Here is a 144,179-nt window from a genome sequence, read left to right on the forward strand (position 1 = left end):
AAGTTGTTTATAAGTGAGAGCTTCATCTTTAAACAGCTTTGAGAGGAAGCCTGTCACTAAGGACTGAACTGAATTTTCCATTCCAAGACTTAATTCTCTTTAGGGCTTAACAGTCTTTCCTCCTGCTGCTATTTCCAGAAATAACCAAAATGCCTACAGAGTGATGTCAATGGCACCAGTGATCAGATAACAGCCTGCACTATGAAGTAACAGATGAAGCTTTTCTGTTAAATATAAAACAAACTGCAGAAACCCTGAATACTTTTCTTTTGAATCAGCATGAAATGTATATATATATATATAACTTTTGCTCTAATTTTGTCTTGAATTGTTATTCTTTGGGCTAGGGTTTATAACCTCTTCGAGTCTACTCGAAAGTGGTGAAATTTAAATGATAATGTCTACTGTTCTCCAGAAATGCTGTTAGAAGCAAACTATAGCTTCAAAGAATTATTTCCCAAAGGCAAAATTGCTGCTGACACTATTTAAGAAATACTACTTAGGTTTGGCTCAGCAGGGTTAAGTAGACACAAAGAAAGGGAATATTTACCCAGCTCCAAAGGGACAGAAGGAAACAGTACATCAGCACAGTTTTGTCTGTGGAATTCAGAGCACAGGTTGGTGCTTCGTATCAAAAATCTCATCCATGCATCAGTTCTTCAATCCGCCTTCTCTATTACTTTCCATAACTCTAATAAAGAGAGGAAATTTAGTCGCATGTCACATGACGTCTTGACACACTTACATTGCTATCATTTCCTTTCTGAACCATTAAGCAAGTATTTTGACTTTTCCTTCTCTGGATGTATTAGTTTTCCTGTGCTGCTGTAACAGAACACCATATACTTAGTGGCTTAAAACAATACAAATTTATAATCTCATAGTTCTGTAGATCAGAAGTTGGTATGACTCTCACCAGGCTAAAACCAAGGTGCTGTCAGGTCTGTGTTTCATTTTAGAGGGTCTAGGGGAGAATCTGTTTCCTTGTTCATTTAGGTTATAGGCAGAATTCATTTCCTTTCAATGTGGGACTGGGGTCTCCATCTTCTTAATGACTGACAGCTGAGGTCCATTCCCAGGTTGTAGATGTTGCCTATGTGTCTTGGCTTGTTACCCCTTCCTACACATGCAAAGCCAGCAATGGCTGGTAGATCTGTTGTAACCTGGGTTATGAGAATAATACTAAAGTAGTACTCACATTGGATTAGAGGACCCTCTAGGGAAAGAGGAGACTTTTAGACAGGGAGACTTCATTACCACTGGCAGTAAAAGGCCCTTAATTTACATGAGCTAGTCAAATAGTCCTTGTGGAAACTCTAGGATTTGCAGTACAGATGTGTCTCAGGTCAAGGTCAGACCTATCCTATTTCAGTCTAGGCAGAAGTGCAATAAAAATAGAATAAATATGGGAGTTTATAAAAAGCTACATTCAGCTAGATCTTTACAGACAACCTATTTTTATGCCATATGTATATTAGCATTATCAGGAGAAATGCACTTTTAGATATAACATTATTTGTGAACACTAAAAGCTTTCATCAAAATATTTCCAATGACTTTGGAAATTTGTTGGTAAGGAGAAGTATATGAACTATATTTGAACCTGAAGTTAACTTTATTTGAATTCCCATTTTCTTGTTTTAGTCAACAAAATGTTCCAGAGTTTCCAGCAAATGCCTTGTCATTATTGATTTTGAAGTAGAAAATGAATGTGTAAAAACTATAATTCTGGAAGAATGGTATATGTATATATGTGTGTGTATATATATGTGTATATATATATGTGTGTATATATGTACACATACATATATATACACACATACATATATATGTGTATGTATCTCACTTTTAGGGGCCTGCGGGGACTTAAGTTTACTTACAGGTCTAGAAGCAAAGAAAGGCAGGTCTTGAGGACCTGTGTATATATATACACATATACTACACACACACACAGGATGAGGCAGAGATAGACAAACTATATATAGGCCATATAGTATATGTACATATATATTCTAGATGCTGAGACTAATGCAAAGCTATTGATTCAGATTAGATTAAAACATAGGACATTAGTATGCATCTGTCCTTTAACTTTCAATTTTGTCCTAGCACATTGAAGTTAAACTTACCTTGCCTTTAAACAAACTAAAGGAAATAAAGATGAATACCCTGTGAGGCTTACATTGACCACTGAGGAAAGAGCAGAGTTCCCACTCCTTCACATGTTGAGGGCCCTAGACTCTTAGACTAAGATTCGTAAATTGTTAAATAGACAGTGCCTTAGAAATCACATAGTTGGACCCATTTGTTTTCTATGGTAACACATAGCTCTTTTCCATTCCTGTTTTGCATCACTTATTCTACACTAAGGAGGACAACTATCCATCAATGATTAATGAACTTCAAAGATATTCATTAGGTTGTATTTTCTAGGGTATAGAGCTTTGGCAGAAACAGTTTATAATCTTACAGTTCTCTAGATCAGAAGTTAGTATGAATCTCACCAGGCTAAATCCAAAGTGCTGGCAGGGCTGTATTTCATTTTAGAGGGTCCAGGGGAGAATGTGTTTCCTTGCTCATAAGCTTTGGTGGGGGAAAGTCTTTTGGGGCACTTTCATTCATGAGGTTGGAGTAACAAACCAATTAAGTTTGCCCAGCCCTGCTCTCTTGTTCTCCTGTGGCAAGATTAGAAAGCTGTACTTCTGCTTTGGAGTTGTTTAGATCTGAGAAGACTTACGGACTAGGAAACTCTCAACATTGGGAAATATTATCCCGAGTTCTGAGTCTCCTTCTCTTGGTCTTGTTTTGTCTCATAGAAAGCTGTGGTCTTCCTAGAAGAATGACCCTAGAAGGATTATTCCTTGACACTAGAGTGGTAGAACCAGAGGATTGAGCAACAACGTGAACTTGGGGGATGGCCACCCCCTGGCCCTTATACTTGCTTTGCTTCCAGGTTGGGCCAGCCTTTAGTGTGTTTATTACTCAGGATTCTCCAGAGACGCAAAATAGTGGAATGAATACACCTCCTTGTAGGTCACACATTGTATCTCACTTTTAGGGGCCTGCTGGGACTTAAGTCTACTTACAGGTCTAGAGGCAAAGAAAGGCAGGTCCTGAAGAGAATCAGCATTGTTTTGTATGGCAGTTTCCTGAGGAGAGACAGTTTTCTCAGACAATGCAGGGTAAACCTCCACAGGCAAGCTAGAAAGGCTATACAACTGGGATTAGGCCACTTCTGCTGGGGGTGGAGAGGGATATTTTGCCTAGGGTAGAGAATCCCTTGTCATGCTGCCCTCATCACTCCATTTAAAATTATTTCAAAATTTTTCTTGATGATTTCTCAATAAATTTAACAGACCCTTCGAAAACATCCCTGCTATTCTTAGTGGTACTGGATACAACCGGCCAACATGCTTTCTTGCTAATTTCTGTCTTTGACAGCACCGGTAAAGAATTTAGGGGCTTGATGTCCCCAGCTTGATCAGGGTCTTCTCACATGTACCCATTTCAACTTATAAGAACCCATTATTTCCCATCAATGCCCTCACTTTAAACAGTTGGCACCCTGTCAGGCTGTGAGTTCAACTTATACTGTAATTAAGCCAGTTGCAGGATGAGGTTCTGCATTAGATTTTCAGCAATTTCAGCCCTGTGGAAACAGGAGAAAACAGTCTCCTTCAGGACACACGTAGAAGATCTTAGGTCTTTTATGCAGCACTTAAACTGGAAATTCAAATTCCTGAGCTCATCCTTATCTATCACCACTTTGTCTAGTGACATTAGCAGCAATCAACCAGTGTCACTGTTTCATTTATTTTCCAAAAATATTGAAAAGTATCATATAGGGTCATGTAGCTCCTTGCTTCTTTTAAGTGATTATTAGGAGTAAGAATATTTTGTATATCTCTGTAAAAGTTAAGGCCATGGGATATCAGTTCTCTCTGTATTACTGGAAATAGAGTCATTGGTATCTTTAAATCTAATCAAAGAGCCGATTCCAAAAATACCAGAATCAATTCAGAAAAACTCATCTTTAAAATTCCCTAGAATCATTTTTGGTACCAAAATCTTTTTAGTCAGGGTTCTCCAGAGAAACAGAACTAGTACCAGATACATATCACCCTTCCTTTGACATTAAGCTTCATTTTACAAATGTAGAAACTGAGATTCAGAAATACAGGTTCATTTATTGATAGTCACCTTGCTGGCTCAAGGCAGAGCTAGCAATAGGGCTCAGAGAGATGTTATATACTGCTCTTCTCATCATACACTGTTGAACGAAGAAATCATTGAATATACTTCAATTACTTGGCATGTCCAGGAAATAGTAATTCTGTTTAACTAAGGAATAGACAATTTAGTAGGTAGTATGACCCAGTCCTCTGATGCCAATGCTCAGTCTTGGAACGAAAATAACTTTTGGGAGCACCTAACCAGGTTGGGAGATCTCTCACCCCCGTGCTTTCAGAAACATAGCCAACCAAGAATCTTCAGTTGAGAAAGGAGACCATCCATCCATTATCGTATCAGTACACTTGAAAGACTTCTCACAAAGGCAGCTGCTGACAACTTAAGCTAAACAGAATAAGTCCAAGCAGGAAAATTAAAAAACCTTTTCCCCAAACTTCATAAAAGAAAAAACTCCAGCAATGCAATAGAAATAATAGCTGTTTCCAAAATATCATTTTGATGCAAAACTAAGAGCTAGAAAAGGATCCGAAAAGTAAGAATTGACCCATGTTTATGAAACTAATAACTGAGAGAAAATGTGAACTTCTAAACAGCTCTGGAGCCTTCGGTTGGCTAACCAAACTAAAAGTAAAATGAGGCTGTTATGAAAAATCGTAAAACCTGTTGGAGCTGAATGCTCAGCAAATGGGTTAAAAACTTTGTTGGCCAAAGCTGTCCTCCTGTCACCAAGGCTTTGGGTTTTATTTGCTAGAGGCCCCACAGTTAGTGATTTTACATTTATAAAGCAGAGAGATCACTGAATTTAGGCTCCAATAGACAAGAATTTCTAAACTGGTCTTATCCAGCCACAGGGCCTTTGCACAGAAAATCTCTCTCTTCCTAAATGTGTACATGTCTCCTACCCATTTTGGCCTAAACGCACAGGTAACTCCAGAGAGATGATGCCAACCTCCTTATGAAAATAGCTTCCCTCCATCGCACACTCTATCTTGTGATCTTTCGTTTTCTTCATAGCATCACATCAGTTATTCTTGGGTGTCTGGAATTGAATTTGTTGCTTATTGTATACAAGTCTCTTAACCTCTCTCAACCTCCCTTAGTTTTCTCATCAGAAATAATGTAACATTTCCTACTGGACAAAGTTTTCACACAGATTAGATGATAGTGTGTTTTAAGCACTTACATCTGGTATGGGAGTACAGTGAGAACTCAAAGGTCTTAGCTGTTTCTATTGCCATAATCTGAAATTCTTTCTAAATTTACTTTATGATATTAATCTCTCCTGCCTACTCCCATACCAATTACAGTAGGAGAAGTGGGACAGGACTGTTCTTCTTCACAAATGTATCCCTAGCCCCTAGAGAAGTGTCTGGCACATCACAGATACTCAAATGATTTGCTGAATGAATCAATCGGTAACCAAGGGCAAGTCCTGAATTATTTGAGCCTCAGTTTTGCCATCTGTAAAAGAGAGATAATGTCTCCCAACCCATAGGTTATGAAGAATCAAATGAGATTTATATCCCTGCTTCTCCAGCTGGAACACATGTGCCCCAGGGAATAATTTGGAATACCAAGAGTATATAAAGTTAAATTAAACACATAGCATAGTTCATCAGAGGTTTGATTTTGCCAGAAGATTCAGGGGAAACAACAGTTTAGAATTTTTATACTTCTAATAGGATACTTTTAAATTATTAATTTGTTATTTTGCTCTTTCTGTATTTTTTCCTCTGCTCCACTATAAGAGGACAGTTTAGCATTTTTATCCCTTTCCCTGAAGGGCATGTGTATTGCTGGGTGAAAGCAGCATTTTGCTTTTGTTCTCAAAACAAACAAACAAACAAAACAAACAAACAAAAAAGGAATGCTGAGTGTGATTATGCTAACTTTAAGGGATCAGAGGGGAAGAAGAAAGAGCTGAATGCCTAGGCAAAAAGGATAGACGTGAGGAGGGAAGAAAGGTTTCCCCATGAAATGAAAGGGATTCTTTTTGATGGGGTGAAGACAGTTAAGGAATAGAGGCTTATAAAGAATAACTGATACCAGAAGGACTCTCCAAGGTGGAAAATAGAAGATTTGGGGACCTTTAGACAGCTCCAAGAGACATGCAGCCTCAATTAGGAGACATGGAGCCTCAATCAAGAGACATGGAGCCTCAATCATGAGACACGGAGCCTCAATCAAGAGACACGGAGCCTCAATCAAGAGACACGGAGCCTCAATCATGAGACACGGAGCCTCAATCAAGAGACACGGAGCCTCAATCATGAGACACGGAGCCTCAATCAAGAGACACGGAGTCTAAATCATGAGACATGAAGACTCAATCAAGAGACACGGAGCCTCAATCATGAGACATGGAGCCTCAATCATGACTGAGACTAAATTTCCCAATAGCCAGGCAAACTAGGCACTCGGAGGAATTGAAAACTAGTTTAGAGAAATAAATGTGTCATTTCTTATGAAGTCGGACAATAAAAATCACTCTGGTATGTTGCCTTGGAAGGCTTAGTCAAATTCTTGCACAATTGGCAAAATACTGTTTTCCATGCCAGCTTACTTTTCTGTTTAATAATTTTAGCTTTTTAGGTTCAGAGGTTACATGTGCAGGTTTGTTACCTGAGTGTATTGCAAGATTCTGAGGTTTGAAGTACAACTGATCTTGTCACCCTGGTACTAAACACAGTACCGTATAGTTTTTCTGCCCTTACCCTTCCTCCTCCCTCCCTGTTCTAATATTTCCCAGTTTCTATTGTTTCCATCTTTATGTCCATGAGTACACAATGTTTAGCTCTCACTTACAAGCGAGAACATGCAGTATTTGGTTTTCTGTTCCCATGTTAATTTGCTCAGAATAATGGCCTCCAACTGTCTTCATGTTGCTTCAAAGGACATATTGTTGTTCATGGCTATGTAATATTCTATGTGCATGGGTAGCACATTTTCTTTATCCAGTCCACCATTGATGGGCATCTAGGTTGATGGCATGTCTTTACTACTGTGAATATTGCTGTGATGAACATGCAAATGCATGTGTGTTTTTGGTAAAGCAACTTATTTTATTTTGGATATATACTCAGTAACGGGATGACTGGTTCAAAGAGTAGTTACAAGTTCTTTGAGAAATCTGCAAACTGCTTTCTATGTGGCTGAACACTACCACCAACAGTGGATGAACATTCTCTTTTCTCCTCAGCCTTACCAGTATCTGCTGTTTGACTTTTTAATGATAGCTATTCTGACTGATGTGAGATGGTATCTCATTGTAGTTTTGATTTGCATTTCCTTAATGATTAGTGACGTGGGGCATTTTTCCATGTTTATTGGCAGATTGTATGTCTTCTTTTGAGAAGTGTCTATTCATGTATTTTATTTATTTTTAAAGGGGCTATTTGTTTTGTGCTTGTTCAGTTGTTATGTTCCTTATAGATTCTGGATATTGGTCCCTTGTTGGATGCATAGTTTGCAAATATCTTCTCCCATCCTGTAGGTTTTCTCCTTATTATATTGATAGTTTCTTCTGATGTGCAGAAGCTCCTTAGTTCAATTAGGTCCTACTTGTCAATTTTTGTTTTTGTTGCAATTGCTTGTGAGGCCGGCCTACTTTTTGTTGTTCTTGTGAGTGTGTGTATGAGGAAGAACATGTGCAAACCCAAAGAACCAGCAAGTTAATATGCAGTGACTGATTAGAAAATACACTTTAGAGTTCAAGGCAGCCAGTGGCTTCAGCCCCAACAGCATATCACAGTGAACAAGACAAGCCAGTTCCCTGAAGACAGATTAAGCTGATAACGATGGCAGTGACAGATTACAGGTATTCCCCCCCGAGTGGCCACTTTGGATTTCTTGATACCCACAATCTAGTTTGACATGTATTCTTACTGCATGAACCAAACCCTTAACATGAATTTATAAAAAATGTGTAGCACTCCTGGTAAAATAAGGCCTCTACCCTTTACCATCTTTCTTCATTGAACAATTCCTTTCAGTCAACAGAGGTTGATGACAGTAGAGACCCCTTCAATCTACCTCTTGAAATTACACACAAAATGGCTACCAGAACCTGAAGATATTGTGCTTGACCACTTATGGATAGCTTTTGGGGGCATCTCTCATCAGTAATTGCTATGATTTGAATGTGTGCCCTCCCCCCCCAAATTCTGGTTTTGCCAATGTGATAGTTTTAAGAGGTGGGCCCATGAAGAGATAGTGAGGTCATGAGGGCTTCTCCCTTGTAAATGGGATTAAGGTCCTTATAAAGGAGGTCTCTTGGCTGGGTGCGGTGGCTCACGCCTGTAATCCCAGCACTTTGGGAAGCCGAGGCGGGTGGATCACAAGGTCAAGTGTTCAAGATCAGCCTGACCAACATGGTGAAACCCCGTCTCTACCAAAAATACAAAAATTAGCCTGGCATGGTGGTGGATGCCTGTGATCCCAGCTACTCAAGAGGCTGAGGAAGGAGAATCACTTGAACCTAGGAGGCGGAGGTTGCAGTGAGCCAAGATTGCACCACTGCACTCCAGCCTGGGTGACAGAGCAAGACTCTGTCTAAAAAAAAAAAAGGGGTCTCTTGCAATGTTCTGTCTCTTGCCCATCCATCCCTGCCATGTAAGGACATAGTGCTCCTCCTCTCTAGAGGATGTAGTCCTCACTAGGCAACTGAACTTGCTCTTGGACTTCTCAACCAAGAACTGTGAGAAAATAAATTGTTGCTCTTTATAAATTACCCAATCTCATATTCTGTTATAGGAGCACAGAGAAAGATAGCAACAAGATTTTAAGACTGGAACTTGCCAGTGAAGTTTACGAGACACACACCTCATTTTATTCTACTTCTTTTTATTGCACTTTACAGATGTTGTGTGTTCTTTTATTTTAACAGGTTGAAGGTTTGTGGCAGCTTTGCATTAAGCAAGCCTATCAATGCCACTTTCCAACAGCATGTGCTCACTTCATGGCTCTGGGTCACATTTTGGTAATTCTTGCAATATTTCTAATGTTTTCATTATTATATGTTTTGATGATCTGTGATCAGCATTCTTTGAAGTTACTATTCTAATTGTTTTGGGGTGCCATGAATCATGCTCATATAAGACAACAAACTTAACAGATAAATGTTATGTGTATCCTCAACTCACTGCTCCACTGTTCAGCTGTTCCCCCATTTCTCTCCCTCCCCTCAGTTCTCCCTACTCCCTGAGACACACAAAATTAAAATTGGGCCAATTAAAAACCTTAAAATGCCCCTATGTGTTCAAGTGAAAGAAAGAGTCACATGTCTCACTTTAACCAAAAGCTAGGAAAGAATAAGATCAAACCAGTTACAACACGTCCTTATGCCAAAGCCTGTTCCACAGCAAGGCTCCAACTCTCTTCAAAACTATGAAGGCTGAGAGAGGTAAGGAAACTTCAGAAGAAAAATTGGAAGCCAGCAGAAGTTGGTTCATGAGGTTTAAGGAAATAAGCTGTTTCTATAACATAAAAGTGAAAGGTAAAGCAGAAAGTGCTGATGGAGAAGCTGCAGCAAATTATCCAGAAGATCTAGCTGAGATAATTGATGAAGGTAGCTATACTAAACAACAGATTTTCAATGTAGATGAAACAGCTTTATCCTGGAAGAAGACGCCACATGAGACTTACATGGCTAGAAAGGAGAAGTCGATGTCTAGCTTCAAAGAACAGGCTGACCCTCTGGTTAGGGGCTAATGCAGCCAGTGACTAAGTTGAGGCCAATGCTCCTTGGCCATTCTAAAAATCCTAGGGCCCTTAAGAATTTGCTAAATCTACTCTGCCCATGCTCTATAAATGCAAAAACAAAGTCTAGATGACAGACATTTTTTTATGGCATGGTTTACTTAATATTTTAAGCCCACTATTGAGATTTATTGTTCAGGAAAAAAAAAGATTTCTTTCAAAATATCACTGCTCATTGACAATGTACCTGGTCATGCTAGAGCTCTGATGGAGATGTGCTAGGTGATGAATGTTGTTTTCATGCCTGCTAACACAACATCCATTCTGCAATCTATGGATCAAGGAGTAATTTCAATTTTAAAGTCTTAATATTTAAGACACACATTTCATAAGTAATAGCTGCCATACATAGTGATTCTCCTGATGAATCTCTGCAAAGTAAACTGAAAACCTTCTGGAAAGGATTCACCACTCTAGATGCCATTAACAACATTCGTGATTCATGAGAGTAGGTCAAAATATCAGCATTAACAGGAGTTTGAAAGAAATAGATTCTAATCCTCATAGATGACTTCCAGAGGTTTGAGACTTCAGTGGAGGAAGTAATTGCAGATGTGGTGGAAATAAAAAGAACTAAAACTGGAAGCAGAGACTGAAGATGTTACTAAATTGCTATAATGTCAGAATAAAACTTGAATGAAGACTGGCTTCTTATGAATGAGCAAAGAAAGTGGTTTCTTGAGGTACAAAACTATTTCTGCTGAAGATGCTGTGAATGTTGTTGAAATGACAACAAACTAGAACATTACACAAATTTAGTTAATAGTGGCAGGATTTGAGAGGATTGACTCCAATTTTGATAAAACTTCTTCTGTGGGTTAAATGCTCTCCAGCAGCATCACATGCTACCGAGAACTCTTCTGTGAAAAGAGCCCACTGGTGCAGTAAACTTCAGTGTTGTCTTATTTTAAGAAATTGCCACACCCACCCCAACCTCCAGCAACCTCCACCCTGATCAGTCAGCAGTCATCAACATGGAGGCAAGACCCTCCACCAGTCAAAAGATTAGGACTTGCGGAGGGCTCGGAAGATTTTTTAGCAACAAGGTATTTTTAATTAAGATATGTACATTGTTACTTTAGACATAATGCTACTGCACACTTAATAGGCAACATAGTATAAACATAACTTTCATGTATGCTGGGAAACCAAAATTCACATGACTCATTTTATGGTAATACTGGCTTTATCATAGTAGTCTAGAAGTAACCCTGTGATATCTCCGAGGTATGATGATACAATAACAAATTTTTTTTTCAGCTGTTCCCACATAATTACATAATTGGGGCTCTTGAAAGACTTGATCTACGACATGCAATAGAAATTGTCTGGACAACGATTAGGTTGGGTAATATTTAATTTGCTTTAATTTGGCTCAATTTCCCCAAATCTGTAGATTCACTAGAACATTTTTCCCATTAACCTGGGAGAAGAATAAAACCACATTTTTACTAATGGAACACTTAAAATGCTATTTCGATGTGCAGATTAAGTACATAGTAAAGGATCATAGAATAGTTCTCAAAATGTGGTCGTTGGGCCAGCAGCAGCATCACCTGAGAGCTTGTTAGAAGGGTAAATTCTCAAACCCAACCCCCAATCCCCAGATGTACTGATTCAAGAACATCAGTGGTAGGTTCAGAAATCAGTGTCTTAACAAGCCCTCCAGGAGATTTGGGCACCCAGGGAATTTTGAGAACCACTTCTTGAGAGTTCTGCAACCGTGCCGTACATGAGTAACACCTGGAGAGCTTTTCCACTTCTTCAGGCAGCTCTCCATAGCAATTAAACAAGAACCCCTGGGGGTGAGAATCAGGTATCAGTTATTCTTTTCCAGACTCCCTAAGTGATTGCCAAATTCAACCAAGTTTGAGAACCACTGCTTTAGGATGTCACCCTGTGGGAGAGGGGGTCCAGACCCATGGCTTTTGTTCTTGCTGGCAATCCACTTAAAGTTGATGCCCAGGTTGAGAGGTGGAGGTGAGGCTCTCCCCATCTCAGGACCCTCCTAGCTCTTGGGAGGAAGATTTTCTCCCCTCCAGTAGTCCCATCACACTCCTCTTTTTATGTCCTTCATGGCATTTATCCTTATCAATTTCTTAATGTCTAACATCCATCTGCCCAGGTAGAATTATAACCTTGAGGGTATGCACCTTGTCTTTCTTGCACACAGTTGCCTCACCAGTTACTAGTTTGGTGCCTGGGACACTGTAAGCACTGAATTATTTGTCAGTTGAATGAATACATTTTGCCATAATCCACACCAGGACAGAATAATTGAGGTCCTTCCTTAGCCACTATGTTTCCATGACTTGGAGGCATGAAATTATACAAGTAGAAGCGTCCAAAACAATAAACCCCAGGACATACAAACGGAATGCACCAAATCCACCTTTTGAGCAGTAGTATTATAAACAAAGACAAAATTAAGAATTTTCACTTTATTTGAATAAACAAGTAGATTAGTCCCCTAGAACTTTCTTACAGCCTAACCTTATTGTATTTACAAGCCTCTCCTTTTTAAAATATCCAAATCTCTCCCCATTTTAAAATTTCACTTTAGACAAAGATAATCTTTGAGAGTAATTTCAAGTGACCTTGGCCTACTTTGATTGCCATTCACAAAATTCAGCTAAAGTTCCTTTCTGGCGTGGTTATAGTGATCCATCTTTAGCATTGAGTGAATAGAACTACCACTGGGTTATATATCAGAAGCAGGTGGGAAGTGTCTCATATTTATTACCTACCATCTTTCTCCTGAAAAGTTCGTTTTTCATTAAATCACTTAAACCCATAGGAGTACCTTAATAAATTCACTCATGCATTGCATTCCTGAGGATTATAGCATGCAATTGGTCAGTAACTGTGTGATTCAGTCTTAAAACTGATAAAAACATCTACAGTAATGAATATATAAAAGTGTTAATATAGATTTTACTTAGCTGTGCTTTTACTGTCATTTTGCTCTGCATTACAGCAGCATAAGAATCATTTACACAAAATATTTCCCGTAAGAGTTCCATTTTACACTCTAACCCCTAAAACAAACCTCAAATTAAATGAAACACATGCTTAATATCTCACAAGAAATATTACATAGAAAATGGACCATACAGATATGATTTCTTGTAAGAAAATGAAGAGTCACTGAAATGTTTTAAACGGTTTTGTTAATACACCCTCCCACCTGGGGTCCCCTTGTCTCCCACATAGAAAGACTGCCCTTTTCCCCTTTTCAGCCCACATGACTTCTTCCCTTAAAAACCAAGGTTATTTTAACAGCTTGATTGAAGTCTAATTGACATACACTAGGCTGCACATAGGCAATGTGTATCGTTTGATGTATTTTAAAATATGCATTCACCCATGAAATCACCACCATGATCAGGAAAGTGAACATATTCATCACCCTCAGGGGGAAGTGAGGGAAAACCTAGAAAAAGGGATAGAGGGTTGTCTAATGTCTTTTATTTCTACCCTGGGGCAGCAAAACTGAGAGGCATGATTCTTTCCTCTACCAGAAGTTTCTAAAAATCCGAGCACACTTTAAAGAAAAGAAGCAGTTTTAACAAGAAAATTTGCAGACTTATGTTTTCTTCCCTCTTTGACAGCAGTCGGCTGACACCAGTTGGGGAAGGGCTACTGTTACTTGCTGCCTAAGACGGTCACACAGTTTCATTTGTTAACCCAGGAGAGGAAAAACATCAGGAAGGTGGTATCCCACCCACAGGTTTTTCATGTTTTCTCTAAAACGTGATAACACAAAAACTACACTGCTCTGATATATTCATACCTACGAGTCACTAGTAAAACGCCTGAAAATAGAAGTTAGCACTACAAAATAGTAACATCATAGAGAGTATTTCCACAAACCTAGATGGTATAGCCTACTACATACCTAGGCTACGGTATAGCCTATGGCTCCTGGGCTATAAACCTGTACAACATGTTACTGTCCTGAATACTATCAGCAATCGTAACACAATGTTAAGTATTTGCGCATTTAGACATAGGAAAGGTACAGTAAAAATACTGCATAAGAGATAAAATACATATACCTGTACCATGAATGGAGTTTACAGGACTGGAAGTTGTTCTGGGTATAAGGGAATGGTGAGTAAGTGTGAAAGCCTAGGACATTACTATGCATTACTGTAGACTTCCTCAACACTGTACACTTAGGCTACACTAAATTTATTTTTAAATCCTTTCAATAACAAATTAACTTTAGCTGACTGTAATATGATTACCTTATAACAAAGCTTATAAATTTATAATATTTTAACTTTTTGACTCTTGTGTAATAACAGCTTAAAATGTACATTGCATAGCTGTACAAAAATATTTTCTTTCTTTATAACCTTATTCTACAAGCTATTTTTTCAGTTTTAACTTTTCAAACTTTGTTAAAAACAAACACACATTAGCCTAGGCCTTCACAGGATCAGAATAATCAATATCCCTGTCTTCCATCTCCACATTTTGTCCCACTGGAAGTTCTTCAGAAGCAATAACATGCATGGAGCTGTCATCTCCTAGGATAACAATGCCTTCATCTGGAATACCTCCGAAGGACTGGCCTGAGGCTGTTTTAAAGTTATTATTTTTTATGTAAGGAGAAGGAGGATACGCTAAAATAACAGTAAAAGTATGGTAAATACATAAACCAGTAACATAGTCATTTATTATTATCAAGTATCATGTGCTATATACATAATTGTGTGGGCTAGGCTTTTATGTGACTGGCATCACAAGTTTGTTTACACCAGCATCACCACTAACACAAATACATAATGCATTGCACTGTGATGTTATGAAAGCTAAGAGATCACTAGGTAATAGGAATTTTTTTAGCTCCATTGTAATCTACAGAACCACAGTCACACATCCATATATGCAGTCCATTGTTGACCAAAACATAATTATGCAGCACATGACTGTGTATCAATGTTAAATTTCTAGAAGCCTTAAGGACTTCTTTAAAATATTACTGAAAGAGTTGTGACACTGTAGTATCTATTCTCAATAAAGCATTGTAAACTAGAAATAAAAAGATACATATTAGATAGAACATTTCAAACGAAGAGTCACACAGAGAAAATATAGCAAAGCCCCACTTATGGTACCAATTTTTACCAGTTTTGATCCTATTTTGGGGATCAAAAATAGGACCAAGACATACATGACCTCTGCCATCTACCTTATGTCCCAAGTTCTAACTAATACAATAAGATATAAAATAAAAAGTGTATATAGAGGGAGAAAAAAAAGTCAATCACAGATGATACTATTTCAATATTTGAAAAGCAAAACATCACTGACAAAGTGCTAGAAGCAACCATTGCCCACAGTTGGTGGAAATGTAAATTGGTAGATCCATTATGGAAAACAATATATTTATAGAGTTTTTTCCAAACACTCAAAACAAAACCACCATATAATTTGGCAATATATAAAAAACATATAAAAGAAGTTTTGGATAAATGGAGGCATACAGCTATATTGTGATATCAATCAAAATCCATCTTCAGGAAAGAGAAGCAACATCCTGGATATATATGTATGTATGTGTATGTTTAGCATGTATAAAGTCCTTTTTGAAATAGCACTTATTACGATTCTAAAATTCATTTGGGAAAGAGGAAAAAACCCTAACAAGTGAGGCTATTAATATTAAGAAAACGAATTTGGATAGGAGAGGGGCAAGGGATTCACAAATAAAACAGGGATGCTCTCCCCTGGTGTGTCTCTGGCATCTAGTACTGTTCCTAACATAGAGCAGGCACCGAATTTGTATCAAATGATTAAATGCAGCTTTAAAAATACACATCACCAAGACTCTAACAGATAAATGCAGAAAGGCTATGAACAGACATCCTTTCAAGAGAAAATGCAAATAGAAGAATGATATAATGAAATGTTTAGCCAATATTATTTATATCAAAACAATAGCAGAGAAGTATGATTTAATTCTATAACTCAAACTGAGTAAACAGGGAAAATAGGTATATTACTAGCGGCACTTTTTTTTCATTAGATCAATTCTTTAGAAATGTGATTTTATATCCTTAAAAACATCACTCCCTTGGATCCAGTAATTCAATGCTGGGGAATTCATCTGAATAACTAAAAAGAAAGAAAAATGCTCAAATAAAAAAGATATTCATTGCGACAGTATTGTATGATCAAAATAATGAGTAATTTAAGTAAAAGACAAAGAGTTTACATAATTACATAATAGAATATAGTAAAATAATTAGAAGTGATGCAGAGACTGAAGTGTCATAAAAATGATGTCATATTAAAATTTTAAAAACAGAATAGATGCATGAGACCGCCATGAAACCAACTGCTATAGATACAAATAAAGACTGGGAAACCCCACAGAGAAAAATAGAAAACACGGCCAATATTACCTGAATAAAAACTATCTGTAAAACCAGAGACATAAGCACTAGCCAGCTACTTTCATAAGGAAGCCACTCCACTCTCCTCATACCTTTGCATCTCCTTCTCTTTTTTCTGCTATCATCTATTTTCAAATGACAACAACCCTGGTCAACATCCCTAAATCACTTCCAGGTGTTTGCTCTTCACCCTTCCAACTGGATGGCACTGTCCCTGAAAGCAGAGGTCATTTTTCTGGTCTAGCTGATCTTTCCTTAGACCCCTCCTCAGCTCCAGACAGTACCCAGCACCTGCTAGGTACACCCAGCGCTGTTGCTAGAACCATACACATACCTGAGGCCAGAGTCCCAGGCGCCTGTCTCTAAACCCGGCATTTGGGATTGGATTCTGGCTTTTCAGACTGGAGGCCATGGCACACCTGCAGAGCTCAAGATCCTTCCCCATAAAGTTTATCCTCTGAGTTTGTAACCAGCACAACACTCCCTTATTAAAAGATGACAAAAAGAGGGAGGAGAAAAGATTCCATATCCGGTGTTCTAAGGCCTCAGGGACGGCAGACGTGCTTACCTATTTAATTTCAGAAGAGAATGCAAAGCATCATATCTATAGTTTGCATGTGAACACCTTTATAGTTTAATTTTTTAAAGGCCTGTGAGAAGATACTAGAGACGTGAAGGCACTTCGAAAATGAAAAATTGGAAAGGAATAAAGGGAGGCTTCAGTCATACATCGCCAAGGCCTTTATTTGTAAGATTATCAAAAGTGTCCTACCTGGCTGGGCTCCGATGTCCACCTCAACTCTGCAGCATGGAGAAGTCAGCTGGGTTTGACCTTTCCACAGGACCTGCTGCAAGGGCTTTCTGAGAACGGAAGCCACAAGGAAGCACAAAGCCTCAGAATTGCTCTGTCTGGCAGTGCTGACCACACGCAGGCCCTCGTTCCTATGCTCAAGTGGGCCACTCCCGCCCCTGGGAACAGGCTTCACCAACAAGGGAGGCCCTCTCAGCAGAAGGTAGATGAGTGGAGCCTGCTCATTCAGGCCTGCTTCTGATGGCCACACGAAGGTCCCTCCTGCTTGCTCTCCCTTTCCTCTCTTCTCATCATCCAGCCGCATCACGAGAGCCAGTGCCGCTTCTCTCACATACTCGAATTCCTTGCTACTGAAACTGCGGTCCATGGACCAGCAGCACCTGCACCACTTGGAAACTTGTAGGAGTGGCAGAGTCTCAGGCGCCATCCCACCTGCAGAGTCCGAATCTGCCCTGTGCGCAGATCTCTGGGTGATCGTTACGCACATTCGCAGCCAAGAAGGCTGCTGTGATTCGCGCTTGGCTCACACTTGCCCCATACCCTTTTCTGGGTACACTTTCTCCATCTCCAGGCCTTATTTGGAACTTGGCTTTCCTCTTGACGATGCTACTCCATAATTCCTCTCAAGTAAACTCTGCTCACTGGCTTGGATTTCAGGGACAAGAGACTACTGTGTGGCGTTTCAATAAAACATACTAAAGCAGCAACTCTGTGCCTGTTAGACACTGTTAGGCACGTGCGCGTCCATTACCTCATTAAAGCCTCATCACAGCTGGCGAGGGAGACACTGTTATTACTTCCAGGTTGTGGAGGAAATCAAGCTTTATCAAAGTGGGGTCTCCTGAGTGCCATCACATAACTAAGTGTCAGAGCTGAGATTGGAACTTCCGTACTGCAAGTGCAGAGGCTTCACAGTGCTGTCTCCCCAGTCATTCCAGCTTTGAGTTCATCAGCTCTCCTGCAACAACCTCGTTGTCTTTTGTATGGTTTCTATTGCTGCAATAACAGATTAATCACAATTTAGCAACTCACAACAGCACGCATGTATTACCTCACAGCTCTGTAGCCCAGACGTCCCTGGTAGTGGTGGGATAGGGGTGTCAGATTGGTTTATTTACTTTAGGCCTGACAAGCCCAAAATTAAAGTCTCAGCGTCGAGGAGATTCTGCTTCCAGGCTCATTTAGGTCATTGGCAGAACTTATTCAATGTGGCTATAGAACGGAAGTCCTCGTTTTCTGGCTGGCTGATGGCCAGGGGTCATTCTCAGCTTCCAGAGACCTCCACATTCCCTGGCTTGTGGCCTCCTTCATCTTTAGAGTCAGAAATAGTGGGTCAAATCCTTCTCTCCCACTTTGAATCTCTCCGACATTTCCCATCTGCCTCATCTTTGCTGTTTCCAGCTGCAGAACGTTCTCTGCTTTTAAGGATTTTTATACGACTAAATTGAACCCACCTGGATAATCCAGGCTAAACTTATTCTAAGCCCTGAACCTTCATTTGATCTGCATGGTTCCTTTTGCCATGTTGTGTAACATATTCCCAGATTCTGGGTTTCAGGCCATGAACACCTCCGGGCAGCCTTTCTGCCTTCCATCCATTGAAGCCCACACCACTCAATTATATCACCCTCTTTCTTTTCATATCATTAATATTTTCTAGACTCCTTAAGGCCACATAACATTGTAGTATCTGGCTCCCTGGCATTCTTCTCCTCTTTTCTGGCATTCCCCTGAGACAAATGAGTGACCACTCTGGTGACCTTCTTTCTCACCGTCAAGCATTTTCACCTCCAATCCACTTTTTGTGGTCACCTTTTGCTGTGCTGTTGCCAACAGGGAACCAGTAGTGAGAACTAGAAAGTTGTCCTGCATATGGGACTGAAGTTTTATCACAAGATGACTGGCTTTTATTTGATATTTATGTATGCAAAGTAGATCAAAATCCAATTTGAAAGGCATGAACAATACCTGGTGATAGAGGATATGATTATACAGCATCCGTCAAAACATGCCAGTAAACTGATTTTTGAAAAATCAAGAGTAAACAATTTCATAGCCTCAAATGTCAGACTTCAATAAAAAGAAATATGATTTTGGAATGAAACCTTTTAACAGTCCTATGGAATGACAGGAATTGATTTTGGCATCTGGATTTGAATTCCATTGCTGCTTTTAAAAACATATTTAAAAGGAGATTAGTACTAAATTTGGTTACATCAATATGATTTTAGAGAAAGCTAGTATGATTTACATGCTATATAAAGCCCATTTTCTCCATTAAGGATGGAGGAATGGGCCATCTCCTCTATGAAGTCACATCTGATCTCAGTTGCCAAGGTACCATGGGGATACTGCTGTTCGTAAAGAAGACTTAAGATGATGCTCAGTTTTTCTCAGTAGGTTGTTGCTTCACTGCATCAATTTATCCATGGCAGATGTCAATGGCAGCCCATAAAGCACCTACCCTGTTGCTTCTGGACTGCCACAAAACTGCAAACCATAGTCCTTCATATTTTACAAGAGGAGAAATAACATCTTTTAAAATGAGGTTTTTATAAATGACTTGTAAAAATAGTAAAGACTTGAGAAAAGATTGAAAAACCTATTGGGTTTGATTTTGCTTCCCTGAATCCCACTATACAACCCAAAAAATAATTCATAAAATTTAGGGACACAAAATGGGGTTCTTGTTAAAAATTCACTAGCGTGGAGATTCTTCTGAGTCAGTAGTTTTGCTGTCATGCTCAGAAATCGGAAGGTTTAATGGCCACCTCATCTGATTCTGATAACGAGGGTCATAAATGGACCATGCTTTGGGTAATGCTGTCCATGTGCCCCCTCTCCCAGCTGCTTTACTGAATTTTGGGGGAAGTTGAAAGAGGAAGGAAACAGAGAGAGAGAGAGGAGAGAGAGAGAGAGAGAAAGGGATGGAAGAGAAAGAACTGCAATTTTAACCTTCCAAAATATTTTTGTTCTGCTTCTTCCTCACTATTCACTCCCATTTCCCAGCATGAATAATAATACCTCAAACTAAAAGTCAAATTTTGTATTTTATTAAGAATTCATAGCTGCTGGAATGCTTTAACTCTCTAAAAGCCCTTCAATGACTCAAGTGGAAATGCTTCTAAATGGCTAAAATAAGAGCCAAAGTTGGAGCCACAACTCCCAAATCTCCCTGAAGTGGGCTCCTATCCAAATGGACACAGGGGCAATTTATTCCTTCTTCTTGCTCTCCTTGCAAGAAGCTGCTAAAAGATCAAAAGAAAATAATTATATATTGTCTTCTCGATGAATAGTCATTCTAATCATTTCAAAGTGCTCCCAGAAATTTGGAGCAGTGGTTATAATTACAAATCCCCACTGACAATATAGTCATGGAGAAATCATTGGAGTGAACTACCCCTTCAAGAGTTTTAATTTGCAATCAAGAGTTGTTCTAGCGAAGCTACAAGTTTTTTGATGGACCAAAGTTTACTCAAAAGTGGGAAAGCAACACAATAAGGTGCCAGGAGGAATATGTGTGGTGGCCTAACATGCAAAGCCATTCTATCAAGTTTTGCAATGCCACCAAAATAGGCCCCCTTTGAAAAATCTTCAGGCAGTCTTTCTCAAACAAGAAAATTATATTCTTTTAATGAAACGTAATAGTGAACAAAGGAAGTAATTATCCAACCCTAACAACATTTACTTACTTTCAACCATACAATTAACATTTTTTGAGCACTTGTTGCATGCAAGCTCCATGCTAAGAGGTTGAGGATGGGAGGTTGTATAATTAATTAATACAACATGATGTGATGCTCTCAAAGAAACTCACAATGTGTGGATCTACTGTGAGAAAATGATTGCCAGATAGGAACAGAGGAGTATAGGATATGACTTTATCAAGGGTTCAGACAAGAAATAAGAGGGAGGAAAGAAAAGGAACAAACATTTCCTTAGTACTTTCTTAACGCCTGGCACTGTGCTAAGTTCTGTGCATTTGTTATCTTGTTGGTCAAATGCGTTGCCACTTTTCCATTATATCCTAGAAGTGGACTATCCTGTTAGATCAGAAGGCGAATCATCTGCTGGTTGGAGTGAACGTGTATAAAACTCACCCTCCTTGTGGATTGTGAAAAGATTAATTCCCAGATTGGCAAAATATGTTCCAACAATGTATTTTTGTCACCCACTGTAAATCACTAAGCAACAGAGCCGCTGATGTAAAATTAGGTAGCATTCCTTTTTCCTTACTCATGACAGGCAGGGACAATTTTCTATTTCTCCCCCACTTTCTCTCTTGCCACTATTGATTGTGATGAGCTGGAAATTCTGTTTCACTGGACACCGAGTCTAATGACAGCATTAATAATAGATAAAATTTACAGAATATCTTATACTTATTTCATCTTTATCTGTGAAGCAGGTAAGATTATTATTCTCATTTTACAGATGATGAAACTGAAGGTTTAAGAAATGAACTAACTTGCCCATGATTCTATACAACTAAAAGGTGGCAGGCCAAGAGTCTAACCCAAGTTGCTGACTCCAGAATTCACCTGCCTAACCAGCATAACGTATTTTCACATGAAATAGCAATAGAAAACTGAGATCCAGGTCTCAGATTGGTTCACTTTAGTCGGCTCAAATGGAAAGAAAAAGCTTCACTGTATTCCATGATTTCCTCCATGAAACAAACAAACAATAAAAATAACCTTCCATTTCTTGATGCCTTCTTCATGTCTCTAAGTATAGGGTTTGTTTCATTATAAAACATCTTCTTACAAGGAAATGCCTTAGTTATTGTCTAAATGTCCAATCACAAATTCAGAATTCAAAAGAAAGAACATAGTCTGTTCTCAGGTCTGTTACCGCACATTCATAATGCCCAGGAGGCTCTCCTGGTGCCCTAAGCCCTCACCAAAAAAAAAAAAGCGTTCTCCAGTATAGGACTAACATGAAGTCACGGTGCAGAAAACACTTGCCTTGACATCAACACATCAGAAGCCAGCGCCACCCCCAGATCTTTTATCTTAAGTTTTCCAACTACTACTCCTCTCTCCAAGACAAATGTATGTACTGCCAGGCATACAGCAAGCTTATGTCTGTACCATTATGCTGTACTCTCTTTGGAAATAGGCTCGTTTTGGAAAGAGACCAGTTCTTCTTGTCCTTTCTCCAAAGCACAAAACTGGGTACACTGAGCACAGAGCTGTGCAGTCCTCCCACATTGCTCCTGATACCTCCTGGAGATACTATGCCATTATTTTTGATGCCTTGAGGTCCTGAGCTGCAAGGTCCTAGGTCTTGAATTCAGATACTGCCCACTTGCCTTAGTCAGAGCCGAAGAAGAAAATTTGAAAATAGAGCCAAGCAATTTAACATTTTGCTTCAATTTCCAAATTATTGAGAAAATAAACTTAATAATACTTATCTACCTCTTGGGACGTTGAGACAATTCAGGAAGGTTTTTGCACTTTTCTAAAGTTCCAGCAACCAAAGGAAATTAATGTTTTATATTCCACCTGCATTGTACAAATTAATGGGCTTCCCTGTTCAGAATAAGCAATGAGGACTTTGTCCTAATTGGGAGAAGTCCAAAATATATTTTTTTTTCTGGGCCCTTCTTCAGTTAATTTTAATTTTTGTCTTTTGCATGGTCCTAGAAATTAATTTTCTGAAAGGGCAGCTTTATATATTATTATTTTCCCAACTAATCTCCTCTATGTAAGTTATAAAGCTAAAAATTGGTTTGATTATAAGCAGCCCAGTAATAACCTCTCTAGAGCAATTGCCTCTTTTGATTAGATATATTGCTCTGTAACATGCATGACTCTGATTACTCAAAATGAATAAAACCCTTAAACATTTTTAGAACAATATATTCTGTTGACTTTCCATAATGCTAATGTTAATAATAATGGAATGAACTAGACTAAATGGCATGCTTTAACAGTCCAAATGGTGAAACGTAAGCCTTTTCTCCTATTACTTTTTATTTTTTAGGTTACCTTTTTAAAGAAAGCCAGAATAATTGAATGATAAAATATCCTACATGGCAATACTTTGTTGCCAAGGGCAAATTCTGGTATCTTCAGACAGCTGACAACTTTAATTGTCAAGTTATATTTGTTAGGATTATCTCAAAAAATGTATTTCCTGTTATATTCAGTTTGTGCGAGATTAGCCTCTGTGGACTGAGTGCCTCCTCCATGCACAAATTTGTTTTCATGGTGATTGAAATGCAAATCTGATTTACACACCTCCTTTCTTTACAAGGAGGTGAATATCTCTAATGAACATGTATCCAGAGAAAATATAATGATACAAAGAAGAAAAACCTGAAAATGGTATTACATGGGAAAGGGTTTCCCCAAGGGTGGTGCATGTACCACTGGTAATAAAATTAAATAATTACAGGTGACGCATGGGCAAGCTTTTTTATTTCAATGCTTATCTATTTATTTGATTACCTACAGGAGAAAATACGTAACTAGTACATTAAACTCCAAACTTTTATGACCCCAACGCTTAGGATAGGTAACAGGTATGAATAGTAAGATGATTTAGAAAAGACATTAAGGAAGTACTATTTTGGTGGCATGAAGATAAGGCAAGCATCTCGAAAGTGGCATGAGAATGACTGGAAGTGGATACACACGGACACAGTGGGAACACAGCCCGGGCTTTGGAGTTAGGCCTGGCCTAAGACCCTGGGTTGGCCACTAAGAAGGTGTCAGATTCCACATTTGTTAGAACTTCCCAACAAGGGCCTGCTGGGAGAATTTTTAAATTCCACCTAAAGCTTTTAGCATGGTGCTGGCTACCTAGCAAGCCCTCAATAAACAATAGCTATAATTATTCATCCTAATAAAAGTCTAGTCTTAAGTACCCATCCAGCCACAAAACGAAACAAACTCCTTGGACCGGGTGAAAATGGGCACAGAAAAGCACTTTTAGGAACATCATACAGAACTGGTTACACTTTTAAAGGAGAATTGATAAAGACATGAAAATGAATTGGCTTTTAACAATACTTTCTACTTTTTAAAGCTAAACACGATGTGTGTACTCTGGTTATTTATTATGCAACATTAACCTTAAGTTCCTTTCAGGTAAGGACTGTGTTTTATTAGTATTGGCATCATCTAAAGTTTAAAAATTGAGTCTTCACACAATCGACACTTAATAAAGTAGTATTGAGATAGCTATCATATTGCTTCTCTAGTTTTCAAGATTACTTTATCTACCATGGCTTTGGAAGGCAGAAAATATTTATAAAACACACCGATTTTGACAGGATGTATTTTGTGTGCTTAGTAAGGAAAAGTCCCATATTTTATAAAACATTACCAGGAGTTTTCTAATATTCTCAATATTGTTACATTCTCTGTGCTGTGTACATCTACTCTGCTTCTGAAATCACACATACTAAGTCCTAACACATTGGTGCCAACATCTGATTACAGTAGGTCCCTTCATGCCTGCTCTACAGGTTCTACTTAAAGCATACTGAAAATATCATAGATATTTTCCTGTATCTGTACTGGATACAGAGGTGATCATTATATACTTGCTTCTTAGTTGGTTTTCACAGCAGTCAGGGATGAATGACTCAGAGAGCAAGCCCAAATTTCCCCTGAGGGCTAGTTATTATTATTTTTTAATGTTTTAAGATCTCTTTTAGATAAACAAAAGAGATGGCAATGGCAATGGATATTCACCCTGTCCACCCCTGAATTACACAAAACCCAGAAGAATTCTGATTAATGGGTTAGGATTGTGGAACCTTAATACATGTCACCAAAACCAGTTTTTAGGTGATGCTTAAACTGTGAATACCTGTCATACTTACCTGCCCCTAGGATCCTAAGGGTGGATGATTACATTTTTAAACTTCCTAATAGTGCTTTTGAAATATGGCCTAAAACGAGCAAATGAAGCACTTCAAAGAGAATTGTTTCTATCCATTGAAGTCCGACATGTAACGGCAGACATTTGGAGATGATCGAATGCCCACCAACAGAGAACTGGTGCACCCATTCCCTGGAATATGTCACAAATAGAATAGAATCGGGCAAATCTGTGTGTATTCACATGGCAGAGTGTCCATGATATGATTACCAAGCAAGAAGAAGCAAGTACGAGTGGCATGAAGATTCTGAACATAGCCCCATCATGGGCACATATCCAGTCTATCCATAGAAAAGTCCGAGAGGGGCACATACTAAAACGTGCACCGTGGTAATCTCTACGGACAGGAGTCTGGGAAAACAAGAGGAAGGGCTTTTAGTTTTTACTGTACACATTCCTGTAGTAACGTTTCATTATAATAGTAACTTTTAATAAGCATTTTCATTTTCATAACCTTTTTAAAAACAAGCAAATGTATTTTAATAAAGGTAGTCCTAGACTAGCATGACCTATTGTTTAGATTTATTGCCATGCTACCAGAAGTCATTGCCTTTCCAGCCTCCTCCTTTATTGATTTTTTGTGTGTCTTAAACTTTAGAGATCTAAAAAGACTTGTCTGCTGTCACTGGACCACTGGACACATTTTCTTCCAATGTGGAGGGCCTCTAAACAGAGGATGGTGTAGTAGAGTGAGGCCAGGCTTTGAGGTCTGAAAGCAAAGGTTGCATCTTAGGTCCATTATTTAAAAGTTCAGACTTTCAGCTGCAAGGAAAGAGAAACCCACTGAAGCTGCCTAAAGCCCAAGGAAGGCTATTGTAAAAATATAAATTATACCTGGAAATGAACTGCAGTTGGAGCTTCTGGGAAATGCAGGTAAAAACTGTGAAACAATCAGAGACCTAGCGAACTCCTTTCTCTGTTCACCCCTCGCCCCTATCTCACTGCATATTTCTCTCTGTTCTACACTTTGTTCTCTTTTCTGACAAAAGGCTTCCTCTTCTTTCTCATAGTTACGATGCCTAGTATGCTTCATCTGCACATGACTTTCATTGGTGAAAAGTCTACAGAGGCCTGGACCCCATGGGACCTGTCAGCTTCTCATAATTCTTGGGTCTTTTACTACTATTGAGAGATCACAAGAATTAAATGAGATAACACTTTCTTTAAAAGCCTCTCACATTTTTTAGCACAATATATAACAGCTACCCAACTTCTTTAAACCTCAGTGTCCTTGACTGCAAAATGTAGTACTAATAGTATCAACATCATAAGGTTTCTGTAAAATGTTTAATATTTTGCCTGTTATATTATAAATGCTTAATAAATGTTAGGTTATTGTTGTTATTAAGCCTATCAGGATTATTATCTTAAAGATTTGTAAGAAAATGAATGATGTGCTTAACCCAAGTGGGCAGCTTCATGCATACCTCAATTTCCATAGAATCTACAAGCAGAGAACAAGAGAAATGCATGAGTGATGATGTTGACAGACCTATAAAACAAATCATGATACATCAACAGTTCCTCACCGCCAGGCAACAGTGGGAAAAGACAGAAGCAGTCTTACTCCTGTTTGAGGTAAAGACATGTGGAGTTAAATGGAGACAGTGATAACATCATTTAAACCAAAGGCTATTTAGATGCCTTCATTAATCACTAGCAGGAGCTCGCTCAGCATGAAAGGGGGGAAAAAATCTGTGCTGCTCTTTCTTGGTCCAGTGGAAAAGATTTCATGAAGCACACAAGAGAGAACTTCCTGCCAAATGATTAGACACACAGGGAATTTAATAATGAACATTTTTCAACCCATCAGATGACCCCTTCCCCTTCTGCAAATGGAGAGGGCCTGGAATCAATTTGGAAGATGATCCAACAGACACATAGACATGTTTTAATCTCATGTTTCATATGACATTAGCAAACAATGTGCTTGGCAATACTCTAAACATAACACACCACCATCTGATTAATGGAACGTGTCAGTTCAGCTATCAACACTTAACATTTATTATGCTCAATGACACTCCAGTCTTGGATCTCGAAATAACAGGTGTTGCAGTGATAAAAAGTCAAGACAAAAGCGTGAAGTGAAGGCTTTCACATACTTTTCTTCAAATTTTTCAGCAACACAGTTTTTGACAGAGGGCCTTCTGACTGCTCAATTTGATGGCATTCGAACTTATAAAAGCTGAAGTATAGGGTTTCCCAGGGGATGGCATAATGAAATAAATGCACTCATGAATATGTATGGTTGAAGGAGGCCATCTGTTCTCCACCAACCTCTTTTCTTACAACTCACAAATACCCAGCCCCACCCCCACACCTACCCCACCCTCCAGAAAAAAAAGCCCCCAAAATGTCTTCATTTGGAACTTTTAAAAGTTTCATCTTGGACCAGAAACATAATTGCAATAAAGAGGCTTTTATTGTCAGACTAAAAAAACAAAAATAACTCAAAGAATGCTTTTGTAAACACTCTGGACCATGAAATTCCAGAATTCAGGGATGAAGTTCTTTACTCTTCACCTAAATTGAAAGCCACCTGAACCTGCTTTTCGAGCTACAACTATGAGAACAGGTGAAACTTCAATAACCACAGAGTAGAAAATAATCTATCACTTAGGAATTCTGAGTTAGCTCTAGTTGTTGTATATTGAAGTTTAAAAAATATTGAGTTTTTTCCTTGACCCCTACAGAATCCATTACTCTTTACTACTTTTGCAAACGGAAGATAAGGCCAATCTTACTGTTCAAAGGTTACCAAAAAGAAATTTTCAGGAGATGAAAAAATATAGTCAACAAAGAACAGGAGACGAATTTCTTGGAAAAGTTGATTGCAAGATGACTAAATTTTTTGGTCAACTGAATTCTATTTAAAATGCATAAAGAACATTTGTGTATTATTATAGGATTCTTTTGGTAAGTCTTTTGTGAAGTGGATGCACACAAAAAGAATAATTACTAAGTCATTTGCTTTGCAGTTTCAACGTTGTAAATATCTTGCCTTCTTAAAGTATGGAATACTTCTAGTGAGTTTCTCTGTGCTTCAAGAGAAAAATAATATAAGTTTAATTATTCTAACAATGATATGGACTTGGAAAATTTTAAAAACATAGCATTAACAACAGCCCCTGTGCCTTATTAAATTTTCTCGTACTGGCCTGCTTGTAGATATGGCCTGTGATAAATTATATGTTTTATCAGGAAACTGAAAAACATAGGACAAAAATATTGTTAAATTCTAAAAGGTAGTAATATGGATTGGAAAGAGCATACACGTTCTAGGATGAGAAGACTGAGGCTTAAATACCTCCCTGTTCAGTTAATGGCAGTGTGGTCTTACGCAATCCAACTACACTTTCTATCACTTCACAGCTTTTTTCTGTTAAATTGGACATCATGGTGCTGTTAGAATGGCCTGAAAAAGTAAAAATAAATGTGAAAGCATTCTAAACCCAGAAAAGGACTTTATAAAATAAACTTGAAAAACATGTTAAGGTGAATTAATTCATAAATTGCACTCACAATAAAAACAAAATGTACTTGCTCTTCAATCATTTATTACCATCAAGCATCATCATCTATTCTACATGACTAAAACAATTTCACTCCTCTTCCCTGTCTGTATTCTGCTACAGTTGCAGGATACTAAACATAACTTGCAACTATTAGAATTGTACCCTACATATTTGATTCCTAAGAATGTTGCAGAACACCAGCATCCAAAAATGATTCTATCAAAGGGGAAAAAAGCTCTGGGACCTCCTTACAGAAGTCATTTTACATCTCTGTGTTGGGCTGCCTGTCTGTGAAAACATGTTATTGGATAGCATTGTCTCAAAGGCCTCTTGAGACTCTGAAGTTCTGTGATATTCACAGTGCAGTGTAGTAAAGCAAGCACTAGGCTAGTAACCACCAACTGGATATGTGGTTTTGGATGAGACAAGCTACAGCACCTCTCTGGGGATTAGTTCCTTCAGCTGCAAATTGAGGGGGTTGGGCTATATATCCTCTGAGGTCCCTTCTACCTCTCACACCATATGAGGCTCTAACATTGTATTAAAATAACTAGTTGGGAGGTCATTAGAGTGAGGTGGCTCCAGCACCCTGGGCTCCTGCATAAACAAACCAAAACCCAATTCAGCATAAAATGCAAAATGAAACTTCAGCTTAGCCAATCAGAAACCACCAACTAACCTCTAATGAGGGACTTTACACTGCAACGATTCAAATAAAGCCATTACTCCACTTTACCGAATCAAATAATTTATTTGCCTTGCTTCTTTATTCACCCTGTAAAAAATCCTTCCTTTAATTCCCTTCAGCAGAGCCATAAACTGGTCACAGTCTGGAGCTACCTGGTTTATAAATTGCTATCTGCTCAAATAAACTCTTTAAAATGTTAAAGCACCTATGTCTTTACTATAACTGAAGTGAAGGACAAATGGCCTGGTGCCATGTAAATTGCTTCCAGAGGCTGGGAGCCATGTAGGCAGGGCTCCTACCATTAAAAATAAAAAGTCTCATCCTTTTTGTGGCATTCAGGCAGAATGTGTGATTTTTGTAAGCAATATCATTCTTTTCAAACAAATTAGGGGTCTAGAAAAAACATGTCACAGGCTAGATTTTTTTAAAAGTATAGTGTCACATTTTCATTTTAAAAAGCCAGTTAGAGAACTGCTACATGCTGAGAATGTATGTCAACTAGGTCTATAAAGATTTTTACAAGTGGAACATCATAAACATATTTTCCAAACACTTCAAAGTTGTAAATGTTACAGCTTTTACTCAAGGGAGATGGTGAAGCTCCAATTTGACAGAAATATAAAATTTTGATGGTTTGATGATTTGTTTCAATTGTGAACATCTTTCTAAATTGTATTAGACTAGCATTTAGAATGTACATTTTAGCATTTTGCCCAGTCCTGTACAAAACAAATTTAACATAAAGTTTCATGACAAAGGGACAAATGACCACTCCATAAAGAGATATTTTAGCCGTCAAGGGACTTTGACAAGCTCAAGGGTCAACCCAAGGATCTCTACTGCATGTTAATCCTGATTCCATTGCACAGACGATTTTTTAAATAATTTAGTAATCTTTTTTAGTAATCTTTTTAGACTGGCTAATCCTTTTTTTTTTTTTTTTTTTTTTTTTTTTGAGACGGAGTCTCGCTCTGTCGCCCAGGCTGGAGTGCAGTGGCCGGATCTCAGCTCACTGCAAGCTCCGCCTCCCGGGTTCACGCCATTCTCCGGCCTCAGCCTCCCGAGTAGCTGGGACTACAGGCGCCCACCACCTCGCCCGGCTAGTTTTTTTGTATTTTTTAGTAGAGACGGGGTTTCACCGTGTTAGCCAGGATGGTCTCGATCTCCTGACCTCGTGATCCACCCGTCTCGGCCTCCCAAAGTGTTGGGATTACAGGCTTGAGCCACCGCGCCCGGCTAGACTGGCTAATCCTTTTAAATTGAAATACTCTTCTTGAATGATCGGAAATCTGAGTAACGTAAATCTTACTCAAGGAAATGCTCTTAATGAGTGAATGCAGGATATTAATTCAAAATTATAATTGATGGAAGCATTCCCCTTGAAAACCAGGTAAGACAAGGATTCCCTCTTTCACCCCTCCTATTCAACATTGTATTGGATGCCCTGGCCAGAACAATCAGGCAAGAGAAAGAAATAACGGTCATGTAAATGGGAATAGAGGAAGTCAAACTATCCCTGTTTGCAGATGACATGATCCTGTATAAAGAAAACCCCATAGTCTCAGCCCAAAGCTTCTGATAAATGACTTCAACAAAGTCTCAGGATATGAAATCAATGTGCAAAAGTCATTAGCATTCCTATACACCAACAACAGTCAAGCCAAGACCCAAATCAGGAACAAACTCCCATTCACAATTGCCACAAAAAGAACAAAATACCTAGAAATACAGCTAACTAGGGAAGTGAAAGATCTCTACAAGAAGAACTACAAACCACTGCTCAGAGAAATCAGAGATGACACAAACAAATGGAAAAACATGCCATGCTCACAGATAGGAAGGATCAATATTGTTAAAATGGCCATACTGCTGAAAACAATTTATAGATTCAATGATATTCCTATTAAACTACCATTAAGATTCTTCACAGAACTAGAAAAAAAACTATTTTAAAATTCATATGGAATCAAAAAAGAGCCTGAATAGCCAAGGCAATCCAAGGCAAAAAGAACAAAGCTGTAGGGGGCATACTACCCAACTTCAAACTATACTGCAGGGCTACAGTAACCAAAACAGCATGGTACTCGTACAAAAATAGACACATAGACCAATGGAATACAAAAGAAAACCAAAAATAAGACTGCACACCTATAACTATCTGATCTTCAACAAACCCGACAAAAACAAGCAATGGGGAAAGGATTCCCTATTCAATAAACCGTCCTGGAATAACTGGCTACCCATATGCAGAAGACTGAAATTGGACTCCTTCCTTACACCATATGTAAAAATTAACTCAAGATAGAGTAAAGACTTAAGTGTAAAATACCAAACTATGAAAATTCTGGAAGACAACCTATGCTGCACCATTCAGGACACAGGAATGGGCAAAGATTTAATGATGAAGATGACAAAAGAAATTGCAACAAAAGCAAAAATTGACAAATGGGATCTAACTAAACTAAACAGCTTCTGCACAGCAAAAGAAACTATCAACAGAGGAAACAGACAGTTTACAGAATGGGAGAAAATTTCTGTAAATTATGCATCCAACGAAGGTCTAATATCTATATCTATAAGGAACTTAAACAAATTTACAAGAAAAAAACAACCCCATTAAAAAGTGGGCAAAGGACATGAACAGACACTTCTCAAAATAAGGCATACATACAGCCAACAATTATATGAGAAAAGCTCAAAATCACTGATTACTAGAGAAATGCAAATCAAAACCACAATGAGATACCATCTCACACCAGTCAGAATGGCTATTATAAAAAAGTCAAAAAAGTAACAGATGCTGGTGAGGTTGTGGAGAAAAAGGAATACTTTCACACTGTTGGCAGGAATGTAAATTCATTCAACCATTATGAAAGACAGTGTGGCAATACCTCAAAGACCTAAACACAGAAATACTATTCAACCCAGCAATCCCATTACTGGTTATATACCCAAAGGAATACGAACCATTCTATTATAAGATACATACATGTGTATGTTCATTGCAGCACTATTCACAATAGCAAAGACATGGAATCAACCTAAACACTCATCAATGATAGACTAGATCAAGAAAATGTGGTATATATATACCATAGACTGGATAAAGAAAATGTGGTACATATACACCATGGAATACAGCCATAAAAGAGAATGAGATCATGTCCTTTGCAGGAACATGGATGGAGCTGGAGGCCATTATCCTTAGCAAACTCATGCAGGAACAGAAAACCAAATACTACATGTTCTCACTAATAAGTGGGAGCTAAATGATGGGAACATATGAACACATAGAGGTGAACAACACACACTGGGGCCTGTTGGAGGGTGGAAGGTAGGAGGGGGAGAGAATCAGGAAAAAAAAATAATAGGTACTAGACTTAATACCTGGGTGATGAAGTAATCTGTATAACAAACCCCCAAGACAAAAGTTTACCTATGCAACAAACCTGCACATATACTCTTGAACTGTTATCTTAAAAATAACAGTTCAACAACAACAACAAGCACAACAAAATTTAGCACTGAAATGCAGCCTAGGTCCTGTTGGGAATTGCTCAGTTGTATGTGTTTCATTATAAATCCATTAGTAAAACAAAGTACAGCAGTACATCTGGAATACAACCTCCATCTTCTTTTGGGATCACTTTTTGAAAATAGCTTTATTAATGTACAATTTACATAATATAACATTCACCAATTTAAGTATATGATTCAATGATTTGGGGTAATTTTTCAGAGTTGTGTAAACATCATCAAAATCTAGTTTCAGAACATTTTCATCACCCTCAAAATGATTCTCCACAGCCATTTGCAGTCAATCCCCACTCTCCGCCTAGGCAACCAATCATCTGCTTTCAGTTTATAGATTTGCCTTTCCTAGACTTTTCACCTAAAATCAACTAGACAATGTGCAGTGTTTTGCATCTGGTTTCTTTCACTTGGCTTAACAATTTTGAGGTCCATCCATGTTGTAACATCTATCAGTATTTAATTCTGAATAGTATTCTATTGTATGGATGCATATTTTCTAAAGCACACTTTCTTTAGAAAATAGACATTTGGTTTGTTTCTACTTCTTGACTATTAAATAATGCTGCTATGAATTTTTGTGTACAAGCCTTTGTATGAAGATAGGTTTTCAATTCTCCAGTTATCTAGGTAAGGAATTGCCATGTCAAATGGTAAGCATACGTTTAATTTTTTAAGAAACTGTTGAACTGTTTTCTGGTGTGGCTGTAGTACTTTATATTCCAGGAATGTGAAGAGATCCAATTTCTCCATATCTTCACCAATACATGTTATTGTCTGTCTTTTTTTTTTTTTTTAATTTATTCATTATTATTATACTTTAAGTTGTAGGGTACATGTGCATAACGTGCAGGTTTGTTACATATGTATACTTGTGCCATGTTGGTGTGCTGCACCCATCAACTCATCATTTACATCAGGTATAACTCCCAATGCAATCCCTCCCCCCTCCCCCCTCCCCATGATAGGCCCCTGTCTGTGATGTTCCCCTTCCTGAGTCCAAGTGATCTTATTGTTCAGTTCCCACCTATGAGTGAGAACATGCGGTGTTTGGTTTTCTGTTCTTGTCATAGTTTGCTAAAAATGATGGTTTCCAGCTGCATCCATGTCCCTACAAAGGACGCAAACTCATCCTTTTTGATGGCTGCATAGTATTCCATGGTGTATATGTGCCACATTTTCTTAATCCAATCTGTCACTGATGGACATTTGGGTTGATTCCAAGTCTTTGCTATTGTGAATAGTGCTGCAATAAACATACGTGTGCATGTGTCTTTATAGCAGCATAATTTATAATCCTTTGGGTATATACCCAGTAATGGGATGGCTGGGTCATATGGTACATCTAGTTCTAGATCCTTGAGGAATCGCCATACTGTTTTCCATAATGGTTGAACTAGTTTACAATCCCACCAACAGTGTAAAAGTGTTCCTATTTCTCCACATCCTCTCCAGCACCTGTTGTTTCCTGACTTTTTAATGATTGCCATTCTAACTGGTGTGAGATGGTATCTCATTGTGGTTTTGATTTGCATTTCTCTGATGGCCAGTGATGATGAGCATTTTTTCATGTGTCTGTTGGCTGTATGAATGTCTTCTTTTGAGAAATGTCTGTTCATATCCTTTGCCCACTTTTTGATGGGGTTGTTTGTTTTTTTCTTGTAAATTTGTTTGAGTTCTTTGTAGGTTCTGGATATTAGCCCTTTGTCAGATGAGTAGATTGCAAAAATTTTCTCCCATTCTGTAGGTTGCCTGTTCACTCTGATGGTAGTTTCTTTTGCTGTGCAGAAGCTCTTTAGTTTAATGAGATCCCATTTGTCAATTTTGGCTTTTGCTGCCATTGCTTTTGGTGTTTTAGACATGAAGTCTTTGCCCATGCCTATGTCCTGAATGGTACTACCTAGGTTTTCCTCTAGGATTTTTATGGTATTAGGTTTAACATTTAAGTCTCTAATCCATCTTGAATTAATTTTCATATAAGGAGTAAGGAAAGGATCCAGTTTCAGCTTTCTACTTATGGCTAGCCAATTTTCCCAGCACCATTTATTAAATAGGGAATCCTTTCCCCATTTCTTGTTTCTCTCAGGTTTGTCAAAGATCAGATGGCTGTAGATGTGTGGTATTATTTCTGAGGACTCTGTTCTGTTCCATTGGTCTATATCTCTGTTTTGGTACCAGTACCATGCTGTTTTGGTTACTGTAGCCTTGTAGTATAGTTTGAAGTCAGGTAGCGTGATGCCTCCAGCTTTGTTCTTTTGACTTAGGATTGTCTTGGAGATGCGGGCTCTTTTTTGGTTCCATATGAACTTTAAAGCAGTTTTTTCCAATTCTGTGAAGAAACTCATTGGTAGCTTGATGGGGATGGCATTGAATCTATAAATTACCTTGGGCAGTATGGCCATTTTCACGATATTGATTCTTCCTATCCATGAGCATGGTATGTTCTTCCATTTGTTTGTGTCCTCTTTGATTTCACTGAGCAGTGGTTTGTAGTTCTCCTTGAAGAGGTCCTTTACATCCCTTGTAAGTTGGATTCCTAGGTATTTGATTCTCTTTGAAGCAATTGTGAATGGAAGTTCATTCCTGATTTGGTTCTCTGTTTGTCTGTTACTGGTGTATAAGAATGCTTGTGATTTTTGCACATTAATTTTGTATCCTGAGACTTTGCTGAAGTTGCTTATCAGCTTAAGGAGATTTTGGGCTGAGACAATGGGGTTTTCTAAATATACAATCATGTCATCTGCAAACAGGGACAGTTTGACTTCTTCTTTTCCTAACTGAATACCCTTGATTTCTTTCTCTTGCCTGATTGCCCTAGCCAGAACTTCCAACACTATGTTGAATAGGAGTGGTGAGAGAGGGCATCCCTGTCTTGTGCCAGTTTTCAAAGGGAATTTTTCCAGTTTTTGCCCATTCAGTATGATATTGGCTGTGGGTTTGTCATAAATAGCTGTTATTATTTTGAGGTACGTTCCATCAATACCGAATTTATTGAGCGTTTTTAGCATGAAGGGCTGTTGAATTTTGTCAAAAGCCTTTTCTGCATCTATTGAGATAATCATGTGGTTCTTGTCTTTGGTTCTGTTTATATGCTGGATTATGTTTATTGATTTGCGAATGTTGAACCAGCCTTGCATCCCAGGGATGAAGCCCACTTGATCATGGTGGATAAGCTTTTTGATGTGTTGCTGAATCCGGTTTGCCAGTATTTTATTGAGGATTTTTGCATCGATGTTCATCAGGGATATTGGTCTAAAATTCTCTTTTTTTGTTGTGTCTCTGCCAGGCTTTGGTATCAGGATGATGTTGGCCTCATAAAATGAGTTAGGGAGGGTACCATTCCTTCTGTCTTTTTAATTAAAGTCATTTCAGTGGGTGTGTGGTAGAATTTCTTTGTGGTCATAATTTGCTTTTCCCCAGTGAATAATGATGCTGAGCACCTTTTCATATGCCTGTAATTCATTTATATCTTTTCTATAATGAAATGGCTATTCAAATATTTTGTTCATTTTTAATCAGCTTGTTTCTATTATTATTGAATTGTAAGATTTTTTCATATATTATGGATACAAGTTCTTTATCATCTATATTCTTTGCAAATATTTTCTTCAAGTCTGTACAATGTCTTCACTTTTTAATTATGTCCTTTGACACACACATTTTTTTCATTTTAATCATTTGATTTATCAATTTCTTTTATGGATCATATTTTTGATATTGTAGCTAAGTAGTCTTTGCCTAATCCAAAGTCACAAAGATTTTCTTTTAAAGTTTTAGTTTTAGTTCTTATATTTAGGCCTGATCCATTTTGATTTAAGTTTTTGTGTGGTATGAGGTAAAGGTCTAAATTCATCTCTATGAATTTGTATTCCATATTGTCCCAGCTCTATTTATTCAAAAGACTATCATTTCCCCAGTTAAATTTCCTGTACTTTGTTGTCAAAATCAATTAAGCATGAATACAAAATTACTTTTTTTTTTTTTTTTTTGTAGAGACAGGGTCTCACTCTGTCACCCAGGCTGGGGTGCAGTGGTGCAGTCATAGCTCACTGTAGCCTTGAACTCCTGGGCTCAAGCAATCCTCCTGCCTCAGCTTCCCAAAGTTCTGGGATTATAGGCGTGTGCTGTTGTACCCAGCCAAATTACTGACTGTTTAAAGAGGCAATATGGAATAGTGCTTAAGAGTTTGGGCTGTGGATTCAAACAACCTGGGAAGGAATCTTAATTCCATCTTTTAGTAGCTGTATGGCTTGGGGCAAGTGACTGAACCTCTCTGCACAGCAAGACCCTCATCTGTAAAAGGAGGATAATAACAGTACCTAGCTCCTGATGCTGTTTTGGGGATTAAATGGGATGATACATGCAAAGTACTTAAATAAGAACCTGGCACGGAGTAGTAAATGCTCAGTCCATGAGAGCCATTATTATCATTTTCTCTAGTGGCAGAGACAGGAAGAACCAGTTCAACTTCTTTGTACCTTGGAGTACAAACTGGAGCCAACTGGCCAAAATATGGAGGATGTGAAATCCCTGGGGTGGGGATGGGAGGAAGATTCTGCTTTTTACCTGGTGATCCTATCCATTTTCTCCTTCTTTTTATTATTTCACTCTTTTGACTCCCAGTTTTGTTCAGGTGGCACTTTGCCTTTGTAAAATACTCACCTCTCCAGACTCCCTTGCAGTTAGGAGTTATTTTGTGATCCAGTTTTGGCCAAGGATATGCAGTAGTCCTCCTTATCAGCAGTTTTGCTTTTTGTAGTTTCAGTTACCTAGGGTCAACCATGGTCTTAAAATATTAAATAGAAAATGTCAGAAATATACAGTTCGTAAGTTTTAGATTGTGTGCCATTCTGAGTAGCATAACAAAATCTCATACTGTCCTACTCCAATGTGAATCATTTCTTTGTCCAGCAGATCCATGCTGTAGATGTCACCTGCCTGTTAGTCACTTAGGAGCCATCTAGATTATCAGATCCACTGGTGTGCTATCACAGTGCTTGTCTTATAAGTAACTCTTATTTTACTTAATAATGGCCCCAAAAGTAAGAATAGCAATGCTGGCATATTGTTATAATTGTTTTATTGTATTATTAGTTATTGTTGTTAATCTCTTACTAAGCCTAATTTATAAATTAAACTTTTTCATAGGTATGCATGTATAAGAAAAAACATACAGTTTGGAACTATCCATGGTTTCAGGCATCCTCTGGGGGTCTTGGAACATATCCACCAATGAATAAAGGGGGGCTACTGTATAAACAGAATAAACTGTGTGGGCTTTCAGGGACAGCTATTGATTTCCTGATAAAAAGTAGATAAACTAAGCTGGCGTGGATGATTTTCCCTTCAACCATCCCCCTTGGTCCCGCTTGGATCATACCCACAAGGCTAAAGGGTAAGCAGTTGTCTTGTAACTGCAAAGGCAGAAAGTCTCATGTTAGGGGTGATGGAGCAGAAAGTTCCAGGCCGACCTGAAAAACTGGGGCAGTGCTGACTTGCCTATTCCTGGGTGTCTCATATGGCTTTGTTACACTTGTAATAGCTACTAGTTATTGAGTACCTACGACTGCCAAAATAGTTTACGTACACACTCTCTAAACCCTGCAAAAAGCTTTGTTGGATACATTTCACTCTTTCCACTTTAGAGATGAATAAACTGGGAATCAAATAAGTTTAAATAAGCTGCCTGGGCATAAGCAGTGGCTAAGAGGTAGAATTGGGCTCCAGTGCAGATGCACCTGGCTCAAAGTACAGCCAGGACACTGCAGAACTGTTCACAGATGTCCCCAAGTACAGAATGACTTATTTCAGGGTGAGATCCACATCTAGTGTCTTATACGTATCACATATGCATCGCATATGCATCTGCCTCCTTCTCTTCTTCAGGCTGGGAAGAGGGATGAAGAGAGGGTGGTCAGTAGGTACAAACATTCAGTTAGATAGAAAGCATAAGTTCTAGTATCCACCCCAGTAGGGTGACTACAGGTAACAGCAGTGCATTGCCTATTTCAAAATAGCTAGAAAAGATCTGAAGTGTTCCCAACACGAAGAAATGATACATGTTTGAGGTGATGGGTATCTTAAATACTCTGATTTGATCACTATACATTGTGTGCATGTATCAAAATATCAAGTGTCCCGTAAATACAATTATTATGTATCAATTTTTTAAATGGGGCAAGGTTTTGTCTTCTTTTGCCTTGCAAAGCTCAGAACCAAGCCTATACATTTTAAGTCGATATTTTTCTTCAAGGAAATGAACATTTACCAGCAAACAGACAAAGTTTCAGGTAACTGTTTTTAATAAAAATGGTCAAGTAATTGACCATTGGTTGCTGTGCGGGTTTCATAGATTAATGGCAAGTAACAGAGTAATTTAAAGCATTTAGGAATTCACTTCACAGAAAACATCTTTAGGTGGAAGGTAAGCCAAACATTTCCCCACTTCCTTCCCAGTCGGCTGGCTGCCCTTTCCCTCCAAAGAATATTAATTGCACTTCTCTGGCCTTCTAGAATATGAAAGGTTCTAAATAGACGTCTTTTCCATACTTAGCACAGGTACAGTGGCTTAGATAAAGGTGAATTAGGAACCAAAACAGGTTTTGTTGTTGTTTTATTTTGGCTTGGTTTTCAACTATAGTTTCACTTTGGACAGCATTTCCCAAGCAAATATCCAGAGAAATATTAAATGCTCCTCAGGAGAAAGCCCCATGGTCAGTTTTGGAAATGGTCTTTCTTAGAAATTCTTAATTCAGATTAGCATATTAAAAGTTCTGAGGGGAAAACAATTTTTACCTTTGCATAAGCTGATGTTTCTCAAATGTATTTGACCTCAAAATTTTCTGATTTATAACACCTTTTGGTATTTATAGAACATTGATACTATGTGGGACATACTATTGCTGTTTTAGGAGATTTCTTTAAATGCTCCAATTAGCCGGTCTCAGTCTAGGGCAGGGGTCAGCAACTTACAAAAGCTGGCTTGGGATCTGTTTTTACAAGGCCCAGGAACTAACAGTGGTTTTCACATTAGTAAAGAGTTGTAAAAACAAAAACTAAGACAACAACAAAAAATGATGAAGCAACAGAGACCTAAAACATTTACTATCTGGCCCTTTATAAATAATGTTTGCCTACACCTGCCCTAGGAAATTAACCTTTAAAAAACTAAATCCATGTGTCCTGAGTGCATAAAGTATAATTGTTTTTAAATGGGGGGTGGGGAGGATGGACAGAAGGAAGGGACAAGCCTGACTTCTAGGGTTAATATAACAAGAGAAATGACCCTATGGACTGAGCAGAATAATTTTCTAGCATCTTCCCTATGACAGCTCATCAAGTATCCTCTCATTCAGAGTAAATGTCTCCAGTTCCACCAACTTTCCTCATGAGTGTCTGAGGAACACTCGTCTCCAAGTTGTTCCAGTTGGTCTACATCCCTCTCAAACTATGGTGTCCAGACTGGCTGTTCCTCTACTCGTGTCAGAGGGATGCCAAGCACAAAGGGCCTTCCTCTTCTGTCTCCCCAGGTCAGAGGACACAAACCAGCCAGCGACATGCCAAATCACACACAGGGCTTTTGTTAAGTCTGCCCAGTGTTTTAAAATACAGTTGACCCTTGAATAACGTGGGGGTTAGGGGCTTTGAGCCCTGTGCAGTTGAAATTCGCTTATTACTTTTGACTCTCTCAAAACTTAACTACTAATAGCCAGTGTTGACCAGAGGCCTTTCCAATAACATAAACAGTCAGTTAACACTTATTTTGTATGTTGTATTTATTACATACTGTATTCTTACAATAAAGTTAGCTATAGAAAAGAAAATGTGATTAAGAAATCATAAGGAAGAGAAAACACATTTACACTACTGTACTGTATTTGTTAATCCCGGGAGTTTATATCATCTGTTTACAAGATGAATTGTCTGTCTGAAATTGTGGACAGCCACAGCTGCAAACCTCAATCTATCGTAAATATCAAGCAATTCAACATTTTCTCATGATGTCATGACTTTTCCTCTTGCATCTGCTTCCAGTATCACTAGTGGCCTTTTGTATGGATCCCATTGTGTTATTCGAGGCTTACGGTTTACACTAAACATGATGAAAGATATGGGATAACCAAGGGAGATCATTTTTTACTGCAATATGAAATTTACTGGAGAGACTGCTCACATTGAGATGATCTACATCACATGGCTCACCACAATAGCAACAGGAGTGGCTACAAAATTATTATAGTAGTAGAGTGTTTGCTACAGTTAACTTTATGCCTTGTGATTTAATACTGCATCTTTGCATCTTTAATGTGTTTACATTTCTTTCAACTGAAAATGGCACTACACATGATCTGTGTTTGTGTGCATACGTTTTGATAAATTTTAACTTTTATAATAGATTTGTGCATATTTTATGGTATTAAATGGTAAAACATACTAGTACCTACATATATTTTATCCATTCATGACATACCTAACTTTTCCCTAACTTTTTCCATATTTCTAGGCTATGCAGTTCATCTGGGCGAGGTTTTTCAAATTGTTGCAAATCTCCAAAAACTTTCCCAATATATTTATTGACAAAAATCCACATACAAATGGACCCATGCAGTTGAAACCCAAGTTTTTCAAGGGTCAACTGCATAGGAAAATAACACACTAAAGTCCAGTCTTTCAGTTTCTCCTGGAGGTAAGAACATCTGGAAATATCTGAAAACCTTAGTTCTGCCTCCTCCCATGCCACAAGGAGCCGAAGCTGAGTAGTGGCTACTCCATTTGACCAGGCACGGCTCCCTATTTCGCCACAGTTCTCACCACTTCCTAGTGTTGTCACCGAGCCTATCTCGCTCATTAGCACTTCCTGCCTGGTCCCTAAGGCATTTGCATTTGCAGCCTATTTTACTCCTTACCCCATGACCTATTTCTAGAAACACTTGTTTACATATCTATCTATATATTTTGAAATCATTTAATAGCAGAGAATAGGCCTTAAAGAAATCCTAGATTGGCATGAACTTGTGATAGAGAAAAAGCTCAGGGAAAGATCCAGAACCTGCTTGCCTTGGTGGTTCAGACTGACCTTGGTGACAGGGGCTCTGCACAACACGGGGTGGGTGTGTGAGGAATGCTTGGGACTAGAAAGAAAAAGGGGGCAGTGTTTGAGGATGGAGCCAAGGGGAAAGAACCCAGGATGAGAAGACAGGATCCCCGGGTTCTAGTGCTCACTCTTCCATTTAATCTACTGTGTGTTATTTGGTAGACTGCTTAGCCTCTCTGGGCAACAGCCAGCTCTTCTACAATCTGCAGTGAGGCAGCGCCTGCCTTGGCCTCCTTGGTTTGTGAGTGCCAAGTAAAATCAAGTCATAAAGGCAGAAACACTGTAACATTTATGAAGCACAATGTATAAGTAAGGTATCATTACTCCCCAGCTTTCTAATTTGGCCTAAGGCTGACCTGGTGGAAACAAATCAAAAGCACAAACAAAACAACAAGAAAATCAAACAAAAACCCCATAAACAGAAAGAGCTAAGCTCCTCTAGGACTAAGACACATCCATCTTTTCCTCTGTAAACTGTGTGCTGTTAAAAGGCACAGATGGACCCAGCATGAACTGCTAAAGATGGATAACGATGGCCTCATGTTTACCAAGTTTCAGACCAACTAGGCTTTTTGGCACAAGACAGCAGCCTTGTGGACTCAGAGTCAAAGGTGAGACATGGTGTAGTTTGAGATGATCTGGCCACCACTGAGATCAGCAGGGCTCCCATGCGATACTCAGAAAGGGCTCTTCACTTTAACCTCAGTTTTAACTCTCCCTGCTCAAAGTTCTCCAGCCTTCCAACTCCCACATGAACAAACTCTACAGCAATTCTCTGCCTGCCTCTCCCAGACCCTCCAAGGAGTTCTGTGTTGTTCAGAACAATGGCTGCATTCACATTTTCTGGAAGCCTGGTGTCAAGGACAGACACATCCACATGAACACCGCTTGCCACATTCCCTGGAGGAAGTCAAGGATGTGCTGTGTCACGTTGCCACAAAAGAAGAAAAGGAACTTTGGAAAATTGAAGAAGCAGAAAATATTCCCACTGGGGACTATTTGAGCTCAATATCTATCCCAAAGTCATGAATTTCAGTGTGGATAGCAATTTAGAGATTTTTTTTTTTCCTGGCTGTAATTTCATTTGATAATTTTCCAACATCTAAAGCATTGTTCACATTAGAATAACTGATAGTTAAGCCCGTTCTTTTCCTGCGTTTTTGATCTCAGAAGTAAGGTTTTAATGGGAGCACCGCACCATAGTTGAAAAGCTGTTCTCGCACTAGTTCTGCAATCTATACTGAAAGAGTTCTTTGCAGAAGAAGGGAAGTTAAAGGAGGGTCCATTTGGACTGTCAGTACAGAAGAATGGCTCACAGTTGTCAAAGCTAACAAAAAAATGGACTTTATGCTTCAAAGGCTCTTCTCAAGAAGAGCAGGACAAACTTTTGCACTGGGGGATCTGAGAGAAAATCAAACATCAGTAGGGTGAGGGACTAGAATCTAGATGACCTTCCAGGTTCCTTCCAACTCTTTCGTCCCAATGTTTTCTGTTTGGGCCAAGAATAACAGTATTATCCAAGAGCTGGTTTGTATGACTAGAGACAAGGCATGCACAACTAGCAAGAAGTGCCTGCAGCGTGATTTGTAGAGTGATGCCGAGGTTCTCTGCCCCAAACTAACATTCCCACCACTCAGGGAGAGTAACATTGAAAATTACATTTAAGAAAATGCCAGACGTGGATTGCATATTTTAATAGAAGTGTGGACTGTTACTGTTGAAAAAAAAATGTAAGTCTATATTCGACCAGAGTAAAGAGAAACTGGCCAACTTTCTCTAGCCAAAATAGCCTTAATAAAAAGGAAAGATGGTAGGGATAAGGATAATGATCGTAGTTTAGTAGATAACCTGTTATGTGCAAACACTGTGCCAGTTGCATTACATAAATTATGTCATTTAAGCTTCACTATTGCACCCCTCCCACCCCCATTTTAAAGATAAATAAACCACATCTCAGATAAGCTAAGCCACATGCCCAAAGAATGAGTGGCAGGTACGTAATTCCAACAAGGACTGTGACTCTTGCCACGAAGCTTCATTTATATGAACAAGAACGGAGAGGCCAGTTCTGAGATGCTAGCGGAGGAGGTTGGTGAGAACACTAGAAGTGTGGTGCTGGGGAAGAGAAATCTCCTCAGACAACTTGGAACAAGCCCAGAGCCCCCCTGGACATCCATGCTTGGGAGAAGTTGGAGTAACCAACCCGTACAGTACTCCCATTTGGGGATTTTGTTTTCAGCATCAGTCTCTACCTCCTTCTACCCTCCTGACTGGGAATCTAAAAGCTGCGGAAGTCTGAAGAGGAAATGAAGTGGCTCCTGCAGAGGTTTAGGGGAGTCTGCCTTAACACAAAGGATCCAATACAAGTCAGTTTGCACTGTGACCACAGCCTCTCTCAAATCGGGTGGAGGTGGGGAGGGCATTAAGAATGCAAAGGAAGGAACAGATGTGAGACCCTGTGGAGGTAGGAGTGGCAGGTCTGCTATCTGGTAGCCGATTAGACAACAGGACAGGAGAGAAATCAAAGTCAAGATGGTCTCCAAAGTAGCCTCGACACTGCTTCTGGGCAGAAGCTGTGCTCCTGGCTCAATGAGGACAGAACTCCTAGCATAGTGCATGAAAACTGATCTCAAGTGTTTGAGCACGAATAATTGGGAGATATTTGGTAATACAGAATGAAGAGTTATGGCAATTGATTTGATGGAGGCCAAGAAAGACGGGAAAGATGGTAATTCTGCTTAAGACATGACTGACTAAGGCCAGGCGTGGTGGCTCACACTGCTAGTCCCAGCACTTTGGGAGGCCAAGGTAGGCAGATTGCTTGAGCCCAGGAGTTTGAGACCAGCCTGGGAAAAGTCGCAAAATCTCCTTTTCACAAAAAAAAAAAAAAATTGGCCAGGTGTGATGGCATATGCCAGTAGTCCTAGCTACTCAGGTGGCTGAGATGGGAGGGTCACTTGAGCCTGAGAGGTTGAGGCTGCAGTGAACTATGACCACACCACTGCACTCCAGCCTGGGCAACAGAGTGAGACCCTGTCTTAAAAATAAAATAAAATAAAAAATAAAAGCATGACTGAGTTTTTGGTCTATTGATAAATAAAATTCAAATAAGCCCTAACATTTTTATTCTAAAAGAGAACATGTGTAAATGCCCTGAAGGAATTCTCTCCCCTCTGACATTCAATGAGTCATTGCCAATTAACTCCCTGGACACTTAAACTCATGCAGCAAATGACTTCAGCCTTTTTGGTGACCACACTAGACCATATTATGTCCTTCAGTACATATTTCTATCCAGGATTCATTCAACAAATATTCACGGTGCATGGCCCAGAAGTGTTCAGAATGATCCAGGTGTGGAAACTACCCTCAGGAAGCTAAGAACCTAATGGGGAGATAAGTCAGGTCCATGAATGACCAGAAATTATATTCAGAATTTTTAACAAATGCAATGCATGGGCACTGACCAATCAGAATGGATTTATCTGTAGAACTGGATAAGGGTGTTGGAGGACCCCTCACATTCCAGACATCACTCTTTTAATTGTTGGATCATAGGGAGATTCAAGGGGTCTGGGAGTGGGCCCAGGGTTCTGGGACAATCAGGGGGTTTAGGAAAGAGACTATGTACTAATTGATTCAATTTTACAGTCACTGGTGCATCAGAATTAGTACAAACTTATTGATTATCAACCCTATAGGAGATATTACAGTGGCAAGAAATGTATCAGTTAGCTATAACTACCTAACAAACTCCCCTAAAGCACTGTGGCTTTAAATAATGGCCATCAATTACTATGTTTCATGGGTGACAAATGAGTCAACTGATCTTGACTGTGTCCGTTCATGTGTCTCAGCCAACTGGGACCTCTACTCTGAGTGGGGCTTAACTGAGAACATCTTACCTCCAGATGTCTCTCTTTCTCCTCTGGGTCCAGTGACATAGTCCAGGCACATCCTACTCACAGTGGTAGCACAGGTGCAAGAGGGAGCCCAATCACGTAAGTGCTTTCCCAAGTCTCAGCTTGCATTGTGTCTGCTAAATCTCATTGGCCAAATCTAGTCATATGACCGAGTAATTCAAATTCAAGGAGTGGGGAAATATCTTCCACCTTCTGATAAGATGAGTTGCAGTATAATGGCAAAGTTAATGGATACAGGAAGGACTCAGGAATGCAGCCTATCACAGCACCTCTCTCTCTCTCTCTCTCTCTCTCTTTCTCTTTCTCTCTCTCTCTCTCTCTCTGTCTCTCTCTCTCTCTCTCTCTCACACACACACACACACACACACACACACACACACACTTGCTCTCTCTCTCATCTGTTTAGTGTCCATTTCTACTTCTGAAAAGAGCACTTTAACTCTCCCTTAGGGAACTATACCTCCTCCGCTTTTGGTCCATGGATTGTTGACCATCTCCCAGATCCCAAGAGTGGATTATGGCTCAGATCTCCATAATCACAGCATTCTATTTGTTTTGGCCATAGTCATCAGTTCAGCAATAGGCATGTGATCCAAGTCAAGCTGATGGAATTCAATTCTTGGTGTTTTGCTGGACTTATTAGGAAAGAAAAGTCTCTTTCTAAGGAAGTTGTTGAGAGGCTAAAACATAAGCCTATAGCTTCTGATAGCTATTGTGCAACAATGAGAGGAAACCTTGAGAATGTATCAATTCAGAGGAAAACAATGAGAGATTGAGCACATAAAACTGAATAAATAATGCTGATATCTTTTGATCCTCTGACTCCAACTGTGCCTGAACCATCACTCCTAAGATTTTCAGTTGTATGTGGCAATACCTCTACCCCCTGCTTTTGTTTTTAACTAAATCAGTTTGAATTCGGTTGGAGAGAGATAAAACTAACTGTTAAGAAAACTAAATGAGAGAATTATTTTGGCCAGAAGGATTAAGGTAGTATATTTAGAGAAGTTGTCATTTGAGCTAACCACTATCTTGTTTAATGTCTCAGCACTTTTTGTTTTGTTCTGTTTTGTTTTTAATGCCTAAGAAAGCTTTTCAATTCTTCATTCCCTGGGAAAGATAATTTACATGAAAAAGTACAGCAACAGCTGACACGCTTTGAAAAATGAGTTGTTGGACACCTCTTTCATTTCTACTTGGCAAGTTTTAGGATGAAAATGAGATCTTTCCAGACAACACCCTAGTTAATTTTCCAGTTGGTCTAACAATGTATTTAAGAAACTTGCCTCCTAAGAGATTAGTTGGGCCCCACTGCGTTAGCGAGGCAATGTAACCCAATTGCTAGGCAGTTAATCTATTCATTAAGTATATTTTCATTCTCAATTCTTTTTTTCTGAGAACCAACTGAAGCATGAGGTATAACATGGCTTTCTTAAGCAATTGCTTTCAAGTCCTGATGAACAAATTTCCAAGCATAGATTTCAGCACAGTCTTTCTCAAAGTCGTCAAAGTCAGCAAGAAGGTTATATCTACAGGTACCTTCTCTATAAGACACCCCTTCTCCCAAACAGAATTCATATTCCAATCAAGGTGACTCACACTTAGTCTTCTTCACATTTAGATATCTCTCCAGACACTCCATGCCTTTCTGAAATATCCTCTAGGACTGAAAATGTAATGCATTAAATAAAACTCTCCACAGACGTTCATGTATCATCCCAACTGTTCCACTCAAATGGGTAATATTGACTATTCCAACTGTTTGTGCTGATGCTAATCTTAGCGACTAAAGAAATATCAACGAGGAATATCTGTACAAATTTGCAAATGCTCATGGAACAACCATGGTAACAATTCCCACAGTAACATTAATATCCTAAGCTAACAGACTGAAAAAGAAATAAGCATGAACACATTCCTATGGCCTCTCATTGCCGATTTTGAGACACCAAGGCATAAATTTGTGCGTGTGTGTGTGTGTGTGTCCAAACCAAGTATAAAATTGAACAATTACCAGGAAACCTCATTAATGTGGAAGGCCAAGCCTGTACTCATCAGCCACAAATTGTAGTCCTCAAGTCTGAATGTCTTGTTGATTACCTTCACATCACCTTCACTTGCACTCCCATACCCTACACACTCTGCCCAATCTTGGCATTTTATCTGTTCACCAAATTCTTCAGAGCACAGGCAGGCACAGGTGCTTTTGTTCTGGGCAGCCCCTTTTCATGTTTGCGATAATGTTGCCAATTTGAGAAATCAGTCATCATTTGGCTAGAGAAACTGTTTTGCAATGTTTCAACTAAAGTTGGATTCGCTTTTCTTGCAATTACGCTCAGAAGATAAAATGACACTGCAAAATGCCACCCGACAAGTCCCCTATCCAGTTTTTCCCACGTTCCCGCTCAGATGCAGGAGGAAGATGGATTACAGCAAGGGAAGGAATAGCATCCTTCCAGACTCCCCATTTCACCTTCTATCCTTGTTTCGTTTTTTTCTTTCTTTCTTTCTTTTTTTTTTTTTTTCATTTCCCAGCATTAGGCCATGCATGCTCTGTGCCAGGTGGTAGAGGACACGGGGGTGAGCAAAACAGATAACAACCTTTCAATTCTGTAATATTCACACTCATGAATGCAAAACTGAAAATGTAGAAAGATGGTTCAAGGAAAAAGATTCTAGGAAGTATGTACCCAAGAAACCTGTCTCAGTGATAGGTCTCGGAAGGCTTCCCTGAGGAAGCCACTAGTGAGCTAAGATCTGAAGAAAGAGTAGGAGTCAACCAAGAGCATTCCAGATGTAAGGTACAAGAGGCACTACTGCCCTTTAGAGGGAGGAAAAATGGCAAATTCAGGACATAAGAGAACCCCAGTGTGGCTGGAAAGCAGAGAGCGAAGAGTGTACTGTGTAGGACCCTGTTGCTCAGAGAAAGAATTTTAAGAGGGCTCTGGAGAGAAGAATTGTTAAGGTAGTGCTAGGCAGGCAGCAGCAAGCTACACAAAGGTTTTCAACAAGTTGGCCTGATTGGGCCATATGGGATGATATGACACTGAAATAAATTTGTTTTGATTGGTAAATTGTTGCTTCTGTAACCCTGGGACTTCTCAATGCCCCTGCTACCTAACCTTCTGGAATATTCCGGTTATCCTTGTGACCTAGCAACTAAAGGGAATAATGGCTAGCACACTGGAAACCCTCTGTGACAACCTTCTAGTACCAGGATGGTACCCAGACCTTACCACTTATTAAATGTCATGAATATAAGTCCTGCTGTGCCTGCCACAGTGCCCAAAAAGTCAGAAACACTCTATCTGCATTTCTTGCATGAACTGAATAGAATCACATCCTAATTCACTAGAGACCCAAAATGAACAGAATCTTCACACAACTTGAGCAGCATCAGGAAGCCGAGGTCAAAAGGCAGAGAGCATGGGATTGGGGTGCTATGAAATACAGGAAATTATTTAATGGGAAGTACGGGATGATAAGGCCAAAGCTGAAGTCTCATAGGAGCTGAGTTGCAGTGTTAGTGGGTCCTTGTCTTCTTTTAAATATGGATGTTTAGTTTTTCTGTTCAATTCTGTTTGATGGGTGACCCCTCCCAAGCTTGAATGGACCATATTCCCAGCTGGATAAAATCAGCCACTGGAATTCTATACTTTCCTTATCCATATTAAATGCACAAATTTCACATTGGACTCTACAATAACATTAACGGTGTAATTTGAATGTATTAATCTTCAAAGAGAAAATAAAGGTAGCACTTAAAAAAAAAACAACTGTAAGCTTTAAGAAGTGAAAACAAAAAAATATATATATTGATGTTTTCTACAACAGGGGTCCCCAGCCCCTGGACCATGGACCACTACTGGTCCGTGGCCTGTTAGAAACCAGGCCACACAGCAGGAGGTGAGCAGTGAACAAGCAAACTTCATCTGTAGTTACAGCCACTCCTAATCTCTTACATTACCACCTGAGCTCCGGCCCCTGTCAGAACAGCAGCAGCATTAGATTTTCATAGGAACGCAAAGCCTATTGTGAACTGCACATGCGAGGGTTCTAGGTTCCATGCTTCTTATGAGAATCTAATGCTTGATGATCTGTCACTGTCTCCCATCACCCCCAGATGAGTCCATCTAGCTGGAGGAAAACAAGCCCAAGGCTCCCAATGATTCTACATTATGGTGAGTTGTATAATTATTTCATTATATATTTCAATATAACAATAATAAAAATAAAGTGCACAATAAATATAATGCACTTGAAGCATCCTGAAACCACCTCCTCCCCGGGTCTATGGAAAAATTGTCTTTCACGAAACCGGTCCCTGGTGCCTAAACATCTGGGGACTGCTGTTCTACAATATCTATGGAGTTTCTGTTATAAAGTGTAACATGTTCGCTTTAAAGAATTTGGAAGAAGGTATAAGAAAAAAAATTGTCTATAATGCCACTAACCAAGAACAGACACAATTATTTTTATGTATTGTTAATAGTCTATTCTTTGTATATAATTTGGTACCATTTAAAATTTTTTTTTCTAAATTTAAATAGCTCTTGATTTGAGAGAGTTTTTCTTTTGTTATTATTTCCGTTCTCTTATTTCTCCACTCAGTGTCTTTAAGGGGTTGAGGGAGAATGACAGACTATTGACATGAGCTACCACTGCAATCAGACTTGGTTACATGGACTATGATCATCTTTTTGAACACTTCATCCACTAAATGTAGAACAAGGTGATGGGAACACAAAATGGTGCAGCCACTGTAGAAAACAGCTTGTCAGTTGCTCGATAAGTTAAACACAAATTACCAAATTACCCAGTAATTCAGCTCCCAAAAGAATTGGAAACAGGTATTCGAACAAATACTTGTACACAAATATCATAGTACCATTATTCACAATAGCCAAAAGATGGAAATAACCCAAATGTTGTCCACTAACAAATGAATGAATAAACACAATGTGGTATATCCATAAAATGGATTATAATCCATAATCCATTGTGTTTATCCATTCATTTGTATATTATTCATCTGTAAAAAGGAATGAAGTGCTGATACATGCTACAACATGGATAAACCTTCAAAACATTATGCTAAGTAAAAGAAGTCAGTCATAAATGTATCATGTAAATATATGATTCCATTTATATGAAATATCTAGAATGGCAAATCCATAGAAACAGAAAGCAGATTAATGGTTGCCAGAGGCTAGGGTAAGGGGGAATGGAGGAGTGCTTGTTTAATGGGTACAGGGTTTTCTTTTGGGAAATTGAAAATATTCTGAAACTAGATAGTAAAAATGATAGCCCAACCTTATGAATGTTCTAGATGCCACTGAACTGCATACTTTAAGATGATTAAAATGGTGAATTTTATGCTGTGTGTATTTTACCCTCCCACAATAATATATATTTTTAAGTAAAGCAAGGGAGGGATATCAGAAGACGAAAGCACAAGAATGAGAAAGAACAGAAATCCAATGAAATCCACTCAACATCAATTCTAATACCTTCTTCTAGGTGATGATTTAAAATTTTCCGAGGGATCCCAGTATAGATTTCTGACTTCACTTGCCCTTCTGTGGTTATTGCATTAATGTCCAGTCTTCCTGATAACCAATGCAAAACTTCATCACCAGCTGGAAATTCTGAGGGCATTGTTGACCTCACGTCACATATCCAGTGGCTACCTATATTATAAAGGATTCATCCCTTTTGGCTGCCTTTTTCTTTCCACGTCCATATCCAGTCATCAGCAAATCACGGTCTCCCTGCCCCTGAACTCTGCCACCCAAATCCTGCCTACCAGTGCCAGGTTCATTGCTAAACCATTCAACAGTTCCTTAGCATTGCCCCAAAATTAGAAGAGATGCTGGTCATGACCCTATAGTGATATGTATCCAGCCTTCCCTATGAGATATATGCTATTATTATTTCTATTTTACTGAAGAAGATACTCAAGTTTAGAGAGTTATAATGATTTTTCCAACATCATGAGATAGTGGTGATGCTGAGACTTGTACCCTAGTAGCCTGATCCCAAGTCCAAGGTCATAAATATACCACCCTACCATCTCTACTATTATCTCTCATCAGTACCCCAAATGAGCTCTTCATTACAGTTAAACAAACTACTCACTATATCTAAACATGACAGAAGCATGCCAGGCCACAAACCTAGAATGCTTACCATGGTTTAAATCCAATCCAGCCTTCAAGGAATAATTTACATCCTTTCTCTTCCATGAAGATGTCCCTTAGGAAACTTAACCTAGTCTCTCCTCCTTCATCTCCAAATCTAATCAACTCAGATTAATTTTGCTTCCTTCATATTTATGTCTCCTTCCTCTCCTGTCTTTCCTTATTACAGCCACCTTCATTCAGTTCATTATGTCTGGTGTGGGTAATTGCAGTACTCACTTGGTGGTTTCCTTGTCCCTATTAGATCCTCTCAAATGCATCTTCCACCAAGCACATAGCTGACTCTCAATTTTTATATGTTGAACAGACTAAACAAATGCTGCCAGAGAAATCATTTCATTACATGCCACTCTCTCCCCCTAGACTCTCACCTCCCCAAAGGCAGAAACTGGGGCTTATTCATCTTTGCATAATAGCATCAAACAAAATGCCTGGCACATTGTAGGTGTCAGCAGATGTTGGCTGAATGAATCAATGATTGGAGTATTTATTCAATGTAACATTGACGGAGCACTTAAATACTAATACAAATCAACACAGTGTATCTTAGGTTGTGTGTCATTGCCTAGGTAGACTATTAGGCCCTTGTGAACAAGGAATGTGTTTCAGAAACTTGGTGTCCTTAACACTTAGCACAGTAAACTTGTGACTTATGATTGAATGCATCTCCACTAATTCATTAATTCAACAAATATTTACTTACTGTTTCAGGCACTGTGCTAGGTTCCAGGAAAACAGTAGCTGAAGAGGCAGATGAAGGTGCTGCCCTCTGAGAGTTTACAGTTCACAGGGTGTGACAGAAAAATACCCAAGTGATCAAATAAGTAAAAAAAAAAAAAAAAAAAAAAAAAAAAAAAAAAAAAAAAAAAAAATTCCAACAGTCTAAAAGGAAATAAAATGCAGCAACAAAGCAGAAATAGATTGGAGGAGAGGTCCACATTAAAGAGGGTGGTCAGGAGTTCATCTCTTGCAGAGGTGAAATCACAGCAGAAACCAAAAGGATGAGCTAAATTTCAAACTGCAAAGTTGAATATATAATAACTCAGTATCTCCACTGTTGATACCTTTGGTGAAACAGTGTTAGACAAGTAACTGAGGAATGCATTCAGGGAGGAATGTGCTCAGGCGAAGTACTGCTTTTAGAATGTTCTTCAAACAACAAGATACTGGGACCTAATCTATATTAAAGGGGTTTTGTTTGTGGCAGAAGATGGGGAGATGCCGAGGCCATTAGCAGATGTGCTGTCTATAGCTGGAGAAGTAGCTTGTGAAGGTTCCCTCATGGAATTAAGTTGCATTTTTAATCTACTGTTTTCTGTGAAATTCATGCATCTTAAATTCGAAAGCATCTTGTCTATTTTTTCTTAGTCTCCACTACAAAACTCCTACAGCGATTCACTTCTTGTGTATATCTTCTGAGTTGGAAATATCAAGGTAACAGATGCGACACATTAAGATTTTGATAAATATAGTCAGTGAGTGAAGGGATTCAATCCAAATTACTCAGCCTGACAGCATGAGCTCCTAAACAACCTGGGACTGGGCGGTGCTCAAAAGTTTACTGAGTGGACTTAAGTAACTGCCTCTCCCATTTCCACGCCTGACTCGGGAATATTTTATTTTGATAATTTTTAATCAAAAATTTGATTCTGAGGTGTTCTAATTACATTCAATCTCAGAGTAAACTGACTTTGGACCACATTACCTCCTCCCAAGGTGAAGGACTGAGTAAATTCATTAATTGTCTTATGATTTCATGGACCGTTGAAATGTCAGCCCTCCCGGCTCCCCACTGGGTGGCTCAGGGTCATCAGCACCCACAGGGCCTATAATCTTCTTAATTTCAATTATTGCCTCCTTGTCTTCATAAGCTTCTGGGAGGCCTCTACCTAGGTCTGCTTTTTCTTTGCTCAGAACTGAATTTCCTCACTGTGCCTTAGACTTACCTTGCAGAATTATTAATATTAATATAGTCTAGAAACATGCAGCAGGGTCTTCCCTGCAGCAAGGTCCTCCTGATACATGTTCCTGAAATATATTTAGTCATAGTAATCAAAGGCCAACATTGCCACTCATTATGGGAATATCTACTGGAAGTTAAATGTAACTAAGAGAAGATCTCAGCTTCTGAAGTAAAATTACCTGCAATTCAAATTCCCACACCCTCATTTGCAGGCTGGGTGACCTTGAATGAACTATTTCAACCTCTCTGAGTTTCCATTTCTTTATCTGTAAAATGAGTGCAATAATAAAGCCCACAAATAATTATTGTATTTAAATACACAGGGTTTAGCATTGTGTCTGACACACGGGAAGCAGCCAAGAAATGTCTGCTACTGTGGCCATTATTATTATCATAATCCTAGAAGATGTTATGTAGTTTGTATATGTTTCGTTTCCATAATAAAAAGGTATGTAGCCCCATGATTGGCATTCATTAAGCATTCCATAAATTTCAGATATTATTACTTATGAATCAATTAGAATCACAAAACTATAGCATGGGACAGAAAAGCAGAGATTATCTAGTTCAATCCTCTTATTTTACAAATGAGGAAACAAGTTAGAGAAATGAAATGACCTGCCAAAGAGGACAGGGGACACAGCTACTGATTCCACTGCAGGCTCTTTTCCAGGTCAATCCCCACCCTGACTAGTGGACAGAAGACAGAGTGGACAGTTTTTAAGTTGGTGAGGATGCAGAGGGCAGAGGAAAAAAATGAGTAGAAGACACTGTAAAGTGGGTCCCACAGAGAACATAAGGACAGATATAGAAATGACACAGTGGAGAAGGTTTCCAATAATTCACAGGCATAAGAAAAGCCTTTGAGAAATCAAATTCTGATGATAAAAATTAGGATAAGGAGGAGAAAAATGACAGGCAACTAAAAAGCTCAACATAGAAATGCAAGGAGCTTTGCAAAGAGCTTAAGGCCATAAAGTGTTACAGTGTCTGCACCTTGTCCTGAGCTAAAGATCAGGGGCATCTTAAGCGCACTACCATCCCAAAAGCCTGGACCTATTTATCACCTGCAGGTCCTCCCAGGTTATTTAGGATGGGTCCAACAAAGAACTATTATTGGGAAGCTCCTGACACCACAACTCTTACTAGTGCTGCTGCTAAATATGCAGCATTGTAATTTCATCTGTCTTGAGGTCCCAAGAGCCCTAATTCATTAAGGAAAGTACAGATAACCATTGGTGGCAGCAATGAGAGAAGGAGTCTTGGACAAAGCCAAAGAGAGAAGCCCAATACAGAACTGCCATCCCTGTGTCATGAAGAAGGGATGGTAGTGCTAACCTGTGCTGTCTGTGTGGGTTTTTTTGTTTGTTTGTTTGTTTTAACATAAATGAAGCATTTGCCTGGAATGCAAACTCACAGATACAAAACCCAGAGGAAGGGGCTGGAAGGGGCTGGAATAAAAAGTGCCAAGGGTCTGAAAATAAGGAATAGATTTAGATGGAAAGAGCGGTAAGGGCTTTATACTAATAACTTGCAGGCTGGCTTCCCAATCTGGCTCCTGCTGCGCTGAATTATTATGGAGGGGTCCATGGGTTGGCAGAGCCAGTCAGAGCAAAGCAACTCCCCTGTGTTTTACTACACAGGAGTTATAGAGGGCAAAGGGCCCCCCATGCCCTTGCAGAAAGAACCTGCTTTATGATGGGAAAAGTCATTGACAGATACAAACAAGGGCCAAAGGGCAAATGTGTGCTAGGAAAAGAACATCAAAAGGCTAGAGGGAAGACTAAGCAACAAAATCGTGGGCTATGGAATGGTCTTCAACTTCTAGCTAACAATATTGGCAACAGGGAGGGGAAAAACCCTCAGCATTTCCAGGGCTTTTGTCTCTCCCATGAAAGAAAGGATTTTGTATCTGGCCTGTGTAGTATGTGCTTGGTATGGTGCTGGCAATGGATGAAGGCAAAGGATATTGGAACATGGATTGTATCCTCAAGAATTTAAGGACTTTAAACCTTTTAGGTCTTCAAGTGCTAGTCCACAGTGCTCCTCTTAGGGGACCACTTAGCAGAATTCGGCACAGCTAACCAGCTAAATTGTATGACATTTTCTCAGAGTCCTGGGAGAGGTCGGTGTAGAAGAAAATCACACCATTTCTCAATTGTGATGGCTCCTAAAATCCCCCATGAGAGTGTCCAAGAAGATGAAGGGAAGAACCACAGTTTCCAAATGTTGGAGCTTGAATGGTACAGTTGGAATTCTTTCAGCTACCTAGAATCTTTCCATCCCTGGCCCTTGTGGCATTCTCACACTGCCCATATCCACAGATTCACCACTGGGCCCATATGTGGCCTGGGCATCTTTCTAGTACTATGCTCCAGGCACTGACACTCAGTGAACAGGATTTGCAACAAGAGATGCCTTCGCTGGCCAGTTCCCACTTTCTAAACATCAGTTAGAAGCAGAGACAAGAATAGGGTTCAAGTCCTATGGCGCCCAGCTCAGTGCCTTTATACCTTCACTCTGCTGCTTCTTCTTTCTCCTGTGCTGCTGAAGACCCTCACTTGTTCCACTTGTGCAACATCTTTTAACAGCCCTTAGAGCCCAGATGGGGGCTCAATACACAGGATACCCAAAACTAGTCTTCTCAGTGAAGAGTAAAATGATAATTTGAGAGGTGCACAAGTCTGCTTCCCTGACAGTATAGATCCTGGCAAGCTCCCCTGATGCGAATTGTGACTGTCCTAGTTTTTATCCTCCAGCTTGAGTACCATTCAGATGCTTATGTGTGAACGTATCAGCCCATCATGAGCAGAAGTTAGAGCATCTATTTAAGGAGGCATAGAGTCGTGGGAAGAATAAGGTCTTCAGAGTCAGCTAGAACTGAGTGGTAACTTTTCTTCCCCTGGCGATGAAAGGGAAGTCTAGCTAGTCAGTGTGACCTTGCACAGGCTGGGTGGCCTCTCTGAGGCACAGTCCCTTTCTAGTAGAAATGAGACTAATAATAGACACCTGAAAAACTTGTGAGATCAAATGAGATATAAAAGGAAAGTGCCTCCTCCTCTATTGACTACATCATAGTAGGTGATCAATAGATGGTGGCTATCATTATCGTAATTGTTTTTCTCAAGATCACTGAAGACAAAAGCACCTCTGAGGCAGTAGGACACAGGTAAGCGATGTCTTCAAAGGGGAGAATGGGGAGCCAGGCTGCCCACCTGACCTCTGAGGTAGTGGACCACCGCGGGAGAGGGAAGTGCAGAGGACCGGAGAGCTCATTAAAAGTATTACCACTAGAGACACAGCCAGGCACAGCCTAATCAGCCTGGAATGAGAATGACACCAGGGGACCGAGCAACTGCAGATGCTGAGGGAAAAACCCAGCCTGGCAGGCAACGCAGAATATTCAAAGGGCAGAGCAAAAAAATGAGTCATGGAACAAGCAAGCAGCAGGCACCTGGGATTCTGAGTAGGGGTGGAAACTTGGCCAGAATCTTGGAAAGGAATCCAGGAGGCAGTCCACACATGGGGAGTCTCCGGGCAAGCCATGAGATCCCAGGAACAGACTGGGCTTCATGGTGACTCCAGCCCTGGGGAGGGACATTGTAGAATCTAATAAGGACCTCTGTCCTGGGGGGCTCTTGTCAGCAGGACGGGTATTAGGTGTTCTTTTAGCTACCAAGCCCAGAGGCTGAAAGCAGGGTTGACTTACAGACTCATTGATGTGGGACAGTTAGCTCCTAGATGTGGAGAAAGAGGAGGGAGGGTGTTGAAACTAGGAAGGGTCAGAAATGCATAGAAAGAGCTTGAAGGCCAGAAAAACCCAAGTTAAAAACCATATCGGTGTTTTGTCCTAGGAACGAGAGACCTTGGCAAATTACTTAACTTTTCAAAGCCTTCATTTGTTTTTCTGTAAAGTGGGTATAAGAGCTAGCCAATAGCATCATTGTGGAGATAAAATTAATGTAAGGTATTTTTCCTTACACTCTACCTAGAGCTAACCCAGATATAAACTCTTATCCACTTCTTAATAACTACATAGACAAACATATAAAATATGATAATATAGGAAACATTATAGCTATAGCATATTCAACTATAGACTCTAGATGATGCTAACATCTCATACAGGTGTATATCACTTTTCCACTGGTAGAGTCTTTTCACAAACATTGTCTGGCTTGATCTTCACAGTATTAGGTGGTCAGAATCAAAACACACTGGAAACAGCAAAATGTCTGGCAAATGGAAAAATGTTTGTATTGACCATGTTTTTTGTATTTTTCCATATTTTATGATGCTTTGACAACTTGGGGCTTTGTGACTACGGGGAGGGGCCGCCTCTCCCATACTAAGCTAATTCCTAGAAGTAACAGACAACTTCCCTGAGAGCACGCCTTTCATATGCAAACCAGCCATAACTGCAACCACCTCCTTTATCTAATTTTCACACACCAAGCCAACATTACCCCTGCTCTAAATCATTTGAGGACCAGATACTGGAAAACTAGGGGCCACCCCTACAGTCCAGAGCCCACCAAAATTATTCAAACGATTCAATCCTAAGCTTGCTTAGCTTGCCTACTTCACCTCACCCTTTCCTTAACATGAAAACTATCTTGCCTATGTTTTTCCCCACTCCCACTGCCTCCTGACTGACCCGGGTAACTCCCCCATTGGCCCTGTGTGGTGGTGTTACTGTAGGTAGCTAGTTGGACGTAAACAGGGCAAGAGAGCCCCTGTGACAACGAGGAATGTGAGGTGACCATCACGTGATGGTCAGGCGGTCATTAACTCTTGCTCTAAAATAATACTTGGTCACAGCTGGCACTAGAGAAAGGCAGTCTCCCAATAGATAGGAAAAACCTGAAACTGGTGATCAGTAGCTTCCAGATAAGATCTCAGAATCTGGGTGAATGGGCTCACACATGCACACTAAGAGGCAAGATGGTGGAGTTTAACTGGTATATGACCTCCTAGGACATTCGGCTGGTAAGGGAAGAACGCCTCCAGTTAGCATGTGTACAACTCCAGTAAACACACTGAGCAGGCTCCCCTTCCAAGTGCTAGCAGGGCACTGTGCATGCGGACAGCCCACCCCAAGGGAAGAATCAGGGGAGAAGGAACACAAGACCGTGGGAGTATGCCAAGTCAAACCCTAAGTCAAAAGGTCAAACCACACACATGATCTCTCAAGTCACCAGTTTGGCCCTCTTCTAAATGTACTTTACTTTCTTTGCATTCCTGCTCTAAAGCTTTTTAATAAAGTTTCACTCCTGCTCTAAAACTTGCCTCGGTCTCTCCTTCTCCCTTATGCCTTTCAGTCAAATTGTTTCTTCCTAGGAGGCAAGGCCTACTGCAGACCTGTACAGTAAGAAAGACCTACTGCAGACCTGCATGGATTTGCCACCAGTAATAGTGTGGCATGGTGTGGCGTGCCCCTTCCTCTTGGGAACTGTGAGTAACACACTCTCTTTTCAATGGCAGTCATCTCCTGATCTATGGCCTCACTACACCTGAGTAAAAACAAAATCTCAGGTACATTTTTGACATTTAGACATTTATTTGCCATGTTAATTCAAATATGGTAAATAGCCCTTACAAAGAATGAAGTAGAGGCATTGTATCAAATTAAAATGAAAAGACTTCCTCAACATGTCAAGTGGAAAAAAGGTCACAGGAAAAAACTTACAATGTGATCTCATTTATGGAAAAAGTTATTTGTTTATATACATTCATATATGCACTTGTGTGTGTGCAGCAAGGAGAATTAAGGATGCATACTCATCTACCGGCTGTGGCTACACCTGGAACAGGGTAGCTGAGGCAGGTGGGAGAAGGATGTCGAAGAAAGACTTTCTATTTTTCTCCTGCATAGTACATATTATCTGAAACTCTTAAACAAAACTGGATTTATGCATTACTTACATAATGAAGATAGTAAAACTGATTATTCAGCATCCAATTAACATGTACATAGCACAATCTCATAAAATGAGTATTATTTAATTAATAAATATTATTTGGATATTATCCGACCAATTATTTCCACCAAAGAGAAACTAGGAATTCCCAGCTCTTGACCTAAATGGGACTTTTTAAACTTATAATCAGCTCTGAAAAACTAGTAGAGAAGGGCTTATGCTTGGAACACAAAGCTTTCAAAAAGGCATTTATCATCATTATCGCCCCATCCCCTAATATGAAATGATTCATTTTCCTGTATCCATAGTTTGCAAGGGACTTTTGAATTAAACCTTAAAAGCTAAATTTTTCTGGAATCTGTCTGGACCTAACACTCGATGCCAATAAAGAACCTCAGGGTAATTTGTTTTCCTCTATAATTTCAAAGTGGATCAATACAAGAGTCCTTTATTGCTGCTGTGGCTTCCACAGCCCTTGATGGTGAATCATTACAGAAGAAGTCTGAGATCCATAGATGAGAGGTGGCCAGACTCCATTTTTCATGTGGTTTCTGTGGTTTCAAGTGAGTTTGGGGCAGAGAAGAAAAGCTAGCTTCATACTGTGTAGCCCAGCTAGCTGAGGGTATGGGCTGCTGAGAATGAGAGAGAAAGAAAAAAGGTTATGGCTCAATAACACTGCAAAGGGTAAGACACAGGCTCTGAGGTCTGACTAGGATTCAATCACAACTCTCCCTTTCTTGGATGTGTGGCCTTGGGCAAGTCATTCACCTCTTTAAGCCATTGTTTTCTCATTGGTATAAGGATAACAATGTTTTCAACCCCATACAGTTATTACAGGGTACCAATGAGGTGGGTCAAGCTCCTGGGATAGAATCAGTGCTCAGTACACATTAATTGTTTTATATATATTTGAGATAGTAGATACTTAGTTTTAAAGAAATTGTGCCTTCAATTTAAAATAAGTACATATTAAACACGAACTGCATGGTAGTCTTAATCTCTGCTCGAAGAAAGCTGACAGTCTATTTGACAAGGTCAAACATATTCCTGTAAGAACTTACATAACCGTACAAGGTTTATCTAGTAATTTGGGGCAAAAACAATTCACTGGGTCATTCCAAATGAATTGTCTGGATAATAAAGGCAATTGGATCTAGAAGAAGGTTTATAGACCTTCATAAATTGCTTTACCAAAGGTTTCATAAAGGAGTTGGGATTTGACCTAGGACTTATTTGAACAGAGAGCAGGGTAGGAGGCATTTTATAATAGGTGGGAAGACAGCATGAGTGAAAACATGGTGTATCCAGAGGGTGCCCAAAGCAAAAAGTAAACAATTTGATGTGGAGAATGGGTTTTGAAATAATTAACTCATAGATCCCAAACTTATTGGGAAATACTCCAAAATTAACCATGTTTTGGTTTTCAAAGACTTCAACCTTATTCAAATCAATTCTGAAGCCTTTCTGTGTGTGTGTGTTTTTTTTTATCATGTCTTAGACACTTGCTACAGCTGAGTATGCATTCAAGCAGAGTAGTGAAGTCTCTAATATCTAGACTCACTCGGATGGGGACCAACACTAACCAGGTGGAATAAAATCCAGAATCTAATGCATTGTTGCAGAACATAGTCCTAATGTAGTGGTTCCTAATGTGAGTCACGGGGCCAGCATCATCATCATCATCATCATCTAGAAACTCACGAGAAATGTGAATTCTCAGGCCCCACCTAGATATACCAATTCAGAAAGTCTGGGCATGGGGTACAATAATGTGTTTTACAAGCCCTGGAGGTAATCCTGATACAGTTTATGACACTAATACTACTGTCCCAATGTATTTCTCTTTCAAACACACACATTTAATATGTACACATTGGTTAGCACAGGTCCATTATTGCTTGCACAAAGGCTTACAATTTTCCCACCAGCCTCTATTTTAGAGTAAATTCTTAGAAGAAACAAATCCTAAGGAGACCTAAAATGAGATTTTTTTCCATAACAGTAAGAAGAATTAAAAAACCGAAAAAATAATCAAGTGGTCATTTTAATAATGCAATTTTGCTTTTTGTAATGTGGCTCAATAGAATCACCATGGAGAATTTTTAAAAGAATAGCCTGTGCAATTGGAGCTTTATTGGCTTTTTGATGAAAATGCTTTGGCTGTAGATGGGCCAGATCCCATTAACAAACTTAATCTGGAGCCCACAGGAGCCTTCTGACAGAAATATCCTGTCATGGGGGAGGCAAAATGCATAAAAATTGATTTTAATTATTCAAACTCTAATTTCAAAGTCAGTGATTGATGGTAGAGGGTTAAGATATTGCCAGTTCATTCCATGTCTTTTTCTAAAATTTTCTTTTGAAAGGATGATTTTTAGCTCAAAACATCAAGACATGTGAAAGAATAAAAAATGAAGAAAATCCAAATTTGAAGAACCAGAAATAACCACAAGTTTAGCAGGATCCCATTGTTAAAGCCCCACAGGGTAGTAGAGGAATAGCCCAAAGATCTCTCTTGCAACTCTTAGTACCAGGATTTAAAATATTTTCCACAAACGCCCTCCTGCTTGAATTGACTGCCTTGTTACATCTAAGCACCATTACATCTAAGCTGTTTAATACTTTGAAGAAAACTGTAAGGCCAGATACATAGGGGTCTGAGGAGTGCTCAGAGTTGAAACTGAAGTCCTCACAATGGCAAACCAGCCATGGCTCCTGGCTATTTTTTTACGCATCAACTACCATTCTCTATTTTGCTCACTCTCCTAGCCATGCTTCCCTACTATTCCCCAAGTTACACACACCAAATATACTGCCAACTATCACTTCCTTTCACCTTTATATTCTTGTGGTTCTCTGCATCATTTCTTCCAGTCCTCTGTTAACATATCACCTTCTCAAACCCCTTTCTCCTGATCTTCCTCATATAAACCTCCAGCCTTCTCTATCCCCTGTACCTTATTTTATTTTCTTGACATATTGCATAATTCACTTGATTTTTTTCTATTGCAACTTCTCTCTCCCCTATAAAGTCCATGAAGGCAAGGCTCTGTATATTTTATTGACCACTGTATTCCCAAGGTGTAGAATAGTGCCTGGTGCATGGCAGACATTCAATACATATTGATTAAATGAAAGAATGAGTAGTGAAGGAAAGACTGAGTGAAAAATGGTGACAGGAAAATCCAGATTTCAATTCATCTGTTAGGGTGGACAAGAAAAAAAAAAGTCTATAGATATTTGCTCAGAAATAAATTTTGCATAAAAAGTAACTTCATATAAAAATTGATTGGCAGGATATGCCACCATAAAATCAAATGCCCATGCTGGTCACAATGCAGAGAAATGAACTTTAAAATACCTTCAAATCCATCAAGGAAGTGGTCAGACACAGCCCCTCCACCACCACCTACTGGAAACCATTTATCTGCTTCTAGTTGATTCCTGGAATAGTACACTGAGGGCCATGTGCCCAGAGGAACTGTAGAAAGAACTTCCCAAGGGGAGAGGATGCTACCTCCATTCCACTCTGTTGACACAAAGCCCTACACCTGGAGAGGAGAATTGGCTTTTGTGTGACAGCCAAAGTGGCTCTTAAAAGAGAACAGGTGATTTGCCTGGATATTGTCCTGCATCTTGGAGAACAGGAAGGAAGATTCTTATCTTCTCTCCATGAAGAGGAGAACAGAGCTCATCTGAAACTCTGAGACTGGGTTCTAACCCTAATTCTACCACCATCTAGCAGATGACTCTGGGCGAGTCAGTTCTCTCTGAACATTAGTTTTCTCATATGTCAATGAGAATGATAAAACAGCTACCATATATTTGAGTACTTTATAATGCTCTACACTTTGAACATGCCATCTGATTTGGCCTTCACAAGAGTTCTTTGAACAAGGCACTGAGGCCAGCAAAACTTAAGTAATTTAAGATCACCTAAAGTGGCAGAACCTGGTTTTAAACTTAGGTGGGTCTGAGTCCAAAACCTAAGCTCAGAATGACAGCAGTATAGTACCTTTCTCATAGACCTCAGAGATGGATAGGAAGAGCAAACAGCATCCTGAATAAAAAGGCATTTTGAAAATCAAACCGTATTCACATATATGGGATTTTATTAGTAACTGTGGGTTTCTGGGAGTCTGCAGAAGAGTTACACAAACGTGAGGTAGCCTGTTATTTTTCCTTTGAGAATTAGCATGGACCTTCTCCATTCAGCCTTAACAGATTATTATTACTCTGATTATATTCATTTAAAATCTCAGCATTTTTTTACCCCAAGGTGGTTTAAAAATGGACTGAAAAGACGCAATGAGCAACATCAGGAGGCAGGAGACTGACTTCTGGCTCTGTCTTTCTCAGTAGCCTGCATACCCTATAGGCAAGTTGGACAAAAGGTGAAATATAGGCCACCACCTCACAGTAGAATAGTCTTAGACAAACCTAACCCCCTAAGTCTCAGTTTCCTAATGTGCAAAATAGCAACAATAATATCCACTCCCTGATCTAAACTGAAGGATGAAAAGACGATTGCCCTCAGAGCAAGTTTCAACAAATGGGAGTTGGGTGGGAGTGAGCAGTTTTGAGGGATGTATTATCTTTTCCTGGAGAGCCCCAAGAAGGACTGAGCCCTACTTGCTTGCATCAGTAACTGGCTCCTTAAGTCATCCTTTGTTGACTTTCTTCCTTGACCCACTTTTCCCACTTCCTCACTGTGCTAACTGGGATCACCTCCCAAATAAATTGTGTGTACCAAAATCTATGCCTCCTTTTAGGATAACCCAAATTGAGAATTGTCGTACATAACACAATTCTCAACTAAATTTGTGTTAAGTAATCACGTGTGATAGGCAGAATTCTAAGGTAGGCCTTAAGATTTCCCACCCCATGGAATACCTGCCTGCACAATCCTCAAGACTGAATAGGATAGGTTTTACTTCCATAATGAGATTCTATCTTATGACATGGTTGACTTTAACATAGGGAGACTATCCAGGTGAGCCTAACCTAATCACATGAACCCAGCTGAGAGCTTTTCTCTGGCTGGCTGCACAAGAGAAAGTCAGAGAGATCTGATGCATGAGGAAGATTTCCACATGTTCACCATTGCTGTCTTGCCGATGGACACAGGGCCACATAGCAAAGAATGCAGGCTCTCTTAGGAACTGAGAGCTGACAGCTGGCAAAAAATAACTGGACCTCAGTCCGACAGCCACAAGGAACTGAATTATTCCAACACGAATTAACTTGGAACAAATTTTTCCCCCAGAGCCTTCAGATGAGAATTCTGCCCAGCCAACACCTAGATTTCAGCCTTGCAATACCCTAAGCAGAGAACCCAGCTGAACTCATAGAACTTCTCACTTACAGCATCATCAATAAATAAATAGGCATTGTTTTAAGCTGCTAAATTGTGGTAATTTGTTACACAGCAAGAAAAACTAATATACCAAGTAAAGAGATAACTACCCAAATGTCTAGTGTAGTGAGAAAATCAGGTACTATCATTCAGGATAATTCAAATAATATTTGGAAAATAGTATGGTGTATTTATACATATTCCTTTGTTTTTTGTTAAATTTTATTGTATATATTTAAGTTATACAACATGAAGTTTCGATATGTACATAAATAGTGAAATCATCACTACAGTCAAGTGAGTTAACATCCATCATCCCACATAGTTTTCTGTTTTTTGGCATTGTAAGAACACCTAAATTCTACTCTTTTAGAAAAATCTTGAATACAATACAATATTGTTAACTGCAGTATAGTCCTCCTGTCGTATCTTTGCTCTCCAGACCTGTTCATCTTACATATCGCCACTTTGACCTACATCTCTCCATTACCTCCCACTGCCCACCTCCTCCATAACCATGTTTGATTGATTCTCTATCTCTGTGCATTTGACATTTTTTTTCCTAAAGATTCCACATATAAGTGAGATCATGCAGCATTTTTCCTTCTGTGTTCGGCTTATTTCACTTAGCTTACTTTCCTCCAGGTTCATCCCTGTTGTGGAAAATGGCAAGATCTCAATTTTTAAGGTTGAATAATTTTCCCTTTTGTAGATACCACAGTTTCTTTATCCATTTATCCATCAATAGACACTTTGGTTGTTTCCATATCTTTGCTGTTGTGAATAATGCTGCAAAGAACATGGGAATGCAGATATCTCTTCAAGGTGGTTATATCACCTTCTTCGGGTATATAACCAGAAGAGGGATTGCTGGGTCATATGATAATTCTATTTTTAATTTCTTCAGGAATCTTCCCACTGTTCCCCACAATGGCTACATCAATCTTCAGTTTCACCAACAGTGTACAAGTGTTCCCTTTTCTCCACACCCTCGTCAAAACTTGTCATCTCTTGCCTTTATAACTGTCCCAGCTGGTGTGAGGTGATATCTCCACATGGTTTTAATTTGCATTTCCCTGATGATTAGTGATACTGAGCACCTTTTCACATACCTGTTGATTGTTTTTAATCTTCTTTAGAAAACTGTCTATACAGAATGTCTTACTTTGAGAAATATCTATTCAAGTTCTTTGCCCATATTTTTAATAAAGTTGCTTTTCTGCTATTGAGTCATGTGGGTTCTTTATATACACTGAATATTAGCCCTTATCAGGTATATGGTTTGGAAATATTCCCACTCTCTTTGCTAACACAACTTTTAATTTTTTTTCATTTTCAAAATCTAACTTAATCTCGTTATTCCATACCTCATGTATTATGTATTACACTAAAAAGTAACATGATAATACAGATACTTCTAAAATGGATACCTAAACAATAATCCTTGAAAAGGTAATTTAAAAGAAATTAAACCATGAAAATATCAATTTGAGGGAAATGAAACTCCTCTTTACAGGCACAAGGGTAGGCAGAATTGGTCCAATGACATTATGTTTCTTAAGGCACCACCTTGCTATTAAACTATGCTGTGATGTCTCCATGAAGATGTCTACATAAGTTTAGGCAGGAATTTTTAGCCTCTCCATTCACTCTGAATTTGCAACAATCCCAGACTGCAGAGATGCCAAGTACTGAATTGTTCCCTTTTCATCTTTTCCTACTCTGAAATGTCAAAGCTGACACCTAGATTCACCAAAATGGTACATATGTTAACAAAGTCAGACATGCTTTCTGTTGCAACAGGTTCCCAAACTATTCAGGCATGATGCAGTGAGGAACAATGCTAGGCCCAAGGAATGTCAAGAGGCAGCAAAGATGAAAGATAACCACACAAATGAGGACTGACAAGAGCCACCAAGCAAAGGCTAATTCCTGTGTGCTGAGCTCATGTCAATAAAGGAGCAATATACCAGATCACGAGAAGCGATTGCCACTCAGGGATCCCCTTTCACCCCACTGCTTCCATCATCCATGCGTGGGCTTGGCTACAGTTTGTGGTTTCAGTCTTGGAGATTTTTCTCCCTTTAGACAGGGCTATACCCTCTGAATCATATGTTAGTGTACAGAAGCACGTGGAAGGGAATCTAGGACTAAAGGCTGTTTTTCTCTTTCAGATGACTGAGTTTCAGAGAGGGAAGAGACTTGCCTAAGACAACACAACAAGTGAATGACAGTCAAATCTGACTCCAGGCCCTCTTTGCTCCATTTAATAGGTAATGGCATTTCTTCTACTACTTTTCTCTGACTTTTGGAAGCACAAATGGGCCCACTCTTCCATCCATCTCCACCCCACCTCCCCCGCTGTAATCAACCCACTGAACATCTAGCTGCCAGATTAATGCTTTAAAAATACATAGCATATCACATCACTCCTCTGTATTAGCCCTCTGATGGCTTCCCATCACTTATAAAATAAAACCCCAGACTTTTTGACCTCAAGGCTTCAAGACTCTACGTGATGTGGGTTCTGCCTGCCACTTTGACCTCTCAACCTTACTTTTTCTGTTCACAATGCTCTAGTTCACATGAGACTTATTTTCTGTCCTGTGAGTGAGTCTACCTTCTTTCTTCCACCTCAGGGTCTTTGCACTTGACATTCCCTCTACACTGAAGATCTTATCTGAGAACTGTATAATATTGGTTCCAGCAGTCTATTTACTTTCTTCAAGTACTTTTCACTATTTGGAATCATTATACGCATCCGTGAACCTTTGTACTGCCTTCCACTAGAATGTAAATTCCAGGAAAGCAGGGATCTTTGTTGTATTCACAAGCATCTTATATTCACAGTATCTAAAATGGTACCTGGCAAGAGGATTTCTTGAGCCCAGGAGTTCAAGACCAGTGTGGAAAACATTGTGAGACCCCCGTCTCTACAAAAAAAAAACCACACAAAATTAGCCAGGCATGGCGGTGCATGCCTGTAGTTCTACTTGGGAGGCTGAGGTGGGAGGATCACTTGAGCCCAAGAGGTAGAGGTTGCAGTGAGCTGAGATTGTGCCACTGCCTTCCAGTCAGGGCGACAGAGCGAGGATCTGTCTCAAAAAAAAAAAAAAAGTAAAAAAATAAAATGGTGCCTGGTACATGGAAAGTCCTCAATAAATATTTGTAGGGTAGATGTATGAGTGAATTGGTACCACAGCTGTCATCTACTCTGATAACTCTGATAACCCTGATGATCAAAATATTTAATAGAATATTTTATAGAAATATTTAATAGAAAATTTTAATAACCAAAATAGAATAGCTCCTTCCTGAACAGGCCAGAAAACAGAATTTCCAATACACTGTCCAGTGTTACAGCTACCCCAGTGGAATCAAGTAAGTGCCCAGCTGATCAGGTCTAGATAGGAAGCAAAAGAAATGTGCATAAGGTGTATTCTTCCACTGGAAATTGACCATCTAGAATACAGCTGACTAATAAAAACCCACTTACGCTTTCCTTTGGTTTCTGGAGATGAATCTGTTTGTTTTCCTCCTACTGAGCTAAAAGTAGTTTCCAACACTGCTCCCTTCAACCACAAAGTTAATGAATTTGCAAAGAAGATAGGATCTCCCTCCCTCTGCTGTTCCTGCAGGGTAAAAAAATGAAGCTTTTTCTTCCTCCATGGAAACTCACAGAGTGATTTCTCTCACAGGACCCGGGACTGGACTGTCTCACTAAATATCACAGCCAGAATAAGGGCTCAGGTCAAAATTTTTCCTACACACTGTTAATAGCCCCTATATATGTAGATATTATATCCACAGCTAATATTGTTAGTGTTGTTATGTATTTATGTGAAAGAAAATATATGAACTATTAATATGCTTCCCAATCCCTGCCAACTTATACATTTAACATTTTAGGGGAGCACTTAGTTTTTTCCCAGTAAGAGTTTTTAGAAATATATCCACCCCAAATCTGAGGATGATCATTAGTCAAAAACAGGCAGTTATTTTTGCTTCCTGCTCACTTTTTGCCCTTCATACAACTTGACTCTTGGGAGCTGACAAATAAAGATGAATTACCAGTCCAGAGCATTCTAACTAACTAAGCCATTGTAGTCACTTAAATAAATCTTGAAACCCAAATTTTGCTTTGTTTGCTAAAATTTCTCCTCCCATTGTCTTCGACTATGTGAACTAGAATTACATAATATCAAGAAAAGGTTGCAAAAACCAGGTTCTTTATCATACTGACTTTACTTTTAGACTTAATGTTTCTTGACTGGAGACGAAATTGCTTCATGCTAGAAAGATCTGCGATGTAAGTCCTATACCTTCTCTAACTTACAAACATAAAATCCCTCTGTTTTCATAAAAAACAGAAAATGTATATGCCTATCAATTGATACTAGACAGTGTTATAGTGTATAACCAAATTCAGTGTCTCCTAATTTAAGAACTGACATTACTTGATATAGAATAAGAATAATAAAAGCTAACATTTGCTGAGTGATTACTATGTGCTGGAAGCTTTTCAACGAACTTTGTATGCAGTATTTCATTCCATCTTCGCAGTGATTCTATGAGGCAGGTACTTCAATAGTGTGGAAATGAACATGTCTACGGACAAGGAATTCTAGAGCCAGACTACCTGAGTTTATATCCCAATCCTGCCAGTTAATTATGACATGACCTTGGGGAAGTTATTTAACTGCTCAAAGCCCCAGTTTTTTAAATCAGTAAAATGGAGATATTAGTAGTTACCTACCTCACATGGTGCTTGCAGGGAGTAAATTACCAAATATGTATAATAGGCTTACTGCAGTCAATCTCACTACAGAGAACATTATATAAATGTTTCTCAATCTTTGGTCATTTTTAAACTATGTATAGGATTTTGACCATATTTCTGTGCACCATTTTATTATTAAGTAATTAATACTCCTATTCACTTGATATTGCCTTTGAGCAATGCAATTCTGACACTTGCTCCCTAGGGATGATCAAATTTCAAAGCTTAAGGGCATACTCCTCCACAAGACTGCCCTCACTTCAGACACAATCTCCAGGGCTCCAAGGTCACCAGTGCTTCTGCCCAACTGGCTACAAATTCAGGGGTTCTCATTACCTCCTCAGGTTTGATAATTTGCTAGAATGACTCATAGAACTCCAGGAAAGCTATATTTATGATTCTAGTTTTCTTATGAAACTATGATTCTAGTTTTCTTATGAAAACACAGAACCAGCCAAGTGCAGAGACACATAGGGTGAGATCGAGGAGGGTCCCAAATACAAAATTTCCATGTCCTCAGGATGCATCACCCTCCCAGCACGTTAATGTGCATGACCAAGAAGGAAGCTCAACCATGCTCAGTGTCCAGAGTTTTTTATTATGGTTTCATTATGCAGTTATTACTGATTGATTGGCCATGTGGCTGCACTCAATCCACAAACTCCCCAGAGGACAGTTGGTATAACCTGGCTCAAAGTCCCAACCCTTAAGTTGTATTGGTGGTCATTCCAGTATGGCCAGTTCCCATCCTGAAACTACCTAAGGTCCAGCATGACTGACTTTGTTGACATAAACTCAGGAAGAGCCCTCTATGAATAACAAAGACTCTTCTATCGCTTGGCAATTCCAAAGATTAAGAGATTACTCCCCAATAGCCAGGGACAAATGGCAGCCAAATTATCTACTATATCACGCTTTTAAATCAATTTCCTTTTTGCCTTAAATTAATTAGCCATAATAACAAACAACATAATGTAATCACAAGTTTAATTAGTGCTAATCAAATCTTTTCTAATACATATGAAAAGAGATGAGTGACTTAAAATTTAAAATGTTTATCTGCATATCATCCAAAATCATCTTACATTGCCACTTATTCATTTTGAATTAAGTTTATTACACTATTTCCCCCAACAAATCCATATTCTTTTACCTTATGTGTCTCAGAAGTATTCCACATGAATAGAATCATATTGTGTAAATGCCAGGAAACCATCACAAAACAATCTCTAATTTTTCAGATGGAATGTAAGCCCAGCACAAGGAAATGACTCGCCCAACTCTACACAGCTAGGACTGCATCTCAGTCTTTTGACCTCAGTGCAGGGGTCTTTTCATCACCTTCAGTCAGCAACTTCACCAGTACAGAATTGCTTAGAGGAATGAATATAAGGCAGAGGGTAAGAGAAAGCCTGACATGCTTTTTTTTTGTACTAAATGCTGATGGTATCTTAAGGAGAACATGTCATGGGAAGTGCTGAAAATGATCAGAGACCTGGGTTGGCCAGGTCTCTGAATCTTGTAGCAAATAAAACCAGGCTTTGTGGTCAGACTTTGTAGCAACCAACAGCTGGTTCCCTGTGTCATCCCAGCCCCGACTGCTATTTCTTTCCTAGTATTAAGTAGGCATTTTTGTGATATAGGCTCACCCCAGCCTGCAGGCTTTGGGAAACCCATCTGCTATCCTTCCTATTCATCTATTTCAACATGAGCCTTCAAAAATAATAAACACAGTGTGGGTCACTGTGAAAATGAAACTGAAGAAAAGCTGACATCAAGAACTTACATTATAAAAGTGGAATCACATTTTAGGAACTTTCTTCAAGCCCGCTGAACAACCCCACTCTGCAAAATTATGTTGATTTGCCATTTGCCTAATAATGGGAATGATAAAGTGAAGACTGAGACAGCATCTATTTGTAAAATTCAACATTGATTTTCTCCCCTTGTACATTTGCCCAGACATAATTGTGGTGAATGGCCTTTTAAAAATTTAAAAATATATTAAATAGACTAATGAGTCTCCAATAAATGTATACATGAATAGTTCTTTCCTTGACACAGTTTTCTGCCATGGAAACTAAATGCATTCCCAGAATATGCTGCAAGTAATCTCCTGACAGCTACTATTTTGGACACTGATATTTTATACCCGCGTTTAAAATGGACTCTGATATGTTTTAACTCATCTCTCATTTTTTTCTAAGTGTTTCAGTGTTCTTTTGCAAAATCTCCCATTGCCATCCTCCTTGCCTCTTCCCCAGCACCTACTCAGGCCTTCTTTACTTTGTTCTGGGATAACTGAAGCACAACCTGAGCTAGTCCATTGGAACCCAGGGTCCCCTCACTGCACATCTCTCTGCAAAGTGACACTCCTCCCCCCCACCCCCGGTCCCTGCTGTCTCTTCATCCTTTGCTTTACTAGGCAGGCAGTATAGGTAATGTTAAGACTCAGGGTCTGGAACTGATCTCAAATTCTGCCTCCCATGTTTATTAGCTCTCTAACTTTGGGCAAGCAAATTCACCTTTCTGAGCCACAGTTTGCCTATCTGCAAAAGGAGAATGAACTGCATTCCTCAAGAGTTGTTAGGAGAATTAAATGAAATAATCCATATAAAGGACTTAGCATAGTATCTGGCATATTGTAAATGTCCAATAAATGATAACTGTAAAAAGCTATGCTATGTGTGGAACCAAGTCTAGAGATCCCTAACTGTATTCCACATCCCTGCAAAAACTAGGCCATCTCCCATGCCTCTCAAGTTTTTATCATTTGTTTATTATATGTTTCTTAAACAATATAACCAATAAATGATTCAGTTCAACCCTGAAAACACTGAAGCTCTGAGCAACCTATCCCCAAGGAACTATGCTCCTGTTGACACAGCTAGGCAAGGCTCCCCCAATTCACCATTTTAATAATTTTCATTAAGCCCTAGACTGGCAAAACCTAATTACCAGAGTGAAGGAATCACCAACTCATGACCCCAGATGAAACTGCCTGTTAACCATGTTGGTAGAAATATGAGTATTATGGGTCTACCAAAGAGTGAATGAACCAAGTTCATCAAAAGTTGGGGTTTTCTTGCCCTGATTAACAGAACTAAACCTTAAACACTGCCTTGTTTTGATATATGCCGAGCCTGTCTCTCCAGCTAAACTATGCATGACTTGAGGACAGAGAGGAGCTCTCATACATCTTTTGTCATTTTGGGGGACAAAATTCACTTTCTATGCAATATAAAATAGTTCTACTCTGGTTTTTCACTTTTTGACCTGAAGTGCAAAGCTTAGTCAAAGCTATGGTAGACCAAGAGCTAGCTCCTACTGTAGGGCTCTTACTCTTTTCATCTGAAAATATAAGAGAAAGGACAAGATTGTAGGAGGAATCTTTCCATTTCAAGTAATAGAAACCCAATTCAAACTAGCTTAAGCAAACTATGTACCTGACAAAAGGCTAATCTACAAAGTATATATGGAACTCAAACAACTCAAGAACAACAACAACAACAAAAAAACCAAGTAATCTGATTTTAAAACAAGCTAGAGAGTTAAATAGACACATCTCAAAAGAAGACATGCTAATGGCCAACAGATATATGAAAAGATGTTCAACATCACTAATCATTAGAAAAATACAAGTTAAATTCACAATTAAATACCTCACACTTTTTAGAATGGCTAATATCAAAAAGACAAGAGATAAGGATATGAAGAAAAGGGAACACTTATACATTGTTGATGGGAATGTAAGTTGGTATAGACCTTGGGTAAAACAGCATGGAGGTTCATCAAAAACCAAAAATAGAACTACCCTGTGATTCAGCAATTCCACTTCTGGGTATATAGGCCAAAGGAAATGGAATCAATATGTCAAAGAGATATCTGCACACCCATATTAATTGCAGCATTATTCGTAATAGCCAAGATACAGAAACAACCCAAATGCCCATCAACAAATGAATGGATAAAGAGAACATGGTGTATATATTTACATACAACTGAATATTATTCAGCCTTACACAAGAAGGAAATCTTGTCATTTGTGACAACATGGATGAACCTGGAAGACATGCTAAGTGAAATAAACCAGACACAGAAGGACAAATACTGCACCATCTCAATTATATGTGGATTCTTAAATAGTTGAACTCATAGAAGCTCAGAGTAGAATGCTAGTTGTCAGGGGCTGGAGAATGAGGAAGACGGCAAGATGTTGGTCAAAGGGTATGAAGTTTCAGTTATACAAGATGAGTAAATTTTGGCGTCCTAAAGTACAGCATGGTGACTACAGTTAACAATACTATATCGTACAGTTGCAACTTGCCAAGAGGATAGCACGTAAGCTTTCTCATTATGCCAGCCCCCCAAAATGTAACTATGTGAATGTGATGAATATGTTAACTAGCATGACTGTGGTGAACATCTCACAATGTATACATGTATCAAAACATCAAACTATACACCTTAATTATATATCGTTTCTATTTGTCAATTATATCCCTGATAAAACTGAAAAGAAAGAGCTTAAGCAAAAAAGGGTGATTGGTTTGTTGGCTCAATAATCAGCATTTGACAGTTATATTAAATCCAAGCTAATCTAAATCCTGGTGCTCTAACAATGTCATTGAGGACTTGTCCTTTCCCCTCCCTTGTGGCTAATGCTCTTTATGTTGGCTTCATCTCAGGCAGCTTTCCCTGCCTGGTCTCCTCACTATCTCCAGTGTTCCATTCTTACCATCCATCACCCTAACAACTAGTAGAATAAGAGCTTCTCCTTCCCAGAGCTGATGCCCACTGGTTTGATTGGCCTGGCTTAGGGCTCATGACTTCTGCAAAACTATTCATTGTATCTGAGGGAGGGTAGAATCCTTGACTGATAGTCTCCACAGGATTGGATGCAAATGAGAAAGAAAAAAAAACTAAGGCTGTTTCAGATAAAGGAGAAACTGGTACTGACTAGACAGTGATAGAAGATGTCCACTAGGGCCATCTAGGGCTCTGTAAGCCCTGATTTGAGACAGGCAGCTACCTTTGGGCCTCTGGACTAGTTGCTTAAAGAGCAGGCTGACTCCAGTAAAGAGTCCTTAGGGCACATTTCCCTCTGCAGGTTGGAGTCTGGTTTGGTTATGCATCCTTTGGGTCACACATATTTCCTGTTTGCCTTTGTAGCATTCTTGTGTGGATTCTCAGGTCTGTGAGGAACTGATCTGTTAGAGCTGGTTTTCATAGGACACTGGTTCTGATTGGCCTAAAGCCAAGTGAGAGTGGGTAATAAATACATCATTGTAATTTGAATTCTACTACAGTCAAGTAGAATATTCCCTCCCTTGACATCACATGACTCCTTCTGTTTCCTTTGCATATTTTATTCAGTCATCATTAATCAGCACTGATTAATTGCCTATATGTGCCAGGCACCAGACTAGACATAAGCACCTTTACAAAGTTTGAATTCTAAGTCCCTTTTTAGGGCAGTTTATGGTCTAGTGAGTAGATGTGATGGTGTGTAATAAGCACTGTTAGGATGAAGTTCCAAGGTATTTAAAAGTACAAGAAGAAATGAACGTAAAGGCAGCAAAGAATTCCTAAAAAGGTAAGATGTGGCATGTTGGAGAATAAGACAGAGCTTGCTGGAAGAGAGAGAGGAGTGGTATTCTAGGAGGCAGGGGTGGCAATGTGATGGCAGGGAGGTGGAAAACAGGAGGGCGTGTATGAAGATCTGCTCATAGTTACTATGGTTGGGGTGAAGGAAACTGAAGGAGGCACCAGGAGGCTGGTGCCTCCTTCAGTTTCCTTGGAGTTGGCAGTGGGCAAAAGAAAAGTGGTGTGAGATAAAGTCAGAGAGACAGATAAAACTATGGGCCACCTAAACTCCTCTTCAAAGAAAGTCTTGCACCCCAGTCACAGGAGGTGCAGTCAGCAGATGGCCTTCTGCTGCCAGCGTCTCAGGGTCAGCCTCAGAGGCACTTGCTTTGTCCGAGTTTTGCCCTTCCAGGATGTAAAGACCGACCACTTTGGCCTGATGGGTGACACTCTGGAGGTACTTTTCCAGAGCTCCTTCACAGATAGGTTGACAAGGCTGTGTCAGGCCTGCATCCCAACTTGACTTCTTTTGTCCAATACTACTCTCCTTCCTTTCTACTAACACGGCTCTGTGACAAATATCTTGAGTCCCAAACTCCATCTGGCATCTGCTTCCAGAGAACCCATCCTGAAAGACCAGCATGGATCCAACCACAAAGGCTCTGTGTATGAAGCTGAGATGTGTTCCCCGAGTTCAAGCATTACAAAATGAGAACCAATTAAAGAATTATCTGTCCTCTGACAAACTCTTCAGAGTCTCTCAAAGTCTGAAATAAATGTCCCATCCTGTTACAAAGCTGAAACATCTAAACTATGGGAAGAAGATTAGAGAAAAAGAATAGAACCAACTCCATTGTATTAATTCAACAAGCATTTCCTGAATGCCTAGTCAGCATCAGAAACCATCTGATCTGACAGTATCAGACCTCAAGAGTAAGACATGGTGCAGAGCCCTCTCATGGAAGGCTTCCTGAAGGAGATAGCTCCTGAGAAGAACCCGAGCTTGTTAGAAGGGACATGTGGCTAAATAAACAATGTGAAAATGAAGATCCAACACACAGAATTACAGGATGAGCTCTATATTCATTTCCTAGGGATGATATAACAAAGTACCACAAACTGGGTGGCTTTAAACAAGAGAAAGTTACTCTCTCACAATTTAGAAGTCAAAAATCAAGGTGTTGGGAGGCTCCTGCACCCTGTCAGGACTTAGGGAAGCATCTATCTTTGTCTCTTCCTAGCTTCTGGAGTTACTGGCAATCCTTGGCATTTTGGGCTCTGCCTCCATCATCGCAAGGTATTTCCTCCGTGTGTCTGTCTGTGTCTCTGTTTTGTCTTATAAGGACACCATTCATATTGGATTAGGGCCCACCCTGATGGAATACGACCTCATCTTGATTACACTTGCAAGGACCCTATTTCCAAATGAGATCACATGTAGATGTTTCAGGGGTTAGAATCTCAACATATCTTTTCGGTGAGAACAATTCAACTCCCAACAGGCTCCAGCAAGAATGTCACCAGCCTCAATAGGCAGTGATCAAAGAGACTAGAAGAACTAATTTTAGAGCCAGTGAAATATTGGAATTGTGGCTTTCCATTTACTACTGTGTGTATGTGATACTGAACCAACTACTTTTCCCTTTTCCTCTAGGCCGAAAGTGTCCTCAGGTATAAAACAGGAACAGTGTCAGTATGTGCTGAGATTATTCTTTCTCCTCTTCTTCCAGACATACTCCTTTCTGAAGTTAGGCATTGTCATTTGACTTTCTATGGCTAATCCAAAAAGAAATTATGTGTAGCACTCCAGTGTAGAAGTATTGAAGAGTTGGTCCCCAATTCCCCTTGCTCTCTTCCCCTCCCATGACTAGTCCTTAAGACATTTGTTGAGATGACAGTATCATCCTCCATCGGCTTTGGTTCCTGAGTAATAATGGTAAGCAGAGACCCCTGACTACCTGCATTGAAAAGACAGTGTGAACAAAAAATAAATCTTTGTTCCATTAGGCCATTGAGATTTTAGTGTTATTGGCTACCACAGTATGACCTAACCTATCCTAACTGGAACAGAGTGTTGACCTCAAAGGATTGTTATGAGGTTTAACTAAGATAAAGCACATAAATTGCTCAGCATGGTGCCTGGAAAATAAGAAATCTCAATAAATACTGGGTTTTTTTAATGCCCAAGGGAGCAAATACGTTGCAGCACTTACATGGCAAAAATTTTGTGACTCCATTCTCATTCTAGAATATTGAGAAAAAAAAGAACTCATATTGAACAACTGGTGTATTCCATCCACACTGGTAACATTTATTGAAAGACTACTACAATGCCAAGTACTGCTCTAATAACTTTACCTGCAGTCATTTGCTTAATCCTCACAACTACCATAGGAGGTAGGTAGTAGGATTATCTTTTTTCACAAGAAAGGAAATTAAAGCACAGGGAGGTTAAATAACTTGCCCAACATCATAAAGTCAGGAAATGTCAGAGCCCAGGCAACTTGGCCCCAGCCGGAGCACTGCCCTAGGCTCTTGCATGAACAAGTACAAACAACAGAGCATGTTTGAGCACATTCCAGGACTATCTTGGAAGGGAAAGCAACTTCTGAGGAAGATGCATCTTGCTCCAAAGATGCCCCAGGGTCAAATTAGCCATTATCCCAGGAGAGTAACAAAATGCTTTTAGGTCTCATCTGCTAAACTTGGGCAAGATGAATACAAAACATTTGCGACCTAGAGACTCCATTTTGCAGTGCCATCACCAACAATCCAACACATTTAGTTTTAGCTAGACACTTACAAAGAAGCAGAGCACGTAGCCTTCAGGCTGAGCACACAGAGAAGCAACAGATGCTGCCCACAGAAGGCCACAGAACCTCGCTCTCTAAGGCTGCAGGAGAGGAGGGATTGAGAATTCCTTGGAACCCAGAAGTGACGAATTTACAACAACCCCTTGAATGATTCCATCTGAGTTTATATGGTTTTGGCCTTTGTCCCTGTTCTCCATGAAAAGTCCTAGTATGGCAGGTAATGAAAACACAAAGCCTTTTCTAGAGCCAAGTTTTATTTACTGAAATTACCCCAACATCTTGGAGTCAAAAGGCCAGATGTGTATTTTATGTGCTGTGGCTTTCTAGAGAGAAACACTTAGAATGGCCATCTGTATTAGTTTGCTAGGTCTGCCACTACCAAGTACCACAGACTGGGTGGCTTAAACAACAGAAATTTATTTTCTCACAATTCTGGAGGCTGGAAGCCAGAGAGATAGATGTGTCCACAGGGAGGCCTCTGTCCTCAGCTTACAGATGGTAACCTTCTGGTCGTGTCCTCACAAGGTCTTCTCTCTGTCCCTGTGTCCTAATCTCCTCTTCTTGTGGAGATACCAGTCTTACTGAATTAGTGCTTACCCTAATGACCTCATTTTAACTTGATTACCTCTGTAAAAAACCCTATCTTCAAATACAGTCACATTCTGAGGTACTAGGGCTTAGGACTTCAGCATACGAATTTGGGTGGGGCCCAATTCAGCCCTTAATTGTCCGATACAGGAACTGTAGTTTTATAGGAAAAAAAAAAGTTCCACAACCTCTTAGGTAATAGAACTAGCTCTGAATATTCTAGATGGGAGATTCTTCTTCAAAGTTAGCAGTTATGTTTTAAAGCTGGTTTTGTTCAGTCAGCTGGCTGTTCTCTTCCATTTATGCAAGGAAAAGGGAAATTAGTAGAAAGCCTAATGCCCTTTATGTGGGTGCCTTGTGGCCAAAACCAAAGAAAAGTGGGCCACCAGCCAGTCATATTGAGCACACAGCCATCTTACATGCAACACTACTTCTTATTTCTATCTACATAGCACTTTACAGTTTCAGTGATCACTTTCTATCTTCACACCACCCCCATGAGGAAATATAGACTAGTTAATATCCCTTGAACTGATTGGGAAGTTGGGGCTCAGAGAAAGTGACACGTCACTTGTTTACTAAATGGCAAATCAGAAAATGGAACTGAGGCTTTCTGCTGTATATTCAAAATAATTTCTTTTCCTTTACTTTTTTTTCTTTTTCTTTTTTTTGGGGGGGGACAGGATCTCACTCTGTTACTCAGGCTGGAGTGCAGCGGCATGATCTCAGCTCACTGCAGCCTCCACCTCGGAGGCTCAAGGGATCCTCCCACCTCAGCCTCCAGAGTAGCTGGGACTACAGGTGCACGTGACCACACTGGCTAATTTATATCGTATTTTTTGTAGAGTAGAGATCTCACTGTGTGGCCCAGGCTGGTCTCAAGCTCCTGGACTCAAGCTATCTGCTTGCCTTGGCCTCCCAAAGTGCTGGGATTACAGGCGTGAATTCTTGATTGAAAATTATTTACTAGTGGGATTTATATCATCAACTCAAATATAATATATATTTTAAAGTTTGGCCCCAACTATGTAATCTTAAGTGTCATCATCTATTTATCTCAGAAAGTAAGTTCTACTGTGTACCAATGAACCTCTCAAAAAAAAAAAAAAATCAACAGCTGAGACTACTTTAAAAAGAAGTACAAGAAGAGCTGCAGTGGAAAGGGAGAATAATTTGGCCATGCAAGAATGACTTACTCTGCTGGATATGGAAGGCATATCATAAAATTAGGTACTATACAGTTAATATATGGTAGTAACACAAGGACAGCCAGAGATGAATGGAGTAGGATAGTTGATCATCTTTTTACTCCATTCATAATTGATGAATTCAACAGAATGTATAGAAAAGAATTATATCTTTGTATTTAGTATATAAAAGCAATTAGTAGAATAATCACTTAATGTATGAAATTATGTTTGTTATTAATATCAAAGAAATACCAATTAAAACATCAAAAATACTACTTATAATTATTAAATGACATCTCTTGAGCAGAAATTTGTACAATTATAACCAAGGGAAGCATTCAGGGAAATGGAATCTTGTTGATTAGCTGACTTTGTAATTAACTATCTTTTGGTTTTTGAACACATAAAATAATTCTTTTAACTAAATAAATATGGAAAAGAATAAATATAATTCATCCTTTAAAAATGTAACTATAACACATACTCTTTGTAGACAATTTGAAAATATAAAAATATATAAAGAATAACATTGAAATGGCCCTAAGTTTTATCTCCAACATATAGCCATTATTGACAGGCTAGTGTGGTTTTTAACTCAATAACTCATTCACATATATAATTGTGGGTCCTATTTTGTTTTCACCTAATGTTATATTTGTAATATTTTCCTATTTTATAAGCTATTCTTTGAAAACATATCAATAGTTGCAAAGTAGTCAATCATTTATATATAAATTATAGGTTGGTCATTCGTCATTAAACAATGAGCTTTCTGATTTTTGTTAAAAATAAATAATACAAGCCAGGCATGGTGGCTCATGCCTGTAATCTCAGCACTTTGGGAGGCTGAGGCAGGCAGATGACCTGAGGTCAGGAGTTTGAAACGAGCTTGGCCAACATGGCAAAACCCCATCTGTACTAAAAATACAAAAATTAGCTGGGTGTGGTAATGGGTGCCTGTAATCCCAGCTACTCGGGAGGTTGAGGCATGAGAATCGCTTGAACACAGAAGGCGGCGGTTGCAGTGAGCCAAGATCGCACCATTGCACTTCAGCCTGGGCGACAGAGTGAAATAAATAAATAATAAATAAATAAATATACAGCAAACATTCCTATACATTATTGTTTATATACAGCTCTCTTGAATTTCTCCATCTCAAATAAATAATAAATAAATAAATATACAGCAAACCTTCCTATACATTATTGTTTATATACATCTCTCTTGAATTTCTAGAAGTCAAATTATTGGGTCAAAGGTCATGAACGCTGGTTACACCTTTGATTGATAGTTTATTCCCTTCAGGATGATCACACCAACCCATACCCCCCGTCTAGTGGTAAGAGTATAAAAGTTTATCCTATTTTTCTGACTGTGTTTCTTGAATGTGCTAACACTAAAAATTATCATTTTTAAAATGCTGCCAAATAGTTTTCACCTTCATAGTTGAAAAATTGTATATTTTGTTGTTTGATTTTTTTATTAGAAGTTTGAGCTTTTTTATGCATTTATAGGCCATTTTTTTTTCACTTTTATTTTGAGTTCAGGGGTACATGTGCAGGATGTGCAGGTTTGTTACCTAGGTAAACTTGTGTTATGGTATGGGTGTTTGTTATACAGATTATTTCATCACTCGGGTATTAAGCCTACTATCCATTAGTTATTTTTCCTGATCCTCTCCCTCCTTCCCGCCTCCATCCTCTGAAAGACCCCCATGTGCTGTTTCCTTCTATGTGTCCACATGTTCTCATCATTAGGTCCCACTTATAAGTGAGAACATGCAGGATTTGGTTTTCTGTTCCTGTGTTAGTTTGCTAAGGATAATGGCCTCCAGCTTCATCTATGTTCCTGCAACGAACATGATCTTGTTCTTTTCTATGGCTGCATAATATTCCATGGTATATATGCACTGTATTTTCTTTATCCAGTCTATCACTGATGGGCATTTAGGTTGAGTCCATGTCTTTGCTATTGTGAATAGTGCTGAAATTAACATATACATGGATATGCCTTTATAATAGAATGATTTGTATTCATTTGGGTGTATACCTAGCAATGGGATTGCTGGGTAGAATGGTATTTCTGTGTTGAGGTCTTTGAGGGATCACCACACTGTCTTACACAATGGTTGAACTAATTTAGACTTCCAACAAAAGTGTATAAACATTCCTTTTTCTCCACAACCTCACCAGCATGTTATTTTCTGACTTGTTAATAATAATCATTCTGACTAGTGTGAGATGGTATCTCATTGTGGTTTTGATTTGCATTTCTCTAATGATCAGTGATGTTGTTTTTTTTTTTTAATACGCTTTTTAGCCGCATGTATGTGTTCTTTTGAGAATTGTCTGTTTATGTCCTTTGCTCACCTTTTATTGGGGTTGTTTTCTTCTTGTAAATTTCTTTAAGTTCCTTTTAGGTGCGGATATTAGACCTTTATCACATGCATAGTTTGCAGAAATTTTCTCCCATTTTGTAGGTTGTTTACTCTTTTGATAGTTTCTTTTGCTGTGCAGAAACTCTTTAGTTTAATTAGATACCATTTGTCAATTTTTGCTTTTGTTGCCATTGCTTTTGGCAGTTATCATCCCAAATATAGAATACCTATGGAAATCCCTATAATTTCCTGGATTTCACATATTATCTACATGGAGTTCCTTAGGTACGTATATTAATTAGACATAAGGCAGCTAATGACATAAATCATACTTTTTGGGGAAAAGAGTAATGTTTCTTTCTCCTAATTCATCAACCCATATGGTAGGGAACTTCTGTCCCTCCTCTTCCTATTCTTCCCTACTTTAGGGAGAATAAATAATCCGATTGGTCAGAACTGGAACATTTGTTGAGCCACATTTTCTAAAGGACGGAATAACTAAATTACAAAAGCAACCCCAACCTATCACTTGCTTTGTTGTGGTTGCATTCTACTGGTGATGATGTTTGGGGTAGGTCCTGATCTTTCATTCAGCCAGGCAGGGGAACAAATCTCCTCTGCAGATTCAGATACCTTCACACAGGTTGACCTCAAGATCCAGGCTTATGGAAGAAACAAAAGGTGTTTGGTGACCTCAAATCCAAGCTACATTCTCAAAAATTATTTACCAGACCCCAGCATTTGAGGATCACTGGGTGCTTGGCCAGCCATGGGTAAAGCTGATGTGTTGTGTCAGTTTCTCACAACCACTGGTTAAAACCTTGGGGAGGAGGAGGGCTGAGTCTTGGCCCCCTCCCAGCTTCCAATGATGCTGTATGTCAGCATTGCAGACAAGAGCTTGCAAACTCCTAACTCTTCCTCTGATTCCGGCTGCCTCTTCAGACAGCCTCTCTATCCCAGTTTTCAAGACACGTCTGTGTGTGTGTGTGTGTATCTATGCATATATTTTAAAGTAATCCTGTTTTAACTAGCATAGCTGTTACTTTTATGTGTTATTATAAAACTGTGCTTCAGCTGTCAGCATGCTGTTCTCCCACCATATGTTTCGCCTGTGCTTTCCTGACACTGCCTTTCCCAGGGCCCAGAGATGGCAGAGGGAAGCTCTGGGACACAGTGCAATTCTGAATAGCTTTGTCTTCTCATTTATTGCTCTTAAAACCTTCCTTTGCTGAGTCAGGAAGATGCTCCCGTATCTCCACCTCTTTGTGCTTTGGGGCATGAAGCCGAGCTCCTGTAACTCCAGTCTCATAACCCAATGCTGAAATTGCTATTGCTGCCATTTTATTGTAACAGAAGGGAAAAGAGAGAGTGGGTTGGGATTTTATATCTTCTAAGTGGGAAAACCATCATATTCCTTTGGGTTTTTAAAAGCCCTTGCATTTGGACCGTGCTTTATGGTTCATGAGGTGTTTTCGTATTTATTATCTTCATTGATGCTGACAATACTAAATGCTTGCCCAATACTTATTTTCTATTTACCAATAAAATGGTGAAGATCAGACATTCAGCAGGCATTATTTGAGCACTTACTGTGTGCTGGGCACTAAGAATTTGAGGATGTGCATATTGCTGTTATTTATTTATCTTTGTTTATTTATTATTTAGTTCTATTTTATATATGAGGAAATAGACTGAGAGAAATTAAATGAATTATCTTCAGTCATCCAGATAGTAAATAGTGGAGTGAAATCCTCAAACTTAGTTTTTTCATTTCAGCCTTAGTATAGTTCTTTCATAAACCATTCTAACTTGTCCCTCAGTTAGCTTCCTCTAACTTACCACTTCTCACTTGAAAGATGTGTTTTTCTTCTGATTTAGCTTAAAGGCTGATAGAATAAGCAATTATGTAGAGTATCTGATAGGCCCCATGTATTAATTATTAATGCTAGCTACTATCAGAAATGAGAATGAATGCCTTTAAAAAAGTATAGATTTGGAGAATTCAGACTAAAGCATTATGAAGAACCGAAAGGTAGCCTTAAAGGAGAATAGAAGGGTATCAGAATTGTCTTTTCTGCATTTTCCACACTGATGGGTGGATTGCTCTGCACGCCTTTGTCGTGAAATCTTTGCCCATGCCTGTGTCCTGAATGGTACTGCCTACGTTGTCTTCCAGGGATTTTATAGTTTTAGGTTTTATGTTTAAGTTTTTAGTCCATCTTGAGTAAATTTTTGAATATGGTGTAAGGAAGAGGTCCCGTTTCAATTATCTGTATATGGCTAGCCAGTTATTCCAGCAGCATTTATTGAATAGGGAATCCTTTTATAGGAAAGCTGAATATTATAAATACTTTTAAGAATAGGAAGAATAGAAAGAGAAGGGACAGAGGTTCCTTACCAGATGAGTAGATGAATTAGTAGATAGAAACATTACTCTTTTCTCCAAATAGTATGATTTGTGTCATTAGCTGCCTTATGTCTAATTAACATATGTACCAAAGGAACTCCATGTAGGTAATACACGAAATCCAGAAGACTGCAGTGTGACTTCTGTAGATATTCTATGTTTGGGATGATAATACGAGCAGTTGACTAGAGCTTGTATATTGACACAACCATAAATAACCAGGTTCAAAATGTAAGACACATAGTCATTTGCCAAGGAATAAATTATCAATATGACATGAGAAATACCTGATTAGAGAAAAGTCATGTTAATATAATGACTGAAGCCTTCTTGTATGATAACTATCACAAGACCTTTCTAATTTAGATGTCATTGATTTGCATTTATCATAACTTAAATTGGACCAAGATAGGGTTTTCCGAGCCAAAAGGTAATGCTTGGAGAAGATTCTTCCCCATCTTAAAGAGGTTCAAATCATAAAAAGCCCACTTTGAAGAAGTTTTAGGCACTTGAGAAGCACTGATTTTTATAAGGCAGGAAATAGAGCTTAAGAGGAATTTATGATTTTTAGTGAAATTTCCTCACTTCATAGATGAAAACACTGAGGCCCTGGGAGACAAAGAGACCCAAAGTCACACAGCAGCAAAACCCAAACCAGATGATCCCATCACAAATGAGCACTTTTTCTACTCAATGTTACCCCCTCTCTCTTGCTTTGGTAATGACAAAATGCTCTTGCCTAGTAAAGAAATCTTAGGCCTGCATTTGGCCACACTCTATTGCCTCATATTTAGCTGGAGACTTTTGCTATAAAGCTACATTTCTTGTTAAATATGCCACAACTCAGAATTTCTGTAAAGCAGGCTGCTCTTGCTGTAAGTACATCTGCATTAAGTTAGTTGTTATTGTTTTGTCATGCCATGTTATGTTATATTGCATTCTGGGGTTTCTTTTGTTTGTTTCATTTTGTTTTGTTTTGCTACAGCACAGTGCTTAATGAACGGAGATTTTAAAGATAATGGATGTTTCTGCTACTTGTTTGTAAAATACTGAATAGCTCTGGAGGAAACTCACTATTTGCTTAGGTGTTTCTATGTAAATCTCAGAAGGGACACATGGATTTTCCATATGATTGATATGGTCAATGATCTCCATCATCCCCCATGCCATACATAGAGAAACTCAAGAGATAAAGAGGATAGAGAAGAGGCAAGAAGATAACACAGAATTTCATGCTGGTGTAACCACTGGGTGGGTTCCTCTTGCCCACTTCCCAAATTGAGCTGATTTATCAAGACAGAGGAACTGCAGTGGAGAAAGAGTTTAATACCCATAGAGCCGGCTAAAGGGGAGACTAGAGTTTTATTATTACTCAGACCAGCCTTCCTGAAAATTTGGAGGCTAGGATTTTTCGGATAGTTTGGCAGGCAGGGTCTAGGAAATGGGAAACACCGATTAATTAGGTCAGGGATGAAATCACAGGGGGTTGGAGCAGGTTCTTCTTTCTGTCTTCTGTTCCTGGGTGGGACTGCAGAACCAATTGAGCCAGATTGCCAGTCTGGGTGGCAGCAGCTGGTCTATCATAAGCAAGGTCTGAAAGATGTCTTGGATACTGATCTTAGGTTTTACAACAGCAATGCTATCTCCTGAAGCAATTGGTAAGGTTAGGAATCTTATGGCCTCTGGCTGCATAACTCCTAACCACAATTTCTAATCTTATGGCTAATTTGTTAGTTTCACAAAGGTGGTCTGCTCCCCAAGGAAGGAGATAGTTTGTTTTGGGGAGGGCCTGTTATAATTTTTGTTTGAAAGTTAAACTACAAACTAAATTCCTTCCAAAGTTACTTTGGAATGAACACAGGAATGAACAAGGGTAGCTTAAAGGTTAAAAGCAAGATGGAGTCAGTTAGGTCAGATTTCTTTCACTGTCACAATTTTTGCAAAGGCAGTTTCAGTGGGCAAGGCACGTAAAATGGATTTGGGTCAAGTTCTACTGTCTGCTTACCGCTAATCAATTCTTGGAAGCAGGAATTCCTAAGGATAGGGAAACGCTGACCTTCCATGAAACTAACAGGCCACCTTGAAATCTTATCTGTGCCAGTCCTGTTATGTTGGGCTCCTTGTTCTCCAAGTACACTTTTGACTCTTTCTTTTAGCTACGCCTGGAAATATCTCTAGTGGAAATAATTCCGTTTACTCTCACAGCTCAAAGGTACTTCCTACACTATTTATCCAAATCCTACCTTTCACTACCTAGCTGGAGGAAACCTGAGTTTGAATGCCAGCTGCAGGATTTACTGGCTGTGAGACCAAGGGTAAGTCAGGCAAATCATTGAATTTCCCTCACTCTCATTTCCTGAGCTATAAAATGAGATAATAATAGTAGCTACTTTATAGGTAGTCACTATACAACTTGTGTGTGCATCACAAAAATACAGCATTAGTTCGTCAATGACAAGGGATGTTTTATATTATTATTCATATTGTTTTCTTTCCATTAGATACACTTCACCACTTCGGTGAGGACAGCTCATCCCATGTGAGGAAATCTGAGTGAACTGGCACTATAATTTCTAAATCATTCCAGTGATAGCTTAAAATCTGTGATGAATTAGTGACTAAGGAAGCTGCCCTGTCCAGCTCTGAGAACAAGGCTATATTCATTTCCCTGCACTGCTGTAACAAAGCACCAAAAACTGGGTGGCTGAAACCACAGAAATGTGTTATCTCGCAGTTCTGGAGGATGGAAGTCTGAAATCACATGTTGGGGGGTCAAGCTCTCTCTCTCTCTGAAGACTCTAGGAAAGAATCCTTCCTTGCAGCTGCTATTAGGTTCCTGCAAAAGTAAGTGTGGTTTTTGCCATTGAAAGTAATGGCAAAAATTGTGATTACACTAAGGGAGGAGACCACCCCTCATATTGTCTTATGCCCAATTTCTGTCTCCAATGAAAGAAGAAGTAAAAACTAAAAGGCAGAAATGAAATCCACAGGCAGACAGCCCAGTGCTGTGCCCTGGGCCTGGTTAAAGATCGATCCCTGACCTAACGGGTTATGTTATCTATAGATTCCAGACATTGTGTGGAAAAGCATCGTGAAAATCCCTGTCCTGTTCTGTTCCATTTTGATTACTGGCGCATGCAGCCCCCAGTCACGTACCCCTGCTTGCTCAATCGATCACAACCCTCTCACGTGGACCCCCTTACAGTTATAAGCCCTTAAAAGGGACAGGAATTGTTCACTTGGGAGCTCGGTTGTTGGAAATCTGAGTCTCGCCGAAGCTCCTGGCCGAATAAAGCCCTTCCTTCATTAACTCGGTGTCTGAGGGGTTTTGTCTGTGGCTTGTCCTGCTACAACACTAACCGAACATCTTCTGGTGTTTGCTGGTGGTCCTTCGCACTCCTTGGCTTGTAGATGCCTCTTCCAGTCACATGGTATCTTCTCCCTGTGTGTCCTCATGACATCTTTCCTCTGCACATGTCTGTTTCTGTGTCCAGATTTCCCTCTTTTATAAGGACATCAGTTGTACAAGATTAAAGACCATTCTGATGATCTCATTTTAATTTGATTATTTCTGTAAGACCGTATCTCCAAATAAAGTCACATACAAAGTTACTAGGGGTTAGGACGTCCACATGTCTTTTTGGGGGCACAGATTTCAACCCTTCATACGAAACTAACACGTGGTAAGTTAATCATTAAAATACGCTCTTGTTTTTCTGTTCGTGTTATATTTATTATATTACTGTCAGCATTGCTCAACATAACAGTATATTTTCTCCATTTTATCCACATTTGTTTTTTCTCCTCAACTGACTGCAATAAATCCACTAACCACAGAAGTCATGTTTTATTTATTTACCTTTAGTGTATAATCCACTGAGGCTACCATATAGCAGAATACTATAGACTAGGTGGGTTAAATAACAGAAATGTATTTTCTCCAGGTTTGAACACTGGAAATCGAAGCTCAAGGCACTGGCAATGTTGGTTTCTGGTGAGGCTTCTCATCCTGGCTTGCAGATGTTCTCCTTTCTGCAGGGTCCCCACCCAGCCTTCCCTCTGTGCACAGGCATCCTGGCATCTTCCTCTTCTTCTAAGGACACCAGTTTTATTAGATTAGGAACCCACTCTTATAATATCCTTTAACCCTAATTACCTCCTTAAAGGCCCTATCTCCAAATACAGTCACATTGAGTTCCGCCTATGAATTTTAGGGGGACACAATTCAGTTCATAATAATGATATTCTTTCCTAAGAAGAGGTCTGGCCATGTGGTGACAATTAATCAACAGGTTCTATTTAGCAAAACGTTCACATATTCACTGGAAGAAGAAAACAACACGTTCCTGAATATCTGTGTGTGGGGAAGGGAAGGATGGAAGGGTGTTCCCCATAAATTCTCTAGCTGAATTATTTTTTTCCATATATGTCACTAGTCTGAAGCACAAATATGTGGATTTCTAGATAAAGCAACCCCACAGATAATCCAAATATTTGTTTCAAGTCAGGTATTGTGTTGAATTCAGAGGAGAATCCCCAAACAAAAATTATGTTTTCAGCTCCTCCCAGAGTCTTCACTCTGCTGATAGTGAGCAATCTGTGAGCTAAAGGCAAACCAAAGTATCTTCTCGTAATCTTCCAGGATAATGCAGATAAAGCTGCCACAGATCTCTCTCCCAAATCATAGGTAGAAGGCTCAGAAATCCCTTTCTCCAGGACTCTGTAATGACTGACCTCTGGGACACCGTGTCTCCTTACGTTTCAAAAGGTTCAGGATTGGCCACAGCACAGTCAAAAAAGATCATAAATCCACCTACACTACGTCCAGCTCACCTGGGACCCTCGTAAGGCTGCACGATCTCCTCTCTTAGGTATCCCAAGCCCAGGAATGTCTGTGCAACTTATGAGGAGGTGAAACTCACTCACCTTCTTACATCTACCAGACACCCTCTCACTTACCTTGAGGTATAATTTCTAGAAGTTTTGCTGGCATGAATGTTCCATGAGTGGGGCCTGGGCAGTTTAACTGTCAGGGTCATCATGTTAATTTACCCTGTCTGGGGAGACTGAGGAAGTGGAAACCAGCACCGGCTTGTCAGAAGCCTGAAACCTTTTTGCAGAACCTCATGTTGCTCTGATATTCCTTTATTCTATGACCACCCTATCGGCATTTACATATTTAGTTTGAAGTGGGCTATTGGATCTCTTGTAAGTGACACTATATTCTCATGTTATTATATTCATCCATTCATTCATTTATTAGCAAACCATTTATTAAGAGTAACTACTGTGAGCTAAACCTGGTACCAGGCAATGGGATATGAAGATGAACCAAAGAGATGAGTCCTTATCTTCAAGGAGGATATTAAGTTGTAGAAGTCTGCCTCCAACTAGAATTGAAGGCAAAGAAAAGGTCTCTGGTGTCTTTTGTACTCCCCAGCAGTGCTGATGGTCGGGTTGTGCTCACAGCAGGTGCTCAATAAATAACTAGTGAGTCACATACCAGATGTACAGAGTCAGCTTTGTTGCCTGGGTAGCTACTGATTTATAGCTCCATATGGTCACCCTCTCTAACCTTCTCATTGCATTCTATCCCAAGGCTACAGCCTTCTTCCTTTTGCATGTATCCCTCTCTTTCTGACAGGACAAAACATGCTCCCATTTCCCTGATCTCGTCTCATATCCTGACTAGCCCAGCCCAAGCAGAACAGAAAAATTGGAGGACTAGGGGAAATTTGTTCCTCTGCCCACACAGGCTATCAGACAGACTGGCTGGGCTATTTCTCCAAATGAAATACAAAGTTAAAACCATTCCTAATCACATTAACCACTGTCAGGAATAAGCTGGTTAGTTACAAAGCATGATAATGCAGAGAAAATTCTAATTAAGAGAAATGAGAGAATCTAACACATATCATCAGTCATTATGCTGTCATCCTTTTCCAATATAACAAGATGTGGTTTGTGCCAAGTGTCTGGCTATCGCTTTTGAATGAGAACTATTTATAATTAGAATTGTGTTGAATATTTAAAAGTTGCAAAATTACCATGTCTCTAGGGAAAAATGTCTGTGGAACCATGCAACAACAAATCCAGAAAGATTTAGGATGCATTTAAGAGCCTGCAAGTTTGCATTAAACAAGGAAAATGGGCCATAGCAATGAAAAGCAACATGCATTTTATAAAGCCATCCTGCTAATTAATTGTCATCTCACAAATGCTGCTAAGCCTTTTGAATGATGACGAATGTCACCGTTCACAATTATTCAGTAAATCAAAATATGAAGGTTCGTTACCTTATTTTTGCAGGCTTTATGGAGGACTTAATAGTTCCTCCCATGTCCAGTGACCATTTATTTAGACCGCTCGCTATCCACAACATCAGAGAAAAACTACCAGAAATAAAACTCTGAGTACCTAAAATAGCTAACACAAAGCCCATGTACCTTTATTCACTGGGCAGACCTCAGAACCTCACTGAGACACTTTAAAATAAAACAACTTGTCATTATAGAATATTTCAAACTATAGGCAAATAGAGAGTATGGTATAATGACTCCCTCTTTACCACTTAGATTATTTTGAAGCATATGTAAGGTATAAAACTTCAACTGTAAATATTTCAGTTTGTATCTCTAAAAGATATAAGCTCTAAAAAGACTCCCATAAAAATGACCATCAGTGTACCTAAAACAATTAACAATAATGTGGCTTTCTTTCCTTCAACAGACTTACAGCAGTAGATTAGGTGGGGCAGGGAGGAAGAGCATGTAGCCATGGACTAGCTGAATAATTTTAAGGAACTCATTTAATTTCCCTAAGTTTCAGTTGCCTCAAAAATAAATGTAATTGTTATAATGACTAAATTAAAGATGATGTAATGTAGATGCAGAATCCTACACAGTGCCTTGCATACACAAAGTGTGCAATGTAAGCTATTATTATTAAAATGGTTAAAATAAAAATATCATCGGCACTGTACAAAGTAAATTACAGCTCTCTAGAAATTTACTTAGATGAATTATCAATGACCACCATGTTTCTTAATCAATAATGGAAACTTTTCGAACTCATCTTCTGTAACTACTCATTTGCTTTTGATACTACTGTGGAGCACATGCTCCTTCTGGAAGTATTCTCCTCTCGTCTGTTGGCTTCCATGATGACAAGAAAACTGTGGTTGCTCCTTCTTAATCTCCAATGAGGGCACCTCCTGGCAACATGACCATTCAACGCTAGAATTCTTCGAAGTTCAGTCCCAGTCCTAATTCTATATTGCTTTTCTATTCACTCTACATTCTCAACAGATGTTTAGCAACTCACATGGTTACAAATATGATTTAAGCACTAACAACTTTCAAATGTATATCTCTGACCCAGATCTCACTTCTCAGCTCTAGATATTTATAACCAACTCCTTAGCAGTCATCTTCATCTGAGTGCCCTGCAACATTTCATGTACATGTCCAAAACTGAATTCCTACATATACTCCGTTTCAGAATCTATTCCAGCAAACTATTGTTTCTCATGCTTCTGTAGGTTATCCGGGTAGTTATTCTGCTCATGTAGTGCAGCTACAGTGCTGAGAAGGCTGAGAGGTCCAAGATTCACATAGCTGACAGTCCATGCTGGCTTCCAGCTCAAGGTCAGCTGGGATTATCAGCCACGGGTTCTGATTCTCCCCCATGTTAGCATCTCCATGTAGCCACTTGAGATTCCTCAAAGATGGCAACTGGATTCCAAGGAGGAACATTTCAAGAAACAAAAGCAGAAGTTGCAATTCTCTTAAATATCAGGCTCAGAAGCTATAAAGCATCACTTCCACTATATTCTATAAGACAAAGCAGATCACAGGTTCAGTCCAGATTCAAGGGGAAGGGAAATAATTTCTGCCTCTTAGTGGGATAGTGGTAAGGTCACACTGCACAAAAAGCAGGTGAGGTGGGAGATACCATTGCAGCCATTTTTGGAAACAAAATATACTACATTTTCTCTAATTGTGTTCCTTTCCCAGAGTTCCCTTTCTTGTAAATGATATCATTAACTACCCAGTTGCTCCTGTCATGATTATCCTCAACTTCTCCTTCTCCCTCATCCTTCATGCCTCCTCACTCACTGAATGTTACCGTTTTTACTTTCAATATCTCTTATGAGTCTGTCTCCTCCTCTCCATATCCATGGTCACACCCTAGTTCAAACTCTAGCTCAAGCCATTGTCATCCCCCGTCTGGATTCCTGTCAGGTGTCCCCATATTCACTTTGCCTATCTTTAATCCATTCTTCACAGAGCAGAAGGAACTATCAGTTCTTTAGTTAAAACCCATCAGCATTTTTTTTCACTGCTATTTTTAAAAAGTTTAGATTTTTAACCTGGCCCACAGAGTCCTCTATGAACTGTCCTCTGTCCATGTCTACAGCTTTATTCTCTTTTTTACCACTCTCCCCTGCACCCTCCACCCCACCCCACACACAATCATCTTCTCATGGTGGCCTTCTCTTATTCCTCCAATGAATCACACTCTTTCCTACATCAGGGCTTTTACCCATGCTGTTCCCTCTGTCTGAAACTCCCTACCTCCTACTCTCGACTCAGCTAATCCCTACGTCTCTTTCACAACAGAGGGGAAATGCCACTTCCTCAGGGAAGCCTTTCCTAACCTCTAAGGTGAGGATAAGTTCCTCTATATATGCTGTTGTGGTACAGAGTGCTATTAATTTGTAGTACTTATCATACAAGCAATTAAAGAGTTATTCATTTAATTACAGTCATTCTTGCTATTCACAGCCCTTAGATTCTACAAAGTCACTGTGAACATTAAACTAGCAAATACAAGATTGGGTTCCTGCAAGCCTCTGGTTAGAAGATTTTCATCGATGGCTCAATCCATGTCTTTGTCTGATGTATGTGTCTGTTTAAAGACACATTATGTAATATATATTGCTGTTTCTTTAGCATCAGACTCATGTGGCCAACAGCTCTGTAACTCATGATTCAATGAATCTTATCCAACACACATATTTTCTCCGTAACACACATCACAGCCTTCTTGTGCTTAGAAACACTAGACAGCACTTTAGCACTACATTTGGGGGTCCTTCAAAACAGCAAAATCACCACAATTTTGCATTTTGTACACAAAAATGCAAAAACACATGGTGCTAAATCTACCACAATAAGGATACTTCTTTACATTCGGAGAGGTGAAACAAGAAGGTAGGGCATCACCTTGTTCAACCTCAGCATGCAACATGTGGGCTGGACAAGTTGAATTCTGCGCTGCTTTGTGCACATCCATGAATGACTATGAAAGGGCTATGAGTATTGATTTTAGGCTTACAAATTTTGGCAAGTAAATAAAATTGCAGATACAGAATCCACAAAAAATGAGAGACTGACTCTCCTTATTTAATGAATGTTTCCCTTGCTAGAGTATAAGCTTCATGAGAACAGGAGTCCAGTCTTATTCACTGTTTCCCACCATGCCTCACACAGAATACATATTTGTCCAGCAACTATATATATAATTTTATGTACTGGTACCAAAACAGAGATATAGACCAATGGAACAGAACAGAGCCCTCAGAAAGAATACCACACATCTACAGCCATCTGATCTTTGACAAACCTGAGAAAAACAAGAAATGGGGAAAGGATTACCTATTTAATAAATGGTGCTGGGATTGGCTAGCCATAAGTAGAAAGCTGAAACTGGATCATTTCCTTACTCCTTACACGAAAATTAATTCAAGATGGATTAGAGACTTAAATGTTAGACCTAAAACCATAAAAACCCTAGAAGAAAACCTAGGTAGTACCATTCAGGACATAGGCATGGGCAAGGACTTCATGTCTAAAACACCAAAAGCAACAGCAACAAAAGCCAAAATTGACAAATGGGATCTCATTAAACTAAAGAGTTTCTGCACAGCAAAAGAAACTACCATCAGAGTGAAGAGGCAACCTAGAGAATGGGAGAAAAGTTTTGCAATCTACTCATCGGACAAAGGGCTAATATCCAGAACCTACAAAGAACTCAAACAAATTTACAAGAAAAAAAACAAACAACCCCATCAGAAAGTGGGCAAAGGTTATGAATAGACATTTCTCAAAATAAGACATGCATACAGCCAACAGGCACATGAAAAAATGCTCGTCATCACTGGCCATCAGAGAAATGCAAATCAAAACCATAATGAGATACCATCTCACACCAGTTAGAATGTCAATCATTAAAAAGTCAGGAAACAACAGCTGCTGGAGAGGATGTGGAGAAATAGGAATACTTTTACATTGTTGGTGGGATTGTAAACTGGTTCAACCATTGTGGAAAACAGTGTGGCAATTCCTCAAGGATCTAGAACTAGAAATACCATACGACCCAGCCATCCCATTACTGGGTATATACCCAAAGGATTATAAATCATGCTGCTATAAAGACACATGCACACATATGTTTATTGCGGCACTATTCACAATAGCAAAGACTTGGAATCAACCCAGATGTCCATCAGTGACAGACTGGATTAAGAAAATGTGGCACATATACATCATGGAATACTATGCAGCCATAAAAAAGGATGAGTTCGTGTCCTTTGTAGGGACATGGATGCAGCTGGAAACCATCATTCTTAGCAAACTATCACAAGAACAGAAAACCAAACACCGCATGTTCTCACTCATAGGTGGGAATTGAACAATGAGATCACTTGGACTCTGGAAGGGAAACATCACACACCGGGGCCTATTATGGGGAGGGGGGAGTGGGGAGGGGTGGCATTGGGAGTTATAACTAATGTAAATGATGAGTTGATGGGTGCTGACAAGTTGATGGGTGCAGCACACCAACATGGCACATGTATACATATGTAACAAACCTGCACGTTGTGCACATGTACCCTAGAATTTAAAGTATAATAAGAAAAAAAACTTATATAATTTTATTCTTCCTTTGAGGATACAAAACTTAATTCTCAACCCCAATTTCCATATAAGTTATAAAGAAACAATAGGATGTACTCAGCAAGAATAGATGGAATAGAAAGGCCAAAGTGAGATGAGCTCTTATTAAACTGTGGTAGGCAGCCAGGCGCAGTGGCTCACGCCTATAATCCCAGCACTTTGGAAGGCCAAGGAGGATGGATTACTTGAGGTTAGGAGTTCAAGGCCAGCCTGGCCAATATGGTGAAACCCCACCTGTACTAAAATTACAAAAATTAGCTAGGCGTGGTGGTGCACACCTGTAATTCCAGCTACTCGGGAGGCTGAGGCAGGAGAATTGCTTGAACCTGGGAGGTAGAGGTTGCAGTAAGCCAAGATCATGCCACTGCACTCTAGCCTAGGTGACAAAGTAAGACTCTGTCTCAAAATAAATAAACAAACAAAAAAAAAACTGTGATAGGCTTGGATGTAAGACAAATAAAGACTTCTATAACTGCATTGATGAGGAGGAGAAGTTTAGTCTGGGTGAAAATCAAGAGATAAGGGAAATTGACCAGGTGTAAAATTGATGGTTGGTGCAGTAATTGACAATTCAAAGTTCAGGTCCAAAAACGTAGAATCTGTTTTGGAATTGTGCATAAGGCATACTGGTCCCCACAGAAGGGTAAAGGAGTGAATGAATAAAAAAGTGGAGGGGTAGATGGATGAATGGCTAAGGAAAACAGAAAAATGAGGTGATGAAATTTAAGCAGGATGATACAATGTCATAGGTCTAAGTGATGTCATAGGTCTAAGACTGAATTCTTCAGGTCTAGTGTGTGGTGGAAGAATAGTTGTGGGTGACAAACACATTCACAGGAGAACTACAGACAGTGGTCTAGAGTTATTTGCGTATGATTCAGCTCCTGGGAGAAAAAGCTAGCTTGATTTAAGTAAGGTATCAGGGCCTCAAGTGAGCAAATTGGATCCCACACAGGTTGCATTTTCAGTAGGGAACTGAGTACAAATTAGGGAAGGAAATTAAGGCAAAGTCACAGTCGTACATCCTAGGCCACCATGGGAAGGGCATGCCTAGGCTTAGTGGACATGCGCCCCCCGCAGGCAAAACAGATCCAAATCTGGAGCAACAAGTCTATTCCCAAAATTCACTCCCTTGGACTAACATTATAACTGCCTACTTGAATAGAGACTGAATCACGAACTGGGTAAACTAAGCCTCCAGTGGGACTTATAGATCTTTGCAATTGAAAGGCACTGGTAAACAAGTACAGCTTGACTGTTTCTTGACTGTCACGAAACATTCTAGAATATTCATTAGACACACTGAAGGACTGACTCTGAAAGATTTAAATGATGGATTTATTTCAACCAAGATTTATTGAACAGCTATTAGGTATAAAGAACAGGGTTGGTGTGGAATTGAGGAATAATCAATGCAAGATGAATGTGACCTTCATCAAGTGTGTGAAATTTCAAAATGCAAGAAATAGCCAATTATGTTAATTTCCAAAGAGATTCCAGAAGACTACAAAAGCTGATGATTTTCTAATTAGCATCCACAGGACTATTACATATAAAATCAATTTAAGATATACAAATGGTCCTTGAGAAGTAGAAAATGAATGGGAAAAATACTTTAGATGAGAGCTCAATCAAAAGAAAAGAAACTTCCAGATACTAAAGTGATTCCATTTGCATGCATATGCACAATGTAATCTATACATGTTCCTATCTAGATGACCTAGGTAAGCATACATAATTGCAGGATTTGCCACCATAAGCACTGATAGCCCCAAAAAGAGACAATTGAAAAATCCAGGCTGAAAAGCTAAATCTGATTTTTCTCACTCTTAGCTCAGTCTGGAACTCTAACCTCACACATGCTGATTTTCCTCCCCAAAATAGCACTGCTGAAGAGAAAGCTGAGATCACAGAAAAGCCTCATGGGTTATGTTCAGGATAATCAGCTGAATTCCTTAAGGAGTCCTTCTGTTCCTTCATTAAAACAATACTATTTACTTGGAATCTTTTGGTCTTTCGAGACAGGTTGTGGTTTTGAAAATAAACCTGAAGCATAGTGTTTTAGGACAAGGGAAAGGGGAATAATGGTTTGCATTAGGGTGGTTAGACTCATGCAAAACCTAAACAAAACCCACGATGTCAGATTTGCAGTTCTGAGTCTGTCTCCCAGTACGTGTGCTTGCATCACACATGCTCTGGCATACACAGGTACAAATACACACACACACACACACACACACACACACACACACACACACACACACACACATATCACATCTTGCACCCTTCCATACCCAGTCTAATCCTAGGCTATTACTTAATTCTGACCCTTGGATGCCACCAGAAGTTGTCAAATGACCTCTTTATGTGATTTCTTTCTGCCTCTGGCTGCGACACTAAAAAAATCTGCAGGGACAGTCAGTAAGCATCTTCTCCCCACCTCTTCTCATATAACTAGTAACACTAAGCTTCCTTCCTTCCAAGTTCTCACCTGTTATATTTCTATAGCTATCTTTAAGCCCATTTCTCCAGCTACTTATATTCAGTGTAAATCTAAATGTCTAACAGGACAACAAGCATTGCTAGGAATGTAAAATTCTAATCAAGTACTAAAGGATGTGTATTAGGCCATTCTTGCATTGATATAAAGAGAAATACCTGAAACTGGGTAATTTGTAAAGAAAAGAGGTTTAATTGGCTCACAGTTCTGCAGGCTTTACAGGAAGAGAGTGCTGGCATCTGCTTGGCTTCTCGAAAGGTCTCAGAAAGCTCACAGTCATGGTGGAAGGTGAAGGGGGAGCAGGCCCATCACATAGAGAAAGCAGGAGTGAGCAAGAGAGTGTTGGGGGGCGGGGGTGACACACACTTTTAAACACCTAGATTTCTCAAGAAGTCACTATCATGAAACAGCACCAAACCATGGGGGATTCACCCACATGATCCAAACACCTCCCACAAGGCTCCACCTCCAGCATTGGGAATTACAATTAAATATGAGATTTGAGTGGAGACAAATATCCAAACTATAACAGGAGGCTCAGGCAGAAGGTCTACCAATGGTAGATGGGGCAGAGTTTTGGATGATTTCTCATGCCCCTTCCCCTACCACACTAGTGCACACCAGGCTGACTTCCGATTGCCAATACCGAGGGTGTTCTCCAAGCTCTGAGCACTCTTTGCCACCCAACTGGCAGACGAGAAGTACCAGGGAATTAATGCGCCCTTAGAGCAGTCCTCAACCAATGGCTGACAGGAATTAGTATGTAAATACTGAGCTCCTCTGCCCACTGGATGACAGGACTTTGGGGTGTATATTCTACCCTGACCTCCCCAGCAGGATTAAGTTTCCCCAGCAGGATTAAGCTTCAAGGGGCCCTGGTAAATCTGATTTGCTGAACAACCTTCTTTATCAAGTACCTTCCTCTGGACTGTTTTCCAACACCAACCAATTCTCCAAATCCCTGGAAACTAACAAGATGTCCTACAATTTAACTCAATTCTGATTCCAACTACCCTGAGTTAGTGCAGACCACAGAGATTAAGGATCCAGCCCCACAAGACTGCTTTCCCACTTCACATGCCAGCTGCAAGTAGGGGTCCCAGGCACCCCCGCATCATTCTGACTGGCTCTAAATAGGAGGTTCCCAAAACTCCCTCCCCAGGTTCAATAATTTGTTAGAACGGCTGATAGAATTCAGGAAAACACTTTACCTAGGTATACCTAAATTTGTGATAAAGAATACAATGAAAGAACAGACAGATGGAAAAGATGTCTAGGTCCAAGTATAGAGGTGAGGAGGGGCAGCATAGAGCTTCTATGCCCTCTCTGGGTACATCACCCTTCCAGGCTCAAATTTTTCAAATCCCCTTGGTCAAGAGTTTTTGCACCAGCCTAGTCAACATAGTGAGACCCAATCTCTATAGAAAAACCTAAAAATTAGCTAGGCATGGTGATGGGCACCTGTTGTCCCAGTTTCTCAGAAGGCTGATGTGGAAGGATTGCTTGAACCCGGGAGATCAAGGCTGCACTGAGCCATGATCATGCCACTGTGCTCCAACATGGGTGACAGAGTGAGCCTTTGTCTCAAAACAAGCAAACAAACAAAAACAGTTTTTGTACAGCGTAATCTCCAGCACCTCCTCTGCCCTATAATCACTTGTCTTTCTGGTGACCCTTTCCATCCTGAGGCTATTTAGGGACACCACCCTAAGTCACCCCATTAGCATGAACTCAGGTGTGACCAAAAGGGGCTTCTAGCGAATAATAAAAGATACTAGTAGCACTTAGGAAATTCCAAGGGTTTTAGGAGCTCTGTGCAGGGAACCTGGGACCAAGGCCATATATATTTGTTAGACCACATTTCTCCTTGACTGTCTTACTTCCCCAATCCCTGTTGGTGGCCTCTTTACTTCCCAAATAAGCTTTTTGCATCAAATCTTGTCCTAGGGTTTCCTTCTGGAGAACCCAAAGTAAGATAGTAGGCAACATCAGAAACATAGGGTAATAACATGTACTAAACTTGGTATTTTCAAATCTGTTCTAGCAGAGCAGGCACAGGGAAGCTTCAATATATAGTGTTCAATGACAGTGACACTCCAAAGATCCCAGTGAAAATGCCTGTGGAGAGCAGGGTTCTCACAGAGTCAATTAAAGGGCATTAAAAGAAAGAATGGTAAAGGCAATTCACAAGGCCACTGAAAAGAAGAAACGTTCAATGGAAATATTGTAAAATACCATAAAATTAAATGATCCACCTTTCAGAGCACTTGAAAAGCAAACTTTTCAGAAGGAACAAACCTGGAGTTCAAGGTTAGAAAGAACAAGATGGTTCAATGAACAGCTCTAATTAGCATTTTTCCTAGATGTATTGCAAAGGAAAAATGAAGGTGTAGGTTTGGGTGAAATAAAAGCCAATGCAGTTTAACCCTCACATACATTTGCTCACCTTTAATATTACTACTATCTCATTAAATGGGCAACAACTCTACTGTTGCTGGTCGTTAGAGTTCAGAGTTTATATCACAATTGTAATGGGTTATTGATTGCCTCTTAAAGAACTTCATAGCTCCCCAGGCTTTGAATCCATTAATGAATGTTGGAGCTGATAAAGTTGAGTTTAATTACATACTGTATGTCTTGTTAGACATTAAACTTGCATTTATTCTATTATTAATTTTTTTTGCCTTGTTGAAATTTTATTGTATTCATCCACAAAATAAATATCTGTCTTGGCTGCATTTTATTCTTCAGAAGCCATGGGCATCAATGAAAACTTAATTTGGAAAAAATTTAGCGCATTCTCCTTCATGATTTATTATTTATGCAGTAGTAAAGTTGTATTTGTCCCTTCCTCCACAGTTTGCAAGATCAGTAATCTAATCAGGTGATCTCCATTGTGAGAGCCTTTCTTTCTCGTTCCTAGCTCCCTACTAAATTTCCATGCCCCACACACTGCTGTGTCCAGGAGGCCATTATATATCATCCTCTCTTTAGAAGATGCTGATGTATAAATGGCACAGTGGCAGGTTGGCCACAGAGGCACATTCATTAGCTTAGACAGAAATGGAGAAGCAAACCTTTTACCTCAGATTACTATTTTTAATCCATTCCAGGTCAGGAGTGTGCCTGTTTGAAGGACATTCTCAAGGCCTCTTTTAATGGGTTAGTGGGCTTGATGTGAAGTCTTGAATAGTATATAAAACACATTGGTAAAGGAAAATACTGCCAGATCTTAACATTACTAGTGACAGTATGCTAATAAAGGAAATAGCAATTTCTACTGTGAGATCCACTCTCTCCGGTTCTGAAAAATCCAGATCAAGTATCTTCCTCCATTAAGTATTCTTGGATTATACAGAAACATTATCTCTCCTTGGACTTAAACATTTTTTTCTATCCTTCATTTGGAAATAAATAATGCATTATGACAGCTTTTGAAAGTCAGGTTGTTGGGGGTAAAGATAACTTCTACTTCTAAGCTTCCCATTGGGGCTGATCTCATTGTTCCTGCTCAGGGGTAGGTACTCTATTGGAAGCCTAAGGAGGCACCAACCACATAAAATCCTCTTTTTGGATTTGGGGAGAGAAAATCAACAGAGAAATATATTGAAAACCTAGGGGAACCTGTGAAATACCCCTGCAATCTCTGAGAGCTTCATTAGTAAAATCCTAACAGCAGATTTTAGTCTGTTCCGCTCTCCTTTTAGAATATTTCCCAGGCCCAAAGACAAAAAGAAAAGAACTAGGAAAATCTAATCAAAGTTTGACTACGTAAGAAAACTGCAGCTTAATCAATGGTATTAGCATATCTGAAGAGAGAGCATGTCAATAGACACAGGTTATGTTCCATATGGAATATAAGAAAAGAGGTGTTCTCAGGGAAAGATTTGGACAGCATTTATCCAGGCCTGAGGAGATGCAATGCCCTCCACCATTCTGTCCTTAAAGAGCCATGCTAGCTTCATGAGCGTTGTCTTAGTACACTTTGTGCTGCTATAACAGAACACCTGAAACTGGGTAATTCATGAAGAACACAAATTTATTTGGCTCATGTTTCTGGAGGCTGAGAAGTACAAGACAGAGAGGCATCTGGTGAGGGCCTTCTTGCTGCAGCATCCCCTGGCAGAAGGCAGAAGGGAAAAGAGTACATGCAAGAGAGAACAAGAGAAAAAGGAAGGCAGCAGAATTTATTCTTTTATCAGGACTCCACTCCTGCAATAAAGGCATTAACCAATTCATGAGGGCAGGGTCCTCAAGATCTAATCACTTCTTAAAGGCCTCACCTCTCAACACTGTTACATTGGAAATTAAGTTTCTAATACATAAACTTTGGGGGGACACATTTAAACCACAACAAGAGAAATCCTTTAAGATTGTCACCCTTTCTTAAGCATAGTAAAGCAAAGGGAAGATCAAAGTCCTGTGTCCCTAATTTTTCAGAAAAAAAAATGTGTGGAACTGTCAGGGACATGAGGAAAGATCAGAAAAATATGAAGTCAGTTAAATAAATTGTGACCCACAAATTAACATTTTTTTCAATAATTGAAAACTTGCAAAATTTGTTACCAATATAGAAAATTTAAAAAAATCTTTTTATTATTACAGAATGACACTGATATGCAGTTTTACTAATGTGTCCTATGGAAAGTTCTACCATAACTAAACATTATAGTCACTCTTCATGAACTCCTTATCTTGATTCTAGAGTCAATAGTAATTTGAGATTATGACTTGACTTCCCACATTGGGTGTGTCTCCAGATGTAGCGTATTTAAGGTGATTCTTCTCCTAACTTTTCTTTCTTGGAGGAAGTCCAACCTTCCTCTAAGAAGGTAATGTAACTTCCTCTAGGATGCCTTCGCCTGGCTAATCATTATAAGATCCCAATTACACTCTTAACAGTCTTGTCTCTACCACACTGTAATCTCCATGAGGCCACAGTCTTTTTATAGAATGACCAACAGTCCCAGTTTGCTGGAATTGGGAGGCTGAGGAAAAGGGAGTTCCTGAATGGAGAGCTTTCAGTGCTGAAACCAGAAAACTCTCAGAAAAAACAAAAACAGAATGCTTTGATCACTCTATTTTACATTGCCATTTTCAGGACATCTATGGCAGTCTCTACAAAATATCTTCAAAATATGTATAGGATAAAAAGGTGACTCCAGTGATTCTGCATATAGAGTTAACCATTGGATCAATTCAGTAGGCCTTCCTTGTAGTTATGACCAGGCATTTGTTTACATTTTGAAACACATAAAAGATAAACTAATTTTGCTTTTTTCTCTTTTATTACCAAAACAATATGGGAGAAAAAGCACAATACATAATTGGTTGCACACTATAACTCTGAAATATATAGCTCAAAATTGAAAGGCAACATAAAAGTAGTTGCTTTGTATTCATGATAGATAGGGTCATGGTTTTGTTTTATTGGAATATTTTTATATTAAAAATATTTTTATAATTTTTAAGTTGATCTAACACTTACTCTTTGAACTCCAAATCATATTGTACTTTCTGTCTGAAAATTTTCCAAGAACCTTCTGGAAAGAAATAATGTTTCCCCTCTGAATGCTTTCACAATTGTTGCCCATGATATTCATCTATCATATACCATTTTAGTGACTTATAGTTATTTTTTCTCCCCTTCCTTGTGACCTTACTGCCTATCTACAATGGACTCTGCACTCCTAGAGGACAGGTGTTATGTTTTCCGTCACTTAAGGTCTCCTCCAATGCCTTATAACCTCTTGGCCAAACTGCCCCCACCCAGCCCTTTCCAGCCCCACCTGGGGAACCCTACAGTCCATTATCCAGAAAGCTGCAATTTGCAGCCAAGATCCTACCATCCTGTGAAACTCAGACCCTCTCTGGAGTACAGACAAATTCTCACGGAAAAGACTGGGCCATTCCTTCTCATAATCCCCTCCTTTAAAAGTCTTTATTGGTCCCAGGACAGCCACTGTGAACCACGTCTCTGTAAATCAGTCAGCGAGAGATGTGCGGAGTGGAAGCCAAACACCAATCCCGCTGTAGTTCACTTCTGCTCTGTTCCCAGAAGCAAGAAGCACGTTGCTTCTCTAGGCGGGGAGGAGAGAAGCAGGATGCAGCCTAGAGAGAAAGCAGCAGGTTTAGAAGAAGAAACAGACTGCAACATCTAAGGAGACGCCAACTGTAAGATTTGGGCCAACAAAGTTCCGGAGGTTAACCTGAGGCTTCAAAAGATGTCACTGAAGTTGCAGAGAACTTTTAAAACACCTGTTTTTCATGATCTCATGTAAATTTCATTAGAGAGGGGATACTGGCCACAGCAAGGACATGTCTTACACCTGCTAACCAATGCCTCTGATCTCTGGAAGTAGGGCTAACAGATTTAAATGGGAAAAAAAAGATAATGTTCTCTCTAAAAAATGTGCATATTTCAAATTACAAGAGTAGGGAGGAACCTGAAGCAAAAGCAAATTGAAGGGAGATATGGAGAGATAAGACCTCTGACAAATTCTGCATTATCCCTATTGTGCGGAGAGGGGGAAGGAATAACCCCCTCCAGAGTGGTCAACCCAGCACTAAATTTGTGTCCATTTAGGGGGAAATTAAATTAAGGAGCAAGAATATCATACTCAAAATCTCAATAGAAGGCCCCTTTGCCCTCCAATCTAAAGACATATTATACATTTTAACTTTTCCTTCCTTCATGTATTTTCTTTTATTTTTCTCTCTTCATGTTTAAATGTATTCTCCTTGCTTAGTGTGAATACTCAATGCAGGAACAAAAGACCCATTTGTCATGCTGGAGACTAAGAACACATCAGGTATAATGGAATTCTGGCCTGGGCAACACTCATCATTTGTTCAGACATGTCATCACTTTATACCGACATTCTGTGCGATTCCTCTACTCCTAATCTACATGACCCCCACGCAGCATCTTTACAACATTATGTAATTAATATTGGTAAACAAAACTCTGTTCACTACCCTGCTCTTGTAATTTCCTAAAAAGCTTCTGGCTTATTCCTCAATCTTAGCTGAATCAATACTCTCTGAAAGCAAAGTCATACCCAGAGGACAAGAGCAATTAATGATCACGTACTCAAGCACAAGCGGGAAGACAGAGAAGAGAATTATATCCTGTTAGGTGACTGCATAGTATTCATGACATCACAGCATGAATGTGTGTCTAAAAAACCTAAACCCAAATCCCTTATAAAAGTGTATTTGTAATGCAATGTAGTACTTTCCCCTAATTGGATTATGCTTTTCTTGCACAAAGTGGAAGTATTTTGCTATATTTTGGTTCTATCTATTATGGCAAATATAAGAGCAATGCAGCAGTGACAGCAGGTCCTATCTGGAATGTTCGGTGCACTCTCTGGAATGCCCTCAGCTTCAGTTGTCCTGTCTAATCCTCCTTGTCATTCAATACCCAACCCAGTTCCATCACCACCAGGGCACTTCCCCTGTGGTTCTAGCTTGCAAGGCTCAGGCTTGCTCCGTCTCGTGGATTCAATGTACTCATTGTTCCTGACTGGGGTCTCTAAGGGAGACCTGGGTCCTAGTATCTCCAGCACTAACTGGGTGTGTGATTTTCAGTAAATGACATAGACATTGTATTAGGGTACTCCAGAGAAACAGAACCAATAGTATGCACACATGGTGATATGATTTGGCTGAGTCCCCATCCAAATTTCCCTTGAATTGTAGCTCCCATTATTCCCACGTGTCATGGAAGGGACTTGGTGGGAGGTAATTGAATCATGGGGGTGGGTCTTTCCCATGCTATTCTCATGATAATGAATAAGTATCATGAAATCTGATGGTTTTATAAAGGAGAGTTCCCCCACACAAGCTATCTTGCCTGCCACCATAGAAGACGTGACTATGCTCTTCCTTCACCTTCCACCATGATTGTCATGTCTCCCCAGCCTCACAATCTGTGACTTCTGAGTCAATTAAACCTCTTTCCTTTATAAATTACCCAGTCTCGGGTATGTCTTTATTAGCAGGGTGAGAACAGACTAATACACATGGCGGGAGAGAGAGAGAGAGAGAGAGAGGATAAGGAATTGGCTTACATGATGATGGAGTGTGAAAAGTTCAGTGATCTGTCATCTGCAAGCTAGAGACCCAAGAGAGCCAATGGTGTAAGTTCCAGTCCAAGAGCAAGAGGAAACCAATGTTCCAGCTCAAGCAGTTAGGCAGAGAGAAAAATTTATCCGTTTCTCTACCTTTTTGTTCTATTTAGGCAGTCAGTGGATTGAAGGCTGCCCACCCACACAAGGAAGGCCACCTGCTTTATTCAGTCTACTAATTCAAATTCAGTCTTATCCAGAAAGACTCTTATAGACACACCAAAAATAATGTTTAATCAAATATCTGGGCACCCCATGAACCATAAGATTGACACATAAGATTAACCATCATAACAACTATATGGTTCCTTTTCCTGGCAAAGGAAAAATATAAGATTAGATCAAAGCTAGCCAAAATATTTTAGTTGTACCTCTGAATATCTGGTGTTTTGTTTTGTTTCTCATGTAGAGTCTTGCTCTGCTGCCCAGGCTGGAGTGCAGTGGTGCGATCTTGGCTCACTGCAATCTCTACCTCCCAGGCTCAAACTCTTGCCTCATCCTCCTTAGTGGCTGGAATTATAGGAGCTGGCCACCATGCCTGGCTAATTTGTGTATTTTTAGTAGAGATGTGGCTTTACCGTGTTGGCCAAGCTGGTCTTGAACTCCAGACCTCAAATGATCTACCCGCCTTGGCCTCCAAAAGTGTTGGGATTATAGGTATGAGCCACAGTGAGCTAACCAGGGCTTATTCATATGGCAGTTGTCATGATTCTGAGACAAAAAGTGGAAGCATGTCAGGTCCCTTGAGGCTGGAGAGTTGGAATTGGCATAACATCACTTCTGCCACATTTTGTTGACCAAAGAAAGTAACAATCCAGCCCAGATTCAAGGAGTGGAGAAATGAACTATCTCTAAATGGGAAAGGGTACACAGTCACACTGCCAAGGTTATGCATAAAGGGAAGGGTGGAGAACTGTGGCCACTCTGCCATCAACCAGTTTCTCCTTTCTGCAAGTCCATAACTATCAAATACATTCCCTTACCTGACTTAACCACCACCTATAGTGTTTTCTTCTTTCATAAGGCATTGAGTCACTTACCAAACATTTACCAAACACAGAGTTACTGCTGGGAATTACCACCATGCATGCAAATTTGAGGATGTGTGAAATGGAAAGTAATTGTTCCCAAGAATCCAGAGTTTAGGTGAACACATTATTGAAATGTCTAATTCGTTTGTTTTGTTTAGTTGCAGATGATTTAGTATCAGGAAATAATAAACTGTTAAAGCCGGTAATAAAGTGAAGATCATGTAGTCCAGGGATTGCAAACCTAAATGCTTTAGAGACAAAATAAGTGAGATAAATGAGCAAAATTTGGCTTAAATGGGTTTAAGCCAAAATGGAGCAGGAGAGACTGAGAAAATGGCTGGAAACTACCCCAGCTGAGATAATTAAAATTCCTGCTTTAAAAAAAAAAAAAAAAGAGCCAGGCACAGTGGTTCATACCTATAATCCCAGCAATTTGGGAGGCCAAGGTGGGGGGATCATTTGAATCCAGGAATTCGAGACCACCCTGGGTTACATAACAAGACCCCCATCTTCATAAAAATCTTAAAAATCAGCTAGGCGTGGTGGCATGTGCTTGTAGTCCCAGCAACTTGAGGGCCTGAGGCAGGAGGATTGCTTGAGCCCAGGAAGACTAGGGTGCAGTGAGTCATAATTGTTTCACTGCATTCCAGCCTGAGTGAAAGAGTGAGATCATGTCTCAAAACAAGAAAAAAGGGAAGGGAAGGGAAGGGAGGAAGGGCAGGAAAGAGAGAAAGAAAGAGAAAGAGGAAGGAAAGAAGGAAGGAAAGAAGGAAGGAAGGAAGGAAGGAAGGAAGGAAGGAAGGAAGGCAGGCAGGCAGGCAGGGAGGGAGGGAAGGAAGGAAGGAAGTAAAGGAGGGAAGGAAGGACAGAGGGAGAGAGGGAGGGTGAGAGGGAGGGAGTAAGGAAGTAAGGATGGAAGGAAGGGAGGAAAGAAAGACAGAAGGAGAGAAGGAGGGAGGGAGTAAGGATGGAAGGAAGGGAGAAAGGAAGGACAGAGGGAGAGAGAGAGGGAGGGAGGAAGGATGGAAGGAAGGAAGGACAGGGGGAGGGAGGAGGAAGGGAGGAGGGAGGGAGGGAGATGGGAATTGCTCAGAATAAATAAAATACACATGTAAACTAATTTCAGACCCCAGGCCTCTATTTTGTAATCTCTGATTCTAGATCAACTCTCGCTTTACACATGGGAAAACCAAGGCCCAGAGAGGTTAAAACATTTTTCCCACCTTGGCCCAGCTGGTCAGCAGCAGAAATGAAACTGGACTCCGAGTTGTCTGCTGCTGGGTGCTGACATCAGCGTTGCCTAGAGTATAATTTTGCAAGTTTTCTTCCTGATAGGAAGGCTAGATTCAATCTCTTCACAAAATAGTTGCCTCACAGGTTTTGTCAGAATCGAAAAAGCTCTCCTGGAAAACGGCCATCTCGTGGGAGTGACAGCCTGGGTCAGGTTTATGAAGGGAACGACAATGTGATTTGTGGCTGTCACCCATGGGAGCCAGGTTGTGCTTGCCACTTCCTTACTGCTGGCAGGAGGCCAAGGAGGCCGAGGTGAAGCCGTCATTGGCTGCCGCGCTGATAGATGCCACCAGCCTGGGCACAGGCTGTGCTTCCAGGCAGCTCAGGAGACATATCTGACTCGTCCTTCTGGTCCTACGGAAGATACTGCTTGGCAAAAGTGGAAATGGCAATACAGGACAAGAAAGGAGAGAAATCCAAGAAGGCTGTGGTCACTAGTGGCCAGGAATTGTTTTACTGTCTTTCCCTTGATTCTGTTGGGCTGTTTACTTCCCATTTAAGAAATATCCTGTTTTTCTCATCCTGGGCCCTGATGGGTGAAGGGTTGTTTTATCTTGGGGAAGAGAAGGAGATGTAGCCAGTGTTGACGAGTGGAGAAGGATTTATAAATCACAGAAGAATGTCTCAAACAGAAAATCACACCCCAAGAATATGCAGGAGCGCAAACCACAATTTGGCCTGCTGCCTGGCGTCACAAGGAATCAGTGGCCTTGCTGTGACCCTTTCAGGGAAGCCCCTGCAAGTATCTACTTGTAACAGTCACAGCAGGGAGGTCTAAGCCTGCACATTTCCTCCAAGCTGGTTTTTCTGCTCCCATCAATGGTAGATTATCAAGAGATTTTTGGTGATGAAACTGATAGATTAGATAAGAAATTGCTTGATTCCAAATTCTTTTCAGCAGAATGAAACACAAACAAAAAACAGCGAACATTTTACTTAAATACCTGGAGGTGGTAGTTAACACATTGGACACAGAGCTAAGTACAGTGGCACATGCCTGCAGTCCCAGCTACTAAGGAAGCTGAGGCAGAAGTATTGCTTGAGCCCAGGAGTTGGAGTCCAGCCTGGACAACATAGTAAGATCCCATCTCCAAAAATGGACACTGAGTGTATAAAAGCTATAAAGAAATAGGGACAAAAATGAGCCAGTTAGAAATGGGTTCTAAAAGCCAAATATCTCTATATAGATACAGTAGCCCAGAGAGTTAACTCCTATTACCCTAGAACACACAATCAGGATGCTTGACAGGCCAAGGCTGTTCCTTCTAAAGTGTTTTACGACCTTTATTCAAGAATGAATGAAAGTGCATGCTTGTCTGCAGTCCATCTGATCTAATATAGAAAGAAAGATTTAAAAGGTGAACAGTTTTAGGACAGGTATTGCCCTGGGTGTTTTCAGAAAAATACACACCTAGGTGATGTCAGTTCTCATTTTTACCCTTTAGTTGAACAATATCCATCTACTTCCACACTGCTTTTAAAATGAGATATTTTGGTGCAGGTCAAATGAAAAACAGGAACATGCTTGGCTAGTGGTCAGGAGATCAAGGTTCTGGATCTGCTAAGAACAGGACCTGTGTTCTCCTGAGTCCCAGAAGTTTCCTCATTTGTAAAATGAAAGATTGGAGCAAAATTTTATAAAATTCCCTTTAGTTTGATAGTTCCTTTTCTTCATTCATTTTGACATAGTATTAACTCATTCATTCTTTTTTTTATTTATTCAACAAATTTTATTGAACCCTACTCCATGTCCAGGACTGAACTGATAACTAAGTATAAAGTAGTGAATAAGAAAAATAGCCTCTGTCCTCATAGAGCTTCCATTCGAAATAGAGACAGATGATAAATGAAATAAGGAAGCAAGATAAGTTCAGAATTGCTTGGGGTGTGATAACCAGGACAAAGGAAATAATCCGGTGTTGTGTGAGAGAATGATTGAGATTGGGATGGGAGGGGGAATATCTAGATCAACAGAAAATCAAAAGTCCTGAATATAGCTACTCGTGACCACAGCCTTATTGTGCCACAAATTAGGCATGTGACATTAGGTAAGTCTCTCTCCCTCTCTGTATCTGTATTCATTTTCTATTGCTGCTGTAACAAATTGACACACATTTAACAACTTAAAACAACACAAAGATATTACCCTAGACTTCTGTAGGTCAGAAATCTGACACAGGTTTCACTGGGCTAAAAGCAAGGATTAGGCAGAGCTGTGTTTCTTTCTGGAGGATACAGAGGAAAGTCTATTTTTCTTTCTTTCTTTCTTTCTTTCTTTCTTTCTTTCTTTCTTTCTTTCTTTCTTTCTTTCTTTCTTTTCTTTCTTTCTTTCTTTCTTTTCTTTCTTTCTTTCTTTTTTTTTGTGCTCATTAAGGTTGTTGCTCTCCAATTTGGCTGTTCAGGGGTTGACATTTAGAGCTTGGGCTCTAAAATGCCACTTGAATACATGTCCCTTGAGACACACAGTTGGCAAAATTTAGTTCCTTGCTGTTATAAGACTGAGTTTCTGGCTCTCTTGCTGCCTATAAGCGAGGGCTATCCCCAGCACTTACAACCTCCACATTCTTGGGCTCATAAACCCCTTCCTTCATCTTCAAAGTCATCAATGGCAGTAAAGTCCTTCTCACATCACTTCTCTCTGATCTATTCTGCTTTTCTTTTCATAGGATTCATAATTAGATTAGGCTCATTAGCATAATACAGGATAATCTCCCCATCTCATGGTCTCTAACCTTAACCACTTCTGCAAAGTCCCTTTTGCCATGGAAGGTAACATTGTCCTAGGTTCTGGGATTGAGAAGAAGATATCTTTAGGGAGCCATTATTCTGCCTCCCACAATGCTCTAATTTCCTTTTCAGTAAATGAAAGCACTGAGCTAAAGCTCTTTCAAATCCAAAATGTCATGACTTGTTTTGCTTCCATATTTTGCCAAAACTAGAAATTATATTTCTTTTTTGTGACAAATCCTAGACAAGTTTGCTGAGAGTGAAGGCAGAATCTCTCAGTTGAAGAGGGTGCTCACTTCATTTAAGACAAATGACGGAGACTAAGTGTATTAGTCCATTCTCATGCTGCTATGAAGAAATACCCAAGACTGGGTAATTTATAAAGAAAAGAGGTTTCATTGACTCACACTTTCACATGACTGGGGAGGCCTCAGGACACTTACAATTATGGCAGAAGGCACCTCTTCACAGGGCAGCAGGAGAGAGAATTAGTGTCATGTGAAGGGGAAGCCCCTTATAAAACCATCAGATTTCTTGAGAACTCACTCTCATGAGAACAGCATGGGGGAAACTGTCTCCCCATGATTCAACTATCTCCACCTGGTCTTACTCTTGACATGTGGGAGTTATTACAATTCAAGGTAAGATTTGTGTGGGGACATAGAGCCAAATCATATCACTAAGTTACAGTGTCATGGCTATATAACTACTAGTCAGTCTCAGGGATGGGGTTGGGAACATGTTCAGGGTTGATCCCTGAAACTAAGCATCATTTTTGCATGATGGGCTGCCTGGTGTTACATGACTGCTGATAGTCCTCCTGAATGTAATGAAATAGAATCACTCCTATTAGAGCCACATTTACTAAAAAGCAAGGAAGTCAACACAATGAACTGTTGAAATGTGTAACCTCAAGGGAAATACATGCAAAGCGTCCCCAAATATTTCTTCAAGCACGTATCCCAGGTACGATGACTGGGTCCCAGGCACATTTCCTGAAATGTGAAGCCACTATGGGCTCCATTGTGCCCAGGGAAGCACAGGCACACACAACTGGAAGAACAGAATTCCTACCTGATCAAGCCATGGTTGGTAGCTTTGCAAATCTCAAAAATTGTAATTCTGCTAAAAAGCAATGGATGTTTTCTCTAATTTGCCTTGCTGTCTTTGTAAACTAAGAAAAACCAAGATGGTTGGGAGTGGCAACAAAAAGAACTCTGGCATATAGGCTGGCAACTGAAGTGGGTGGGAAATATTTTTCTGGGTCTTAAGGGCATTCTCCCAAGAGCAGTAGGTGGTACTGAGAAGTTAGGGCTATAATCTCAATGGCCTTCCTTGGTATCTGGAACTTGCTCTTGGGAGTACTGACTGGAATTTCAATCATAACCTAGAGTTAGGCTGTCCAATTTTCCTGTTCAGGGTCTGACGCATAGAGCTTGGGTTCTAAAATGCCGCTTGAATACATGTCCCTTAAGAAACATAGTCATTTCCAGAAGATGCCAGGTGAGCCAGACAATTCAAAAATTCTTATTTTATAGATTATTAGGATTATAAAGGTTGGAGATAGAAGATCCTGCCTTGAGTCTTAATAAGATTACCGTGTGACCTTAAGCAAGTCATTTAACTTCTCAGTTTCTTCATCTGTGAAGGATTATAAAGTTTAGAGATAGAAGATCCTGCCTTGAGTCTTAATAAGACTACTGTGTGACCTTAAGCAAGTCATTTAACTTCTCAGTCTCTTCATCTGTGAACATCGTATCACCATTATAAGGTTCAAATAAAACAAAGTAAGTACAAGTGCTTTGCAAGAGGTAAACGCCTTATACACATTAATTGATAACACTATTATCTTTCACAGTTCTTCAAGAAAGAGTAAGTTGAAAGTGCTCATTAATTTTGGTTAGCTGTCATAGTTTGTAATTGTATATCCATGTGATTATTGTACTAATGGTTTTTCCTGCCCCCTAGCATCCTACAAGCTCCTGAAACCTGGGACTGAGTCTCTTTCGATCACCACTGTTTTCTTGGTCTCTTGCCCAGTACCTAGCACTTAGTGGGTACTCAAATATTTGATGAATAAATTAAAGAGAGAGTAAGAGTGAGAAAACACACAGAGGCAACAATGAAAGGCAGGAGAAAAGGAAGAATTTTTTTGAAAAGGAGGTGGTGCAATGGAAATGTTATTCTCTAAACTGCAGAGGTTAAAACAGTAATAATAAACATAATAGTTTATATGTATTGTGTAACAATTATTGTGTACCATGTGCTATTATTAGATTTAATTCTTAAAATAGTCCCATGAGGTGGTACTATTATCTCCATTTTGCAGATAAGGAAACTGAGGTTTAGCATGGTTAAATAACTTGCCCAAAGTCACAGAGTAAGTGGTAGAAATGGATGAAATCCACAATCTAACTCAGAGCCTATACCATGTTATTCCATGCAAAATTTTGTCTTATTTTTTTTAGTTCAAAAATTACTTAGAGTAAACCCACAGTGAAGATAAATTGCTGAAGGCAGACTAGAGTACAGGAAAGCAAAAGGAGCCCTGTGAATTCCCCTCCCACTAAAAAGTATATTGTACAAAAGGAAGTAGGGAGAAGTGCAGTTTAAGGTCAAGAGATGGAAGATATAATATGCTGCCAGGCTGCCTTTGTATAAATTCTATAAAGAAATTATTTTTCAAATATTCAATAAAAAACAAGTGTTATTTAAAGATATGGCCAGGTAGAATGACAAATGGCATACCATTTCAATTTTTCTCAGGCATGCAAGTTTTAGCTGAATAAACATAAAAGAAATCAATCTACATGGTGCAAATGTGGGGGAAAAAAAACAAAAACCAAGATCTATGTCAGCAATAATAAGAGGCATCTACTGTTCTAAAACAGCGAGCTCATGGAAAATGGATACCCAGACGAGAGAGAAATGCATGATGGGAAAGCCAAGAACCTCTTCCATTTAGTTCTAAGCTGTCAACATTCAATTAAGGGTATACTCTTTGGGAAAACAGTACATAAAAGATTCAGCAAGATAAACTGAACAAAGAGAGCCTGATAAAGATAAACTCTTTGTTTTTGTCCTTTTGTGGTTAGCAGCCATTCCAGTATGGTTTTCAAACATTAATTATCTTTCAAAAATCCCAAGAATTAACATTTATGTTGTGGTGTGACAGACCATATCTGCATGGTAAACTGTCAGCACAAACCTCCTAAGGAAAAACGGACTGGGACATATTTGGGGGAGGAATCACGGGTCACTCCAAAAGTAACCACATCATTTCTGAAACAGCAATCTTAGTTTAAGACATGCAGCTAAAGCAGGGAGTCAGATTGTTAGAATTTTGAAGATCAACCAGTCTAGAACTGAAATACTGGGCCAAATCTGGCCCAGACAAATATTTATCTGACTTGCATAGTCACTTGGTGCTTTGTGATTGTTTTAATTTTGAATTAGTTGCCAACATTTAAAAATTAGAAAATTCTGAAAGCTAAAAAATCTAAATTTCCCTTGAAAATGTGAAAGAGCAGACAATACTTGGCCCTCATTCCCAAAGGAAACAATTTGCTAGATTAAGAAGGGGTGAGTCCTTCCAGACAGACTGTGTTAATCTTTCTAGATTAACACAGTTCCTATCAGCACCCATTATCTTGCACTTATTCTACTTCACTCATTTACATTATCAGCCTGGACTCTGTGGTCTAATCTTTCCACTTTGCAAATAAGACTGAGAGATCTAAGTGGTTTGGTCAAGGTCATAGATACAGGTATAGTGTTAATATTGGGCCCTAGGCCCAAGGCTTCTGGTTAAGCTCAGTGTGTTAGCATTATCTTCATGGGCTCTTTGGAATCTGTGAATAACCTGTAAACACCTAGAACACACAATTTGTTCCTTTACAGCCCTTACTACTTCTTACTTTCCACTGGAGTTACTTCTAGATGCTCAATTGGTCCTTTATTCATTTATCCACTTAGTATTTCTTGAACATTGACTGCATATCAGACATTGTGCTAGATTCTGGGGACACAGTTACAAACACATTTTATGTGCTGGTGGGGAAGACAGACAAGTCTGAGCTCCTCAACTACCCTGTTTACTTTTAACACTCAACACAAAAATACAAATATGTAAGTGTCCAACAAAATATGGAATAAATAAAGGAATCTCTTCTTCATTTGTTCTTTACAACAACCCTAAGAAGGAAGCATGACTAAGATCTCCATTCACCAATAAATAAATCGTGGCACTGAGTTTAAATCATTTGGTGATAGCTAGCAAGTGGTGGGGAGATACTTGACCATTCATCCCCAATTAAAACAAACACATACCTTTCTCTAAAGATTTTTACCAGTAAGACACAATTACATGGCAGTATTCTATAAAGAACACTACTTCCTATTAGTATTTATCACTTTAACTCTGTCACATGGGTTCTAGTTCTAAATCAGTTGCTGGTTAGCTGTGTGATCTTGGATAACACAGGTAACTTACTGATCTTCAATTTCCTCATTGATAAAATGTTAGGTTATACAAGACGAAATCCAGTCCTCTTCACTTGGGTAAAATTCTATAACCGTTAGGTTACAATGAAAGAACTTTCTCTGTTTATTGCAATAATGCTATGGATTTATTCATTTCTTTTAGATTTATGCTCTTAATAAGAACCTCTATAGAGATTTTTGTATGCTGGCAGTTTAAATAAACTACAGCTAATGTGGCTTCATAATAGGACTGTGATAAATTTTGACAGACACTCAAAGCTGATTCAATTTTAACAGAATAATGATGGTTCCAATGTGTTGATTCACATCATAGGAGCATCACTGGAATGAAAATATCAGTGTCTCATAATATTATTTTCATGATTTTAATTATACTTTGACTTATAACCACAATGGAAAAACTTAAATTACCAAGTTCTTTTTAATTAGCTTAGTGTACATAAAGATCACTTTGTTTCATTTTGGAGTTAGTATCTTTGAAATGTTGCCAGTGTATTAAAATGGTGTATTTATTAAATTGCTCCAGAAGCACATGAAACCAAAGTCCCACCTTTGTTTAAACCTACTTAATATTAATATTTCATATGGAAATTAGAAAACTATATAGACTCTGGAAATCCTAAAATCATTACATTTATTAAGCACAGTAAAATGTCAATAGATGGGAAACGAGTGGAAGGTTCTTTCAGTCATTATTTTAGGAGGCTTTTGACTTCTAGGCAATATCTTGAAACAAATCCCATATGTGCATAGCCCACTATAGCTTCTTATGTACAGTTTTCCTCTTACTGCTTCATGGAAAGGATCTATGTAATCCTTAGAGCAAAGGAACTGATAAAATATGGTTGTTGTCAAGATGCAAGACAAGAGGCAGACTTCTGGTTAGGTTCAGGTAGCTTCTGTGAAAGACACAGCTCAAGCCTTCCCATATTAAATCTTCTTTAAATTAGCCCCGAAATCTTAGCACTGTGAGTCTATGCACAGAATCTCTTCTAAACAAAACAGTATTTTTTTAAAAAAAATTTTTCAGCATCATTTAAAAAAATTTATAACCAATTCTTTTGTTGGCCTCACATTCTAGAGTCTTAGTTTAAGCTCCGTATTAAATATCTGGTTCCTTTGTCACAGGTATCATATGTTCCATGTTGAAGACATATAATTTCTCTACTTCTGTAAGATTTTGCATTTGAAACTGGACCACAGGAATTACAGTGAAAACAATCGTGTCCCTCATTCATGAGTGTTTCCAGTCCCACGACCACTGCCCTAGTTACAACTAGGTAGAAACCACAATAGATTGTTTGGCAGTGTTATAACTCACCTTTATCCCTCAGCTCACACTGAACTAGAAACAAAGACTCAAATAATTAGCTGGCAGAAGTTGGAGAGAGAAAATTTTGCAGAGTTTGCTTTTCTGCAAAAACAGACAAAACTGGGCTAGGAAGGGGGAGGAGAAATTAAAAAGATAACTTAAACTTCGGGAGTAGAGAACCTGGCATACTTGCGGTGGGAAGGAGGAAAAAGGACCACTCCTGGGGAATGAAAGTGAACTGGGAGCCAAGTGCTGACCTTCAAGGTCTAGCCCACTGGCCATTGAGTATCCCAAGTCCCTATCTCCTTATGCTTCCCTGGACCCTCATCTCTTGTTGTTCCCCAAATAAAGGTGGGGAATTAGTGGGAAGTGAATTCAGGACCCACAAAAGTGTGAGAGGACAGAGCCCATTAGACATGTCCCCTATGAACAAGAGTACCGGTAAACACAGCCAAATCATTTCATGTGCTATATCCTTAAATGGACTCCCCTTTCCCACCTTTGAACTTCTGCTCAATCTTCTCCACCTATGCTACCTTCTTTCCAATGACTAGGGTGACCACATATCCCAATTTTCCCAGAACATCCCAGTTTATTCATATCACATCCACATAATTGGGAATAGTGCCTTTTTTCTCTCTGGTCTCTCTCATATTGTTTTAAGTATAAGCAATAAGTTATCATCTTACCAATGCCTGTTTTTTTTTGTTTGTTTGTTTGTTTGTTTGTTTGTTTGTTTGACAGGGTCTCGCTCTGTCATCCGGTCTGGAACGCAGTGGTTTGATCTCGGCTCACTGCAACTGCGCCTCCTGGGCCTCAGATGATCCTCCCACCTCAGCCTCCTGAGTAGCTGGAAATACAAGTACGAGCCATGGGGTTTCACCATGTTGCTCAGGCTGTCAGGATGGTCTCAAACTCCTAGGTTCAAGTGATCCACCGACCTCAGCCTCCCAAAGTGCTGGGATTACAGGACTGAGCCACCGTGCCTGGCCCTCAATGTTCACTTTTATCTTTGAAAATATTCCCTATTATTCAATGTAGAGTTTAATCACTACTTCTTACAAGAAGCCTTCCCTAATTTTATAAGTTATCATTCTCCCCTATTCTTTGATTTTATGGCTATTTGAAGAGAGATGGTAATAATCTGCCTTTATAAAATATTATTGGTAATATATCCTATCCCCTCCTAGATTTATAAAGGCCAGGATCACTTTTTTTAGCGTTATCCACAGTGACTTCTACATAGATAGTCAATACCTATTTCCAGAATTTGTTTAAAATTATATGTATTTTAAGACATCACAATCTCTGAATGAGAAAATGTGGGGACACATTTTCCATAAATTAGTTTTAGAGTTAAATTAGATTGTATATGAAAAATTATCAATACATTGTTATCCAGTAAGTTTCATAATTGACAGCCATTTAAATGTTGTAGTTATTATCAATTATTATATTATCTACTGATGAATTAACTGGTTCTTCCTCTGTGTGTCCATAGCACTTTATCCATAAATCTATTATGGCATTATCATGTATTATTTTATATATGTCACACCATATGTAAGATACACAGGAGAGTTTTATAGCAATTTTAGCCCAATGCCTGCTTTACAGTACAGCTGAAAAATACAAAACATACTGGATTCAATTTTTTGTTGGGTATGCAAAATTCAACTTACTTTCGCAAATTATATTCAATAAGAGATTTGTGTCCAGAATACATAAAGAACACTTACAGCTCAATAATGAAAAGATAAGTAGCCTGATTTTAAAATGGCCAAAAGATTTGAATAAACATTTCTCCAAAAAAAAAATGCTTAGTCAATAATCACATGGAAAGACGCTTAGCACCACTAGTCATTAGGGAAATGCAATTGAAACCCATAAGAATATGCCATGCCACATCCACTAGGATGGCTAAAAGTGAAAAGACAGACAAAACCAAATGTTGGTACAGATGTGGAGAAACATGCAAACATTGCTGGTGGGAATGTAAAATGTGGAGTTGCTTTGGGAAGCAGTTTGATACATAGAGTTACCATATAATCCAGCAATTCCACTATTAGGTGTATACTCCGGAGAAATTTAAAAAAGTATGTCTACATAAAGACTTGTACACAAATACTCACAGCAGTATTATTCACAATAGCCTAAAGGTGCAAACAGGCTGGGTGTAATGACTTACACCTGTAATCTCAGTACTTTGGGAGCCCAAGGCAGGAGGATCACTTGAGACCAAGAGTTTGAGACCAGCCTAGGTAACATAGTGAGACACCTCCACTAAAAATTTAAAAAATTAGCCAGCTGTGGGGCTGGGTGCAGTGGTTCATGCCTGTAATACCAGCACTTTGGGAGGCCGAGATGGGTGTATCACAAGGTCAGGCGATTGAGACCATCCTGACTAACAGGGTGAAACTCTGTCTCTACTAAAAATACAAAAAATTAGCCAGGTGTGGTGGCACCTTCCTGTAATCCCAGTTACTTGGGAGGCTAAGGCAGAAGAATGGCGTGAACCCAGGAGGCAGAGCTTGCAGTGAGCCAAGATTGAGATCGCACCACTGCACTCCAGCCTGGGTGACAGAGTGAGACTCCATCTCAAAAAAAAAAAAAAAGAAAACAAAAATTAACCAGCTGTGGTGGTATACACCTGTGTGGTCCTAGCTACTCAGGAGGCTGAGGCACGAAGATCACCTGAGCCCAGGAGGCTGAAGTTGCAGTGAGTCATGATCATGCCACTGCATTCCAGCCTGAGTGACAGAGCAAGACCCTGTCAAGTGGAAAAATCTAAATATCCATTAACTGATGAACAGAGTAACAAAATGTATTATATGTATACACTGAAATATTATTCAGCAATTAAAAGGAACTAAGTAAATACATGTTACAATACAAACGAACTTCAAAATCATCATCCTTTGTGAAAGATGCCAAATACAAAATAACACACATTCCGTTATTCCACTTTTATGATATGTTCAATAAAGACAAACCTACAGCAAGTCAGTAGAATACCATTTACTCTATGGTGTAGGAATGGGGAGTGACTGTAAACATGCCTGTGGTGATGGAAATATACTAAAACTAGATTATGGGGATGGTCGAACAACTCTGGAAATATACATAATTGTGTTGACTTATACACTTAAAATGTGTGCATTTTTAGTAGAGACAAATTAGCCAGGCATGGTGGTGTGCACCTATAGTCCCAGCTACTCGGGGAGGCTGAGGCAGGAAATTGTTTGAACTCAGAAGGCGGAGGTTGCAGTGAGCTGAGATTGCCCCACTGCACTCCAGCCCGGGTGACAAAGAGAGACTCCATCTCAAAAAAAAGTGAAAATTATATGGTATGTAAATTATATCTCAATAAAACAGTAGAAAAGAAATCAAACTGACAACCTACTGAATTACTGAATAGTAACGTAGAAAACTTAGATGCATTTCTATGATGTGCAAGTCACCCTTCGCTTCAGTTTCCCAATCTAAGGATATCCTTCTTCCCTTTAATTAGGGAGAAGTGCTAGAAAAGTGGGACAGATAGAATACACGTTCGGTGATTTTTTCTTTTTTTAAGGCAAAATGGTGTGGAGTGTAGAGGAGTAAGAAGCCCTGGGTTTCATTGCTGTCCGCAAGTCAGTGACTGGCAGTATAATCATGGACAAACCACTTCACCTCACAGGTGTTCAATTCTCTCCTCTTTGAAATGAAAGCCTAGGAGACATGGTTTCCTATTCTCCCCACCCACCCACAACACTGCAGAAGGAGCTGACCCAGTAGCCACAGCTGAGGCCAAAGGATGGACACATAACCCAGTCTGATTCTTTTCCTAGAAATCGGGCTTTGGAACCCTGGGTCAGCAACGGTGTGAAATTTAGAGCAAGTCATGTCAACTCCTACCCTTAGTCCCATATATCTGAACCATTTATAATCTAAGTAGGTATCAGCAGAAAATAATAGACTCTACACTTGATGTCCTTGACACTCAAGCCCAGCATAAGACAACAACTTCTTTCTAGATGAGTTAATAATTTCCCCATTAAAACCTACTTTCTTGGGCTGGGTGTGGTGGCTCCAGCCAGGTATGGTGACTCACGCTTGTAATCCCAGCACTTTGGGAAGCCAAGGCAAGTGGGTCACTTGAGCTCGGGATTCAAGACCAATCTGGGCAACATGGCAAAACCTTGTCTCCACAAAAACTACAAAAATAAGCAGGGCATGGAAGCACACACCTGTAGTCCCAGTAACTTAGGAGGCTAAAGTAGGAGGATCACCTGAGCCTGTGAGGTCAAGGCTGCAGTGAGCCATGATTGTACCACTGCACTCCAGCCTGAGTAACAGAGTGAAACCCTGTCTCAAAAAAAAAAAAAAAAAAAAAAAAAAAGGAGGGAGGGTAGACTGAGGGTGGTGGCTCACACCTGTAATCCTGGCACTTTGGGAGGCTGAGGCCGGCGGATCACGAGGTCAGGAGATCAGGACCATCCTGGCCAACACGGTGAAACCCCATCTCTATTAAAAACACAAAAATTAGCCGGGCATGGCAGCACATGCCTGTTTTCCCAGATACTCAGGAGGTTGACGCAGGAGAATTGCTTGAACCTGGGAGGCGGAGGCTGCAGTGAGGGGAGATTATGCCACTGTACTCCAGCCTGGGCAAGAGACTCCGTCTCAAAAAAAAAAAAAAAAGGAACCTTGAATAAAAGCTGGGAAAGATTTACTCTTGTACTCCAAATAAGTATTTGAAAATAACTGCTAGAGGGTCTAATGCAATTGTGTCACTTAATTCTAATTCATCTCAACACCCATATTTTAGTGTAAGCATAGACTTAAAAACTAAGGCGACCAAGGACAAGTGAGTGATTCTGAGGTCTACAATTGTTAGCAAAAACATCCTCAGCAATGACTCACTTAAGAGTCGCTCCTTTAGCTCAGCCACCCCTACTTCTCTTGCTCTCTGTAGTTTCCAGTCTTTGGAATAGCATGAAAACTCCCAAGGAGGGAGGTAGATACTCTAGTGATTAAAACCCAACTATACAATTCTGCTTCACTCCCACTTCATAAAATGGATTTTGTAAATGGCAGGCAAATGCAAATCAGCACATTATCCCATTTTACTGAGCCTAAATGATTTTATGTGCCTTCTAAAGAAGCAGCTAATGTGCCCCATAAATAAAACAATAAGTTTAAAGCCTTCAGCCTGTTTCACACCAGACCACCCACTCTGATATCATAGCCAGCCTGGAAGTAAGTAATCAGAGAGAACCCATGAAACTATCTTTGCCATCCTGTTGGGTAATGAGGATTTAGAGCTACCACAGGTCTTTTCTGAGTACCCTATACAATACTTGGGACGTGGAACACTGGACCTAAATCTTGCTATCAATGACTTAGCTAGCCAAGATTCATTTATACCTGGAGCAGTGGCTTTCATCCAGGGGTGATTTTGTCCCCCCAGGAGCACCTGGCAATGTGTGGGAACATTTTGGTTGTCACAATTTTGGAGGGGATTACTAACGGCATCTAGTGGCTAGAAGCCAGGGATACTGTGGAACACCCTATGCCCAAGATTTGGTTCTAATGTTAAGGTTGCTGATGCCATACACACACACGAAGAGGGTAAGCAAAGGTTTATTACTCACATAATGAGGCTTTCTGAAGAATGTAAGGCAGAAACCCAAGTCAGTCTGAATGTGACTTGGGTTTTTATCGTGGTTAGGAAGTGAGTTGGGTGAAGATTCCCACTCATGGACCTGGGTTTGCTTGATTTGAACTTCCCCCTGGAGCTGAGAGAGATGGTCCAAGCTTTCTTAGCGCTTGCTCAGATGTGGGGCAAGAGGGAAATAGAGGGTGGTGGGACTGGAACGTTGTCAGTGGTCAATGATAAAAAATGGAGTCAGACTCTTTATTCTATCCTACAATACACAGGAGATCCCCCATGATGAAGATTTATCTAGCCCCAAATCTCAATAATGCCAAGGTTGAGACTCACGCTGTATCTAGGTGGTGGCTATGTGGATGTAGAGGGTGCCTCCCAGACAGGCTCCCTCACTGCTGGGGTCCTCCAGTGCTGGTCAGCCTGCTGTCCAGCTGGCAACAGAAACCCCCTCTGTAATTACCTTTAGTCAGTGAAAAAAGCCTCCTCACTTAAGGTGACACCCTTTCCCCACCCATCCCCAGGGGCTGCCCAATATCCATCTGGCTGTGAGGATACAAAGGTCCTGCCGCCCTCTGGCCTCAATTCAGGACAAATCTGCAGGGCCATCCAAGCTCTACAGTTACCCATGGGGATCAGCTTAGACTTCTGTGGCAATGACATCTCTGTTCGATTTCCTCCCCTGACCAGTCCTGTTGCCCTCATCCTTTGCACAGGTGTTGTTTTCCACCCTGTACTTTTCAATAAGTTCACTGCACACAAATCTCCATCTCAGAATCTTTCCCAGGGAAACTGACCCTCTCTTTACCAGACTTAGAGTGAGAAATAAAATTTACACTGTGACCAGGTACACATATGCATACATATATACGCACACATATGTGTGTGTATATATGCATATATGTATATATACACATATATACACACATATGTATATATACATACATATATGTATATACACATATATGTATATGTACACATTATACACACATGTATATATACGCATATATGTATATATACACATATGTATATATACACATATATACACACATATGTATATATACACATATATGTATATATACACATATATACACATATGTATATATACACATATATGTATATATACACACATATATATGTTCTCCCTATATACATAACATAAATGTTCACAAACTAATACTAGCCATTATTATGATATACTCTTATATTTTCTATTCTAGTATTTTATTGAAAAAAAAAAACCAAACTGCTCTCCATGACTCAATACATTGATCTCACAACACACTAATGAGTCTTGATCTACAGACTGAAAAGCATTTATTTAGATGTGCAACCAGATTAACTATTTTGGCAAATTGTACTTTTGAAAAATGTAACTAATTGGATTTTTTTTTTACTCTTGATACTCAATTTGATAGGCCAGTTTGGATCTAAAGGCCTAATTAGTTCTATGTATGTAGCCACAAAGAGTGAAAAATCTCAACCATAGGCCACTATTAAAGAAATGGGCCTCATTACCTTCAATCATGTGTTATAAATCCAACTAAGACTAACGGATTGTTAACCCTTGCCCAACTCAGTACATTTGGTCTTGTCATTATTTCATTGTTAGTGACTGTCTGCTACCACAATGCCTAAAGAGTTAATTTTCTTAAATTTCTCCTTACAGACCTAACTTAGTTTTCTTAAGTGACCTCCTCTTTCTTTTTTGAAAGAAAGAACTTAATAGGGTTCCAGCCAAGGAAGTTTTACTAGATACAATTTGCTAGTAAATTGTATTTACTAGAAGTATTTAAAAGCCATTAAAAAGGTGAGAAATTTATATGTGTGCCTTTTGCCTTATAAATATCATTTACAAGGGTAGATAGACGTCGTGTCTCCTAAGGATATAGTGCCTCTGGGAGAAGGAGGCTGGCAATAGCCACAGCCAACACACCAGGAAAGGCTAGTGATAACAGAGCGTTAGTGAAGACTTAGAAACTGTCCAGTGTTTTCCTTTTACAGAGACAGAAACTGAAGTCCAGACCAGGTAAGCGATTTACCTACGGCCACAGATCTGACAGGCAGCAAAGCTGGAGGAAAAACTAGAACTCCAGGTTATCTTGTTCTGATGCTCTTTCTGCATATTGCGGGGCTTCCAGCAGTGAGATTTCCTCTTATCATAAAGAGTTTGTGCTTCGTGATTTCCCAGGAGATTTATTCAAAATAAGTTCCAAGAAACAGGTGGAGTTGTTTTCTACCCAAAATATACCTACCACAGAGCCTGCTGCCAACATTGGAAATATTTTGACATCTTCAGAAGCAACTCTAATGGAGGCAGAAGACGACTCCTTATCTGTTCTCTTTTGATAAAAACAGGCAATTCCTAAATCTATTCTCTCTTCTCGATACCCAGAAAAACTGCTAAAACCTGCTGTGCTTTATCCTTTGAAACATTAACTGAGTCCTTGGCAGTGAAAAGAATTTAGCAAGATTCTGGCATAATGTCTTGGGGAAACTATGCCTTATTTGCTCATTTTGCAGGTGTTTAAGCTAGTGTGGACTCCTCAAGTCAAGATCTTAAGCAAGCTCTTATTCTAAAAGAGGCTTATTTTAGAACTGCCCTTTCCAAATTTCTATCTGATGCTTTAACTGGCTTTGTAAGAAAATCCCTTTATCTCTTTTGGATTTCTGGAAATCCTGCTGGTTGGACCCAGAAAAGCAAACAATTTTGGTTAAGTAAATTTCAGATCTTTAACACATACTAATGTGAATATTTGCTATTAGAACATGTGTAAATATTTTATGAGAAGGATGCTTGCCTAAAATAAACACTTTAAAACGATCGAATGAAACTTTTATTTAGAAAGTGCCTTTCTCCAAGGGGTTCAGAAATGCTTTTAAACACTTGTTTGATCTTAAATCAAGATTTTTATTTTTTTATTTTTTAGCTTGAAACTATCAACACGTATCTCTTCTGTTGTGTCTTATGTTTGACTAGAGTTTCCGATCAGGGAAAAGTATCCATGATTTCATTCAAAGTTCTCCAGGAATAGTTTGGAAATCTGGGAGTCTGGCCTCTGGTCCTCACGGAGCTGATGACCAGCTAGGTGACCTTAAGTTAAGCAAGTCAATGCACCACACCACACTCTGAGTCCTAAAATAAGGAGGAGGTTGACCTCCATCCTCTGAAACAGTGTTTCTAGTCTGGTGACACTTTGGGAAATAACAGTCTTTTAAATATCTCATTGTTTACGGTTAATTGCATTAAGGAGCTATACAATGTATTTGGCAAAAATAAATTCCATTCAGAACAGAGCTCAATTTTCAACTTCTCCTTTTTGAATGTTTATACTTTCAACCTAAAATTCCAGTTAACTTGAATAGTCCATAGAATGTGGAGTTAACAGAAAGAAATGAGTTCAAACCCTAGTGGTTTCACTAATGAGCTGTTTGTTGGCCTTCTCAGACTCTCCATTTCCTCATTTGTAAATTGGAAATGGTAGCATTGACAGATAAAGTTGTCATGAGCATCAAATGAGATAATATATGTAGGGCCCCTGGAATATAATAAGCATTCTAGAGATGGTAGTGTAGTCTTAGGATTTTTTTTTTTTTTTTTTTTTTTGATATTGACATGTTTATCCAGCTCATGGGAAAACTGGAAATAATCAATTATTTCCAGAAGGAGTTTAGAGGGAGAGAAGGGTGGTTAGAAAGGGTATTGAGAACATAAACCAGAAAGTATCTGAGACAAATCTCAATCAATGTAGAAGTTTCTTTTGCCAAGGTTAAGGATGTGTCCATGACACAGCCTCAGGAGGTACTGATGACATGTGCCCAGGGTGGTCAGGCTACAGCTTGGTTTTATACATTTTAGGGAGACATAAGACATCAATCAATACATGTAAGATGTACATTGGTTAGGCCTGGAAAGGTGGGACAACTTGAATTGAGAGCTTCCAGGTCATTGGAGGATTCAAATATTTTCTGATTAGCAATTGGTTGAAAGAGTTTATCTAAAGACCTGGAAACAATAGAATGGAGTCTTTGGGTGAAGTAAGGGGTTTTGGAGACCAAGGTTCTATGCAGATGAAGCCTCCAGGTATCAGGCTTCAGAGAGAATAGATTGTAAATGTTTCCTATTAGACTTTAAAAGGTGACAGATTCTTAGTTCATTCTCTCCCACATCAGGGGAAAGACCTGGAAAGGGAAGGGGATTCTCTACAGAATGTAAATTTTCCCCATAAGAGATAGCTTCACAGGGCCAATTCAGAACATGTCAAATAAATATATTTTAGGGTAAAATATTTTGATTTTTTTCAAGACCTGCTCTCTGCCAGGTGATGCTACACTAGGGTCAGGCTGGAATTTGGTGTCTTATTGCTACAAAAAGTCTTAAGATCTCTGTTTTAATGTTAATGCTTGTCAGTTGTGCCTGAATTCCAAAAGGGAGGAGGGTATAATGAGGTATGTCCGGCTCCCCACCCGCTTCACATCATGGCCTGAACTAGTTTTTCAGGTTAACTTTGGAATGCCCTTGGCTGAGAGGAGGGGTCCATTCTGATGGTTGGAGCGCTTAGAGTTTTATTTGTTTAGTTTATAAGAACCATAACATTTGATATGGTTTGGCTCTGTGTCCCCACCCAAATCTCATCTTGAATTGTACTCCCATAATTCCCACGTACTGTGGGAGGGACCCAGTGGGAGATAATTTGAATCATGGGGTGGTTTCCCCCATGCTATTCTCCTGGTAGTGAATAAGTCTCATGAGATCTGATAGGTTTATCAGGGGTTTCTGCTTTTGCATCTTCATTTTCTCTTGCCACCACCATGTAAGAAGTGCCTTTCGCCTCCTGCCATGATTCTAAGGCCTCCCTAGCTATGTGAAACTGTAAGTCAAATTAAACCCCTTTTTTTCTCAGTGTTGGATATGTCTTTATCAGCAGTATGAAAACAGACTGATACAATATTCATTTTTAAAAGAAATAGAAAGAACCTTCTGAAAGTAAGAAGACTTCATAAATTAAGAGAAAGATGAATTGTGTGGATCAGAATAATGCAAGTTATAACAGGATTAAATGGGCTCTTACTTGATTTGGAGAATGAACTCATGAATCCTCTGTAAATTCTCAGTAAATCCACGAGCCACCAAATGTTGACATTCTATGAAATGACAAAAAGATTTGTGTGCTCCTGAGAATAATTGAGATTTTCTTTAAGCAAGGAGGGAAAAAAGATGCTGTAACATATAACATCAGATCACATTGCTACTAAACCACAAGCTGGAATCAATGATTTCTGAACTGTAAATGCTACTCTAAATTTTGAAACCAATTCCAGGTTCTTGTGACACAAAAGCCTTTGTTTTTGTGTACATTTTGAGTAGTTTTTCTGTTTTTCTGCCATCTTCCCTCTTATCTGGAACAATGAAGGCTTATGATTCTTTTACTATCATAATTATTAATGTATACATTGGAGATGATACAAACCTCTCATTCATTTATTAGACATTTAAAGACCACCAGCCATATGCCAAGCTCAGTGATGGAGAGGGAGGATAAAAATATGGGCAAGGGTTCCTGTTCTTTAGAATTCTAGAATGATCTATCACATATTCCCCAAAGATAGAAGAATCCCCTGTCCAACTGTTTTGTTCCATTGGCTGAGCACTTGTGATATGCCCAGGTACTGTGCTAAGTGTTTACTGCATTATGTCATTTGCCCTGACGGATGCGCATCTGCTTGTGCTGGAATATGACACGGCACTTTCTAACCCAAGGCCACGCTCCTCACTCGTGAACAGATGTTGTAACCAAAATCTGCATCCCTGTAACTTCTGCCTAATCCCAAAGGAGCCACACAGTATTGGGCTAATTCTTTTTCTGCATGTCAGCTGTTCAATTGCTGTCAGCTAGCAAGGGCCTCTATTATCATCTCCAGATTAATCATCCCCTTTTTCCAGCAACTCTTGCTCACCAATACATCCCCAATACCTAGGACAGTAGCTAGGATATAAGAGAAATTCAAAGACATTTTTGCTAAACATAAAATACAGCCACATACTCTACCTGTCCTACAGTTTGTTAATAACCTACCCAAAAGATAAAGATCAGAATTGAACACAATCTTACAGGTGAAGATTGAAACACAATGAAACAGTATCTTTTCTGGCAAAAAAGTCACTCATTCAGCTTGAGTGAAGTTAACTCATAGCCCCACCGGAACATTTTCTTCAAGCAGGCATTGCCACCCCCCCATTTGTGTAGTTAATGTGAGTGTGTGTTTGTTTGTTTAACCCCTAAGCAAAGGTCTTACTTGTATATTTTTATCTTTTCAAATTTGGTCCAATTTGCATTCCTAGCTATTTTTGTTTAAATCTGCCATAAATTTTCTAACATGATTCCAAACTTCCCCAATGTCAAGCCTCCCACAGATCTAATTGGCAGACCCTTTCATATCTTATCTAAATAATTAACAAAATTATTGAATAAAACAGAGCCACATAGAATGACACTAGCAACCTGGCTCCACGTTGATACCTATACACCAATCAACTTTTGAATTCCCCTTAGACACCATCAAATGCAGACATTTTCCTCAAGGATATTATGTAAAATGTTTTCAAATGCATTGCTCAAAGCTAGAGAGCCCAGCTCGCACTGTAATAACTGCAATTTAAAGGTAAGTATGCTGGGGGGGGGGGGGAAGCATCCTATATTTCAATTCATCTAATTTATTGCATAAATTTTACACTCTAAATCCTTCAGGGCTTTAACTTTTGAAACTAATTCCAGGTTCTTCTGACACATAAGCCTTTGTTTTTGTGTACATTTTGAGTAGCTTTTCTGCTTTTCCGACATATTCTCTCTTATCTGGAACAATGAATGCTTATGATGAAATAAGAGAGAGCAATTTATTCAAGAAAGTGGACAATGAAAGGGTCCATATAAAAGAAATTCAGGTGAAAAAACCTCAGAACACCCTCAAAATATTATCTGGCTATATGGATTTAGAAACCAATCTCCCTCACAGTTGGTTAACTTTTCTTCCTGATGCAAGAATTTCAATGCATGGGCTGAATTTACAGTAAGACTTTCTATACAAGTATGTAGTAGAATAATTGAATAAACATGAGAGGAGCATTTTTGGGTTTTGCATACCAGCTGAAGATTAACACACAGTACATGAATTTAAAATTTCAGGAACTTTGCAAGAAGAAATATTATAGCTCTTTATAATGAAGAAAATTATTATTTCTATTATTTTCCTTTTAGATGCATTGACAAACTTAGACTTTTGGAATATGTTATCTTTAGTTGTTCAGGCTTTACCATGTATTTGTATAGAGCAATCTATTTTTCTTGGGGAAAATCAAATGCCCATGATGTATGTTTGCTTTAGAAGATGGTTTCTTTGACTCATTGGAATAAATCACAATGTCATATTTCTACTTTTGTCCTTTCACAAGGATTTCCACAATTACTTTTAAGATTTGTTTTAATATTTAAAGGGGAAATATCTATTCAAAAGACAATTGAAATGCTATTGTGTGCATTCGCCAAGGGAAATGTAAAAGTTTTATTCTTGAGGAGCTTAAAATATAATAAAGAAGCAATGTCAAGGTCGATCAAAATTGGTACAATAAACATCTATACCACAACATTCTTTACTAGACCAATTTATATTTTTATCTACCTGGCTTTGTCATTGCGATGCTAGGTATTTCTTATAATATAAAGATGACTTTCTTGCTATTTTTAAATGTTGGTTGGAAAGTCCCATTTTCAACATTTATATTTTTCCTGAAAATTCTTTCATGATTTAGATCCTTAGTTATAGTAAGTATATCAAGCTTTTTAAATATTTGAGTAATTGTATATTTTAATGAAAACTAGGATACCCAAAAGCTCGATAATATGTGATTATTAGAGGGATCTCTTAAAAATAATAGCTCATGACAACAATGTTTCCGACATAAATTATCTAAAAACTTTCTTATAAGCTCAGCCATTTCATTGCTCTTACAAATAAAATCTCACTTATTCTTGTATAGAGCAAGGATGATAAATAGAAAATTTTTCATTTTTAAACCATAAATACTCTGGTCACTTGGTGCATCTTATGTTAGTTAATATTGTTTTCCTTCAGTCCTTTCTGGTATTTTGTTAGAAGCAAAGTGACAGTCATAATTCTGCAGGCTTTGTGTTTTTTTCACTGCTGAAGCAAACGAATGTATATAACTTTGAAGAAAAAAATATTAAATAAAGAAGAAAGAGCTCACTGATGTCAAATGTCTTGTTTACTGATTCCAGATAGAAACTGGAATAAATTATTAGTTTAATAATAATGCTCAAGAACTGCCAACTTTCTGAAAATATTAACAAAATGACACACACTGCCGGAGTTCTTTCTCCAGTGGAAGGTAGTTAAAGACTGTAGTCCCTGAAGAATAGACTAATTTGAATTTGTCTCAGTCTAATACATTAAAAAATATATATATTTCAATGGAACAACAAAAAGGAGTCCTCAGTTTATTAACAATTTCCCCATACCTCTTTAGCACTATCCCCATTTACAGATGAAAGATTTACTTTCAATATAGGCTTAATAGTTATTATAGACCATGAAGAATTGACTCAGATTTTCCTTGATTTAAGCAAAGTATAGTAAAATAATTACAAAAATATAATAAATTCTTTTATATGGTTCCATAATAGGAATAGAATGTTCTGGTTAATCCAACAAGAGAGCTAATATTAACTTTCCTGTAGAAACCTAGTAGATTTCTAGTTTTTTTCTTTTTAACTGGAGTGCAATGGTGTGATCTCGGCTCACTGCAACCTCCACCTCCTGGGTTCAAGCAATTCTCCTGCCTCAGCCTCTCAAGTAGCTGGGATTACAGATGTCTGCCACCACGCCCAGCTAACTTTTTATTTTCAGTAGAGACAGAGTTTCACTATGTTGACCAGGCTGGTCTCAAACTCCTGACCTCAGGTGATCCTCCCACCTCAGCCTCCAAAGTGCTGGGATTACAGGTGTGAGCCAATGTGCCCAGACTAGATTTCTAATTGTTAAAACAAATTTTACTATGTCAAAATCCCTATAGCATAACAATGGCTACTTTAGGATATACCTTAAGATTTTACTGTGCCTCAGAGACATAATTATGTCACTGAAATGTAGATAAACTCATTCTTTTACACTGCAAATGTTGCTTGAGCACCTACCTATTGCGTGTCAGTCAAGCTGCATGTTAGGGAAGAATGATGCCTTCCACAGGGGGCCATGTCTTGTCTGAGAGAAGACAGGCATATAGATATACACTTCTAGTAATATGGAAAAGATAGTGGCTAAGTTTGGGCTTCCCCCAAAGCAGACTCTCTTACAAAAACATGGGTACAGGTAGTTTACTTGGAAGCAGACCCTAGGAACACAAATGAGTAGGTGACCATGTGGGCTGCTGGGATTCAATGCCACTGAAGTCTTGTGAGGAACCACGAACAGTGCACTCAGAATCATCCTGCTAGAAATGCGAAAGTAGAGGTCTCCATCAACCTCTTCCTCACTGGTTGAAGGTTGTCCCTGGAACTTCTGGGCTGTCTGGCCCATAAAAAGCCCTTAGGCAGAGAAGCAGAGAGATGCAGGCTCTTGAGGTGGGTAGCCATGGAAACACAGGGGAGACACACACAGCTTCCCATGAACTCTACAGTGGCCACGGAGCATGGGTACGACATCAGCAGCCTCTGCCACAGATGATGATTTAGAGTCCACCACCGTAGAGTGGGAACCAGAAGAGGAAAGAATCAGTTCTACCTGGGAGTCAACATTTCAGAGGACAACAGATGCCTGAGATGATTGAGTATTCTCCAGAACAGGGGTCCCCAATCCCCAGGCCGTGAACTGGTACTGGGTCATGGCATTTTAGCAACCAGGTCGCACAGTAGGAGGTGAGTGGTGGGTGAGTGAGCATGACTACCTGAACTCTGCCTGCCATCAGATCAGTGGTAGCATTAGATTCTCATAGCAGCACAAACCTACTGTGAACTGTGCATGCAAGGGATCTAGGTAGGTTGTGCACTTTTTATGAGAATCTAATGCCTGATGATCTGAGGTGCAACAGTTTCATCCAAAATGATCTATCTGTGGAAAAATTGTCTTCCATGAAACTAGTCCCTGGTGTCAAAAAGGTTGTGGACCACTGCTCTAACTGCTCTAGAAAATACAAGGAGTAAAGGTGGAAGACTGCTACTTAATTGCAAATACATTCAAGTAGAATATCAGACTATAGATAGGTCAGTAAATCCTACCTTTGCATCAGCTGTGATCAGATTCACTATATATATATATATATATATATATATGCTTTTGCTTAGGTAGGTAGAGGTTTCAGCGTGCCCTGTTTTCAGAGCTAATGTAGATGTTCCAAGCTGTTGACAGTATAACAGACAAGGAGTTTCTTACAAGAAATATGAAAACAGTTGCTTTATTCTCGCGTTGACTCTGACCAGCAGATGTATAGGTAGCATCAGACAGACTACAGGTTGACTTCCTGGAAATCTACAGGTAATAAGACTTCAGGAGAGAAATTTTAACTCCAGGAGAACAGAGAAGGGTAGGGTCAGATCTTTGTCTCATAGAAAAAGAGAAGCTGGATCTGTGTTCAAAGCAGACAATAGGATGCATAGAGTGGAGAGTAGAGACTGAGAACACAGTTCTGGAAACTGAGGTACACATAAAGATTAAGAAACAAAACAAGACCCCACTGACAAAATCTGAGCACCAAGTCAAAATAAGTGTAGCTGCAAAAGTGATAGATCCAGAGCCCCTAAGCTATAAAATTTCAGTTTCTTCATTTGATTATAAATGAAGTCAGTAGTGTGGGGACATTTACACGCATAAGAATCACCTTGCAGGCTTGTTTTAAACATTTAAAGGTAAGCCCTCACCATACCTTACCCATATATTATGCTTCTATAGGTTTAGAGTGAAGTCTGGGAATCAGCATTTTTAACAAGGGTCCTAAGTGCCTCAGATGCAAGTGGCCTGTGGATTTGGTTAGGAAGCAGTAAATTAAGGTAAGGTTGATTTCAAAGTCTGAGAAGGGAGTGAGCTTCAACTGGCCACAACAATGCAAAAAGTAGGGTGATCAACTCATTCTAATTTACCCAGAACTTTCTCAGTGTTAGCATGGACAGTCCCATGTTCCAGGAAACCGTCCAGTCCCAGATATACTGGAACAATTGGTCACCCTAGCATAAAGGGACATGCTTTTGTGTCAGGAGCTCACAGAAGACCTAAGCATCATCACCTCAATCTCATGCATTCCTCTAGACTTCATATTGCACCAGCCTTCCTCCATCGACACACACTTCAACTGACTCCTTTCTTGATTCAAATCTGTGATACATACTGAGGTCAGACCTGATGCTTAAAAACTCATGAGGTCCTGAGTTGAAGATCCTGCCCCCAGAGGTTACATATCTACCTCCAAATTCCCTACCCTCATGTCTGGAAAGAAAGTATTCCAGTAAATAAAAGGAAACAAAAGAAAAAATGGGTGTGGCAGGGGGATGCGCACTGGCTATGGCAGCTCATGCCTGTAATTCTAGCATTTTGGGAGGCTGAGAAGTAGGAGGATCACTTGAGCCCAGGAGCTCCAGAGTGCAGACAGCCATGATCACACCACGGCACTCCAGCTTAGGTCACAAAGTAAGACCTTGTCTAAAAAAAAAAAAAAGGCAAACAAAAGAGTGCACTACCATTTGTACAACTGTCTATATAAGAATCCTAACATAATGCACAAGGCTGGCCCTGGGGCCTCATGCCTGCATTTGTATCTACCGCTAATGAGATGTGTGACCTTGGGCAAGTTACCTCCACTCTAAATGTCTTTGTTTCCTCATCTGTAAGGGGAAAATAATAACAATATTAACAATCATAATATTATCTGCTTCATAGGATGAAATTAGTCAAGACATGTAGTTTTTTCCGGACAGTATCTGACACACAGTAATCACTCCATAAATTCAGTTCTTCTTATTAAAATCCTAACATTTAAGGTAATTCTGAACCACTCACAATTACTTGAGTGAATAACATCAGTCTTTCAGCACCCATGCAAATTAGGTTGTAACATTCAAAGTCATTTTAAACGAGTAGTTTGTTTTCCTATCATTGAAAATATCAAGTGAAAAAATCCACACTGCATTTTTAGTCTTTCTGTGATGCTGGTGGAAGGAAGGATGAATCAGCCACACACAAGATGTCTATTAGCGCCCCAGCCAGGCTAGAGCCTCCGGGATACTCCCAAGCACAGGAAGGAGGCTTGGAAACATTTCAAAGCCTGCCGACATGCAGATTGCTTCTGGTCGCCGGTGGATTAGTATTGGTGGTATGTCCTTAGCCACACAGTTCACCTCCATATGTCTCAGCCCTCTTCACCTTTCCCTCTGACTGTGACAATGAGAATATTGAAATCAATAAGTTCACCCTCCTTGCTCCACAGACTCCAGTGCTTTGAAATGAAAAATGGCTCAGAGGAAGAAGCCAAGACAGGCTCGGAGGACATAGATGGAGTTAGAATTGGCAGGATTTGCAATCTAGAGAAAGGGGCACAGAGGACAGTGGGCTGGGAGTGAGAATACTTGGGGTCTCCCTCCATTTGGTCACTACTCAGTAGTGGGGACAGGTCATTTTAATTCAATGGGTCCTGCAATATCTCCTCAGTAAAATAAAGGCATTGGGCCAGATAAACAGCTACCATCCCTTCTAGTTCTAAAAATCCTGAGAATATTTTACAATAAAATGTCAGCCAGCTGGCTTTAGCCCTATTCCTCTCTTCCATAAGCACCTCCCTCTTTGTTATCAGGTTACACGCCTTCTTCTAATGCCCATTCTGAGTTTGAAACCACCTAATCACACATTAAGTCCCTTAATGGCACAGACTTTGTTTTAATCTCATTTTATCTTCAGTGCTTAGAACTATGCCTGACAAGGAAAGATTTTCAAAAGGTATTTCCAGAATTGAACCCATACATCATCAATCTCCTCGCTCGTGTTATTAGTCAGTGGCCCAGCAAGAAATAGGCAGTCCACGCACACAGGGCAATTGAGGTGACTTTACTAAAGGGACTATTGACAATGTCTAAGCAGCATTAGGGTGAATCCACCATCAAGGGGTGGTGAAGCACCCCAAGGCTAGCAATGGCAATAATTACTACCCCTGGTAGCCCTGACGGGCTGAGGGGAAGACAGCTGTTAAAGGAACTCTGAGGAAGTCATGGAAGCTCTAGGTGCTAAGAGTGCACTGCCTGACCTTCTTTAGAAGAAACCAGCTGACCTGTATCTCAGAAGGGAAGGAATTCCTGGCCACATACCTCCTCCCCAACCTCTCTCTCCCCTCGTCCTTCCTTCAAGCCCTTTCATCTCCTGCCAGCACCTCCGTTGGCTGAACACAATGGGAAGCGAGAAAAGTACGGCCAATTGTCCAGGCAGGGCAAGGAGTGGGGTGGAGAGCCTACCCAGGGAGAAGGTGAACAGAGAATATCCAGCACACTCAGCTCCCAGCACCACTGCCTCCTCCTTTGAAAAGTCGGGTGAGGTCAGGCATGGTGGCTCACTCCTGTAATCCCAACACATTGGGAGTCCAAGGTGGGAGGATTGCTTGAGCCCAGGAGTTCGACACCAGCCTGGGCAATCTAGGGGATCCCCGTCTCTACAAAAATATTTTAAAATTAGCCAGGCATGGTTATTTTTGGTGCACACCTGTAGTTTCAGCTACTCAAGAGGTTGAGGTGAGAGGATTGCCTGTGCCTGGGAGTTTGAGGCTGCAGTGACCAATGATGATGCCACTGCGCTCCAGCCCAGGGAACACAGCGAGATGAAAGAGAGAAAGAGAAAGAGAGAGAGAGAGAGAGATATCCCCTGAATGACTCTATTTATTCAGGTAACATTTATTCAGCAAATCTGTACGTTTTGCTTTATGTATACACAGTGCTTTATAAGTGTTGCCTACTTTTTAGCGAGTATACACTTTACTTTTTTTAACCAACCAGACTATAAGCTTCAGAGGCAGGGATGATGTCTTCTATCTTCAGAGCCATCTCTAATGCATTCTTGCTATATATATATAGCACTCAATATTTGCAACTTGAATGACCATCTTTATTTAAAAAAACAAGTTTTTTTGTGTTTGTTTGTTTGTTTGTTTGTTTGGAGACGGAGTCTCGCTCTGCTGCCCAGGCTGGAGTGCAGTAGTACGATCTCAGCTCACTGCAAGCTCCGCCTCCATGGTTCACACTTTTCTCCTGCCTCAGCCTCCAGAGTAGCTGGGACTACAGGCATCTGCCACCATGCCTGGCTAATTTTTTTTTGTATTTTTAGTAGAGACAGGGTTTCACCGTTGCCAGGATGGTCTCAATCTCCTGACCTCGTGATCCACCCACCTCGGTCTCCCAAAGTGCTGGGATTACAGGCGTGAGCCACTACACCCAGCCAAAAAAAACAAGTTTTTAAAACAAATTATACAACTGGTTATCCTTAGCATACTATCCAATTTCTAAATCTCTGGAAAGAGCCAAATCAAATGTGCAGTGTGGCTCATTGCCTTGTAGAGTGTTTCTGTTGAGTGGTGATCATGGTGGCAAGGTGTGAGTCTTCCTCCTTAGGAAGACTGGCTTTGGAGTTCACTCCATAGTAGTTCCTGGAACCCATTCATTCAACATGCTTTTATTCATATTCAGTAGCGGTAAAGTACTGTGTAAGGTACTGTGAGAAATCAAAGGTTAATTTGCCTTAGATTCTGCCCCAGGAATTAGAGTACAGTGGGAGACAGAAAGTGTTGATGTAATTAGGTGGAAAGAAGGAAAAGCAATCCCATGACAAAAAGAGATGAAATGCTGGGAAAGTTCTGAGTGATATCAATAATTTTGATGGAAAAATTTAGAATAGTCTTCATTTTGGCCAGGCACGGAGAAACCCCATCTCTACTGAAAATACAAAAATTTTCTGGGCATGGTGGTACGTGCCTGTAGTCCCAGCTACTCAGGAGGCTGAGGCAGAAGAATCGCTTGAACTCGGGAGGTGGTTGCAGTGAGCCGAGATGGTGCCACTGCACTCCAGCCTGGGTGACAGAGGGACACTCCATCTCAAAAAAAAAAAAAAAAGAATAGGCTTCATTTTGGTTAGATCCTGGAGACCATGTGTTCTTTGGTCATGAAGAGATAAAAGAAGCAATATGCTATACATATGTAACTGGAAGCTTTCAGGGAAAAACAACTCTTCATTTCCCTGAAAGTTCAAAGACAATGCCGCATGGGTCTATGATTAGGAAAATATGTGCTGGAATCAGATATGGAGGGCCTTGAATGGCAGGCTCAGTCTGAACCACCTTTCTGCTTGCAGTAGGGAGCCAGTGAAGGATTTTGAGTCAATGATGAGATCTGAAACTTCAAGGAAAAATAATAGCAGGGGACAATGCACTGAGGGCTTTCTGTGCAGGCACAGTTCTTCCTACCGATCCCCAATGGGGAGTATGTTATCACTGATATTGTTTAGAATTTCAACTGCAGGATGATAATAAAAAGCATCCAGATGATTCGTTGGTTTCATTATTCTTCCTAAACTTTCTATGAACCATGCATGCCCCGACTTGGCTGCAGCTTCTTGTCTGTATCTGGGGCAAACCGCTATACAGATATCAACTTATTTCATCTTCAAAACATCCCTGTGAGGTAGATACCATTATTATTGTCAGAGAAGCACAAAGAGATAAAATGATTTTCTCAAGATAAGAAAGCTGGTAAATGGCAGAGCCAGAATTTGAATGCGGGCTGTCTGACTCCTAATAACTACTCCCACTGGCCTGGCAGGAATATTATAACTTCCTTGAAATCAAGGGTTATGCCTATTAAGCAGTTCCATGCTACCCCTTGGTAAATAGAAACTTAAAAAGTAGTTATTGTTTGGTGATTCCAGGCCTGAAAAATGATCCAGTTTTCTACCCATACACAATCCTAAGCAGTTATATCCTGATTTTGTTGATTCTATTTTGAGTTCCAGTAGACATAAATCAGGGTGTTTACTAAGAATCCAGGTGTATTTGACAGAAAGCAAATAACTACAATTGTCTAATCAGGCATGTGGAGATAAGTGCCATGCCAGCCACTGTATGGGCAGGTCAGATAGTTAACATTCTCAGTGGTTTCCTGCATTCTGACTCGACCAGCTATTTGCAGTATTTCTTTTCAACTGGTCCAGGTGCTATTGTTCAGAAATGATTGTTCTTATTATTAAACTCTCTAAGTATTCTAAATGCCAAGGGTGAAAGCTCCTTGTTACACTATGTTTCAAGTGTGATTAGGCATTAAAAGAAAATTTCATATTATCAGTTATTTTTCAACAGTGACATTGCATCTTGGATAAGAAAGCTCTCTGATTCATAGATTCAGTAATCACAGTTTCAATGTGTGATACTTCCTGATTCTAGGTGCTCTTCCAGCCTCTCCCTTTGTATTAGTCAGTTTTCACACTGTTATAAATACATACCTGAGACTGGGTAATTTATAAAGGAAAGAGGTTTAATTGACTCACAGTTCCACACAGCTGGGCAGGCCTCAGGAAACTTACAATCACGGCAGAAGGCAAAGGAGAAGCAAGCTAAGACCTTCTCTTACATGGTGGCAGGAGAAAGAGTATGAGGAGTAAACGGGGAAGAGCGCCTTATAAAACCATTAGATTTAGTGAGAACTCACTCACTACCATGAGATGAGAACAGCATGTAGGAAACTGCCCCCATAATCCAATCACTTCCCACCAGGTCTCTCCCTAACCACCTGGGAATTACAATTCAAGATGAGATTTGGGTAGGGACAAAAAGCATAACCCTATTGCCTTTCTCCCATCATGCTTTCCTCCTGCCTCGCCCCCCTCTGCTTAATCCACATTTTCCCCTCTTTACCACCACCTCCTCCTCCATCACCACCACTGCCACAGTGCCCACTGGGGACTGCTGGGGCAGGTACCGAAGCTGGCACATGCAGGAAGTCCTGGGCTTGGCTCAAACCCCTACAAATTAAAAGTAACAGTAATAATAATAGCAACAATAACAACTGCTAACACTCATTTGGTGCTTACCACTTTACATGCACAGTTTCATTTAATCTTCAAAACAACACTAGGCAGTAGGAACTATTACTATCCCCATTTTCTTTGTAAGGGAAACCTCAAAGGGGTTCAATGAAATAATCAAGATCATACAGTTCATCAATAGCAGTGTCTAGACTGACTGGGAGGCTGTGTGGCTTCAGAGAGCATGCTCTTAGCCCCTGCATGACACAAACGGTTTCCCCTGCATTGCTACAACCAGAGGAAATGAAACAGCAGGGGAAAGAGAGAGAGCATGAAAGGGGGAGGTGTCTGAAGTAATTTCTGGAAGAAGCAAAAGTCCTAGAATAGTTTTCTCTTTGGGTGGGTACTTTGGATGGGAAGGGAGTTTCATCTCCTGGGACAGAAGAGGATTTGCAAAATTCTGTGAATCTCTACTGGGTCGTCTCCATGGCTGTGACTGGATGACACTGTTACCACATGTTTCTGCTTAAAAAAAAGGGATCCTAGGAAAATCAAATTACTATCTCCAAAATATGAGAACCCCAGACCTCTGACTCTCCCCAGTGAGACTTTGGTCTATTTAAACACACAAAACACTCTCCTGCCTTGCACTAGCAAAGGAAAGTTTAAAAAAACAAAATTAGATTTTACCTGCAATGTGTTAAATGAAACCCTCCAAACTACACCCACTTTTAAAGGTAATTGAATGTTAAGTTTTTTACTTATTTAAGAGCAATTCCATTCCACCCACTTTGCCTATTAGCATATCAGATGTTCACAAGCACACTAATAATGTTAGGGGTCCTTCACCTACTCCATTCTTCTCCTAGTCAACATGTCTTTTTAAACAGAGAAAAAGATCAAAAGAACAGTAAATTCCCCTGCATGACAACCAAATCTGAAGATACATTACAATGATAAACTTTTCCCTCAATCCAAAATGAACATGCTTCATTTCCCCCCTTGGTTTACATCATGTTAATCTCTTTTGATAAATTCAGACCGGTCTGGATCCAAATAACACAGAACATGTCCAGAGTGTCCATGGAGTTTTCTTTTACCTCTTACAATTCTGCCATCAAATGCTCAGATCGCCCGGTGCAGGGGAGAAAGATGAAGCCATAGGAGATCTACTTAATCGGTAAGAGCACTTGTGAAATAATAACTCCCCTAATTAAGCAAGGTGGCAGATAGACATTTTCATGCACGATCATCCTGAACAGTTCTTAGAGGCTGCTTGGAATGTGTTCTTAGAGGCTTGGAACAGTTCTTACAGGCTGCTTAGAGGCTGCTTGATTTGGGAAACGTTGATCAATCAGTGGTTTGTCTCTGAAGCTGGTATATGCAGAAGGCCCTGCACTTGGCTCAAACCCCTACAGATTACAAATAATAATAATAATAGCAACAATAACAACTGCTAATACCCATTTGTGTTTACCACTTTACATGCACTGTTTCATTTAATTTTCAAAACAACTCTAGGCAATAAGAACTATTACTATCCTCATTTTCCATGTGAGGAAAATGAGGCTCAGAGGGGTGTATTTGGGAATGCTGATCAATCAGTGGTGTCTTCTGTAAATGGGTGCGGAAGGGAGGGGCAGAGATGCAGTTTGGGGAATGGTATAATACGTCGGATAAGATGACAATGCCATCAACCTTGGGCAACTTCTGCTGTACTAAGATTGGAGTTTCCATAAGACGCTTTCATTATTTCCTCCCAAGATTTCTGTGTATACGTTTTCTGTCCAGTACTCCCAGTAATGGATAGAGTGTAATTTTTTTTTTGTTATTATACTTTAAGTTCTAGGGTACTCCTGTATATCTACCCAATGAAGCCCTTTATTACCACTCCCAAGGCCATCACCGCAGTACAATGCACCCTCACTTGCACTTAACACAACAATCACCTTCCCAGCCTCCATGAACCAACTCTTAAGCCCTACCATACCTCTCCTCACTATTGACAAATGAACCATTTTAAAATAAAAACCTGGTCAAGTTCTTTCAGACACCCTCTTACTCACATAACCCACAGTCCCCCATGGAATGATTCTGTCTCACTGCAATGAGTAATTAGCCCACTGATTCAACTATAGGTGTGTTCCTGATGGCCTTTGCCTGTGGAGAAGTTGATTTCAATATGCATAGATCTATTTGTTTACTTTTAAAATTTGTGTGATATCACTCCATTGTATGGATGTATCATATTTTATTTAACTGGACATCTGTTAATAGATATTGTGATGTCTCTAATGATAGTCTAATGAATACCTGTATTAGTTCTTGCACTGCTAGAAAGAAATACCTGAGACTGGGTCATTTATAAGGAAAGAGGTTTAATTGGCTCACAGCTCTGCACACAGTACAGGAAGCATAGCAGCTTTTCTGGGGAGGCCTCAGGAAACTTTCACAAATGGCAGAAAGTAAAGGGGAAACAGACACATCTTACATGACTGGAGCAGGAGGAAGACAGAGAGGCAGGAGGTGCCACACACTTTTAAACAACCAGATCTTATGAGAACTCTATTAGAAGAACGGCACCAAAGTGATGGTGCTAAACCATTTATGAAGGATCCACCCCCCATGATGCAATCACCTCCCAGCAGGCACCACTTCCAACATTGGGGATTACAGTTGAACATGAGATGTGGGTGGGGATAGAGACCCAAACCATATCAACACCCTTCTATGCATACTTCTATACAATTGTCTAGTTATTCCCTGGGATACACTCTGAAGAATATAATGGCTGAGTCAAAGATTACGCTTAGTTTCATTTCATTTTAAACTAGTTTTTTATACTGTAAATGTAATATATAATCTTGGCAAAAAGTAATACATCAAAAGTTCAGATAAGCATAAAGTTACAAACAAAAGCCCTATTTTTCTACTCCATTTCCAGGGTCATTCCTTAGAGACAACCATGTGTATCCTTCCATAATGTTTGCCCAAAGAAAAAATAAATGTAATTGTTGTTTGTACACACACACACATATATACACACATGCATAAGTATAGCTATATATAGTCTATTTTTTGAAAAAGGTTATAATATATGTTATACTTACATTCAATTTTGATTCATTGAAAAACTATCTATAGTCACATTTACACTCCTACCAACAGTATATGAGAATGTCTATTTTTCAGCATCTAAACTGAACATGTAGAATATGAGGAAGAAAAAATAAAGGCTAAAGCCTCTTAGCTTTGGTTTTCTTATTTTTAAAAGTCAGCTAACAATAGCTATTTGGCAAGCCTGTTTGTAAACATTAAATGAGATGATATAGAAGGAGAAATTTCATATATTTTGCCTGGCCCACAAAATACGTATGAATAAATGATAATAATTCATATTGTTATTGGTATTATTATCATGTGGTTTATCTGACACATCAAATTACTTTTATATGGTGGTCCTAGTTCTATCTTTTAATGGTAAGAAAATAAATTTAAGTTTTCTAACCTTAAGACCCGGAGTGACTATCTTTAATAATAAGGGGCTAGGAAATTTAAGTGATATGAGTCGAGCAGGCTACAGTCTGTAGGGAAAAAATATGTATCTTCTATACTATCTTGCTAATCAGTCATCTGACTACAATTTTCTATTGATTCTTCTCTTGGAGAATTTGAGACTATTCGAACAGAACTTTGACACACAGGCACTTGATAAATGTCTCCAGATTATATCTTAGAGAGCAATAATGCAATTTTGGTGAAAAATAAAGAGGCAGCCCAGTGGAGGCTCCGAAGGATGAACAGATAGATTTCATGGGCCCATTTCCCTATTACAGAAAGAGATATTTATTGCCTGCAGCACAGCTGAGGGACTGCATTTGGAAATGCCATAGAAAGTAGTCTGTGGCTGAGGTCCTGGGGCTCAGCCCAGGATAAGGCATTTGGCAGGTTCAGCCCCAGAATGGCAGGAAGCCTGCTTTCCAAACAGCAGCTGCAAAAAGAGACTGAGTTTGTTAAAACTTA

Source organism: Macaca fascicularis, chromosome 2, assembly GCF_037993035.2.
Source record: "Macaca fascicularis isolate 582-1 chromosome 2, T2T-MFA8v1.1".
Lineage (NCBI taxonomy): Eukaryota > Metazoa > Chordata > Mammalia > Primates > Cercopithecidae > Macaca > Macaca fascicularis.